The sequence below is a fragment of the Toxorhynchites rutilus genome, chromosome 2 (genome assembly GCF_029784135.1).
Source record: "Toxorhynchites rutilus septentrionalis strain SRP chromosome 2, ASM2978413v1, whole genome shotgun sequence".
Lineage (NCBI taxonomy): Eukaryota > Metazoa > Arthropoda > Insecta > Diptera > Culicidae > Toxorhynchites > Toxorhynchites rutilus.
In genome coordinates, this window is record NC_073745.1 from 253,275,707 (window position 1) to 253,419,885 (window position 144,179).

At 39.5% G+C, this 144,179-nt stretch overlaps 8 protein-coding genes and 1 long non-coding RNA gene across 18 annotated transcripts in view; 4 read left to right on the plus strand and 5 right to left on the minus strand.

The window, feature by feature from the left end:
• Positions 1-1,455: 1,455 nt before the first annotated feature.
• LOC129771600 (uncharacterized) lies at positions 1,456-2,709 on the plus strand. Its single transcript, XR_008742420.1, has 3 exons — positions 1,456-1,718; positions 1,787-2,006; positions 2,286-2,709. It is a non-coding gene; the product is annotated as an uncharacterized LOC129771600 (long non-coding RNA).
• A 6,328-nt stretch (positions 2,710-9,037) lies between these two features.
• On the minus strand, positions 9,038-18,862 carry LOC129769450 (syntaxin-6). Of its 3 annotated transcripts, none has more exons than XM_055771733.1 (5): positions 18,745-18,862; positions 12,973-13,137; positions 12,313-12,889; positions 12,138-12,232; positions 9,038-10,822 (listed from the first exon to the last, which is right to left on the minus strand). In XM_055771733.1, exons 1-5 carry the CDS (start codon positions 18,845-18,847, stop codon positions 10,746-10,748), a joined length of 1,017 nt encoding a protein of 338 aa, XP_055627708.1. In that variant the 5' UTR covers positions 18,848-18,862; the 3' UTR covers positions 9,038-10,745. The 3 variants fall into 3 exon arrangements, with proteins under 3 accessions (XP_055627708.1, XP_055627709.1, XP_055627710.1); XM_055771734.1 differs by lacking the exon at positions 18,745-18,862 and adding an exon at positions 18,194-18,699 and having other exon boundaries at positions 12,973-13,142; XM_055771735.1 differs by lacking the exon at positions 18,745-18,862 and adding an exon at positions 17,133-17,155 and having other exon boundaries at positions 12,973-13,142.
• Positions 18,863-19,666: 804 nt separating this feature from the next.
• On the minus strand, positions 19,667-20,518 carry LOC129766819 (uncharacterized). The gene is made up of 3 exons (XM_055767416.1): positions 20,500-20,518; positions 20,321-20,433; positions 19,667-20,250 (listed from the first exon to the last, which is right to left on the minus strand). Exons 1-3 carry the CDS (start codon positions 20,516-20,518, stop codon positions 19,936-19,938), a joined length of 447 nt encoding a protein of 148 aa, XP_055623391.1. The 3' UTR covers positions 19,667-19,935.
• Positions 20,519-45,716: 25,198 nt separating this feature from the next.
• LOC129771956 (UDP-N-acetylglucosamine--peptide N-acetylglucosaminyltransferase 110 kDa subunit) lies at positions 45,717-90,473 on the minus strand. Of its 4 annotated transcripts, none has more exons than XM_055776119.1 (9): positions 90,202-90,473; positions 82,789-83,050; positions 81,338-81,548; positions 75,859-76,042; positions 75,720-75,788; positions 63,110-63,306; positions 47,029-49,131; positions 46,695-46,961; positions 45,717-46,633 (listed from the first exon to the last, which is right to left on the minus strand). In XM_055776119.1, the coding sequence occupies exons 2-9, from the start codon at positions 82,979-82,981 to the stop codon at positions 46,612-46,614; spliced, it is 3,246 nt and encodes a 1,081-aa protein (XP_055632094.1). In that variant the 5' UTR covers positions 82,982-83,050; positions 90,202-90,473; the 3' UTR covers positions 45,717-46,611. The 4 variants fall into 4 exon arrangements, with proteins under 4 accessions (XP_055632094.1, XP_055632092.1, XP_055632093.1 ...); XM_055776117.1 differs by lacking the exon at positions 90,202-90,473 and adding an exon at positions 89,653-90,161; XM_055776118.1 differs by lacking the exon at positions 90,202-90,473 and adding an exon at positions 83,146-83,300.
• A 3,804-nt stretch (positions 90,474-94,277) lies between these two features.
• LOC129768038 (nucleoside diphosphate kinase) lies at positions 94,278-95,141 on the plus strand. Its single transcript, XM_055769404.1, has 2 exons — positions 94,278-94,522; positions 94,674-95,141. Exons 1-2 carry the CDS (start codon positions 94,349-94,351, stop codon positions 95,004-95,006), a joined length of 507 nt encoding a protein of 168 aa, XP_055625379.1. The 5' UTR covers positions 94,278-94,348; the 3' UTR covers positions 95,007-95,141.
• Positions 95,142-100,481: 5,340 nt separating this feature from the next.
• Positions 100,482-101,846, plus strand: LOC129766820 (putative nuclease HARBI1). Its single transcript, XM_055767417.1, has 4 exons — positions 100,482-100,820; positions 100,885-101,317; positions 101,381-101,525; positions 101,587-101,846. Exons 1-4 carry the CDS (start codon positions 100,708-100,710, stop codon positions 101,844-101,846), a joined length of 951 nt encoding a protein of 316 aa, XP_055623392.1. The 5' UTR covers positions 100,482-100,707.
• A 179-nt stretch (positions 101,847-102,025) lies between these two features.
• Positions 102,026-103,746, minus strand: LOC129769581 (uncharacterized). The gene is made up of 3 exons (XM_055771942.1): positions 103,571-103,746; positions 103,334-103,517; positions 102,026-103,267 (listed from the first exon to the last, which is right to left on the minus strand). Coding segments are annotated over exons 1-3 (744 nt in total). The 5' UTR covers positions 103,573-103,746; the 3' UTR covers positions 102,026-102,709.
• Positions 103,747-125,583: 21,837 nt separating this feature from the next.
• The window catches only part of LOC129769560 (uncharacterized), a 21,207-nt gene continuing 2,611 nt past the window's right edge, over positions 125,584-144,179 (plus strand). The window contains exons 1-3 of one of the 5 annotated variants that reach the window (XM_055771908.1): positions 125,584-125,775; positions 126,095-126,250; positions 126,305-126,518. The gene's annotated coding sequence lies outside the window, so the exon portion shown is untranslated. Of the gene's footprint in view, positions 125,776-125,842; positions 125,862-125,904; positions 126,040-126,094; positions 126,251-126,304; positions 126,519-144,179 lie in introns of those variants that run through there. The other 4 variants (XM_055771909.1, XM_055771907.1, XM_055771911.1 and 1 more) reach the window with 4 other exon arrangements.
• Positions 134,160-139,521, minus strand: LOC129766821 (uncharacterized). The gene is made up of 2 exons (XM_055767418.1): positions 138,763-139,521; positions 134,160-138,656 (listed from the first exon to the last, which is right to left on the minus strand). The coding sequence occupies exons 1-2, from the start codon at positions 139,519-139,521 to the stop codon at positions 134,160-134,162; spliced, it is 5,256 nt and encodes a 1,751-aa protein (XP_055623393.1).

Consider the following 144,179-nt stretch of genomic DNA (forward strand, 5'->3'; position numbering starts at 1 on the left):
ACTATTCAGCAATGAATATGTGTTCGATGTGATGGAAACATCTTTTTTCCACGTGTTTGACAAAATTATGAATTGAAATTGTGTTTCGAAGTGATCTAAAATTTATCGATTTCCCTCATCTATCTCTATATATATATAAAATGTTCTGTTCGAGTGGCAGGGTACAGCTAGTTACAAATATAAATATATATAGAAGGTGTATTTGCATATGAAATAAAATTCTGATTATACGTGAGCGAAACATGAGCAAATTTATAACACATGCGAATTGGGGCTCTTTTGGTATTAACAAGTTTTTCCTTATAGTAACTCGATGTTGATAATTCCTGGATATTTTCTTTCGTTGATCGTATTGTTTTCACATATTCACGTTGGAGAGCCTTAACCCTTTCCTCGTTGGCCGGGGCATTTTGATTGAATGTAATACTTTTCCGTTTACTGTTTTTGAAACCATAGGCAGCCGTGGCAATGTTCCGAGCTCTGCAATGCAATTTGCTTAACCAATGTTAAAGTTGCTAAAACTTACATTATAGACTCATTAAATGTAAAAATAATAATTGTATTGATATCAACACAATTTTATTCTATTGATTTTCATGACATAAAACGCTATGACTCAGGAATAACATTTCATTGAGTGGTTTTTATATCTGTTTCAATGATGTGGTTTGGCATCAGTATCGAAAAAATAAAGATGTTTTCACCAATACAAACAAAACCATTGAGGAAAATTGAAAAATGAAAAGTTAACTTTCAGAGCACTAGCTCGAGTTTTACGACGTTTTCCACTATACATTGCGACGACAGATGAAAATTTAATATTTGGTGAGTAATCGATTAGATTTTGGTTATTATTACTTGATGGAAAGTGTGCGAAAACGATCATTTTCTTCACACTGATTCGCAAAATTATTGATTTTCGGGCGAGGGGTGAGGGAGGGAGATGGAAGAAAAGAGCGCCATTGAGGCAGCCATTTCTGGCTAGCTTCCACCTTCACCTTAACCCACAGAGAATTATCGGTACCAAAAAAATCGCCGAGCCAAAACAAAACTTGTTCCTAATGACGCTGTAAACAAATTGAATGACAGATCGCGCTTAAAATTGACATTAAGACCACTGCCAGTAGCATTAACTTAAAAACAAAATCTGAAATGTTGGAATACGATTTTTTGGAATTCGTGCTGAATAGAACTACAAACATTGAGAACATTCTGGATCCGAAGTTTTATACTGTTCTCTGGTTCCTCCTGGACCCTGGCAACCATATCCCAACCGAGTCCTGAACGCATTGTTTATTGTTTGAAGTCAACATTAATGCAAATACGTTCAACATTTGCAATATATAGAATAGGGCTAATCAACCCTATTCTATTTTCCGACGGATTTCCATTTCCTTCGAAACCGTTTTTTGGTTCGAGTTATAGGGCCCTATTATAGAAATCGAGGCGATAAGAATTTTGCTCGTTAGCTCTATTTTACTATTATAGAAATCGAGCAATTCGATAGCACCGAGCGAGTGATAACTATCGATGCATGTGTCAGAACTTTTCGAGTTGTTTGGTTCACTTGTTGCATATCTTCAGAGAATTATTTTGTTTTGGCTTGTATCCCTTTGGGAAACATTTCAGAAACGCTTCAATATATGCAATTTGCAACACATGTTCGTTTGTTTTGATCAGCATTTGTTTTACGGTGCTGCCAGAATAGTCTATACAAGGTAAGTGTTCAATCCAGCATTATTTACATTAATCATGTTATAACTTACAATGCAGAATTTACTTCCAGCGCATATTTCAGTGGCTGAAAATGCGTGGTGGAAGAAAAAAAACCAAATCACCACCAGTTTGAACGGCTCCTTGAAACAATGGAAGCGAACGTAGACATTGCTCGAGATCTTTGTGGAGGCAGTTCTAATATAATCCCAGTGTAGGAAAAGTTGGAGGAATCCAGAGAGGAACTTAGTGCACTGAGACCACCAATGCATCTAGGTTCAGAATGGCAGAAAGTAAGTATTTCTTTTACGATACACATAGCTTCCATAAGTAAATTTTATCATACTCTTTGAATTTCTTTCAACCGAATTTCCTACCTAAAAATTGCTTACTTCTACTAGCATACATTAGTACGTTATTTTTGGCAGCAATTTTCTTTTTTATTGCTATACTATGCCAAACTATACCACTTTCACTACAATAGATCAAACTAATGGTCGAAGTGGTATAATGCTCTATACCATATGCTAAAGCTATCCTGCAAAACAATAATGATTTTATTCAAATTACAGATTTGGATTGACATGAGGGGAAAGGTAAAGAAAACACTAGCACACAACAAGCGAGAATTTAGAGCAATAGGTGATGGCCCCAATACAATAAAGCTATCGACGCCGCTACAACAAGAAATCGACGCTAAAAGAGGATTACATGTTGCATTACATGAATAACAAAAATTGTTTTGCTAAAAGAAAAGTGAAATTCATGCATGACTCTTCACGGAATTCCATAGATTTTCTAATAATTATATTTTTTGTACAGCAAATTGTTCCACGCTGTCGTTTTTATTACACATGCATGCGTGCCTTACGCCTATTAAGCTTTATTCTTTGAGGGAATATCAATTTACTCCAAAACATAACCATATTAACACTTTTGGAAATACATTTTCATAGCAGATGCCTCAAAAAAAGATTTGGCATCCTTTTTATAGTGCTTCGTGAAACATTTCGAACTTGTTTCAAAATATTTCATCACAACCGCTGACATTCGAGCTTGCTAACGAATCGAGCAGTTTTCCTCGATTTCTATAATTCCAGATTTTACTCGGTGTGATAGTGATAGTGATTGTATCGAATCCTCGATTCGATTTCTATAATAGGGCCCATAATTTCGCATTCCTTATTTCGAACGTTTTGCACATTCAATGTTCGAAGAGAAACATATCGAACGAAATGCAAAAACAACCCGAACGGAATACAGAATGGAATTTTATCAAGTCGTTCGAAATATTTCGAATCGATCGAAATACAGAATAGGGGTGAATGATTCCGTTGGATAATTTTCTTTGGCAAACGATATTTTGATACCCGTCCGGATTAATTTGGCGATTTGCAAGTAAAATCACTGCAGCAGGACTGCACGAAGGCTTCATTTTTTGACGTAGAACTACGTCTTTCATTAAGGGTGCAAATCAGAAAACAGGTCACGTTTTTATGAAATAAAGTTAACGTTAATAACTATTTTTGCCACGAACGGATTTTGGCGATTTACATACCAAACGAATCGGAAATTCCCTAAGATTTGTTTGACATGCTATACATTACAATCTCATAGTCTGTATATAGTTTAAATTGATGTAATAAAAATGCACGCGGTTATACAACAAACAAATTAAAACTTTATTAAAATATGAGACTATGTGCGATCTATAAAAGTAGCCTTTCCCGATGACATGCACCACACAAGAGAGGGCGATGTCTCCTCTTATCAAGCACGGTCGACATCAACCGATCTGACAGCTGTCCGATGGCGAGCCTCCGACTCGATGTACGTTGCTCGTCAGGGTTGTCCTCCCAACTGGAAACATTCTCATTTCCTCATACATTTGTTCCGCCTTTTGTGTGCTTTCCCGCACAGAGCTGTCAGTAACGAGCAACGAACGGGAAATCGTAAGATGTAAAGTCTCTGTGAAAAAAGGAAAAGAAGAAGAACGAAGGGGAATATTTGCCTAGAGTATAAACAGTGGATCTCGCCGAGGCAAACTTTCATTCTCCGTGAGGAAATCGACTGAACAACATCGTTGGGCGAGGGATCGAATGCCTTTCTCAAGGTAATGGGGGTGGAGGAGTAATATTATGGATAAAGTAAAGTTTTCCAAGGGCCTTTTTGAAAGCTGGAGACGAATAAACTGAAGGAATTTAAAGTCTCAAGCAAGGAAGGAAGGCAAACTTTCAGTATCGCTCTGTATTCAAAGCAATGAATATCGCTTGTTCTTCCTTGTTTTGCGTCATCACATGTTTTCGTTTCGGATTTAGCTTTGGACGCGACCAAATTACTCACTCGCTGATGTTTCTGGCATTGCAATCATTGCATCAAATTGACGCCATTGCATTAAGTTTCTGAGCTACACAATAGTGTAGGGAATTATCAAGCTAGGTTTATTGTCAGCTCACCAAGAAAATAAATGTTTAGAATTTTTTTCAGTTATTTGGTTTTGCATGACGATAGGAAAACTCTCTCCACAAAAGATGATAGTTAAGCTAATCTAGACTGGCAATATTAACAGAAACGGCTTCTGTTAAGAAGAGCGCAAAACGGAGATAAGTGTGTGTATATTTAGTTGCTTCAAGCCAACGATATATGGATATCTGTATGCGTACGTGCTTGCTTCATAACCCGTACGTAAAAATAGTGCATCTTCGCTACGCTGAAACCCCATTTGTATCTGCTCCCGTGTGCATTGGTCCTGTAATGATGCAACAATCGCCTATTTTTCATGCTATGATTGACGATTGCTTTTCGAGATTGTTGAGATTAACAGTTGAAGTTTACTTCGTTTATTTAGTCACCAAGAAAGTAAATGTCGTTCTGAAATTTTGTATGTGATTTGGTTTCGCTTGCCAGTAGCAAAACTTTCTCCACTAAGGATGACAGCTGCGCTTATCTCGAGCATGTATTGTTCTGCGAGCACAAGAATGAATCATCAAACAATTATCGTCAAATGATTCTTCAATAAAAAACATTTCAGGGCGACCAAACTGGTAGAATGGTTATTTCGAAATTTTCGTAGCATTATAAAATAATATCCGCAGTTATAAACAAGCGACTTGAATTAAACTACAGCGTAGTTCTACGTGAACAATGCTGTGGTGTCTTGAACACAACCTCCAATATTTTTTTTAATTTTAGTTTGCGATTTCTATGCTCATAATTTTTAATGCTGGCTAGAAAAAGATGGCCATATAGCAGCCTCCTCATTTACGAGGCTGTGACACAACGTGCCTGATCACGAACGCCACTTCACCGTGAAAGCAAAATGATACGTTATAAACACTTCATCTCGTTTTCACCGTGATGTGGCGTTCGTGATCAGGCCCAACATTTATAGTCCTTACAAACATAAAGGAGTCAAATCACTTTGTTTTAGTCAACCGCTTTCGGGCTCTTTGTTGCCCATCTACTGAGGGCTGTTCTACTGGTTATGATAAGTAAGTACTAATATGGCACATATTCGTGCTGTAACCAGTACTTGTCGAAAACTTTAAGTATGTTCTCAGGTTCGTTAGATGAAAAAGAGCAGAGGAAATGGGCGCATCTTCTTCATGATTTCGATTTTGTTGCATTCAACTGCGAGGCTTTTCGAATGTGTTTAATTATATTTGTCTTTTCCCGACCTACACAGTGGGTTTTGGCCAAAACGTGTGCTGCCACACTCGAATCGTTAATTCATTCATTGTCTACCGCATTCTTGTGCTAATTCAGGGTTATTTTAAACTCTCAACGATACTGGTGTAATCTTTGCAAGGAATTTGATAGATTCATGATTTCTCTGCCGGTGGAATTCTATCTTTCAGGTCCCATAAGGGTCTTCCGGCTGTTCTCACTTTTGTAAACCAACTGAAACACATGTTTCTGAGTGTCGACTGGACTACGTTGATTACCTTCGATAAAACGGAAGACTGATTCTACGTAAACATCATTTCGTAGCGTTTCCACTGTTCAATCGTCAACTATATTTCAAATTAGCTCATGAAAACCTCCACAAACAATGGCGATAACTTTCCATCCAACCTTAAACCAAACGTTTGCTTGTAGAACTTACCCCTATTGAAAAGAAGTTCTGATTTATACAAGCTCCCGTTTTCAAAAGGTATGCTTCAACCTGATTGAGTGTTACTCGTTTCCGTTTCAGATGTCTGCGCAAGCTGTGTATCGTTTCAGTTACTTACGATAAGAAAAAATACGAGGTTATTGTAGCATTCGGCCGGTCAAAAAAAAAATAGTTTTTGATCCTTAATCCATTGTTTAGTTTCCTTGCTGGTATGAATAGTAGCATTGTTTTGCTGGAATGTGAATTTTTTGTGACGATGTTCACGCAAAAACGTAGGAGAGAAGATTCCAGAACATGTATGTAATCCTTGAATCCTTGAAAGCTATCTTGAGCTTTCCTCCAAAATTGCTAGTTGAAAATACTGTTCCTCCTTCCGTAAATCACCCCAGTACCTGTTGAAACCATCAGGACCATCCAAATTGAACTTTTTTTCGTTAGTAAAGATAACCTGTATAGGTTATAACCTGAAGAACTTTTCGATATGGTATATAGCAAAACCTGTATTCTTTTTGATACATTCTTTGTTATAACATACCATGCCCCACTGTCGGTTCATGTGAGCTTATCCCCGTCAGAGAGCTTCGATTTGCGTGGAGCTCTCTCCTTCTTACCGTATCCTCGAAGATTCGCCAAATAATTGAGCACTATTTGATGGGATCGTCCAATCCGACGAAAAATTTCTCTGAAACCAACATTTTCTTGGTGAAATGCATCGATTTGTCTTTCTTCTCTCTACGTGAGCACTTTTCCCTTGGGCATTTTCCTGATGTATTGATCAAACCAACAAAAACAATGGAAAATGTAACTGGTCTTATAGAGACTTGCCACTTGAAAAATTTTACACGACGATTGCAAATGAGCAAAGTGTGTGCGAAAATGGTGCCAAAAAACTTGACACCTGACCAAAAGTTCGTGCGTCATCAGGTCTGCTTGGACACGCTTAAGAGGTTCGAAGAGGACCCAGAACTGATAAATAACATTATTAATTGTGACGAAACTTGGATATTTCAATATGATGTCGAAACAAAGCGGCAATCGATGCATTGGAAGACGCCTGCATCGTCCAGAATGAAAAAAGCAAGGATGTCCAAATCAAAATTCAAGGCAACACTGCGTGAACGAGTTCGAAGGAGACGGCCCGAGTTGTGGAAAAACAAGTCGTGGATCTTGCACCAGGACAACGCACCTTCCCATAACGCGCTGTCGGTGAAGCAATTTTTAGCCGATAAGGGCATTCCAGTGCTCGAACATGCCCCGTACTCGCCAGATCCAACCCCATGCGTTTTTTTCTATTCCCCCAAGATCAAATCCGTGTTGAAAGGTACCCGACTTCAGTCCGTAGAAGAGGCGAAGGAAAAAGCGACGCGGCTTTTGAACGCCATCACAAAAGATGAGTTTCAGCACTACTTCGATCAATGGAAAAAACGTATGGAAAGGTGTATGAGGAGCCAAGGGGAGTATATTGGAGGGGAGCATATCGTTGTACCGTAATTTTTAAAATATAACCCTTTTTCGTAACCAGTCTCGTTATTTAATAGCCATACCTCTTATCTCGTAGGAGGACCATCGTGCACAGCTCTATTCAGAGTCCTCACTGGAACCTACAAAAAAAAAATTAATAAATAAACAAATACTAATCCGAAGACAGAGTTTGAGCCATTGCCACGAGCAAAATTTCCTATTCACTATTCTCCAAACAATTCTTAACCGGTTGCCGAGCGTTGCCATGATGCAATAGGACAGTCTCGATTCTAGTCGTGGAACTCCTCCATAGTTTGGCCCGATTTAAATCTCTTATATAAGATGACACATTTCTGACTCCAACAAATATAGAGTATTCCTTTGGCGCCTTGGCCCGTTTTGGCGTTGATGTTTTCGGTTGATTTCAACTTATGATCCCGCCATTTCAATGTCTCTCGATTCCAATTAATGTGGCATCCAATTTGCTTGCCTATGGGCATCGGCGTAGTGAGGATAGACAGCGCCCCCGGCAAACTATGAAAATGGCGCCCCAAAAAATACCACTTTTTTCGGATTTTTCACTAGTTCAATTGAAGATTTCATTCGATATCATTTCTCCAAACTAGATTTTCTCGGACTGTCTTTCCAAAAAAGTGGAATGGACCCTTTATAAGGCCTATGGAAAGAATCCACTCTACCTTCAGAGAACATAATCCTTACATGAGGAAGAACACATATTTACCTTAGATGAAAAATAAACTATTGAAGCAGTTGAAAGTGGTGGTAAATTAGTTTCCACTGTGGAGGCGATCTGGCGTAGCGGTAACATCCATACCTCTCACGCTAAAGGTCACGAGTTCAATTCTCACTCCCGACATTCTTCCGAAATGGAAGGTAAAAGTGACGAACCAGCCAAATGTGTTGAAAGTCACTATAATACAGAAATAAAAAAAAAAAGTTTCCACTGTCCCTCAACCCTAAAAACACTGTTTGCCGCTGCCTTGTAAGCTCACTTTATTTCGCCTTTGGTTGTGCCTTGAAGTGCAGCAAAAAAAAGATATTATTTTATTTAGACTATAATGAAAAAAAATGAAAATTTGAATTTTCATCAAATACACTATTTATTTCATTGAAAAAAACTGCGTGATTTTACACAGTTTATCCTATATAGAACGCTTATAGTGAAAAACTTATCAACTTGTTGAATAGAGGCGAATGAACTTCAAAGTTTAAAGCCTCTTAAAAACAAAGAAAGAAAGAAAGAATTTGTTGAATTTTCAACGAATTTAAAAATGCCGCGAAAAATCAAAAACGATATTGGTGTAATGTGATGTTGGGTGTTTCAATTTTGCGAAAATCAAAGAGAGGTTATTGGTTATTGAAGGATGAATGTTTTTTTACTCAGCTGAAAGAGTAAAGTAACACGGAGTAACACGGGGAAAAAATTCTATTGAAAATTCTTGGATTTTGGCGCCCCTAAGGGCCAGCGCTCCCGGTAAATGCCGAGTTTGCCACCCACACATTACGCTGCTGCCTATGGGTGAATTCTGGAAGTTTCATCTCGATTATCGTATTTAATTTCTTGGACCGTGCCATTATGTGGATCTTTCATTGTCTTCTTCAATATGGGCTCAGTACGAATCGACAAATATTTTCCAACAGAAACATGCTGTGACTAGCACTAACACAGAATGGCTGCCGGGACAAGAAATTTTTTCTTTTTTGACTATTTTCAAAAACGCATATGTCTATACTGTTGAAAGTTTATATTCAAAATAATTTAAATGTTTTTTTTTGTTTCATTCCTACTTTGTCCTTCACTAGCATCAATGAAAAAATCCTGTTCTACTACCGTTTTGTGTTAGTCTTATGTGTGAAAATTGTTATTTCTGGATACTGTTTGTATAAACCATTGTTATTATTCCCTTTCATGATACATGCTCCAACTGTTCAAATGTTAGATAAAAATTGAAAAAAATATCGTGCAATGATTACTTCTAAATGAATAATCCCTTATAATCGATTTGGAAAGGTTCACATTGGTTCATTTTCTTTTTCTTGTCGAATTAACTCTCTATTCGTCTTGTCATTTTGAGAGTTATCGTTATAATCAAATGAAATGCCATCCGAAACTTTATAAACTCAATGCTCAATAGACTCAATCAAGTGTAATAGATTCAGCATGAAAAAAAGCTTGATTCTTTTCCTAATATACCTTAATGGAGACAAATAATTGAATTCAATAAATGATTTTGAAGAATATGTTGGAAATTGTTGAAAATATTATGCTAGAGCTCCATGGATTTTCGTAATGTGGCGAGTATTTGCCAGTGAACACATCACATATTTCGTATAATTTGATAATACTGATCGTCTTATGAAAAATTGTGCTCTATTGATAACCGGAAAAAATATAACTTTTTGAAACCAAGTTTGGCACAATTAAGCGTGTGCATATATCTATCAACCATCGGATAAGTCTAACGCTCGCATGGGGTGCATGTCATGTAGAGAAATATTTGTACTGTGGAAGTGAGTCAGAAAAGTATCAGTATAAATACATGTGGCTTATACGAATTAACACAAACAGTTTCAACTTGTCTATTCCTATTCTGATGAACTCTATTTTTACTGGATGTCAAGTTTGAGTTTTTGTTTTTTTTCATTCCGTCGCTCAAATTGCGTGACTAGTTTTCTCTCCCATTGCAGATTAAATTTAGGATACTGAAAGAGACAATACAATACGCCCTTTGCTTGAATTATCTAATAGTAATTCTTTATAGTCCTACAGAAATAAATGGTAGTAGCTCACATCGAATTTATAAAGCTATTCCTTTGCTTATGTTAGCAATCCTTCGAGAGCAATATGTATAACTACTGCTGCCTTGGATCCTAAAATTAGTCGAAAATAATCCCTCTTACTTCAGTACAAGTCCTTGAATGAACACACACATCCATAATATTTACACTCGTCATATAACTGTAAGCGGAATAATCTCTATACCTACCGGATACTACTGTTACACTCTCTTTACATTTCTTGCCTATAAGGCTCGCCTAGTTACTTCACTTGCTACCAGCATCTCATCGATACGTAATGAGTCGTGAAAACGTGTGCCATTTTGGTTACTTTTGCCCGAGATTGGTAGCACTCACACATTAATTGCTTTGGAAAACGTTAAATGATCTTTGTTTTAAATATTCAAGTGTTCAGATTCAAAATATGGCCGAAGAAAAAAGAATGTGCTGTTGTAATGAAAATCATTCTTCGAGCTTCAATCAAACTACGGAGAATAATGGTATTTAAATGTCTGTTTTTTGAGATAGTTTCCCTGACTAATAAACATCCTACGCAAACGTGTGTTCCAACGTTTAAATTCTTTATAATCTCGAATGTTATGTTTCGTTGCCTTCTACAAGAAGTCCTACCACTACCGTTAATAAGAATTCATCTAACTTAAAGGATAATATACATTATTATCACAACTAATAGTGCGAATGACAGTACCAATATCGCCATCCACTGTCGACGATCTGCAATGAAACATTGAAGTTTTCTAATGAACTGTATCTAAAGGGTGTGTCACATCAAATTGCATCACGGAAAAAACGCTGTAGAAATTCGCCCAGTAGACCGATCCTTTTGAAAATTGTAGACAGTAAAATAAAAACTATTAAACAACTTTTGGCATTTTCTTTTTATTCATACTTCGAGCCCAAGCCCGTATGCTCGCACCTTCCTCTTTACCCCGTCCATAAGGTTCTGTACAACGTCAGGTTGTAGTTTTTTTTGAACAGAAATCCATTTTCTCTTGAAGTCCGCCTCCGATTTGACAACTTTTGGGTTCTTCCGGAGGGCCTGCTTCATGATCGCCCAATATTTCTCTATTGGGCGAAGCTCCGGCGCGTTGGGCGGGTTCATTTCCTTTGGCACGAAGGTGACCCCGTTGGCTTCGTACCACTCCAACACGTCTTTTGAATAGTGGCACGATGCGAGATCCGGCCAGAAGGGGGCGCTCCGCTTTCCGCAAGAGCAGATCGCTTGCCACACCATGTACTTTTTGGCAAACTTGGATAGTTTCTGCTTGCGAATCTCCTCCGGAACGCTGAATTTGTCCTCTGCGGAGAAGAACAACAGGCCCGGCAGCTGACGAAAGTCCGCTTTGACGTAGGTTTCGTCGTCCATTACCAGGCAATGCGGCTTCGTCAGCATTTCGGTGTACAGCTTCCGGGCTCGCGTCTTCCCCACCATGTTTTGCCTTTCGTCGCGGTTAGGAGCCTTCTGAACCTTGTATGTACGCAGGCCCTCCCGCTGCTTGGTCCGCTGGACGAATGAACTTGACAAATTCAGCTTATTGGCGACATCCCGGACCGAACTTCTCGGATCACGTCTAAACTGCTTAACTACGCGCTTGTGATCTTTTTCACTGACGGAGCATCCATTTTTGCCGTTCTTCACCTTCCGGTCGATGGTTTGGTTCTCGAAGTATCGTTTTAGTACTCTGCTGACCGTGGATTGGACGATTCCCAGCATCTTACCGATGTCCCGATGTGACAACTCCGGATTCTCGAAATGAGTGCACAGGATTAATTCACGACGCTCTTTTTCGTTCGACGACATTTTTCCAAAATTACGAAAAATTGACAGTGAAGCATGGCCAACGTGATCTATACACTCTTATCTGATTATAAGCGAAAGCTGAAGATATATTTCCTAAAAATTAAATTTCTACAGCGTTTTTTCCGTGATGCAATTTGATGTGACACACCCTTTAAAGCTGATTATGTTTCCAATCGACTGCATGTTCAACGCTTCAGATTTCCAATATAACGAAAAAAAAAAACTCACCGTTAGTTACGTGCAGTACTTTGGCTACCTTCTTCATCGTGGAATCCAGCTTTGACTCGGTTTGTTCGAGCTCGTTTCCGAACTCATCCAGCATCCTGAAACAATATTGTGCAGAGGTGATTTTTGTTCAACTTCAATTCTACTCATCAGCGGATTTGATTCGCCAACTACTCACACAGCCTGTTCCTCGAGCTCGATACCGATCTGGCGAGAAACGGTTTTAAGAGTCCCAATCGAATCGCTAATAACATCCAGCTGCTCATCTTGGGAGGCCAGTATTCGCTGCTGGGTAACGAGCGTATCTTCGAGGAATCTATTCGATCCACCGTCTAACACTGACGACGAGGCGGCATAGTGTGTCGGACTCTCGTCCAAGTTGTTCTCCAGCTTGGAGTATTTAGCGCCACTATGTCGTGAGGCTGACATTGCTGCACCGGCAGAACTTATCAGATTCTTCCCAGTGAGATTGAGATTGTTGTTGTTCAAATTACAGCTGATGTTTCCACCACCACTACCAATAATGCAACTATTGTTGTTAAGAAAATTTGTATTCGTCTGATTTTGGGGAGAATCTTTGTCGCAGTTATCTAGTAACGGTTGTCTTGCAGTGATGTCTCGGTCGCGGCTGCGATTTATGCTCATGCGATCTTTCATGGATTTCACTTCATCCCGAGTAGCATCGATGAAATAGCGCCGACTGGATAGTTCCTTGTTGTCGATCTTGAATTTGCTAGGATTTTTCTCTACAATACGTACGAAGGGAGTTAAGGAAAATTCTCAGAAAACAATAAAATAAGGAAATTCTATGTAAAATTGTTATATTGTGAAAGGATATTGATTGTGTCTTCGAGATCCTCCAAATCCCATTCGATGCTACGCAGCGAATTTTTCAGTTCGGTCGTAGTCCACTCGGCCTCCGCTGTAGTGCCACCGGATAGAGCATCGTTTAGTTCACGCCACCGAAGATACAGTCCACGTGTCTTGTTTAGCGCTTTGAATACTTCGCTGAAGAGAAACAATATTTATGTATTTTGCATTATTAGAATTGCATCTCTATTTGCAGAAACGTCTGATTCATTATACAAAAAAGCTGTCGAATGAACGTTTCCTTTAATTTGTGTCTCAAGGCATACAGATTTTGGAGACATTACTGATTGCGTTAGAATGCTTCTATTCGTATTTTCTAACGCCGCAAAAATGTGTTTCTGTTCTACACAACTAAGTTCTTCAAATACTTGAAGGTACAATGCTTCACAAAGCTGTCATAGTGGTCTTTCACAGACAACTCCTAATTCTGCACTATCTCAAGCGTCGCCTCACTAGAGCACGTGACCTCCACAAGATCCGAAGTCGGATAACAGGATCTTTCAGATACACATCACATCACACCAACTGTTAGCCAATATCCATCACAAACAGCTGGTGATTCGCCCACGAGACTTGCTGACAAGGTTTTGGAATCTAAATGGTTTTACATGAACATTACGTGAACATTTAGAACTTTTTTGAGATATCACTGCTCCCTCAACTCAAGATTTGCTTCAGGTCCACATAGCTCACCCTAGCTCGGCAATAGTTCTTTATAGTACAGAGTCTTTCAGATTAAACGATCGCGCAACAAATTTTAATAACTTCTACAAAAGTGAACCGATTTTTATTTTTGAAAACGAAAATAAAGCTTATTTTAGGACTTTTCGATGTGACTACCCCTTTTCACGATAACGCGTTTTAAACGGTGAACAAAATTCTTCATGCACAACTCTAACATTACGACTTCGATGCTGTTGAAAATCCGAGTTATTTCTTTTTTAAGTTCCTCCAAATTTTATACGCTTATAAACATAGCAAGTAGTTAGTAGTTAGTCCCGAAGCAAAACTGATTAGTTATCTGTGGGAGGTTAGAGATTGTCACTTATTGCAGGATTTGGTTCGTTAGCACAGTTAGGTGCATCTCTTCACCTCCGCTGGTCTTAGCGAGGAAGCTCGCACTTCTGGAAACTATCAGCGCACACAGAGGCTGCTGGTGTTGATGACAACAGGCCAGAGATAATCCGCAGTACATTATTTTAAATCGGTGAGAGAGTTTTTGGGAGTTTATCTCTAGCCAGGTACATCAATTCGATACTGTAGGTGAGACGGCTGTTGATGATGGGTTTGACCACATGTAAACTATTTGAATATAGCTGAGCTTTCTACAAATTACGCAGAAGTGCGATTTATTATAGAAAACATGCGTCCTCAGATGCTTTTTCTTGCTAAAACTCACAGAGTTAACCCATTTTAGGCCAAGCGTTCGAAAAATCGAACCGCAACTTTAATAATTTTCCATGTCTTTGGAAACCAACCATATGGTAATGTTTTTGCATCAAAAGATAGCTTAATTTATTAGCTACCACTTACTATCAAGTTTATTCAATTTCATATAACTTTATTGGGCAATAAATTCGATTCAAAGCAAGTATGTATGGAAGGTGTTTTTAATTTCAATTAAAAAACCCAATGAAACACAAAAATATTAGAACTTTTCTACAGTATTACTTTGATAAAAGATGATACATTGCGACATAGAGCAAAAATTTCGCATCATTTTGGTACTTTGGAGAATTTTGAAAATGTTCGATTTTTCGGGAAATGGATGATTGGGAAGTAATAATTCTTAAGCATACACATTTCTCCATGGCCAACAATAAAAATAACAGTATATGCTTTCGTTTGAACGATTTTCCCTACCAGTAATAAATTGAAATTACATGAAATAAGAAATATCACATCTCATCTTAGGTGGAATAATTTAGGTTCACACTTAAAGATCTCCATCCTCCTGTGATTGTTCGTCCCAGAATGTGAAATTGATACATTTATGAATACCGTATATTTGCTAATTGTAGTGACTTTCAGTTCACAGTATGTTTGCACTTGCAAAAAAAAAAGTGCGGGCTTCGGCCAATGTTCGATTTTTCGAACAGTCATTTCTCGGAAAATGGAAGATGGGAAAAACATAATTCTTTAACATTGGGATTTTTTAGCGTCAATAATCGAAATTACACCAATGGCTTTCGTCAAAAAAATTATTTTTACAGCTTGGTCGTTAATGGGTTAATGGAGAATTATTCGACCAGTACAACACACTTGGTTATAAAGTTGCTTTTTGCTTTTCGCACTTCGAACACACTGGAGGTGTTGCAATTTCTGCAAAAGAATCAATTAAATTCAACATTACGTTAAACGAAGCCGTTGAAAATGATTGATTCTTGGCTTTTTCAGTTGAAAGAGGCATGCAGATGGGAAATTAAGGAAGTGTATACCATTCCCCTAGTTCCAGTGACCAACGCAGTGGCGTCGACTGTGGGTGCGCAGGGGGCTGACCGACCCCGTGTGCACGATTTTAGGGGTGCAGAATGAACCGAATTTTTATGAAGAAATTTGATAAATATGATTTCCGACGGGGGTGGAGATGCAACCCCGTCTGCCCGGGTGCAAAAGCTTCACTCGACGCCACTGGGTATGTAGGTCATCATCATCATTAGCATCATTTTCGCCCCATCAAAATGGTGCTGTCAGGATCTTGATGTGTGGCGCCCTGTGCGACTTTCCCATCGCTTCCAAAAAGAACGTCGTCTTCATATGTACATACGAACAATGCCTTCGATAGTGTCCGCAACAGGCTTTTCATCGCTATGAAGAAGAGGGTGAGGGCTAAGACGAAACCTTGAGGTACACCAGTTTCTTCGAGGAGCCACTTGAAACTGATGTTTCCAACTTTTACCTCGAAGATTCGGTTTGTCGCAAAGTTGCTCACAAAGTGTAGCAATCTGCCTCTACCCTCCCGTCTTCTAGTGTCTTCAGAGCGGTTGTACGCTTTCTACATATCCAATCCTATTATCTCCACGTGTTGTCGATTCGTTCTAACTCTAACTACCACCACTCCAAGGGATGCGAAATACGTGTTTGCGCACATCCCCCGATCGAAAAGCAAATTGTCGGTAGTTCGACTTCCTGCTTTCGGTCAAGTGGGCGACTAGCCAGGAGGTAAGGAATATAAGCCAGTAACCATACACGGAGAAGCTGTTCTGGCCGATTTTGGGAATATGGAACACAATACTATGTCTCCATTCCGCTGGAAAGTCATGCTTCAATCAGAGGCCACTAAACATGTCGAGAAGAGTGGTTTGACCTAACGGGGACAGCTGCTTGATAATCTTAAAACCGATGTAGTCGGGACCCGTCGATTCCCCTTTGGCGGAGCGCAGGTCGAGCGCAGGGAGCATGTGGTTATGGTTAAGGACAAATCTCACAGTAAGAATACACTTGTTTGTGGGATCCAAAAGAAAATCCTAACATCGTGGTATTACGGCCGAATGAAATTCCCAAGGAAGCCTTCCAGAATTACAGTTTTTCCGGATCGAAAAACCCTCTGCAATACGCAATACGCAATAGCGAGTTCGAGCGACAGTTCCAAACATAACTCCATATATTGCAGGTTGGGACGTCAGATACATGAATAAGGGAAAAATCATGACGAAACATTACAAAAAATCAAATTTGAGACGCTTTCTTATTTATTCATTCGGGAGACGTATTTGTCAGAATTTATCAACTGATCGTATGGTATTTTTTTATATACGTCATTAATTTTAAAAGGCCCTGTTATATAGGTTTAAAGGAGCCGAACTCTTAACTATATTTTTACTAGTATATATTAACATGTTTGCTTAATTCTTGGGTTAGTTTAGAAGAGTAACATATTTTCTTCAGGAATAGGATGGGATAAAAGGAGGTTGTAATAATGTTCATCATAACACTCAGTTCTTGAACCTATTCTTATATTTATTATGTATTTATATTTCAACTTATTCTATAGTTAGTCAGAAGGGAATCAATCGAAGGAAGAAAAGAAGAGTGTATAGATATAAAGTTAATCACGCACAAAGATCGATAGCTTTAGGGAAACATAGATTTGGGACATGTAATCAAGGAGGTAACAACATCTCTCACCGGCACATTGGGTTGTCTTCCTCGGGGCCGAAGGAAGTTTTCTAAATTCGATCTGACGACAAGATACACTTCGCATGACCAAACAACGTGCTCGATGTCGTGATAACCCTGACCACCTCCGAACCTGTGAAGACTACGAATGGAAGCGTGGAAAAATATTTGCAACTGAGGGGAACGTGGGTTCGTCATACAGCAGAACCCCGATTTCCGCGAGCAGATGATCCATGGTGCGGATTATCCGCGAAGGCGAGTTCCATAGTAATTCTGCAGACCTTCCCGAAATTTGTCAGTGAAAATTAGACACTTGCTCTTTTGTTTTGATCATGTCTTTCACATTCCCCTTCATTCCGCCCGAATGAGGTGAGATGGCTCAAATCACTGCATTCTCGTAGGCGAATGGCATGACTATAGTTTGTCACTAGGTGAGATTTGAAGTCGTGTCCTCATATGCTTTCTACTCGGGTATCCAAAAGAAGTTGAAAAGTAAGATAGCTTCCACAATGAAGCGAAAAACTTTGCTAGCTCACATCACTCGCCGCGTGGAATAAGGGGAATCATCTGACCACTGTTGTACATGACCTTACAGATGGATAGTTTAATGATTTTTGTATTGATAAAAAATAGTTCATGCTGAAATATATTTATTTCGTGTTTGCACCTCATATTTAGTCGTTTATCGCGTTATCTGCGATTTTCGTTATTCGCGGTGACTTTGCCAGACTGTTTCGCGGATAATCGGGGTTCTACTGTATTTCATACTTTCATGGCACGGTTTGCACATAAAATAAACTTATTGAATAATCCCCCCTTCAAGAATGACACGCGACGTTGTGGATTTTAAATTTCAGATAATTGATAAAAATGACCTTTCATTTTTCTGCCATTACTGTAGCACCACCCACCACCCACTGTGAGCTTTGCATTTTGATTCTCGTATTTGATTTCCCTGCTTTCAAATTATCCCCACTCTTGGAACAACATTCGTATATCTTTGCGCAATGGAATAATTTTCATCTGAACTGGTTATCAGAAAATCGAAAAATACAGTAGAAAAAACTTACTCTTTCACTACGAAGAATGGGTCTTCCATCATATTTTGGCAGCTATTATTATTATTAATCTCTCCCAGCAAGGGTAATGTATGGTTTAGCACTGTTTTTCATTGCATTCCGGACTAAGGCCGATGGTTCTGTTGCCCCTATTCTCTACGGTGTTACAACTAGAGGCCATTCTTCACACTGTTGATAGCTCTCGCCCAAAATAAATACTCATATGTTGGATAGAAAATTATGTTACATTTAAGTGGAAGTATTTTCGTATAATGAACGCCAAAAAGATTTAATATATGAGTACGAATACACTTTCCGAACAAAACTAATTTGTTTCTAGCACTGCTCTTGAATATCGGATCAACTAATACAGAGTTGAGACAGATTTAGAAAAATCAGTTTTCCATATTCGCCATAGATTTTTCAAAGTATGAAACGGAGTATTGGAGAGTTTTTCGCATCCTTTACGTCGTCATCGATGTACCTTGCACCAACACAGTAGAAATTGTTATACTGAAACTCACTAACCCAGCGTAGGAATGCTATGAATCGGAAAAACTCACATATTTTCCGTCCCTTATTATCTGAAGGAAAACTGGAAAAACAAGCACAAAACACGAATAGACGAATGGAATATTTACTCTTGCGCACTAGGTTGCAATACATTTGTGTACAAAATATCTGTCATTATGGATGTTTTAGCCACAGTATACTCGAAACGTCAAACTGTTTTATGTTTGATCAAGATGTTGAACGATAGGTGTTTCGTTCTTGACACTTTCAGGACATGACGTGGACAAGTAGCGAGACGTAACTTTCAGAATTATTTACTTTTTGTTTGGGTGTGTAATTATGGTTTCAACTCGCTGAGGAAAATAACTGAAGAAAAAAATAAGCAAATATATATTCGTGAAAAATAGTGCACAACCTCCATTTACTCTAGCCAATTACTTGTAACGGCTCTTTCCGGATCTTCCGGATCTGGCAATCTCCTTCCCGGTATATGCACAGCATTCTCCTCCTCTCTGAGCGAATTCAGTGGAGCCACAATAAGGGCGATTACACATTATCCGGTTTCTGCCGGACCGGTTTCAAAAAGCGCCGCTGGGTTTGGACGTATAACCGGATAACAATGTGAAAGAGTCCTCGCACTACACAAAACCGTACATCATTCACATACACATACATGCATTTATTTATATAGTGGAATGACAGGTAAACATTGCAAATATTTCAGCTACATGCAGCTGATTGCATATGGAAAAACCTGAAACCACAACTGCTGCGGCAACCACGAGCCTTCCCAAATTTGTGTCCATTGGAGAGTACATTCGGCCGGGGTGTGGTACGCCAGGCCTCGCGTACACTACTCGCACATCAGAGCGGTGTTCTTATGATAAATAAACATGAAAAACCTACTGGATAAAAAACATGGCTGTAATAAACAGTATTACAAAAAAAAACTAACTTTAGTCCAGTTGCGGTGTACTTATCCACAAGCTAAGCTCTTTTATTTCCAAACATACACAACTAGCATGATTTATTTCACACGCTCTGTTGCCACATATTTTTTCAACAGTCTCAGAAATACGGTTAGAGAAAAGTGTACAATTTGATGAACCAATAATTATATCATTTCGTAACAAGCTGGGGGGGGGGCTACTTAATTATATGTGGTATGTGTTCAGTTCCTGTGATTATCCTTAGAATTTACCTACGAGAGAATATATGCTTATTCATCCATTCTAGACTGTCTATTTTATTCCACCATTGCAGTAATAATTCTTACGATTAAAATTACATAGTAATGTTCCTTCAAACACTATCTCACTATCTCTTCGTCCAGAAACGTGCTCAGCATACATATGTCGCAATTCCTGGTGCACGTAATCCTGGAGCAAGGGCAGCTTCTCGAACGCATTTCGCTTCAACGCACAGCTGTTATTAAGCGGATCCTGGGCGATGAATGACGAATCAGAAATGCCAACAACTGGGTGATTTCGCTCTATCTGAACCGATACTTTTGTGTCGGACAGGGGAACATAGATCGTGTTCCGGGTCAGGTCGAACTGTGTGGAATACCGTATAAGAATTAAAAGAGAGAACTATTTTGGTGTGTTTAATTGAACAAAAACTGACCTTCACATTTAGCTGGATGAAGTCGCTCAAAATTTTGCCCTTGATGAACCAATTGGAAATTTGTTTCACATCCTTGATCTCGATCAATACTGATTTCGAATAAGGGAAGTTGTCTGTGAACAAAACAAAAACAGAGGTTAATCAAGAACTCGATAAATTTGTCGAAAGACACTACCCACCGTTAATAACACAATCCATGTGTCGCAGGTCGCAGGATCGCCATGTGGACACCCAGTAGTTTCTTTCGGTTATATGAAAAGACTTTCACGTACGCGTTCATACTGAGGCCGCCCAACTGGGTCAGACTCCCTTTTATTCAATTCGTTTATTTCTTACAACTAGCTACAACCTAAATTCTATTATTATGCGTGGTCAGGCGAATTGTAGTAAAACACATAACACATGTGTCCGAAAAGATGTCAACCGGAATCGAAAGCATAAATAGGAAACGTTTGCGCATTTGCGCAAGCATGTGTTTGTCATTAAATTCACGCTAGCGAAGCTAGCGAAGAAGTGCAAAAGTAAACAAAGGAAGTTAATGGTCAGCGCGTCATATTATGCAATAAATAACCATCGGAACCTTGGCCTGAATTTACGACATGGTTCGCATGTTTATTTTGGTTGCACAGCGTGACGCACTTGCTAGAATTTTGTTGCCATAAGGGCATGTGTATCGGGTTGTAGGTGGTCCAGTGATCCTGTTACACCTTCCCTCTTTTTGAGAATGATGTAATCTAATGGAATCATTCGTGTTCAGTAAATTTCGCCTAGAATTCGTCTGACCTTACAATTATTCTGGTTTTTGTATGTATAAACATGTTTGTTTAATATTTGGAATATGTACATTTTTTTTTTGTATTCGAGTTAATTAACTAACTAATTACTAACTTGGTAAACTGTTGTAGTATACAATACAACATAGGTATTTGAATAGGTAATATTATAAACTCGTGATCGTCTGGGAATTTAATTTAGTTATGCATTCCCTTCCCCCTAATGGAGATGGGTTGCTCATTAGTTGCATTTTATTATGCGATTTTTATGTATAGTCTGTTTGTTTTTAGTTTTAATGTCTACAATTGTGACATTGGGATGCTCAATTGATATTATTTGGAATGGTCCAAGGTATATTTTATCTAGTTTTCTTCTGTTCTCATTCGTTAACAGGACTGAATCTCCTATTTTTATTTGTATTGGTTTGGCAAGTTCACTTTGTTTATCTGTACGCTTCTTTTTTATTTTATCAATTAACTCTTTAGTAGTCTTTGCTGTAACTTTTAGTTTGAACTGTAGCTCTTTGTGGTAGTCTTCGAGATTGTATATTGGTTCTATATGTGTAGGATTTTGGATATTGAAGGGTAGTATGGCGTTTCTGCCAAAAACGAGTTCGAAAGGTGTGTAGAAAAAGTCTGTGTGAGGAGTCGTGTTGTAACAGAATGTGTAGTAAGGCAGCCAGTCATCCCAATCACTTTGTGTAGGGTTGACAAATTGTCTTACGTATTCATTCAGACAACGGTGATTCCTTTCTAGTCCTCCTATGGATTGGGGGTGATAGGGTGTCGAAAAATTTTGTTTTATCTGTAATAGTCTAGATATGTTCTCGAATAATTCATTCTTGTATTCGGTTCCTTGATCTGTTTGGATAACAGAAGGAGTGCCGTAAACAAGGATGCAGTTTTCGACGAAAGCTCTTGCTATTGTAGATGCTTGTTTGTCGGAGGTTGGTTTTATTATTACATATTTGGAAAGGTTACATTGGATAGTTAGGGCGTATCTGTTTCCGGAATTTGATTTATTGAAGGGGCCAATCGTGTCCATGGATATATGGTCGAAGGGTTTTTGAGGGGTTTTGGTTTGTATATAATTTTCGTTAGATGTCGTTAAGTATTTGTTCTGTTTGCACTGTATGCAATTTCTGACGTAATCATAAATTTCTTGTTTCATTTTTGTCCACGAATAGAGTCTACTGAGTTTTTTGTATAGTCGGCTGGCACCAACGTGTCCGCCTATTGGTGTGTTGTGAAAATTTTTTAGGATACTTAGTTTTTCTTCACTGCTTTCTATCACACGCTTGGGTGTGTAGAGCACTATTTGCAAGTCTTTTAGTGAGTCGTTACAAGTCTTCTTGAAGAGTTGAACGCTGCATAATTGGAATATTGCGCTCGATAACGCTAGAGCTATCACGCTTATTCTCAGTTTCTTGGTCATATTTTCAATTTTTTGTAATAAGTTTCCTAGGGATTTTTCGTCATTGCTTGCAATTTCAGTGTATGTCGACATTTTTTCTCTATATCCTGTTTTGTTTGTTATTGCGCATTTTATTATTTCAGTTTCATTTTCACAAGTGATTTCATTACTTTCAAATGCGCGTCCGCATTGAAGTTTGGGTAGACTCTCCCATTCTCTAGGTTCGACTGCCTCGTACACTTTAAGTTGATCAGACTCGGTGTTGTCGAGTGCAGTGAAATTCGCTTTTTCGGGGTTATTTTCAATTCTTTGTGTTTTCCTAGTCATGGCTCTAGTTTGCATGGCCATCACTTTTTTCAGTGTTTCAGAGTCAATTTTTATTCTTGATAGGGCATCAGCCGTTACATTTAGTTTTCCTTGTAAGTATTCTACGTCGAAATTAAATTCCTCTAGATCCAGCCTCATTCTAGTGAGTTTTGATGAGGGGTCTTTCATAGAAAATAGGTAAACTAAAGGTCTATGATCTGTCTTCACAGTGAATTTTCTACCATAAAGATAGGGTCTAAAATACGTTATTGCCCAGTGAATTGCAGTCAATTCCTGTTCAATCGTTGATTTATTTGCCTCACCTTTCGTGAAGGCTTTGCTCGCATAGGCTATTGGAAGTTCTATTCCGTCTTGTTCTTGGGTTAATACTGCGCCACATGCCACTTGCGAGGCGTCAGTTATTAGTTTGAATTCTCGTGTAAAATCAGGAAATTGAAGTAACGTTGGTGAAATGAGTTCATTCTTTAATTTATTAAATGCTATTTGACATTCGGGGGTCCAGTCAAATTTTACGTTTTTTCTTAGCAGTTTGTTCAATGGGTGTGCTATTTCTGCGAAATTCGGTATAAACCTTCGATAATAATTACAGAAGGCTACAAAACGCCTGACTTCATCGGGAGTCGAAGGTGTGGGGTAATTTAATATTGCTGAAAATTTTGTTTGGTCGGGCTGTATGCCGACAGCTGAAATATTGTGTCCTAGGTATGTCACGTCGGGTCTAAAAAATAAGCACTTTTGGGGATTTAATTTTAGGTTATACTTTTGTAGTTGTTGAAATACATTTTCTAAATTGTTGAGGTGATGAGTTACAGAACATCCAACAACGATTATGTCGTCAATATAAAGAAATGCACATTGGGGAGGTAGTCCGCTGAGAGCTATGGACATCATTCTCTGGAAACTGTTTGGGGATATATTAAGGCCGAAAGGTAACCTAGTGAATTCGTAGTGGCCGTTAGACGTTGAAAATGCTGTGTATTTTTTTGATTTGTCGTCAAGTTCTATTTGGTGAAAACCTGACATTAAATCTAATGTGGAAAAGTATTTTGCTCTACCTAAATTATCAAGGATTTCGTCTATTCTTGGAAGTGGAAATTTATCTGGTGTAATTTTTTTGTTTAGTTGGCGGAAATCAACCACCAATCGCCATTTCTTATCTTGGTTGTTAGATTTTTTGGGAACCAGTAATATTGGTGAGTTATATGGTGAGATGGAATGTTGAATTATTTTATTATCGAGCATGTGATTAATTTGTTTATTTATTTCTGTTGTTTGGGCTTCAGGTGTTCTGTAATTTTTTATATATACTGGAGTTTTGTCTTCTAAACATATTTTTTGCTTGTAGAAATTGTTTGTTGTTAATGTATCTTTTTCCAAAGCGAAAATGTCGTTATAAGTTGTACAAAGTTTGATAAGTTTAGTTTTCGCATTGTCTGGTGTGTTTTCCAGTTTTAATTCTTTGAGTAGTTGGGTAATTCTATTCGGAGAATCCTGATTTATTGTTGTGTTAAGTTGATTAATGGAGTATTCGCTTAAAGGTATTGCTAGTGGTTTGAAATCTGTTGGTATTGTTGTTTCACTTGTATTAGTGTTTATGAGATTAATATATGATGAATTTTTAGAGATTATTGAGTTTGCGCAGAATAGGCCTGGTTTAATTTCTTGTGCTATTATGACGGTATCCTCTTCTATGTTCGGTAAGAAAAATTGTTTTATTAACTGACATCTTGGTGGGATAACGTAATTATTATCCCAGTTATCTTGAATTGGTATCTCTATCTGCGTATTATCATAAAAGAATGTCATTAGCCATGTTTTCAGACATAGGTTACATTCAAATTTGGTTAGAAAGTCTCTACCTAAGATGCCATCAGCTTTTATTGGAAATTTATTGCTGACGTTTCTGAATTGATGTGGAATTTCTATGTCATTGAATATAATGTTTGTGCATGTGCTTGCAATTGTTTCTATTTTTCCTTCTGTAACTCCGTTAATAATGCATTTATTGTTGGTGTCTATTATTTGCTTTCCGTTAATTGGGTCTTCTTTGATTATAGAGATGTCCGCACCTGTGTCGATTATTAATGTGCATGGTCTTTTAGTCATTTGCATTTTTAGGGTGACGAACATTGAACAAGTTACGTCACATTTGTAAATGTTTAACATCGGTTTCCTAACTGTTGGTTTCCCTCCAATGACATAACCGGCTCGGACTGGAGGTCGTCCGTCGGAATTTCTTCGTTTCCCGTCAATCGGATGTATTGTACCGGACGGTTAAAATTAGCATTGTGTTGGTTGTTGTGATATCGCTGCGTGTTATTATTTGTAAATTGACCTCGAACTTGGTTCTGTCGGCCCTGGTTGTTATTATTTCTTTGAGGAAAAGTTGAGTTGTTGAAAAATTGTGCGTTTCTGCGTTGTTGATTATTAAAGCTGTGTTGGTTTCTACCTCTGTTGGTAGAATTAAATGGATAACGCTGATAATTGCCCCTGTTAGCAGGGTGGTTGAAATTGTTATTGTATCGATTTGTGTTTCTGTTAATTTGCGAATAGGAGAGAATGTTAACGTTCGAACTTGTGGAATTTTCTTCCAGTGCTTTTGTTGTTGCATCTGAAAATGAGTTGAAAGTACCCGCTCTGATGATTAGAGAGGTTTTTTCGTTTTTCAGTCCGTTAGCTAGGCTTTTTATTCCTTCCTTTGTTGCCAATGATTTAGCAACCTGTGTTGGAACTTCAATTCCGATGTACGCATTTTCTAATTTGTTGACCAGTATTTCGAGATCTTGGCAAAAATTTTCTATATTACCATTTTGTCTCAGACCGGTCATTTTTGCTATTATTTGAGCGGGGTGTGTGGATTTAATTGTCGATTTAAGGGTTTGAATGATTTCTTCCAAAGAAGATGGTGTGTCGGGGAAGGCATTTCTAGCTCTTCCTTCGAGTTTTGTTAAAATAACTGTTATGATAGTCGTTTTATTGTCATTTGTTTCTAGTGTTTTTACTAGGTTCAGTGCGTCCAAAAATGATTTTAGTTTGTCGATTGTTCCGTCAAATTGAGGGACTATGGAGGAAGTGAGTTTAATAGTTTCTGGAAGGTTTGCCATTTTTGCTTTTATTTTGTTCAATCCTACTGTAAATAAAACCGCTAGTCCAATCTCTTTTAGGCTACGTCTTTTATACTGTTTATTACTAGTTATAGTTTCTCTAATATTTTGGATAGCTTCTTTAGCTGTTGATATGTAGTGGGTGCAGTCCGATCCCTTAATAGTATTTATATTTAGTTTTAAAATTCGTTTTACTTCGGCATATAATTGCTCTGCTTCTTGTAGTTTAGCCCTCAATGTAGTTTTTCTAAGATTTTTTACTATTTCTTGTTGGATCGTCTTGTTGATTGTTTGTAGTTTTTGGACGTTTTTATGTAACTTAGCTGTAGTTTGATCCATCTGGTTTTATACTAGGTCGGACGCCGCTTGCATTTTACGTGCCGCCTCCACAGCTTGAGCTGTTACCCATGTTTTGTAGGCTTTAAAAAGTTTCATGAGCGTTGTTATGATAATTACGCCTAGAAGAATACAAAGGATTGTTCCTTGGTATTCGTGCATTTGACCATGATTTTCTAAGTGGTTCAATATTTGGACCTGAGGGTCTCCTGTATTTGCTACAGTTTTAGAGCTAAAAAGACCCATGCTGGTCTCAAAACACATTGGGCAACAACTATCTATGTATTTATTTCGTTTTTTTTTTTTTTTTTTTTTGGCAGACTTATCTCACTTCTTAACTAGGCGAACCTAGCCAGAATTTTCACCTGCCCCCGGGCTTCTGAATGCCAAAGGGGGACTAGGCTCTGCGGAATGCACGTATCTGCATGCTCGTGCTGTTTCAGTCCTGACCGAGAAATTGTCGGACAATCGCGCAGGTGCTAAGGATGACCGACTTTTGGATGCCGGCCAATTCCTTCTCGATGTTCAACACCTTTAGCGCTTCCAGAAGTGTCTTCGGGATAATTCCAGTTCCAGAGAGAACGACTGGAACAATTCTTGGGACCTCCCTTAGCCCCCACAGTTCCTTGAGCTCCACGGCCAATGGTCGGTACTTGCAGATTTTGCGACCGTGGGTCTCCTCCAGATTCTGGTTCAGTGGAATAGCGACATCGATGATGGTGACTTTGCGGTCGCTCTTGTCGTAAACCATTATATCTGGGCGGTTGTGGTGGATCGAGAGGTCGGTCAGAACAGTGCGATCCCAGTACAGCTTGAAACGGTCATTTTCCAGGACAGGTGCAGGCAGGTACCGGTAGTTTGGTACGTTGTCTTCCAGTAGAGCACATTGGAGCGCCAGTTGTCGATGAACAATACGGGCCACGTTGTTGTGGCGCTCGGTGTAGGCTGCGTTGGCCAAAACGGGACAGCCTCCCATAATGTGCTCTATGTTTTCACCTGGTTGATGGCACATCCGGCAAATGTCATCAACGTCTTGATGCCAGACGTACCGCCTGCAGTTTCTCGTCGGCATTATCCTGTCCTGGATGGCTATCATGTCGGCTTCTACTACTGAAGAGAGTTCACCACGCGTTAGCCACAGATTAGATGCGGCCTTGTCGACGTGTGGCCGGTCCAGTTGATGGGGGTGGGCACCATGCACTGCCTTCTGCTTCCAAGCTGCAATCTTCTCCTCCACTGTCTGCAGATTGCAGTTGAGTTGGTACTCCGCTTGCGCCAAGTGCAGAGCGCTGTATCCTCTGTCGGCGGCGCAGACAGCCCGGTATAGCGCGTTTTGGTTGGCGCGTTCTGCGAAGTACTCGCGCAGTTGTCGTACCTGGGCAACACACAGTGCAGAAATGTCGACGATTCCAAGTCCCCCTTCTTTGCGTGGTAGTGAAACTCTCTCCAGTGCCGATTGAGGATGGTGCATTCCGGCCTCTTTGAATGCTTTCCTCATCCTCCTCTCAAGGTCCTCTAGGTTAGTTTTGCTCCATTTGACTACACCAAAACTGAAGGTCAGCAGGGGAACCGCGAATGTGTTGATCGCGCGTACCTTGTTCCCCGCGTTGAGGAAAGTCCTCAGGACACAGTTCACTCGACTCAAGAACTTGTCTCGCAGCTCCGTCTTGATGTCGGAGTGGCGAATCCCGGTGAGCTGTCGGAATCCAAGATATTTATAGGATTCGCCACGAACCATGTCTCTTATAAACTCGCCGTCATAGACCTCGTAGCCTCCGGATTCGGTAAGTTGTCCTTTCAGCAGGTGGACACAGCGACACTTGTCGAGGCCGAACTCCATACAGATGTCCCTGCTTATGTCTTCGACAACCCGGATAGCTACACCTAGACGCTGACGTGAATCAGCGTAGACCTTGAGATCGTCCATGTAAAAGGTATGGGTCACTTCTTCGTGGGCGCCGTCGCCATACCTTATTTTATAGCCATGACCGTTTCTATTGAGCGTCCTACTGAGGGGGTTCAGTGCCAGACAAAACCAAAGCGGGCTGAAAGAGTCGCCTTGGAATATCCCCCTCTTTATCTGCAGCGTTCTAGACTGCAACACATTTTCCCCATCACTGAGGTGCAGAGACGTACTCCACTGCCTCATCGCATGCTGCAGGAACCTAACGACGACGGGATCAATTTTGTAGAGCTCCAATACCCGGACGAGAAACGAGTGAGGTATGGAGTCATAAGCCTTCCTGTAATCGATGTAGGCCATACTTAGGTTCCGCTGGTTATATACCGCCTGGCCGACTATGGCTGCGTCGATGATGGCCTGGTCTTTGCAGCCATGCGTATTTTTCCTGCATCCTTTCTGCTCTTCTGCGATGATGTGATGCTGTTCGCAGTGAGCAGAAACTTTGGCGGTAATTATGCTGCTCAGTATTTTGTACAGACTCGATAGGCACGTTATCGGTCTGTACTTTGATGGGTTCAATGTGTTGCTGTCTTTCGGGAGGAGGAAGGTGACGCCACGGGTGGCGAATTCAGGAAGGTTGTGTGGGTCACGTAGCACCTTGTTGAAGCACTCAGCTGTCTTTGGATGTGCGACGGTCAGCTTCTTGTGCCAAAAGTTCTGGACACCATCGGGGCCCGGTGCTGCCCAGTTCCTCAGGTACCGCGAGGCTTCGCGGACATCGTTCTCTCCGACGATGATAGCTGGCATCTCTCCAATTTCACCACAACTCTCCTCCTCCCGTCTTAACCACATTTGCCCGTCGCGATGTTCTACTGGGGTCTCCCAAATACCAGCCCAGAAGTTCGTCACATCGCTAATATCTGGCAAACCTTCGCGGTAGTCGGGCTTCTCGTCGCTAATGTGGTCGTAGAACGCTTTTTCGTTATCTCTGAACATCCGATTTTGTTCCTGGTGCTTTGCAGAGTCAGAGTAACGTTTCAGCCGTTTAGTTAGGACGCTCAATTGCTGTACCAGTGTGTCGAGTTTTTCCGTCAGCTGGTGAGCTCCCAGCTGGCGAAGTTCAGTAGGCCGCACGATCACAGCAACTTGGCGACATAATTTCGCCGATCTGCTGCCTCTTTTGTACGCCATCAGTCTTCCAATTGCGGCGCGCTTGTTTAGGATCCGTTGCTCCAATCTCCTTCGCCATGGAGGCTCACGCCTTTCACGGAGATGTTGGAGCAGTCGGCCTCTTGGCCTAATACGGTATCCTAAACTTTTGGCGGTCGCCACAGCAGCACAGTAAACTTTCAGTTGCAGCTCCTCCATGTTCTCAGCATCAACCAAGTGCAGCGGAAGAACGTGCTCGTTCATGAGCTTTACTGCACTTGTCAGCCTGCGGGAATGCTGCAACTTCGGGATCCTGGGGCGCGACAAAGGGTCCGTGTCGCGGAACTGTGAGATCGCCTCGTCGTAATGGAAGACCAGATCGCGTAGTAGTTGTTGATCTGGCTGTGGGTCTTCCGGCTCAGGGGGTTGTTGTACTGTGGCCTCCACTGGTGCTGATTCGCGTGCCCCACTCGCGAGTGAATTGCTCAGCCGTACTGAACTTCGTCTCGACACATCGCTTGCTCTGCTTGTTCTGGAGCTTAGTTCTCTCTGCACCTGCTGCTTGATCTCGTCGACTTGCGTTTGGGAGAGCATATTGTTGCGTACAATCGCTCTACGCCTCGCGTTCATCGCGTTTTGGTCAAGCCTCCCGACGAACTCTGGATACGCTTCCTCGAACATTGCGAGTATTCGAGGGCGACCGCTCATGTCCGTCTCCAAAGCAGTGCAGATGTAATAGGCGCGGATCACGAATTCATTCATTTCATGTGTCCACATGATCCGTCGCCTAGTAGTACCCACAAGTGTGGACGACTGTCGTCTGACAGTCGCAACACGCCTCGTAGGCGCAGCGTTTCGTTGGTGATGTCGATGGCTGCTGTTTCCGTGTGGCGGTAGCTCTTCGGGTTGAACCCGGCTGGTGGCCCGCTCTTGCACATCGCCCTCCAGCCGCTGGCCGCTCGCTCTTACGCCCGTTCCAGGACCAGCTCCAGTTCGGGGACCCTCCTCGGGCGATCGCATTCTGAGTATTCTTCGTGAACGTAGCTCCATTTTCTGGGTGTATCTCCTTTGCCCGGGAGACAGCGGGTTGGCAAGGCCTCCATGACCCGGGAGGCCTTCCCCGGGAGAGATATAGCGCTCTGACTCGCTCGCACCCCCTCACTTAGCCACTTTCGACACCCGTTCTCGGAGCCAAGACCAGGTGTGTGTTTCCAGTTCACGCCCGATCTAAAAATGTCGTCATATGATCTTCGTGGAGGCGTGAGATAGGAACATTTGAGACCAACAGGTAGGCTCCTACCCTAGTGTTGATCCCCATTTGAGAACCAAATTTTTTTTTTTTTTTTGGCAGACTTATCTCACTTCTTAACTAGGCGAACCTAGCCAGAATTTTCACCTGCCCCCGGGCTTCTGAATGCCAAAGGGGGACTAGGCTCTGCGGAATGCACGTATCTGCATGCTCGTGCTGTTTTAGTCCTGACCGAGGAATTGTCGGACAATCGCGCAGGTGCTAAGGATGACCGACTTTTGGATGCCGGCCAATTCCTTCTCGATGTTCAACACCTTTAGCGCTTCCAGAAGTGTCTTCGGGATAATTCCAGTTCCAGAGAGAACGACTGGAACAATTCTTGGGACCTCCCTTAGCCCCCACAGTTCCTTGAGCTCCACGGCCAATGGTCGGTACTTGCAGATTTTGCGACCGTGGGTCTCCTCCAGATTCTGGTTCAGTGGAATAGCGACATCGATGATGGTGACTTTGCGGTCGCTCTTGTCGTAAACCATTATATCTGGGCGGTTGTGGTGGATCGAGAGGTCGGTCAGAACAGTGCGATCCCAGTACAGCTTGAAACGGTCATTTTCCAGGACAGGTGCAGGCAGGTACCGGTAGTTTGGTACGTTGTCTTCCAGTAGAGCACATTGGAGCGCCAGTTGTCGATGAACAATACGGGCCACGTTGTTGTGGCGCTCGGTGTAGGCTGCGTTGGCCAAAACGGGACAGCCTCCCATAATGTGCTCTATGTTTTCACCTGGTTGATGGCACATCCGGCAAATGTCATCAACGTCTTGATGCCAGACGTACCGCCTGCAGTTTCTCGTCGGCATTATCCTGTCCTGGATGGCTATCATGTCGGCTTCTACTACTGAAGAGAGTTCACCACGCGTTAGCCACAGATTAGATGCGGCCTTGTCGACGTGTGGCCGGTCCAGTTGATGGGGGTGGGCACCATGCACTGCCTTCTGCTTCCAAGCTGCAATCTTCTCCTCCACTGTCTGCAGATTGCAGTTGAGTTGGTACTCCGCTTGCGCCAAGTGCAGAGCGCTGTATCCTCTGTCGGCGGCGCAGACAGCCCGGTATAGCGCGTTTTGGTTGGCGCGTTCTGCGAAGTACTCGCGCAGTTGTCGTACCTGGGCAACACACAGTGCAGATATGTCGACTATTCCAAGTCCCCCTTCTTTGCGTGGCAGTGAAACTCTCTCCAGTGCCGATTGAGGATGGTGCATTCCGGCCTCTTTGAATGCTTTCCTCATCCTCCTCTCAAGGTCCTCTAGGTTAGTTTTGCTCCATTTGACTACACCAAAACTGAAGGTCAGTAGGGGAACCGCGAATGTGTTGATCGCGCGTACCTTGTTCCCCGCATTGAGGAAAGTCCTCAGGACACAGTTCACTCGACTCAAGAACTTGTCTCGCAGCTCCGTCTTGATGTCGGAGTGGCGAATCCCGGTGAGCTGTCGGAATCCAAGATATTTATAGGATTCGCCACGAACCATGTCTCTTATGAACTCGCCGTCATAGACCTCGTAACCTCCGGATTCGGTAAGCTGCCCTTTCAGCAGATGGACACAGCGGCACTTGTCGAGGCCGAACTCCATGCAGATGTCCCTGCTTATGTCTTCGACAACCCGGATAGCTACACCTAGACGCTGACGTGAATCAGCGTAGACCTTGAGATCATCCATGTAGAAGGTATGGGTCACTTCTTCGTGGGCGCCGTCGCCATACCTTATTTTATAGCCATGACCGTTTCTATTGAGCGTCCTACTGAGGGGGTTCAGTGCCAGACAAAACCAAAGCGGGCTGAAAGAGTCGCCTTGGAATATCCCCCTCTTTATCTGCAGCGTTCTAGACTGCAACACATTTTCCCCATCACTGAGGTGCAGAGACGTGCTCCACTGCCTCATCGCATGCTGCAGGAACCCTAACGACGACGGGATCAATCTTGTATAGCTCCAATACCCGGACGAGAAACGAGTGAGGTATGGAGTCATAAGCCTTCCTGTAATCGATGTAGGCCATACTTAGGTTCCGCTGGTTATATACCGCCTGGCCGACTATGGCTGCGTCGATGATGGCCTGGTCTTTGCAGCCATGCGTATTTTTCCTGCATCCTTTCTGCTCTTCTGCGATGATATGGTGTTGTTCGCAGTGGGCAGAAACTTTGGCGGTTATGATGCTGCTTAATATCTTGTACAGACTCGATAGGCACGTTATCGGCCTGTACTTTGATGGGTTCAATGTGTTGCTGTCTTTCGGGAGGAGGAATGTGACGCCACGGGTGGCGAATTCAGGGAGGTTGTGTGGGTCACGTAGCACCTTGTTGAAGCACTCAGCTATCTTTTGATGTGCGACGGTCAGCTTCTTGTGCCAGAAGTTCTGAACACCATCGGGGCCCGGTGCTGCCCAGTTCCTCAGGTACCGCGAGGCTTCGCGGACATCGTTCTCTTCGACGATGATAGCTGGCATCTCTCCAATTTCACCACAACTCTCCTCCTCCCGTCTTAACCACATTTGCCCGTCACGATGTTGTACTGGGGTCTCCCAAATACCAGCCCAGAAGTTCGTCACATCGCTAATATCTGGCAAACCTTCGCGGTAGTCGGGCTTCTCGTCGCTAATGTGGTCGTAGAACGCTTTTTCGTTATCTCTGAACATCCGATTTTGTTCCTGGCGCTTTGCAGAGTCAGAGTAACGTTTCAGCCGTTTAGTTAGGACGCTCAATTGCTGTACCAGTGTGTCGAGTTTTTCCGTCAGCTGGTGAGCTCCCAGCTGGCGAGGTTCAGTAGGCCGCACGATCACAGCAACTTGGCGACATAATTTCGCCGATCTGTTGCCTCTTTTGTACGCCATCAGTCTTCCAATTGCGGCGCGCTTGTTTAGGATCCGTTGCTCCAATCTCCTTCGCCATGGAGGCTCACGCCTTTCACGGAGATGTTGGAGCAGTCCGCCTCTTGGCCTAATACGGTATCCTAAACTTTTGGCGGTCGCCACAGCAGCACAGTAAACTTTCAGTTGCAGCTCCTCCATGTTCTCAGCATCAACCAAGTGCAGCGGAAGAACGTGCTCGTTCATGAGCTTTACTGCACTTGTCAGCCTGCGGGAATGCTGCAACTTCGGGATCCTGGGGCGCGACAATGGGTCTGTGTCGCGGAACTGTGAGATCGCCTCGTCGTAGTGGAAGACCAGATCGCGTAGTAGTTGTTGATCTGGCTGTGGGTCTTCCGGCTCAGGGGGTTGTAGTACTGTGGCCTCCACTGGTGCTGATTCGCGTGCCCCACTCGCGAATGAATTGCTCAGCCGTACTGAACTTCGTCTCGACACATCGCTTGCTCTGTTGTTCCTGGAGCTTATTTCTCTCTGCACCTGCTGCTTGATCTCGTCGATTTGCGTTTGGGAGAGCATGTTGTTGCGTACTATCGCTCTACGCCTCGCGTTCATCGCGTTCTGATCAAGCCTCCCGACGAACTCTGGATACGCTTCCTCGAACATTGTTAGTATTCGAGGGCGACCGCTCATGTCCGTCTCCAAAGCAGTGCAGATGTAATAGGCGCGGATCACGAATTCATTCATTTCGTGTGTCCACATGATCCGGCGCCTAGTGGTACCCACAAGTGTGGACGACTGTCGTCTGGCAGTCGCAACACGTCTCGTAGGCGCAGCGTTTCTTGGGTGATGTCGATGGCTGCTGTTTCCGTGTGGCGGTAGCTCTTCGGGTTGAACCCGGCTGGTGGCCCGCTCTTGCACATCGCCCTCCAGCCGCTGGCCGCTCGCTCTTACGCCCGTTCCAGGACCAGCTCCAGTTCGGGGACCCTCCTCGGGTGATCGCATTCTAATTACTCTTCGTGAACGTAGCTCCATTTTCTGGGTGTATCTCCTTTGCCCGGGAGACAGCGGGTTGGCAAGGCCTCCATGACCCGGGAGGCCTTCCCCGGGAGAGATATAGCGCTCTGACTCGCTCGCACCCCCTCACTTAGCCACTTTCGACACCCGTTCTCGGAGCCAAGACCAGGTGTGTGTTTCCAGTTCACGCCCGATCTAAAAATGTCGTCATATGATCTTCGTGGAGGCGTGAGATAGGAACATTTGAGACCAACAGGCAGGCTCCTACCCTATGTTGATCCCCATTTGAGAACCTTTCTTGATGCTTGAAACAGCTCGTGCTGTTTTAGTCCTGACCGAGGAATTGTCGGACAATCGCGCAGGTGCTAAGGATGACCGACTTTTGGATGCCGGCCAATTCCTTCTCGATGTTCAACACCTTTAGCGCTTCCAGAAGTGTCTTCGGGATAATTCCAGTTCCAGAGAGAACGACTGGAACAATTCTTGGGACCTCCCTTAGCCCCCACAGTTCCTTGAGCTCCACGGCCAATGGTCGGTACTTGCAGATTTTGCGACCGTGGGTCTCCTCCAGATTCTGGTTCAGTGGAATAGCGACATCGATGATGGTGACTTTGCGGTCGCTCTTGTCGTAAACTTTTGGTTCTCAAATGGGGATCAACACTAGGGTAGGAGCCTACCTGTTGGTCTCAAATGTTCCTATCTCACGCCTCCACGAAGATCATATGACGACATTTTTAGATCGGGCGTGAACTGGAAACACACACCTGGTCTTGGCTCCGAGAACGGGTGTCGAAAGTGGCTAAGTGAGGGGGTGCGAGCGAGTCAGAGCGCTATATCTCTCCCGGGGAAGGCCTCCCGGGTCATGGAGGCCTTGCCAACCCGCTGTCTCCCGGGCAAAGGAGATACACCCAGAAAATGGAGCTACGTTCACGAAGAATACTCAGAATGCGATCGCCCGAGGAGGGTCCCCGAACTGGAGCTGGTCCTGGAACGGGCGTAAGAGCGAGCGGCCAGCGGCTGGAGGGCGATGTGCAAGAGCGGGCCACCAGCCGGGTTCAACCCGAAGAGCTACCGCCACACGGAAACAGCAGCCATCGACATCACCAACGAAACGCTGCGCCTACGAGGCGTGTTGCGACTGTCAGACGACAGTCGTCCACACTTGTGGGTACTACTAGGCGACGGATCATGTGGACACATGAAATGAATGAATTCGTGATCCGCGCCTATTACATCTGCACTGCTTTGGAGACGGACATGAGCGGTCGCCCTCGAATACTCGCAATGTTCGAGGAAGCGTATCCAGAGTTCGTCGGGAGGCTTGACCAAAACGCGATGAACGCGAGGCGTAGAGCGATTGTACGCAACAATATGCTCTCCCAAACGCAAGTCGACGAGATCAAGCAGCAGGTGCAGAGAGAACTAAGCTCCAGAACAAGCAGAGCAAGCGATGTGTCGAGACGAAGTTCAGTACGGCTGAGCAATTCATTCGCGAGTGGGGCACGCGAATCAGCACCAGTGGAGGCCACAGTACAACAACCCCCTGAGCCGGAAGATCCACAGCCAGATCAACAACTACTACGCGATCTGGTCTTCCATTACGACGAGGCGATCTCACAGTTCCGCGACACGGACCCTTTGTCGCGCCCCAGGATCCCGAAGTTGCAGCATTCCCGCAGGCTGACAAGTGCAGTAAAGCTCATGAACGAGCACGTTCTTCCGCTGCACTTGGTTGATGCTGAGAACATGGAGGAGCTGCAACTGAAAGTTTACTGTGCTGCTGTGGCGACCGCCAAAAGTTTAGGATACCGTATTAGGCCAAGAGGCGGACTGCTCCAACATCTCCGTGAAAGGCGTGAGCCTCCATGGCGAAGGAGATTGGAGCAACGGATCCTAAACAAGCGCGCCGCAATTGGAAGACTGATGGCGTACAAAAGAGGCAGCAGATCGGCGAAATTATGTCGCCAAGTTGCTGTGATCGTGCGGCCTACTGAACTTCGCCAGCTGGGAGCTCACCAGCTGACGGAAAAACTCGACACACTGGTACAGCAATTGAGCGTCCTAACTAAACGGCTGAAACGTTACTCTGACTCTGCAAAGCGCCAGGAACAAAATCGGATGTTCAGAGATAACGAAAAAGCGTTCTACGACCACATTAGCGACGAGAAGCCCGACTACCGCGAAGGTTTGCCAGATATTAGCGATGTGACGAACTTCTGGGCTGGTATTTGGGAGACCCCAGTAGAACATCGCGACGGGCAAATGTGGTTAAGACGGGAGGAGGAGAGTTGTGGTGAAATTGGAGAGATGCCAGCTATCATCGTCGGAGAGAACGATGTCCGCGAAGCCTCGCGGTACCTGAGGAACTGGGCAGCACCGGGCCCCGATGGTGTCCAGAACTTTTGGCACAAGAAGCTGACCGTCGCACATCCAAAGATAGCTGAGTGCTTCAACAAGGTGCTACGTGACCCACACAACCTTCCTGAATTCGCCACCCGTGGCGTCACCTTCCTCCTCCCGAAAGACAGCAACACATTGAACCCATCAAAGTACAGACCGATAACGTGCCTATCGAGTCTGTACAAAATACTGAGCAGCATAATTACCGCCAAAGTTTCTGTTCACTGCGAACAGCATCACATCATCGCAGAAGAGCAGAAAGGATGCAGGAAAAATACGCATGGCTGCAAAGACCAGGCCATCATCGACGCAGCCATAGTCGGCCAGGCGGTATATAACCAGCGGAACCTAAGTATGGCCTACATCGATTACAGGAAGGCTTATGACTCCATACCTCACTCGTTTCTCGTCCGGGTATTGGAGCTCTACAAAATTGATCCCGTCGTCGTTAGGTTCCTGCAGCATGCGATGAGGCAGTGGAGTACGTCTCTGCACCTCAGTGATGGGGAAAATGTGTTGCAGTCTAGAACGCTGCAGATAAAGAGGGGGATATTCCAAGGCGACTCTTTCAGCCCGCTTTGGTTTTGTCTGGCACTGAACCCCCTCAGTAGGACGCTCAATAGAAACGGTCATGGCTATAAAATAAGGTATGGCGACGGCGCCCACGAAGAAGTGACCCATACCTTTTACATGGACGATCTCAAGGTCTACGCTGATTCACGTCAGCGTCTAGGTGTAGCTATCCGGGTTGTCGAAGACATAAGCAGGGACATCTGTATGGAGTTCGGCCTCGACAAGTGTCGCTGTGTCCACCTGCTGAAAGGACAACTTACCGAATCCGGAGGCTACGAGGTCTATGACGGCGAGTTTATAAGAGACATGGTTCGTGGCGAATCCTATAAATATCTTGGATTCCGACAGCTCACCGGGATTCGCCACTCCGACATCAAGACGGAGCTGCGAGACAAGTTCTTGAGTCGAGTGAACTGTGTCCTGAGGACTTTCCTCAACGCGGGGAACAAGGTACGCGCGATCAACACATTCGCGGTTCCCCTGCTGACCTTCAGTTTTGGTGTAGTCAAATGGAGCAAAACTAACCTAGAGGACCTTGAGAGGAGGATGAGGAAAGCATTCAAAGAGGCCGGAATGCACCATCCTCAATCGGCACTGGAGAGAGTTTCACTACCACGCAAAGAAGGGGGACTTGGAATCGTCGACATTTCTGCACTGTGTGTTGCCCAGGTACGACAACTGCGCGAGTACTTCGCAGAACGCGCCAACCAAAACGCGCTATACCGGGCTGTCTGCGCCGCCGACAGAGGATACAGCGCTCTGCACTTGGCGCAAGCGGAGTACCAACTCAACTGCAATCTGCAGACAGTGGAGGAGAAGATTGCAGCTTGGAAGCAGAAGGCAGTGCATGGTGCCCACCCCCATCAACTGGACCGGCCACACGTCGACAAGGCCGCATCTAATCTGTGGCTAACGCGTGGTGAACTCTCTTCAGTTGTAGAAGCCGACATGATAGCCATCCAGGACAGGATAATGCCGACGAGAAACTGCAGGCGGTACGTCTGGCATCAAGACGTTGATGACATTTGCCGGATGTGCCATCAACCAGGTGAAAACATAGAGCACATTATGGGAGGCTGTCCCGTTTTGGCCAACGCAGCCTACACCGAGCGCCACAACAACGTGGCCCGTATTGTTCATCGACAACTGGCGCTCCAATGTGCTCTACTGGAAGACAACGTACCGAACTACCGGTACCTGCCTGCACCTGTCCTGGAAAATGACCGTTTCAAGCTGTACTGGGATCGCACTGTTCTGACCGACCTCTCGATCCACCACAACCGCCCAGATATAATGGTTTACGACAAGAGCGACCGCAAAGTCACCATCATCGATGTCGCTATTCCACTGAACCAGAATCTGGAGGAGACCCACGGTCGCAAAATCTGCAAGTACCGACCATTGGCCGTGGAGCTCAAGGAACTGTGGGGGCTAAGGGAGGTCCCAAGAATTGTTCCAGTCGTTCTCTCTGGAACTGGAATTATCCCGAAGACACTTCTGGAAGCGCTAAAGGTGTTGAACATCGAGAAGGAATTGGCCGGCATCCAAAAGTCGGTCATCCTTAGCACCTGCGCGATTGTCCGACAATTCCTCGGTCAGGACTAAAACAGCACGAGCATGCAGATACGTGCATTCCGCAGAGCCTAGTCCCCCTTTGGCATTCAGAAGCCCGGGGGCAGGTGAAAATTCTGGCTAGGTTCGCCTAGTTAAGAAGTGAGATAAGTCTGCTTGATGCTTGATGATTTTTTTTTTTTTTTTTTTTTTTTTTTTTTTTTTTTATTAAGAACTGCTTATATATATAATGATTTCAGGAGCTCACCCGCCTTGCTTTTCCATCCGGCACCTCTGCATGTGATGGCTGCTTCCTGTCTGACTTAGTTGATTTCCTTCTATGTTGACGAGGGGGTAACACTTAGCGATGCTGTGGTGAAGTAACGCTACTGCTGCAGGTGGTACCAGTACGATTGCAAGTACCAACGGAATCACTGTATTGCGGGAACGCCTCTTTAAATGGGAATGCCTTGCTGACCGTTGAGGCTACCCAGTGGTGTGTTTTAGCGTCATGCCCTCGCGCACCTGTTTTGCTGCTTTCAATATCGATTCGCTGATTCTGTCATGCGTCTCATTTATCAGCACTCACAAATCACAAATCACTCTCTTTGTTTTTTCACCAGCACCAGCTAAAATAATTTTTTTTGTCTTTTTGTCTCGCGCTGGGCCCCGACGGCTCGGTGGTTCTGATGTAAGGATAGGTTTGTTCAGTTAATGACTCTTTAAGGATTAGAGCACTTGCAGTTCAACGTAAACATCGATCGTGAATCAAACTTCTCAGCAGACAACGATGGCACAAACAATTGAGCTTCTCCAACCGACTCCGTGCAGGAATCATTTTCCTTCAACATGCTTTCCACTTTGCTGTATATGCTCGACAGCATGTCTTTATTGTTCAATCAATCCGGAACAAGCGATTCATTGTCGGAATTTTCTTCTTCTTTCACTACAATCTTTGACCAACGTCTATCACTCACTTTATTCTTTCGAGAGAAATAAATTTGTAGATCACTGTTTGCACCTTAATTTGCTTAATTGGTTTCTGTTCAGTCGCACAACAACACTTTCCGGCTCACCCTTAGTACCGCACAGATCACACTAGTCCTGTCACGGTCGCCATGTCGCAGGTCGCAGGATCGCCATGTGGACACCCAGTAGTTTCTTTCGGTTATATGAAAAGACTTTCACGTACGCGTTCATACTGAGGCCGCCCAACTGGGTCAGACTCCCTTTTATTCAATTCGTTTATTTCTTACAACTAGCTACAACCTAAATTCTATTATTATGCGTGGTCAGGCGAATTGTAGTAAAACACATAACACATGTGTCCGAAAAGATGTCAACCGGAATCGAAAGCATAAATAGGAAACGTTTGCGCATTTGCGCAAGCATGTGTTTGTCATTAAATTCACGCTAGCGAAGCTAGCGAAGAAGTGCAAAAGTAAACAAAGGAAGTTAATGGTCAGCGCGTCATATTATGCAATAAATAACCATCGGAACCTTGGCCTGAATTTACGACATGGTTCGCATGTTTATTTTGGTTGCACAGCGTGACGCACTTGCTAGAATTTTGTTGCCATAAGGGCATGTGTATCGGGTTGTAGGTGGTCCAGTGATCCTGTTACACATGGCAATATACTCCATGATGCCCTCGTGCGCCTGTGACCATTGCTTCGCTTTGATCAGAAAGGTTCATTACTTAAGTTGTTCCATAGCAGCGAAATAAAAATTTCGGCATCCATATCACTTGCGACTTCTGAATTGACTCAAACAAACAAACGTCAATACCACACACATACTAATACATGAGAGGAAAAATTGCCTGAATTGTACTAATACTAACAGACATGACAAACAACTGTCAAATCGCGTTGGGCGTTATGCTCCGCTTTTGGGAAATGATAGTGATAATGGATTTTCAGGTGCAATAAACACATATATAAAATAAAAAATTATGAATGAAAATTAACTTTTTCTTATAAAATATGTTTTTATGTAATAGAGTAGCACGTTTTTTGCAAGAGAGGAAATACCCCGGAACAATAATTATGTTTGATAGTGATTTTATATTACAATATTGAGTTTTAGTGAAAATATCAAGAAAATTATACAGAAATGATTAAACAAGAATCAGTACCGCAGGTTTTAAGAAATGAAATAAGTAATGAAATAAATTTTCATTAAAAATTTAAACAACTCAAAACTGTCTTAAGGTTTAATAATATTATAGAGAATGATTTGCTTTCCCAAACTGATGTCTCCACCAGACGTCGACACTATACTACTTTCATCGCTTTCATCGCGTATAATACTTGTCCGATCGCCGGACATGTAGTCGCAGTAGACGGCTGCACCACGGCGCCGTAAATAGGTTGGTACGGTTGAAATTTGCCATTTGGGTTTCAGACCGGTCCGGCAGAAACCGGATGTGTAATCCCTAAGCGTTATTTCTTGTCACCATCGCCATAAGCTGATAGTACTCTTTTCCCCGCCGATGGGAGCCACACAGAAGTACATTTTGCTTGGAAAGAAAGGCATTGGTTGCGCAGCTAGAAGCGAAAAGATATACTAAAAACATCCTTCTGCACTGTTATGATTCGACAGTAAAGCGCGAGCAGCGATTTTGCCAACGAATGCATTTGTCACCAAAAGATACGATTTGTTTTATAAACAAATTTGTTTTTTCACGAGCAATGGCCGAACAGCAATTTTGACATTTCGGTCCTTGTGTTTGATAACGATTCATTGTACGATAAGCAACGAGAGAGATTGTACGATAAGCAATTGAAACAAATATATAAAAATTGGGCAATTTTTATTTTTCCAAACAATTTTATTTAAGTGCAAAACATAATATTTAGAGATACTGCACTTTGTTGCAATTACATCCTCTACTTTCACAACGTTTTGGGGTTCGGAGTCATCATTTCATGTCAACTCTTTGCGGTCTATTGAATTTGGACATGGGTATCGTACACCATAACGAATTATTTTTACTTATAAGAGCAGTGATACATAACTTGTAAGATTTTGAAAGATAAAAAAGACGTGTAAACTCTAGATAAGTACTTACTGAATGTATTGTTTTCAAATAAAAAATATATTTTATAATCCCCTTTCATGTAATATCCTTCGAAACATTCCCCAACATGCAGTCCTGGGTTGCAGTTTGTACATACAGATCAATGCTGTTTACATCTATACTGAATCGACAACTTTTATTAATACTGTGCCTGATTACGAAGGCGGTGAAAACGGAATGAAGTGTTAATAATCTTGCATGCAATTCTCTTCGTTTTCTCCGTGAAGTGGCGTTCGTGATCAGACCCACTGAGTTCGGTTATCTATTACTCATAGGAGAACCGTTGTGACTCGTGAACAAGTTCACTAGACATCAAATTCGTGACAATCCGAGTGTTCACAGGATCTCTTCGAGTAATCCCACATTTCGTGCCCGTAAAGGACAATCCGTCTTATGAGCGTTTTGTTCAGAAAACATTTCGCATAATTGCTAAGTTTGTTTGACTTCAAATGTTTGTGGAGACCATAGTAAGTACGACACACCCATTGATAATGTGTCTCCGGATTTCGCGGCTGGTGTCATTGTCAGACGTTAACATTGGACCAAGGTAGACAAATTGGTCCACTAACTCATCGCCGTCGATCACTACACTACTACCTAATCGGGTCCTGTTGTGCTCGGATTCGTATGTATGTATTTGATTCTCAGTACAACTTTCTCTACTTGGTGCTTAAGCCTGGTGTAATCAGCTACCGTCTGCCGACAATGTCTAGGTAATCAGCGAAGCACATGAGTTGACTATTGAAATTGGATCTTGGATCTATTGAAAATCGTACCACACAAGTTAAGGTGAAGGTGGAAGCTAGCCACAAATGGCTGCCACAATGGCGCTCATTTCTTTCATCTCCCTCCCTCACCCCTCGCCCGAAAAGCCAATAATTTTGCGAAACAGTGTGAAGAAAATGATCTTTCCATCAAGTAATATCAACCAAACTCTGATCGATTACTCACAAGATATTAAATTTTCATCTGCTGTCGCACTGTATAGTGAAAAACGTCGGAAAACTCGAGCTAGTGCTCTGAAAGTTAAATTTACTTTTTCGAATTTTCGGCAATGGTGTATTGGTGAAAGCATCGTTATTCTATCGACACTGATGCCAGACAACATCATCGAAACAACTATAAAAACTACTCAATAAAATGTTATTCCTGCGTCATAGCGTTTCAAATCATGAAAACCAATAGAATAAAATTGTGTTGATATCAATACAATTATTATGTTTACGTTTAATGGGTCTATAATGTAATTTTTAGCAACTTTAACATTGGTTAAGCAATTTGTATGGCAGAGCTCGGAACACTGCCACGGCTGCATATCCTCTCAAAAACAGTAGACGGAAAAGTATTACATTCAATCAAAATGCCTCGGCCAACGAAGAGAAGTATAATCAGAATTTCAGTCCCCATCTTGATAAAAGATATGAAGCATTATCAAAAACACCTTCGACATTAGGAAACGCAGTAATACATTTTTTTTACGAAACAGTTATTGAAATTGAATTCTCTATATGGAAGGAGTGTGTTTTATTTTCAGACTTCCTTCAAAAATTCAGATTAGAGATGGAATTAGCTTTGAATCTCCATTTTGAATCAGGGTCTGAAAAATGCCACCTGCCCCTGCAGATTTATAAGATTGAAGGGCCTTTCCGTGATTTCTAGTCTGCCACTCGTGAAATGGTTCCTTCGAACAATGTAAATAAATTATTATAAACGAATTGAAGCACTGGATTGAATTATTTTATGTCAAAGTATTGTCACTTTCTTTTTTGTTTGAGCAGTGGTCTTAACGTTTTGTCCGACATTGTATGTTCGCAACCACTTTTGCACCTTCAGGTCCTGTGATACACCTTCAAGAATATTTTATGTAGGGGAACGGGGGGTAAAACGTGCCGTCGGGGAAAACGCACCTCCTTGAAATACCATCGAAAATGAAATAATTGGCAGGATTTTTCGATGCTCATAACTTCACTTTTTTATCACAAATATTATTGTACATATGCTAGCACAGAAAACCTCATCTTGCTTTAAAATTAGCAATGTATGAAAAACTGAATGATTTGATGCAACTTTGGCCGCTTCTGCCATAAGACTTCTGAAGCATTATAAGACTAATTTAAATTATGAAAACTTCATAACATTCTCAAATATTACTAAAGCTATCGAATGAGTTTGAATCAACAAATATTAAAAGTTTAATTTTTATTTGAAATGCGATTTTCTCAAACAAGTCATGATGGGGCAAATCGTCCCTCTACAAATAGCTAGTTCACTGTTAGGCTAGGCGCAAATTGAGAAGCGTATAGCGCTCGTAAGCAAACGCGAGACTACCGACACGACTCATACGTGCCACAAACGTAGCGTGGTGGAGCGCATATTGAGTCGCAGTTTGGTGTAAATAATATGCCACTCGCATAAAATGACTGATTAACACAGAGTTGCGCGATATATTTATTTACTAACACAATCACCCGACCAGTACAGCCATACAGTGTCAAACCCACGGCGCTACATGATTGTTCACCAACACAACTACCACAACCGGCATGACCAGCACGAGAAACTGTGGTTCAGCCACAGCGTCGCGCGAGTCGTGTCTCACGAGCGCTCCACCATCTCGCGTCATCTGGCCAATTTGCGCCGTTCTATCTGTTTTCATTAGCCACAAAAACAGGCGCTATATCGCGCCAAGTTACTCGCGCTATATGCGTCTCAATTTGCGCCTTGCCTTAATGTTACCAAATAATACAGCAATTTGTCTCCAATTCTTGTGTGCATATAACCGTTTCCTCATACCTATATGTATCATGTAATAAAAACTGGAACGAACAAAATTATTAAAATGATTCGCACTACTAAAATCCATCCAATAGCCTAAACCTTAGAATCACAATAAAAACTCCTGCTTTAAAGACCGAAAGTCTGCCAGCACTTTTACGTACAGCGGCACGTAGAGGTATTTTGTGAACAGCTGTACGTAAAAATACATTTTTAAACACAAAATATTGAAATGAAAATTTCTCGGGGTCTCTTGTTCGACAACAACAAAGGCTCGAAAATGCGAGAGCATCTGACGTTTCTAGCAGGCGAGAAACTTATCCAAAGCCAGTATCCAGTATTTATATAGTATATAAAGATATGCTTCGAAGTTGTTTGACATTTCGACCGTTGTTGTTGGTTGTTTGGTCTTGAATTAAAGAGACTTTAAACTCTGAGAGTTCATTCGTCTCTAAAAACCCGTTGTTGTGGTGCGTTTTGGACACCATATAGATCGTCTTACCCCGTTTGTTTTAGAAATGCATACCATATAATCTTGTAGAATTTTCATTATTTGTATTTGTTTTCTCTATTCGTAATATTTAGTAAACATAATCACAAAGAAAATACATGTTTGAGCCTTATTTGCTTAAGGTGGGCATTTTACCCCCAGTGAGCGATCTGTTACAATTGACTTGTCCAGTAAATGTTTCAGTAAAAAGATGAGAATTGACTTGTTGGTACTTTTCAGTAAAAAATGAGAATTTTAAGGCGATTTCGGGCAAGAGTTTTAGTTGATATCGAATCACGTTTCGAAATTTCGCCAGGCGAAACACATTTGATTTTCTGTCGATGGACAAAAAGGTATATTGAAGAAAAATGACGGAATGTGATATATGAGTCAGCCTCCAGCATTAAGTAACATGCATTTATTTTCATACTATCACTAGCACAACTTCACTTGTGTCTTCTCTACACAAAAAATATTTGCTCTTGTTGGTTCTGCTAGTTTATGAGAAAGAATTCTATTTACAAATAATCCCCTTGAACGAACAGAGATCTTTTCTAGAACACTGATCGCCTGATTAAGACAACTTTTGTCTATCGTAAATGGTGCTAAAGGTTGCACCAGATAATTGCTGTTCCAGTTTAGATTTTGGCCGTCAATATTTGCTATATTAGCTGCATTTTACGATCTAATTTCAATTTGAGGATATGCAAAAACGCACTATTTATTTTATGCTTGGTTATACACGATCTCAATTTGTTGTGTGTTATCATCAGTTTGTTGTTGGTTTTATAACCACTTTATCAACTTGAACATAACGGAACGGAAATGCATTTCTTAGTGCGCTATCTACGAAAGGCGATACCTTTTCGCAATGTTCCTACGAGAACTTACAATCGAACCGAAATTGACATTAACTCAGTTGATACTCATAAAAGGAAAATCAGATTAATAGAAGTTGATAAGTGCTTGAAGAAAACATCCATGGTTTCCATAAATGTTTGCATTTTCAAAATACAGCATAAACAGTAAATTAGGTTCACGTTTAACTACCGTATGTTCGAATCATTCAATATCACTAAGTTGTTTTTGTCTTAAACTATATTTTCACATTTGAAATAACACACGTTTTTCAATTTCTTATCAACTAAAATATTTTTTGAACTATCGTAAAATAAATAAACTAGTTTTTTCTCTATAAAAGTGCCAGATTTGAAAAATCTTTTACTAGCTGTTTTGGAATTTCTCGATCCTAATTCCAGTATCTTAAAATGACATCAACCAATTTAAACACTTCATACTTAAAAATATCTCACATTTTTTCTGAAATTGCATTTACAATTGTATTTACTTTCTGTGTTGTGGACATGTGTTTATAACTTACTTGGATGCTTCTTTTGCTGATATATGATCGGGCCGTTCGCCCCTAGCAAACCGTTCCCACATTTTATAGAACAGCGTCTCCAATCCGTGGGAGTATTGTTTGCAATCGAACAGCGGACTTTCACATCGAGCCAACCAAACTTTGGCACGAATAGCCTTCAGATATTCCTTATCGGTACCGAGCTTGATAGCAATATCCTGATACTCCTGGCGTGTTCGAGCAATCAATTCTGGACATCCCAACGTAGCCAATTGCGAAGCAGCCACTCTGTTTTGAGAAAGGAAAAATACGTTTAGAAATGTTGATAGTTGTGGCATCACATAAAATAACTCACCGTGACGCTAACGTCTCTGCAGGCAGTGTCACTACGGGAGTACCGGTCCACAGCACATCCATTGAAGTTGTGTGTCCGTTACAAAGAGGCGTATCGAGACATACATCCGCCAACTGTCCTCGTCGCACATGTTCCTCCTTAGCGGCAACATTTGAAAATATAATTCGTCCTGGTGCCAACCCTAGTTGCTGCGATGCAGCTAGAATATTGGATTCACCAACTGCTGGGAATCGCAGTAACCACAACACCGCATTCGGTACTTGTTTGAGAATGTTCACCCACGAAGTAAGAGTGTGTGGATCAATTTTGTAGAGTTGGTTGAAGTTGCAGTATATGACTGCATCATCCGGAAGACCATACTGCTGTCGAGTCGTTACAACAATATTTTGTGGAACTTCTTCACCCGTAGCTGCTTTATTATTTGTTTGAGTTGTTGCCAATCCATTCTGTACAACTACTCCGTTGAGCGAGGTTTGAATTTGCCCAGAAGCGATCATGGTTTCTACTGGTGTCGTCGTTGGTAGCTCTACGACCTTGTGCTGAATTTCAACGGGTGTATTGCCGATCACCACCTCCCGAACGGTTCTCACATCAGTGTTCTCAACTAATGGCGAAAGATCGGTCGCATTTATGACCGCGACGTTGTCAACTAGTTGATTATTCTGCTGCTTACCACTCACAATGACACGTTCTTTCAGATGAGGAAACATTTGTCTGTGATCGCCAATAAAGTATGTGTGTGGCATGTAGGCCAGTTTCTCGCTATATTGATCACTTAGTTCCATGGGTGAAGTGACCGAGTCGGTGACAATGTAATCCATGAAACTGGCACCACTAGTTCCAGGGTAGCCAAGCCACATAACCTGGATAGGTGCAGGCCTAAGGGCGAATATTTCATTGCGTGCTCCCTTAGTGTAACCATTCATATTGACCAAGATATGGATACCGTCAGCGTGAATCCGATCAGCTGCTTTCCCATTGCAAGCAATCTGTGACAATTCTATGAAATGCTCAGCTTCTCGGGAAATCTTACTCCGGAACGTAGTTCCATCATCTGGACTGAGAGCATAACAAAATACCTCCACCCGAGATCGATCGTGCATTCCGGGAATTGACTGCATCAAGTGCGATGTAGGGTGATTTCCGAAATCACTGCTTACATACCCAATTTTCAGCCGACCTGTCTGTTCCCGGGAAAATTTATACGGCGGCTTGTGGAGGATATTAATTTTCTCAAGGCACAGGTTTGCATGCCGTGCAGCAATCGCTTTGCGAAAATCATGAGACAAGGGATACAACATTGAATGATGCGGATGAACAGACGGTAATCTGTTTTTCTCCAGCTGATCCGCCACAATGGCCACTAATTTCTTCATACGAGCCTCATAATCTGTCCAGTCACACACGATTTGTAGACAGTGTGCTAAATTGCAATATGCATCCGGAAAATCGGGTTTCAGCTTCAGCGCTGTTCTGTAAGATTGAATCGCATCCGGAATATTCCCGGAATCCTTGTGAATACTTGCCAAATTGCTGTGCGCATCAGCGAAAGCTGGGTTTATTTGAATAGCACGAGTGTAGCATTGAAGTGCTCCTGCGACATCCTGCATTTCCTTCAAAGTGTTTCCCATATTAGAGTATGCATCAGCGAACGTCGGTTGAATTCGAATAGCTTCCTTGTAGTGCAGGAGCGCCTCATTCAGTTTGCCCTGTTGCTGAAGCACCGATGCCAAGTTGGAGTGAGCTGCTGCAAACTCGGGAAACACTTCCAACGCCTTCAAGTATAGTCTGGTTGCTTCCTCAATGTAGCCCTGCTCGCGCTTGATATTGGCCAGATTGTTGAGTGAATCAGCATGGTTAGGACACAGCCTGAGGGCTGTATTATAGCAGTCCTCCGCTTCCTGAACTTGGCCTTTTTCTTTGAGAGCGTTCGCCAAGTTACAATACGCATCGGGGAAGTTGGATTGCAGTTCGATCGCTCGTCGGTACGTGTCGATGGCCAAATCGATGAGTCCCTGCTCGTAGTACACACAGGCCAGATTACCATGCACAACCGCATTGTATGGTGACAGGTTGAGCGCTCGCAGGTAAGCAGCAACGGCTCTGGAATTTAGAATAAGAGAAAAATTGAGACTTTTATTTCACTTTACTTGTTTAATTTAACTATTATTCACTTTTAATGAATACGGGTACAGATCAATCATTGAAATAACTTGAGTATATTGAAATTAATGTTTTTTTTGTGTGTTATTCAAACAGTAATCCGCTACTTTTTCATATATTTGGGACAAGGAATTAGTCAAGATAATTTTTGATATCCTATTTTTGAAGTGAAACATATCCCAGTGAGGTAACTCTCGAATCCAACGGTAATTAGAAGTAACAAATCAGGCTATGAAGCTTGTCAGGAAAAACATCTCATCTACTGCTTGCCAGACGGCGCCAGTGGTTGTATGGTTAGCGTAACAGCCTCACAATCCGATCGGCCTGGGTTCAATCCCAGCTGGCGTCGTTGGGATTTTCTGAGGCGAAAAATCTCTGGTTACGTCTTCCTTCGGAGCGGAAGTAAAAGAAGTTGGCCCGGCTCATGAGTTGTTGAGTCTGATAGGTAGGAACAGGTGGAGTCGCCTCCCTGATGTCGGTGATTGGCACTAAAGTGGCGGAAATAGGCCGACGAAAAATAAGCGAAGATAAAAAAAAAAAAATACTGCTTGCCAAATAATTGTTTTCATTTCATTTTAATTTTTATCATTAACACCAACAGATCTGAACGTAAGTGTCCTAATGATAATTCTAATACATTTAAATTATACTTATTGTCTAAGAGCGATTGTTCAGTCGCAAGTGCACTGATGCATGCGATGCGATCCCCCGACGCCACACCTTAAAGCGCAATCCTCTGTTCTCCCGCAAACAGGATTACAAAATCAGCGTAAATTCCGAAATCCGCGTAAATTTCCAAAACCACGTTAGAAAAGCCGCGTAAAAAGCAACTTCAGTGTATAACGGTTTGGTTTCCAATAGATGAAAATTGTATTGTGACTTATTTTCTTATAACTTATGTGGTCGAACGGGCCAAATAACAGTTTTAATGTTTGTTCTCGGGAGCGGAAGATTTATCAATTAAAAACGCTGAGGTTGTTTATAAAGAGACGTTTTCATTCAGCATTCATCACGAGCGCTATCGCGACATTCGGTAACACAGGCAATCAAATATTCGCACCCTCAGCGCTATTACTGCACGTTTCTCAACTACTTCAATCTACCAACGCTAATCAACGTATAAAAACAACAAATTGTGCGTGACATGCAAAAATATTCTTTTTGCTTTAACGTACAAAATTGCACCACTGTTTGCTTTTTTCTTTTCTTTTCTTCCTATGTATCGTTCAAAACCTCTGTAAAACATCTCAACATCAAAAAGATTGTTGTCTGCTCGCTAGCTGAATTGAGAATGTGATTTCCAATTGTGAATGAGTTATTTATACTCATTTGGAAACAGGTGCAGCTAACATTGCAATATTTTCTCTCTCCACGATGCTCATAGAACGAACACTGCATTTGATTCGCAATGATATATGAATATCGTACCTCACTTATACACCGGGTTGCCACACATACAGGATAATTTACAGATTTTTTTTAATACAATTTATTACATATTACATATTTTATTACAGTGCATACATAGATACCTTGATTCTTAAAAATGTTTAACGAAACGCAACGAGATGATTTTCGTTGGAGGCAGTTATTAAGCGAAATCTTGAGCGATTTGAAGTCCTCGAACAATTCTTTTCGTTCCAAGTTAAGTATGACCATAATCTATCCGCCAATCGTACATTGACTCATTTTAACGATAATATGACTAAACCGATTATGCTGTTCCTAACTTTGTTCTACCGCTCATCAATAATGTCAATTGTACTTTTCAATCAGAAAGTTTTCAATTTTGCGAACTTTATAATGAAACAAGAATGTTATTGTTGATCATGTTGGGTAACTTATGTTTGGAGAGCTACGTGCAACGATTCGCCGATGCTGACCTTGATGTGGAAGATTTTGAAATCTTTCTGAAAAAGTATGAGGATGTTTACTTTGGTATCGAACTGACCTTCAAATCGATTTGTCGTAACTTCTATATTCTCGTGAAACAAATTTCAAACCAATTTAATTTCAGTTATCAAAACTGCGACCTCGATAAACCTCCAAAATATCGTTAAATTACCGAACCTTAATGATTTTATGCGTCAATTTACTCAATTCATTGATGCAGGTTATAGTCAAGACTTGGATAACAAATTCAGACTACTCAAGACGAATCTTACTGAGCAAACATTGAATAACTCAGATATAACTTTGTCCCAGCTATTGGATAGCAAAAGGCGTGATGAAAATTTTTTGTATTCATTACTTAGGTCGTTTCTAAGACACTTTTTGATAACATTCATCGACATGTGTTGAATATTTTTTTTTTGACATCCACTATTATAGACTCTATTTTAAAAGCGAAGAACTATGTATCGGCCCTAGGAGGAGCTTCAAGGACGAAACTGACGAAAAATTCGAAGACAAAGTTCAACAAGACCATGTATAAACATCATACAATTCACGAGAAAACCTTTTTATGATTTATTTTGTTGTATTTATACGCCTTTCACACCCCATAAATAAGAAAAATAAATTTAAAATGAGAATAAACCTTTATTTTCATTTTTTCCCTTAATTTGTTGATACAGATAATAGCATAAGTTGCGCCTTCTGGACAGCACCAGTAGGAGGGCATACAAATGGGTAGAACAAATGTATGGGAAAATGGGAATGCTTCTAATTTTCGATTATTGAAGCCGTTTAGGAATTGGGGAATCACAATGTATACCATATCGAAAAAATCTTAGAGAATTTTTATTCGATTGGTATGCAAAGCGTTGAAATTCATTCGTAGCAAAAGTAGTTATTAACATTAACTTTATTTCTAGGAATCGTGACCTGTTTTCTGATTTGGCACCCTTACAGAAAGACGTAGTCCTACGTCTAAACAATTTCGCGAGAAAACTCAAAAAATCAATTTTGTGCTAGACGGTGTTTTTTTTCTGATGAGATATAATTTTCAAATGACTCCAATGTTTTGATCAAATAACAAAACGTTCTGAGCAACGTTTTGGTTTTAATTCATTATGAAATTATATCTACATTTTTAAATCAAAAATTCAAAAGCATGAAAGTAAAAGGTTGTGAAGAGATACTTACGAGCCTCTGCCAATAATTCACCAGCACAAGAAGTTAATATATATTTACAGGAAGTTGCTTATTGACTGTACTAGTATTGTCGAGTTGCGAACACAGGACTCTCAAGGTAAAGGATTGAACACAGTGAACGGAGCACGGCTACAGGAAATTGCTCCCGAAATAGAGAGGAAGAGAGAGAGACACGACGCTTACTTGCTACAGCAATTTCACATCCATAGCTTTTCTGTTGAATCCGAATGAAATCAACCGACTGCTGATTAGAAAACTTATAAAAATATTTTTTCAGTCAATTGTACAGTGTTGCCAATGATGATAAAAAATGAAATTCAACCGAACGTACTTGTTCTATATACAATATTCGATGACGATGAATAACTACAATTTTATTGGAGAATATGGAATATTTTGTTCAATCGATTGCGAAGATTCTGTGAATATATCATATCAAGATCATGTCACTTTGTGGAAAGATCAATAATTTTAATTACGCCGTTTTAAAAAATCAGTCGAAATTTAAATTAGACATATGGTCGGTGTTAAGTCAGAGGCCAAGTCGCAAAATTGAAAATTTCGAGTTATTGATTGCATTGATTGCGGTCAACAGGAAGGGGGTTAAATTTTTATTGATATGGGACAACCCTACAGATAAACAGATAAATATACAAACATACTAACAATAGATCGTGCTAAATAAAACCGTTTGAATGTATAGTATAAAAACTATATTTTAATGTTTTTGATAATTTGATTATTCTACATATCCCACATTTACATTTAAGTACATATTCCATCAAATTCCGTTTCAAAATTCAATTCAAATTGAACCAGAAAAATATCTGGGTGACGGGGCGATGAAAGTGTTAATGTGTTCATAGTATGCTGCTACTAAACATTCCATCGGCTACACTTTGGCGTAGAATCAAACTAGCAGCGCGAGAATCGACAATCGTTACATATTAAGAAAAAAAAATCAGGAGCGAAAAGGAAAAGCAATCAAAATTTCATCAATAGCGCACAAATCGTTGTTCACAGCATCAAGATAGATATTGAATCTTCGAAGGGTGCTGTTGCTAAAAATAGAATTTATTGATAGATCTTATTTATTCAAAATTCTTGCAGCTTCACAAGTGTACCTACGCGAACGATGTTCGTAAGGATATTGACAACGTTGCGAGAGAGTGAGAGAGAGCGAGATGGAAGGAAAATACTTCCCGCCGCATATGATGTTTGTCGCAAAAAAAAAGGGTACGTACATATTTTATGGAGAAACAAGTTCGATCAATTTTATTGCCAAGCTTCCTGGCTCTCAAGCGAAAACAAAAAAAAACACACTCAAGTTCCAATAATAAACACAACATTTGAGAGCAAACCTTTTAATATAGAATGTGAACCAATCAATGCATCCGTGCTGGTCAGCTTTCAGATCCGAGAGTGAGTTGTAGGGATGATATGGTGTTATACGAACGATGGTGTAGATAACGATGCACTGATAATCCATTCTGCCTGATTATGGCCGGGAAGAATTGAATGCAGAGTTCCTCTCCTTCTTCGAATTGTTCAATGCACGAGAGTAGTGTAAATCACGATAATCATTCTAAGTGCTACACACTTGTGTGGTTTCATCATTATTAATTAATAGGTGTCGATCTAACAGGTAATAGTGTGATGTATGAACTATTCGAGTTTAATTTTTTTCAGATAACTGGTGAAAGTTGTAAATTTACTCTATGATCTCCCATGACAAATGACACGAACAAAGAACAGGTCCCGCGAGGCGGTTATCACGTCGAATCGAAATGACAAAAAGCGGTGATTTAGCATCATGTCTGAACAGCTGGTGCTGTTGTGTCAAACAAATCCATGTTTTGAAACATACAGATTGTACAAACAAACACGCCGCCGACTTCCACTTTTGTTTCATGGTAAATCGCAATTTTCGTGACTTATTGAGATTTGGCCGCATCCGTATAGTGCTCTACTAAGTTACACCTGTCTCCGAAACGATGACTAGACTGCCTTAATTCGAGATTAAAGGGTCATTAAATTTAATTATTTTGATTACTTCCCCATATTCTTAGTTGCACTTCACAGTTTAAGCCAACGCTACGCGAATCTGCCGAAAAGGCGTTTTTTTTTGTTTTAAATTGTAGAGTTATAGTGGGGCATGTTAAAATGAAACAACTGCATCTCGTAAATTTAATTGCGTTGAACGAATTTGGCGGTAGATTGCATTAGGATGAATGCAGTTCGCGAAACATATGGAGCAGTTCAAACATACCGCCGGGATTTATTTAGCGTTAGATTAGTTAGTCGTTTTATCTACTCATCCTTTGTTTTCTCAACATGCATATAATATGTAGCAGAATGAATATTTTATCTTTCACTGTGAATGCATATTTTACGATTATTATATTTGTATTAAATCGACTGAAAGTAGGCAGAATAATTTTTGTTTTTTGTCATAAAATGTTATTGCATGAACCTGGTTTTCTTATGCTTCGTCATCAAATTCCATGAACAATTTTGAATAAATATATTTCGTGGAAATTACCCGAATGAGCGTGCATAAAACTATCATACTTCATTGTCATTATATCAATTGAGAGGTGATGGTTCATCTCCAAGAGGCATTGATTTCCTGAATATTCAAAGTGAAGAACTTGGTTTATCAATTGTGGAAAACTAGAGCACATATGGTTATCAAATTCTCCTAGTATATTTGAATCATGGCTCGCAATGTTTGGTGGAGGTGTGCAATTCGCCTAAACATAGACTGTGGTTAGTCCTGTCACGGGAGTGATATATTTCATAAAACAATTAATCTTCCCGTACGAAATTCTGTGACCACATTCACCGCAGCATCCGCTGCCATCGCACACATACATTGCTCACTGGTAGGTGAAGTTTCCATTAGAAGAAAATAGGAGAAATAATAACAGCTGCTGTTCTTCGATCAACGTTCTCTACTTGAATAGCAAATAAGCATACACATCACCGTGGTGTTACATCAAAACATCCACATCAAAGTGTTTCATAATTCGAACAATCAACTCTTAATTTTTTTTTTCGTTTCTCGGTTCTGTTTGTTTGAAATGGTATTTTTGTTGGTGCATTTTTCAATTGGTTTAATCAACATAGCGAACAAAGGATGCGATAACATTCACTAAATCATTTTCATTCTTTGATGTTTGTTTTTGCCGTGGAAGTTAGAAAAACACCCAACGAGTTTGGGATATTTCGAAATAATAACTCAACAACAAATCTCGTCAAGTGTAGGTGAAGTGGTGAAATATTAGTCATCGCATGGAAACTGGAAAATTGGACGTATTGTGGACGAATAGTTGCATTCATAGTTTCCACGCGAAAATAGGATGTCCATTCAAAGACGGACGAACTGCAAGGTTTACAGCTTCTTAAAAACAATTAGAAGAACAAAATGTCCATTCTGCCTTGATGCAAGCAAGATGTTGACAAACATATCTCTGCACTGTCAGTATTGGATTCAAGAAAAATTTTAATGAGTGATGTCACATAGAGAAAGAGGAGAGCCTTCACAAATACGAGAATATTTATTTTTATTCTCTTAACAATAAAGGAAAGTATCGCTTTCCTGAAACATCAATATATTTTAGGTGTACCGGTAAGGTTCTTCGGTTTTACAACATATGGCGTAACATGATTATTATTCCAGTGAATCAAATTTCCAAACATTCGTTGGAAAGCTACTGCCATTGCGCGTCTTTTTCAGTCTATGTCAAAAAGTTGAAGCGTAAACAACATAGTTTTCTGCCACTTCGAAAATGTCGAAGTTCGTACCAACGAGAGTGTTTTTGCGGGGAGTGTTACTTCATTACTTCGATATGAAGAAAAAAGCTGCGGAAAGTCATCACATTTTGATGGAAGTTTATGGTTACCATGCTCCAACTGAGCGAACGTGTCAGACGTGGTTTGCACGGTTTAAAAGTGGTAATTTTGACTTGGAAGACGAAGAACGTTCCGGACCGCCAAAAAAGTTTGAAGATGAAGTATTGGAGGCTTTACTCGATCAAGATCCGTCACAAAGGCAACAAGAACATGGAGATACACTTGGAGTAGCTCAGCAAACCATAACCGATCGTTTAAAAGCAATGGGAATGATCCGAAAGATAGGACATTGGGTGCCGTATGAACTGAAGCCTCGAGACAAAGGCATTGAAGCCACGAGACAAAGACATGAATTGAAGCCACGACACAAAAAGGCATTTTTTCTGCCGAAGATGAAATGTTTTCTGGCAACGCTAGTTCGAGTGTAGTGACTCGAGTTAGAATGTAATTTGTATAAATCTATGCAGCCATAATCAATTTGAAATTGTTGTTCAAGGGGTTGAACATAAGTCCAGTTAGCGAATGACTGCTGTATATCGCTGACGGGAAGGCGAACGTATTGAGCAAGTGTCTTCCGGGTTGCGGCAACATAGTAGTATGAATATCAATACTACGAGGATGACAGCCGAGGACCGGTATTGAATCACATCACAAAAATGAAACTAAATGAAATAATAATAATCTTCATGACTTATATCCTCAATTCTCAATAACTGAATTAATTCTATTTCAATCTAGCAGTAGAAACAATACGACCTAGAATTATTCGAAAAAAATGAACTCTGATTTAACAAACGAACGGGATTCGCAAGTAAAAGGGACGTTTGGAAAACAGGTGAAAAACGCATTCGTATGTAAAAAAAAAATGGACAATTGGTTCGAATTGTTCAATTTTCGAAAGTTCGAATAGATGGATTTGATTCGCACGAAAACAAGGATACAAATGGGGCATATTTTCGAACGTTTTCTTTTTTTTGAGCTTTAGCTTGAGCTTGGGTAGACTGTACACTTGGCATATTTTCGAACGTTTTCTTTTCGTTCGAAAACAAGAATGAGAATGAATAAGACAAAAAGAAGGTGAATAGAAGAAAAAACGATGAGAAGAAGGCGAAATAATACAAAAATGAAGGAGGGCGAAAAAACAAAGAAGAGGAAGAGAAGAAAACGAAAAAAAGGCAAAAAAAAGAAGAGATGAAAATGAAAAAAAAGCAAAGAAGACGAAGAGAAGAAAACAAAAAGATGAAGGTAAAGAGAAGACGAAAAAAAAGCGAAAAGAAAAAGACGAAATGAAGAAGGCGAAAAAACATAAACGAAGAGAGGAGGAGAAGCAGTAGAAGAGGAGAGAAGAGCGCAGCAGAAGAGGAGAGAAGGATTATGCCTTACAAATGCAGATCAATGAGTGCAAAAAAGACCCTAAAAACCTGAAAAGCTGCGATGAACGGTTTAAAAGGTGCTACGATCTAAATTTAAACTTGGTGCATTTCTTTTATTCCTGCATTTAAAAAAACTCTCAATTTGTGGGTGTGTACGAGCAGAACTAAGCCTCTATTTTGGTTTTTTACACTTGCTCTTAGTTTTTAAAATGGTGTCCAACCAAGAGGAACAACCAGGAAATAGTAACGTAGTATCTGGGAAACCGTCTGCTGCAACACCAATTTGCATAGCCAATATATCATTCTGTGCTGTTTTGGTTAGATTTCGGAAGTGGTGTGCCGCCAATAATGCGCAGGTGATGCAAAAATATAACAAGAACTCTCTCAAAACGCACTTTCCAAAGTTTAAGACAAGCGTAAAGCAGCTTACAAATTCTGTCCTCCCTGAAAATGTTTGCTTACTCGAAATCTGTTCAATGTATTTTTATGCTGTCGAAGTTCTTGCGTTTGAGAGGATTTTGAATCTGTGATAAAGGTGCAATATCTTGTTAGTCAACTCTCTCATTGGGACGACGGAAAACAACTCGGAATCGTGCAGTCAACGGTGAGTTGTGTTATTAAACGTTACTACGGAACTCTGAGCATCAAAGGGAAGAAGAAATGCGGCCAAAATGGATGTCACGTGAAGCCGTGTAAGCGGAATCCCAATGCTACGGTCAGGGATGTGGCCAAAAAGTTTAATCTGTCCAAGATTTCGAGAGCAGAAGGTTCCGAATCGTAACGAACGGCTAAATACGGTGGGAAAGTCACGGACTTGGAAACTGTACACCCAGATACTGACGAAGTGTCATTCTCTCATCGTGGATGAGAGCTTCCGGGGCTACTGTTCTTCACCGCCCAGCACAAATTTGATGTTCCGGAGGAATTAAGGAAGCAGAAACTTTCAAAGTTTGCCAAAAAATGCATGATTCTGCAAGCGATCTGCTTATGTTGCAAACGGAGTGCGCCGCTTGTGACTACCGAGACTGTAAAAGGGCAGATCTATCTCAAGGAGTGTCTACAGAAGCATCTGCTTCCTCTGTTGAAGCAACACGAGGGTTCTACGATCTTCTGACCGGATCTAGCTTCGTGCTACTATTCGAAGCGAAGTACGAAGCCAACGGGGTCACCTTCGTACCCAAGGGCATGAACAACCCCGATTGCATACCACGTACGGTGGCTGAGAAGGAAAACAAAATAAAGATTTGCGCGAGTATCAACAAATATCAGACAAAAATTGTCAAAATATTGGACTCCCGGCCCCGTCAGGCTAACGCCACATGTGCCTTAATAAAATATATATTTTGGAAAAAAAAAAGTATCATATCTATTGTTGTTGACCATTAAATTGTAACATATATCAAGTCAAATCGATGGAATTGCACCTTTAGAGTTTTTTACAGCTACTAGATAATACTTGTTTTGCTTTGTATGATCTTTTGAAAAAAAATCGATAGAATGACCGAGATTCAAACTCATGACCTATACATAAATCGATGATCCTCCGTCGAATCATTTGTTCCGTTAGACTACATAAAAATGTAATACAAGATTACCTTTCATTTGGTCCTAATTATTTTTTTTTATTTTACGTCTTTACCAAAAATAAATCTTTTTTCTTAACAAAAATTTATATTCCTTTTTATTGTTTTTTTTTAAATTGCATCAAAGACAAATCAACATTTTTCGAGCAATATGATTTTAACGTAAAAACGAAAAAAAGTCCCGACGCAAGTATATCACCACCGTGTACACCGTTTCGTATCGGGTATCGTCGTTGTTCGCGTGTTCAATACGTTCCAAATTGGAAAATATTTCTGTTTTTTTTTCGGTTCACATTTAATCATCACACTTCAATAATTCCCAACAAGGGTCGCAGCACACAACAAACCGTGCATGATTTTATCCTTTCGGGTTGGCTTGCCAATTAACCACTACATATCACCTCCACCAATGCGTTTTTCATTTTATCATGAATTCAATGGTTTCACACGAATGGGCTGGAACTGGCGTATAAATATTGTAATCCCAGATAATCTCATATCATATGCATACACTTGTGCATTTCCAATTTAACAAAAAAAATAGATTCTGTTCTACTCAATTAAGCGCGCGAACGAAATATTTCAGCTTAAGGTTTGACGATTCCTACTATTTCGAAAAAAACGGACCGCAGCATCCATCCAAATGCGTTAACCGCCAGTGTGACACTACTCTCTGATCATTTGGCCAAGCTGTGCGTTAGTTGAATATAGGCAAACACAATTTCCCGACCGAGTTTTCCACACCAGCGGTGATACATAGAGAGAGAGAGAAAGGAAGAAAGGGATAGCGGGAGAAAGAGATGATGCGATGCTCTTCCATCCAGCTAATATGATTTTTTAGAAGCGCAGCTAAATCGAGAATGACAGTGTTGCTAGGAAACTCTGTATATCTCTTGGTATTAATCACGCAAATTGGTCGCTTGGGTTGAAGACAGGTAAAATACGAGTCAATCCGTTATTTCTTTTGATGTCATGTATGGATTCAGAACAAAGTAGAAATTGATTTTTTTTCAATAAGCAATATTGGAATCTAGATTAGGTTCTCGATGTTGGGTCGCTTTCAAATAATTCTTTCGATTTTAAAGGTATTTTTTTATTCTTTATTTGTGAGGCTTTCAGCCTTCTGGGCTGGTTCGCCTCTGGATATTGAAGGTAGAAATCGCTCTAGCACAAAGGTAAACTTTAAAGGTTTCAACTCGATTATCACTTTCGTCGCCCAGCACGATTCGGTCGGGTTTCTTGCGGTCGGGTTTCAACTCTCGGTTCGCTAGAGAAATAAGCGGGCAACGATAATAATGACATCGGGTTCGATTCAGGACTACTTTTCTGTTGAATCTGAATGAAATCAACCGACTGCTGATTAGAAAACTTATAAAAAATATTTTTTCAGTCAATTGTACAGTGTTGCCAATGATAATAAAGGATGAAATTCAACCGTACGTACTTGTTCTACATACTATATTCGATGATGATTAATAACCACAATTTTATCGGAGAATATGAAATATTCTGTTCAATCGATTGCGAAGATTCTGTGAATATATCATACCAAGATCATATGTCACTTTCGTGGGAAAATAATCGTCAAAAACTATATCACATTTGGCTACTCCGACTTTTTACGTGATTCATTGTTTTTTGCGCTTGGTAGATAAAAAGCTAAAAGAAGAAGCAAGTTGCAAGTTTTTTTTGGAGAAAGAGAATAATAATTGCACAACTCGGATAGGCCCACAAAGTTTTTTTTTTCATAGACGCACACATGTGTTTTTTCATCCTCAAAATGTTCGCCGGATGGCCTAAGAGTAAATATGAAAGCGAGGGAAGTAGTGACAACGAAATAGTGCGAAGCGTTAGAAGAAAAGTTTCGAGTGTAATCTCATCGAGTTCCGATTCGGATATTGAGGAACTATACGCAAGTGAAGACCTGGACGATATGTTAGATATTAGAAGAACTTACTTTTAGTATTAAACTATTATTGAACTTTTTTAGTATTAAATTTAATTTTTGAGAATGATTTTTAACAGTACATTCAAAATGTGATTTTTCTCAAACGGTTTATTGATTTTCCAATAACTTTGTCAATCACCATACTTTAATCAGCCATCTGCTTTTTAAGCTAGATGGTTTTTGAGTTTTTTAAAGAAAGATCAATCATTTTAATTACGCCCTTTAAAAAAATCAGTCGTAATTTAAATTGGTCATATAATAATGAAAATTGTAATTTTGGGTAGTTTGCATCATTTGTACAAATTTTCAAAAAAATCGTAGAGGGTCGGGTCAGCACCCAGGTGATTTGGGATGAAATTGCTCTATTCGAGAGTTGTATGAATAAAAGTAATTGGCCATGTTGAATTTGGATTTTCATTATCTAATGTAGAGATGGGCGAAACGGTTCATTTCAGTGAGCGGCTCAGAGTCGTGCGCTCGATGAAAAGAGCCGGCTCATTTGAGCGGCTCGTCGGCTCTTTTCAAGAACTGGTTTATGCGGATATGTAAAGAATGGAAGACGTAAAAAATAAGGTTTAAAACAATACTCAGTGCAGAGAAAAGTAAAAATATTACTTTACTGAAGGTTTTCTCTGATATATTTTCATTCATCTTTATTTTTTTCTATTTATAAACATTATCTTTTCAATGTTATCTGATAAAAGTCTACTACATTTCTCACTGCAAACTTGTCTTGCTTTCGGAAAAACTCCCTCACAAATGTGGTTCCACTAAATGTTTATCTACAATAGATGTTGCAGCAGCTTTTGGATCATGTGAGGATCGAAGATTGCCAAGCAATGCATCAAACTCATCCCATACAGATGACAGCGCTTCATCACCAACGATTTATGGTAGTTTCGTAGGTATGTATTCTATGGATGTCATTTTTAGCATCCTTATCAACGACTGGTGTGCATAGTTGTACTTTCTGTTATCCCCAAAACCTTGCTGCTTGAAGCGAGGATCTATCAGTATTTGTTAGGCTACTAATTCGTCTGACTCAAGATTTGTAGATCGCTTTACCAGCTCCGAAATCAATTCATGCAGAGCTTTTTTATAATCACTAGAACTGATTTCACTTGATCCATATAATGTTAATCATGTCGAATGTTAGTCGGCAGAATATAACAGTTTTCTCTCGTTTTATATCCCAAACGTTTTTAAAATATTTCGAATAGAATGTTTGCATTATTAACTATTTTATATTAGTCAAATCATTTCATTCGATACCCATATGCGGGTTGGATTAATCATAAATAACTGTGATCTACTAGGCAAGTCCTTTCATTTGATACCCATATTGATGGGGTTTTGACGAAATATGTTGTCTGCCATTTTGTAACGGCCGCCATCTTGGATCTCCGTTTTACATAAATAACTGTGTCCTACTAGTCAAGTCCTTTCATTTGATACCCATATTGATGGGGTTTTGACGAAATTAGTTGTCTGCCAGTTTGTAACGGCCGCCATCTTGGATTTCCATTTTACATAAATAACTGTGTCCTACTAGTCAAGTCCTTTCATTGAATACCCATATTTCTGGGGTTTCGAGAAAATATGTAATCCGCCAAAATTTTCAAACATACAAACAGTTAAATGAAACCGCTTAAAAAGCAGCATGGGAAACATATATTTCTTCCGCACTGCCGCGAGCCACGGTTCGTCAGAACGAGCGTACGATTCACGGTTCTTTATCAATAAGTCGGCTCTTAAAAGAAACACGGTTCTCTTATGAACCTCAGTTCTTTTTTGAACCGTGGTTCTCAGATGAACGGCTCTTAAATGAACCGCGGTTCAAAAAGAGCCACGGCTCATAAAAGAACCGTGGGTCTTTTTTGAATCGTGGCAGAGATAAAGGCATGTTTCAAATCTCAGATCTATTGGTCAACAGATGAAAGTGTTAACAGATCTATTTGTACTGTCTTTCAAAAAAAAAAGTTAATGACCGAACTTGAGTTGTATATTTTCGGCATGATTCGCGAATTGTCTTATTTCCAAAACTAAAAAAAAAGTTCGCTTACCGGTCGAAAATCCGAGCCTCCTTCAGCACATTACCCAGGTTGATGTAAGCGTCCAGAAAGTTCGGATCCAACGCCACCGCTTTCTCGAAGTGATGAATTGCGAGCCAGATTTCTCCCTGGGCGTTGAACACGCAACCCAGATTGCTCCAGGCAACGGCAAAGTCCGGCCGGGTTTCGATCGCCTTCAGATAACATGCCTATACATACATATGTTATGTTTGTGTGATGTTTTGAAATTGTTTCGAGTAGATTTCACATGTTTGATCCACGGATATGATACAGAGTTTTGCGATATTCCGAAGTGGAAAGGATTTTCATAGGGTTATGATGGGTAGGTGGGAGGAAAAACGAAAAAAAAAACAAAGAGAAACATTTATTAGTACAATTATCATTGATGTGGCCGGCAGTACGAAATGAAATAAAATGAAAAATGAAAACGATCAGTTGATTCAATTATTTAAACCCTATTTCCGACGAACAGGAACTAACGAAAAAACCTCAGAGTTGTATATAAAAAAATAGACAACTAATTATGAATGTTTTCCCTTCGATTCGATTGGACCATCTGAAAGGGAGAAAAAAAAGAGAAACATGGTACCAACAAGAGTGACTTCTAGGGCCAATTCTCCTTCTAGAATGACTAACACCATTGTGATATTATTGTAATTTTCTTTAACAAATTTGGAATAAAAAATTGACAGCTTAGTTTTTTAGATGAAAAATAAAAATTAAATTTTCTATGGCTATTCGCTCTTTTCATAAACCAAAGTGTCAGTTTTTTAGGAATCCCATAAAAGAAAAACTTTAAAAACATCACAGAATGAAAAATATTAAACAATGTCGTACCGGCAGCTCCTGATGAGTATGTTCCAGGAAGTTGCTCGTTTTGAAGTAAAGATCGGAAAGCTATACGTAGTAAGTGAGCATGTAGTAGATTACGACAGTTATATCCACGTTCTTTAGAATCAACTGAAAAACAATGCTTAAAATCCTATCCTCTAATCAAATCTTCAATTCACTTTTCTTTGGATTCGCTCTTAAAACAATGTAAATTTTCCCTGGAATGAAGAGGAAAATATGAAATATATCGGGAATCCATGTGCTTTGTTGACGGGTATAGCAAGGCTCAGGGAATTCCCATCCGAATTTCAAAGAGAACACCGATATACGTTGTGACGGACTAGATGTTGCAATCATTGCGTACGGCGACAAATCGACAGTAGCATCAAAATAAAAGGGATGTTGTATATTTTTCCTAAACAGCTATAAATTTATGAAAATATTACTTTTAACTCAATGTACTATAATTCAAAGAATATTTCGATTTCACAAATTGTTAATGAGTAAGCAGTAAGATCGATGCATTGAAGAGTCACGCGTCATTAGTTGGCTGGAAGATTCTGTATGGCAGATTTCGCAGAACCCTGTGATTGGAGAATCAATGAAATAATCATGTTATTCTGCTGACTTGTTCTTGTAAAGCAAACTGATAATAAAATAACGCAAAATTATCATTAGTTATTACATTTTGAACGATAGCACGGAGTGACCGAATCATACCTTTTAAAATCTTGAAGCAGCAGCTAACAGTAATAACATAAAACATACATTCACAAGCAGGGTTGTCGATATTTCAGTTTTTTTCTCGATCCAGTCAGAAAGTTGAGTCCTAAAAACTTGCAGTTTGTGAACGACTTGGCCTCTTCTACTCATCCAACCCTAAAAGGAACTTGCTAACAATATCTATAGCTAGAAGCGTGCGATTCTGTTGTCCTCAAGTCAATGAACGATGCACTGCCCATGTTTGTATAGGAGACGCAAGCGACAATGAACAAAATCGACTTTTTCGCCGTTTTGCATTCTACGCAATGTAATACATTTGCTCAACATGCAAACAAACATTTTTTATTCGACAACATTTGAGCAATTTCGAAAAACCTTTCCGAAAAATCACTGTTTGTCCGCATAACAGACGTAGTTCCATACAGCTTTCAAACATCGTTCGAAAATCAACAATTATAAGTAGTATGAGCTATAAGCCAAATCTACATGTGAATCACATTCTTCGTAGAGTCCAAACATGCCTGTCAAGATAGTGTCTTATTAGTTAGTGTTACCTAATAGATGAATATAAGAAACCATTGAAACACTGCTCATATAATTACTATTTTCTGTACACTGCACTGCGATGAACAAAGAGAAGCAATTGCGTTTTTTAATGTTATAACTATCATCGATGGGGGTGAAAATGGATTATGGGAGTGAAATTGGGCCAAAAATGGAGAAAGTTACTATTAGTAATACCTTGACAAATATTGCGAATATTTTTGAAAGCTGTGAGCCGTTAAATAGGAGACATATTTCCACAATTTCCAATGCATAATTCTCAACTGTAGTACAAATAGTTATTATTTAATAATTCATCAAAGTTTGATGTGTAAATATAGCCATCAAATAACACATCAGAAAAAAAATTTTTTTCGAATTTCAATATTTTCGAAATAATCTTATATTTACACTGAGAGGGGGGTGAGAATGGGTCAAGAACAAAATTGAATTCCATATCCAAACCAATATAGTGATTGTAAGATTTTCATGAAAATTGGTAGTTTTATTCCTCATCGTAAAATATTAGACCCGTTTTTTTAATTGTTTTCATCAGGGTGAACCCTCCCATTTTATAAAGGTCCAAAAAATCAACTTTCCCCCTTTTTTCCAAAAATGATCTTTTTTAATAATTCATAACTTCATAACTACTGGACCGATTTAGATGATCGATATATCACATTTGAGCCAATCAGCTAGTTTTGTTTGAAAAACATCACACTTGAAAAAAAACCGATGTTGTTTTCATAATTATTGATTGCAATTGTTTTTCATAGCTTACATGGTTACACAAAGAAGGTCACCATGTTTTCTGTACTTTTTCTTGAAAGCTGAGGTTTTTTACATAACATATCAGACAATATCAGAGAAGTGTTTTTTTTCGTTTTCGAGTGATTTTGCAAAGTTAGAATGTTTTCAGTTTTTGTTCAATATTCCTATGCAACTGGACGACATCTATGCGATTAGAATCCAATTTCTATGCAAATGTGGTATTTCATGTGGCTTCAAATTGGTATATCGATAATCTGAATCGGCCCGGTAGTTTAAAAGTTATGAATTGAAAAAAAGTCATTTTGGAAAAAAAGGGAAAAATGATTTTTGGGACCATCGTTTAATTTTGAAAAATCATAACTCAATAACACAGAATAGCGTATCACTGAATTTTGGATGTTATCTGAAAAAAACTAAGCTTTCAAGTAAAAATATTAAAAATATAGCGCCCTTGGTAACGAGACAATGTAAACTATAAAAAAATCAATAATTAAAAGACCAATATTTCTGCAAGTACAATCTGAATCGGTGCAGCAGTTAAAATAGTATTTTTTGGAAAAATGAGAAAGAAATGATCTTTCGGACCACCCTAAATTGGAAATGGTCACCTATTTAATTTGATATGTAGATCATCCAAATCGGTACAGCAGTTCAAAAGTTATGAATTAAAAAAAAATTTTTTTTTGAAAAAATGGGAAAAAATTATTTTTTGGGCAACCCTAAAATGGAAATGATTACCCTAATGATAAAAATTACGGGTACAATGTTTTGCAATAAAGAACAAAACCATCACTTTCGCTTCATTTTCATTTCACTTTCACTTTCATTTAATCGTAGTTCAGTGAAAAAATTCATATTATTCAATAATTCCTTGAACACTTACGAGTGTTCATCATTAGAGAACATTTCTACGTAATCAGAATTGTGTTTTACTCGAATTTACTCATTCAACAAAAAGTTTGAAAACTACCTTTTTTGACCCATTTCCCAACATGGTGATAACGTCTTACTATGCGAACAAATGTTCATTGAAACGATTCATTGTCCGCATAAATAGACGTAAGCGTTTTCCAAATGGAAAAAATATGTTTTAATCCGCAAAATCTCCTAGGCCCTCGTTTTGCCGATAATATCCTTCAACTGGACAGATTATTCAATTGGAAATTTGCATGGTCACGCCTGTAGGCAAAAAAAACAACAAAATTGCGTATTCCCAACACTAATGATGTTGGTGATTACGTCTCCTATGCAAACATGGGCAGTGCAGGTCTCTCTCTCTTTGGTCTCAAGCAAGTCCCTATTCGGCCACCTTCGAGGGGCGAATGTTTTGGATGTCACAGGTTATTTAAGCGACTTTGCATACTCAAAATCTCCAAAAAATTAGACCATTTTTGAATTTCTAACCTGAAAAGTATATGACCTACAAAATTTGGTCACAGAAGAAAATGTAGGAAACTATTCAAAGTTCCATTCAAAATATTTTTTTTTAAATTTAGAAATAAAAAAAATTATTTTCACTAAAACGAAAAAAAAATTGAATAGTCCATACAATAACCAACTAGTCATCCATACATCGAAAGGGTTCCCGGAAAAAACGGTCCAAAAAAAACTGCAACAGAAACAACCGCTCTGAAAAAATGTAAGGTCACAAGTAGGCTAGGAAAAACATCATGGATATTAGACAGCCTTAACCCTCTACAGCCCAACGCCTTTAGACGAGTTTCACGGATTTTCACGGAACTAGCCAGACTATTCCGCGGATAATCGGGGTTCTACTGTACTTTTTTCACAATTAGAGCCCCCGCACACTAGAGACTTTTTTTCAACCGACAGTTTGTTCGGATCGACCTACTGATGCAAAAACCGACCCAACTGAATCGGTATAATGTGCGCACATGCATACCTCTCCGTACTGATTAAGAAGCCGACCGAACTATCGATCGACAAGTCAGTCTGCAGTCTGCGGGGGCTCTTAGAGTGCTGAAAACTTCTGTCTTCTAAAAATAAGACTCAAGCGGAAAACTTTTCGTCTCAATCTAAGTCATACGGAGTCAAATAAATTTATTTTTCAAGTTGATTTTACATGAAAAAACTTGCAAACTTTTTTCCCATGCACTGTCAAATGTGTATCCGTCAAAGGAACAAAAGATTGTGACTGACTTTGTTCTGTTAAAATGTCGGGCCCTTATGATTTTTAACGCTAAAACTAGTTCATTTCATTTGCTTATTTTTACTTTTAATAACAACACTTTTCCTATGTAGTGGACTATTATAAGAAAAGTAACATACATAAACAAAATCTGTGACGTCACAGATTTAAAAAATCTTCCCACCTTCCATTTTCATCTCGCCCTGGTAGTACATTGGATGTGACAAATCTTTGAAACTTCGAGGTTTATTCCACCTTCCAGTTATTATCAATGGCAGTTTTGTTTGTTTTTGCCAATATTAATTCCTGCATTTTCCCAATGAGTTAATGTAATGTTGTAATGCTTTGAAAAGTAAACTAGATTCGTCACTTTTATATACCTGGATGAAAATATCTATTACGCGATAATCGGCCGAAAACCTTCCGCTACATACCATATTTTAAGCTTACGAATACCAAAACTCTTTTCAAAATTAAGACACTACAAAACGCATGACGCATGTGCTCCAAAACAACGTTTTTTAGTTTGATTTTTTTAGTTTGCAAGTGAATCTTTTTTTAGTGTTTTGAACATAAATAAATTATTATCTTTTATGTCAAACTTCCTTCTCAGGTCACGTAAGTTTTGGTATGGAAGTGGTCACTTCCTATAGCGTACAAGTCGGATACCGTTAACTAGTCAAAGCACACACTTATTTAAACATACCAACGACTCGATTCACGTCCCGTAGTTCCAAAGGAATAAATAAATACTTCAATTCGCAAACATTGTCATAAAAAATAATCACTGGTTACATTCTAATTAAATTTCAATAATTGACGAAATAGAATACTGTATCACTGATTCCTTCAATGAAGAATCTGGAGAAACGGTTTGATCAATAATTCAACGATAAATTGAAATTTCCAAATTATTTCTAATGTTTCGAAAAACGAAACATTTTCAGTGATAAAATCGAGCGTGATACAAACGAGACGTGATAAAAATGCCCATTGATATAATCGAGTCGAAAAAAAACTCGTTCGACTAGGATCGCGTCATCCTGGCGACTTGATTCCTTATCCTCGTTAAATGGGGACTTCGCCCCATTACAATAATCTCAGAATAAATTTCAAAAAATGAAAACGAAAAAAATAAATTTATAATAGAAATTACCCTTTTTCTCTGAGAGGCATTTACACCCATACCTCGCTATACGGCCGCTCTTTATACGGCATTTCGCTATAACGGCCCTCTTCAATTCATGCACGTTTTCGATTTACGGCCTGAAATGTTTCGTTATAACGACAAAAAAAATGAGGATTGGTTCAAAAATCACTTTTGTACAGAAGTGAAAAAAATATTTGCGAGACAATAACTTAAGCAACATACAAATTAGGAATGTATACATACACATATTCCATGTAACATGAAGTTGTTTCATTTTTGTTTATAGATTATTGTTGGTTTTTATGTATGTATGTTGTATGTATTGTATGTATTTTTGATTTAAATGAATTTAATTTTTGATTAAAATGAAATAACAATGAAAGCATAAAATGTATTTTGAATGATAAACAATGTTACATATTTAACAAATTTGGAACTGACCTGATTGAATTTGTATAAATTTGTATTATAATAATTGATTCCTTATACGGCTTTTCGCTTTGCGGCCGAATTTCGTGAAACGTATCTAGGCCGTAATGCGAGGTATGGGTGTATACCGATATTTTCCCGCGATACAATATTTCTAACCTACTTGAGACATGTTGACATGTTTCTAAATAGAAAAGAGTTTACAGAACATGTCAATCGCTAGAATTTCAACACAAAAATGTTACAAATTAAACATTAGTAGTAACTGTTGTTAGACAAACTCTTTTCCCATAGAAGTGGATTGTTGGTTATTGTATGGGGCTATTCATATAATTTTTAATGAGAATTTGAAAAAGTACGTTATTTTTTGTTTTTTAAATATTTTTTCTAATAATAATCAGTCGAATTGGCATGAAATTCGTCAAATGCTCTTTATTCGGAACGAGATTTTTGATAGTTTGAATAACCATAATTGTTACATTGTTTTTTGCAGAACAACACAACATATGTTTGATGTTTAATGTCAAATGAAAAAAAAAATACATATACATCAAACCGAAAGAATGCACACAACCCTGCTGGCAACATCTAAAACATCATCCGTACGACTTCAACTCGCACACCTGGTATGGTTGGAATAGTAATAAGCTGAGAGAGAGGAGCCAGCTCGCGTTTGTTGTGATCACCCTTATGTCAGCGCGAACCAGTCACGGTGAACCAAGGGGAAGTATTGAAATATGTAGAAAATTTCAACATGACATGACATTTTATGTGAAAATAATGTTGACGTCGGACTACATCTTTCATTTCTATACTTGGGTGTAGGTTCAAAGCTTCGAGAACGAGAGTGTTACATTAAAAAAACCGGATTTTGAGCAATAAACCCTCTTCGCCGGTTAAAAGAAATGGTATGATAACCGCTTCATTTGAAAGATAAAATGTTTACGCGTTATATGTGTGCTACTTATTGATCCAAAAACTTGTTTCAATAACTCAAAAATTGTTTTGAAAGCAAGCTATTGAAATCACAAAAATCTGTATATAAGTAGGTGCCAGCTCCACTCAATAATAATTGTACAGCGGTTAGATCATTTTGGAACAGTTACTGCTGCAAAAAAAACAAACTTGTTGCTGTGAAGAAGGCGACCAGCAAGAAGAAAGCTGCTGCTACTGCTGGTGTGGCTGCCCGAAAGCAAAAGTCAAACAAATCCTCAAAAATCGTTGCATGCAAGCCGAAAACGCCGAACTCATAGAAATCAGCAGCAGCTTCGAAAAAAACTACCATCGCCACACATAACGCACAACACGAGAGAAAACAAGATAGTGTTTTCAGCAAATCAAATCCAGTTCTTTTCAGAAAGAGTTTATCAAATACTGCGGTCAAATACATTCTTTTTGTAATTTCTTCGATCAAGTGCGATCAACGTAAGATTACATCTTTCGAGCACTTATTAGGAGTACAATGAATCTTGAGAAAGACAATTCATTCCTGCTCGACACTCGCACAAAAAATGTTCACTCATCAATGTCACAAACGGGAAGTGGATGTTGTGAGGGAGGGCAGAGCGAGCGCAACATTTATGCAGACTGATTGGAAGCGACAGATATGTTGTATATGGGAAATGGTATACAAATTATATCACACATAAAGGGGAGAAAGAATCTTGACCCTTTTAGTTTTTTGGACAAGACTATTGGTTCACCTTCACTATCGGTCAATTCGATTGGATCTTCAGTGATACTATTTCCTTGATTAAACCTGCATGTCAAATTTAAATATTGCATATGAATGGTCCATCAGTGATGGGCAGGAATATCATGGCAAAGATGACGAGAGACTGGTAGTATAATTCTCATCTTCATCCGAATGCCTGTTAAAAATGCAGACACAGCATCCTTTTTAGTCAACCTAGTATTATTTCCATCGGACACAAACAAAATTCCCTCAAAATGCACCTGAGAGAAATCAATGTTGGCTATTTTCATTAGAAGATTAGCTCTTATTTTATGTATTCCACATACACACAGGTTTTTTTTACGCGGGGATACGTATCTCGTAAAAAAAACCGCGTTAATTGGAAAATCCACGTAAAAAGAACCGCGTTAATTGGAATATCCGCGTATAGAGACGTCGGTTAATCGCTCGATTAATTCAAATAATCGAATATCTGAAATTATAATCGAATAATTTTGTATCGAATAATTTAAAATCAAAATATGAATACATCGAATAATTCCCACTGTAATCGCGATTAATGAAAGAAGGAATTTTTCTCAAGGTTAATGCATTTTTATGTTAGGAATTAGGCTATATAATTTTTTTATCCGACATTTTTTCATCCAACCATCTAACAGCGACAACCCGATAGACCACGCGACCAGAATGACAACGTGATACGTGATTATTACAAGAAAAAAATATTCGCTCGATTAATCGAATATTGGAAAACAATTATTCGAATGAATCGAATATTGAAAAATGCCCCAACGATTAATCGATAATCGAATAAATGAAAAATTTAGACATCACTATCCGCGTAAAAAAACCGCGTAAAAAACGTGGGTGTACGCTGCATATTCAAATTGCATCGGAGATAGACAATCATCGCCCACAATGCAAAAATCGATTCGTCGAGCTTGCAGCAATAGATCAACCTGGAACCAGTGAAAGAATACAAGAATTCGCGAAAACTGAACTGAACGATCGGAAAAAGTCACAAATGGGCCCAAAACACCCATAAATTCACTCGAGATCTCCACCGACAAACAAATCATAAAAGTCAGTTTGCATCTAATTTGGATTTTGTTTTAGAAAACATAGAAATAATTCTTTAGGACAACTACAGGGAAACTTCGATATAACGTACCCTCGTTATAACGTACCCTCGATATAACGTCACTCGATATAACGTACATTTTACCTCGATATAACGTACACATTTCCAAAATGTAAAGGAAAAGATTTTTCAAAAAATTTTTCCTGATAGAACAATGAATTATCTGTATTGTGATGTTAAAACAAGTTTTGTACTTTCAATCAATCCCGAAATACAGCTGGTTTTGTGATTCCGGATTCTAAATGAATCCAGCTTTAATCAACAGTACGAAGGGAAACATCATGAGAAAGGCTGGCTTCGTCTTCTGATTGAAGTTATTCATTAACTTTACTAAAACAGCAACACAATAATGTATTATAGACTACGTTTGTGAGTACTTTATTCTGCTTCGATATAACGTACAATTTGATACAACGTACAATTTTGAAAGTGAAATGTACGTTATATCGAAGTTTACCTGTATATCGAAATTATCAAAAGTAAAAAAATGTTTGAATGGGCCGATGCTGCTAGAAGCCATGATGTGGGCTGACCTGGTACATCTTTTATTATTTCCTACATGATCAGTGTTCAAATTTTTACCCCCCATATACTCCTGTTATACGCAGTCCTATGTCAAAAATCAAATCGGGGATAAAACGCACAAATGTACTCACTAACAAAGGTTCACGTCAAGTTTGAACACTTTTCTCATAAATGAATGACAACAACTTGCTTGATTGAAATTGTCAGTTTGGAATTTTCTTGATGAGAATGCGTAAAAAGAATAAGAAGAAAACAAACTATCTGTCATTCAGCTGGCTCCTCTCTCTCAGGTAATAAGTAAACAATGTAACGAGTAAAAAAGGTAGGTTTTCCAATTTTACTCACCGCTCACATTCTCCCACAATGCAACAAGCAGCATACTTTCATGCAACTTAATCGTTATCTTACAAGGTATGGTTTCTTGCATCGAGTAAAAGGTACAAATTAGTGTGCTCTGTTTTGTAGAGAGCCTTACTACATGGTTAATCTTTCCATCGAAATTTTGAATAATGTCATGGTATAGATGAAAAGATTGACTGTGTGAAGCACACGACGTTTTTCTTCTTCTGTCGTATTTAATGAACTACATATTTAAAAAAAAAAGTGTATCGTTGGAAACATCTCAAAAAACGTCATATTTTTGGAGTATTCAACCCGTTGTTGTTTGGAAAACTATTTTTGTTAAAACATCTGACCAACGAAAAAAAAAGGGAAATGTAAGCTTGATGAACATGTAGATATTTCCATTAAAGAATGGAAATATTGCACCATTCTTACAACCGACTACGGCCTTTAAGTCAACAAATCAGCAGAAAACATACAAATGAAAGTCTTTGTATTCTGACAATGGAGCATGTCCGGGCGACAACGAACGGACAAACATGAAGTTTATTTTAAATTTCCCAGAGCTGAACTCACGTGTCAAAATACATAAACTTTCATAAAAGAAATCGTGAATATATATTTCTTAATATCTACTGCATGCAATAAATCTGCCAAACATGAGCCTCTCCGCCAACTGCAGCTGCCTGTACTCCTTCAGATGAATCGCCTTGCTGCTGCCCTGTGGACAAAACGTTATTTTTTCTACTCTAATAAATCTATCATATTCTCATAAATAACTAGCTGTTTAATATGGTGTTAGGGTTCAATCTCAACAAAAACGGACCGTTGACGACAATCATTTGTGTCGCTTTCCTTGATAACACGTCGCATTGAATTGGAAGAAACAGCATGATCGTGGTCAACACTGTTTTAATTAGACCAAGTCGTCGACGACAAATCACTCAGCTGAGGAAACTTAAACTACAAACTTGAGAACTGAGACGAGGAAGATTTTTGCGGTGATGGTTGAAGGTTTTAAATAAAAGATTTTTGGACTTTCTATTCTATATTCTTCTTCGAGAAAGGCATAAATGGAATTGCATCTAAAACATTCATCCATTTGTTTCACCGTGACGATTTTTAAAAATCGAATATCGGAGTTTATGACACTTTTTGTTGCAAAAACAATAAATATCACTGCTTCTTTCGAGGGAGACTAAGAGACATCAGGGAAAACAGCCGGAATACTGCATATATGCCAGATATTGATAGAATAAGTAAATGTAAAAAAATTGAATATGGCTGGCATGTTTGGCCTCAGATTGGCGTCGAGAAGAGCAGGTATAAAATGTATAGCACTATCGATCCCGCTGAAGGCAAAAGGCTTTATAGTTTATGACCGTACTAATTTTTCGCGTATATTATCCCCATAACGCCTGTTGCCTTCTGAGATGTCGATGGTTGCGAAGTTTCATTGAGAATAGCAAAAAAAAGGTATTTTCTAGAGGAAATAGCCAATTTCAGCCAAACATGTTACTTTACCTGTCGTCGTACAACTGCTCCAATTAACTTATCAACTTATTCATATTATTTCTATATGCATTAAAAGCCGGTGCACTGAATAGACGCTGTGAGGAAGCTGGGCGCTCTAGGTCAACTGCTGCGGCTGCTGCATTCCATGCTGACTTGTTTGCCGATAGGGAAGAATCTTTCATCCTGCTGTGCTGTAATCAAATTAGCTTTTGTTGCGACGACTTTCACTGAAATCATTCAGGCGAGAATACGATCAGTGACCTTTTTTAATTGAAGTTTTTTTAAACAAAAATTTGAAACAAGTTTTGAGTGAAAAATGAATTAACTCAAAGTGATTTTTTATGAAAACAAATACAAAAACTAACGCGCACAACTCTTTCATTCGTTTTCTGTTGCTCTATTCGTAGTGATATGGAAAAGATTTCGTTTACCTGTGAACTATTCTTGAAGCATTCCTAACTATAAGTCTATCCTGAACGGATCTGTATTGAAATGCTGTAAACGATCACCTCTTCACTGTTCCGCTATGTTCTGTTGCACTGTCCATCCGCTCACTGCGTTTGTTTGATGATTCCACCCATATACTTTCATCGAATGTACTATTAAATATCACACAAGAGTCAACTTCAAGACGAACTCACAGGCAAAAGAACTTTTCATTGCGTTTTTCTCTCTCTATGCCATGCAGGAAACACACTAAATTCTCATCCATACAAATTATTTCATACTAAACATAAAAAATCGACCATAAAGCACAGCTTACTTACTATTTCGCAATTAACATACCTTGGCCTCGTCCAACCTTCCTAGAGCCTTAAGCAAATTGCCTAAATCACTTCTCACACAATACAAATCCTAGAAATGATGAAATGTTTCAAATCAGATAAATATTCGTAAGCATGGAAAAGCAGCATTTTTAACGTACTGGATTATACTGCAGTGCGGTGACATATGCTTGGACTGCCTGTTCCATATCGCGAGCTGCTACTAGTGCGGCCGCCAAATTGATGTAGCCGTCGATGAAATCCGGCTTCAAGCGTACGGCATGGCGATAATTTTCTAGGGCTTCCTGAAGTTGTCCGCGTTCCTTATAGACATTTCCCAGGTTGCTGTAATAACATGAAACAGAAAAGAGAGACCAATGGTTATTTATACATACGCTGTATACTACTACTACATCAAAGTGAAACCAGCGTTCGTAACCGCAATCGATTGGAACTAGTGGCAGTCAATGAACATAATTTTAGCATTTCTTTTGTTTTCTATTTTTTCTGAATGCTCCCATGTTTGGACGAGAGCAACAACAAAATGTGTATCAATTAACCCTTTGCGCTCGTTTGTATACGCTCAACCACCCCAGCAAGGAATCATGCTAAATGCTCTTTATTCAACGATATAATAGTTTACATTTTGTAAACTAATTTCAATGTCTGGAGAACTTTTTCACGAATGCATGCGGAGTTTTTATGAAAAATAGATAACTGCACTCGGTATAGATAAAATGTTATTGGCATGGAAAGATAAGAGGGTCTCTTCAAGAGAATTTAATTCCGACCGCAAAGGGTTAAGTCACTTTTTTCTTAAGTAATTTTTATACTAACAATTTCTCTATATTTCAACAAATACTCCAACAAGATTCAACATACTGCTACAAATAAGTATTCAGAAGCGGAGGCCTTTCGCAAACAAACCTGTGTTCCATCCAGTGCCACAAATTATCAAAATTTATTCACGAATGGAGGAATAAACTTTTTCCCAGTGTCGGATGAATTCTTTTCTGTTGATACTCAACATTATATCTGTCCTAATGAGTATAACACAAGAGTCGAGACGCGTGAACTTTGCGCAGTATATTAAACGAAAACAGCACGAATGAATTTCAAAAAGCCTGCATTCAGGCACTTTCCTTACTGTCGATAATTTCAGATGATTATCACGAAAGCCAAATTGATCTTCATCATGAATTTATTGAGAACGTGTTTTATTAACATATTCAGAAAAAAAAGAAAGGAACAGGTATCCGGAAAAGCCAACATTATGGGTTTCATTGAGCGTTGACCGTTGTACGGCGGTAAGCGGTTGAATATCATTAAACCGGAAATCAAAACAAGATTAGGTTCATTTTCCGTTCGGCTATTATTTTCACCCATTGACCATTTGATTGGGGGTGTATGTCGTATGTCGAACGATCGGAAGTAGATTCATAAAACATAGTCAAAGAGTTATACTATACATTGCAATGCCGAAGTCACCAAAAACAAAAAAAAAACTTATGCCTTCTCTTACCATTAAACGATTTAACCCTCAATTGGTTGACGTTGAATTTTACGCTTTGATTCTCACTAACACGCAGTGATCTTCAAGTTCGACTTTTCGAATATCATGACGGAAATGAAGATGCAAATGAAAAAATGAACTTCATGGCATGTTGATGGGGATATTCATCCCGCTCGTGTTCATTAATAGTGTTGTTTCATATTTATCGACTCTCGCTTGAACAGTAGATCATCAATACAAGGTAAGTTGAAATTCGCCGTATTTGAATGTCGTGAACGTGAATATTATCGGCACTGGTTCCATCGATTGCCCGGTTAGTTTGAAACATAGGAGACGATCTTTTAGTTTTAGTCGGACGGCATACGTTTGCCCGGTTAAGTAATTGCTATCTATTGTATTTCGGCTCCGGTGACGCTAATACGAAAGTACCATTCAGAGTATCAAAAAAATTCGTACAGCAATTGCTTAGATGAGATGTAATTAATAGTACCTTTTTTCAATCAACCAAATTCAATATGTTTTTTACGATTTTGCGCGCGAGTACAGAATATTTAAATACGGTTCCCGGAATAGATCGCACCAGGAAACAACTGCAACAGAACAACCGCTTAGAAAAAGTGTAGTTGGCTAGAAATATTGCGAACAATCATGAGCTCATAACTCAGAGCCCTCAATTGATCATCGTTGTATGTTATTCTAGCTACTACGTCCACGCAATAATCACCATGTGACGGTATTCCCAGTCCTTTCAGCGCTCACATTACGGTCTGCTGCATCGGTAATTGGTACTATTAATAAAACAATGGAAGCCTCATATCAACAGACCCGCTGTGTATGGTCCAACTATGAACATTCGAACAATTCGAACAATTACCCCGAAAAAGGCGACATGTGTATCAATAAGATAGAAATACTCCTACGTCTAAATGGGTACTGTGTAATATATGACAAAATTATCGCCAGATAAAAATGTATTCGGCTGTTACAGCTGAATTACTAAATGAGCATAATAAAATAAACAGATGGAATAAAAAAAAAGATAGATAAATATTTATATGATAGTTAGTAAAAATAATCTTTGTTTTATTTTTCCGGAGCTCGAATAAACGTCCGAAATTTGTGCCTCTACACTAGAAAACCTCGATGTAAAATGGTGGTGTATCGATGTAAAATGGATACATAGCTTCAGGCGTATGATGTTCGTCAAGGAGCCCATTAATCAGCTAAAGAACCACAAAGTAGCTGGTAAGGATGGCCTTGTGGCGGAGAAATGAAACACAAATTTCTGCATAACTCGAGAACTAATCAAGCAAATGGAACCAAATTTGGCATACACAGGTTTTAGGGATCGATAGACTTTTCTATGGTAGTTCGATACTCCTCCCCCCTCTCTAAAGGATGCTTCCATACAAATGAAACACAAACTTCTGCATAACTCGAGAACTAATCAAGCAAATGGAGTCGAATTTGGGATGTGAGGGTTTTGCATATTCCAACCAATTTGAAATTGAAAATCCTATAACGTCTTCTATTTATATAAATAAAAATGGATCGCCGAATATGTTGATAAGAGCATAACTCGAGAAAGGAATTGTCCGATTTAGGGCTGTCTTTATTCTATTATATTTTCTATATCAAACATTTATTCCATGTAACGGAGAAACATGTTATTTTCAAGTGGATGAAAAATCCTGCACGAGAATTGTGTCTGAAAATAATCTGATATTATAATGTTGAGTTTTGGTAGAAGTACTGAAAATTTATAGTGAAAAATAATTTTGGACGGGTAGATTAGAAGATCAATCAATGAACAGTTCTGCGATTGGACTCATAAAAGTGCGCTTAGAAAACGTGGATGTGATAACGAAAAATAAATTTTGGGCGGGACGAATTTCGCCGGGTCAGCTAGTGTACTATATTTACAAACTCTAAGATTACAGTATACATATTTTGAATCATTTAAGTATCCGAGACCGATTCAGCGCGTGGAACGCTTTGGATCTTCAGTTTGAATCGAGCAAAACCATTGTATGTGCATTAGATGAGAATGCTCACTAGTTGGAGCAAGACTGAGTATCAGAAATCGCGAATGGCTTATCTATACTCATTAATTTATAAACGAACGGGGTTGACTGATTATATTCTGTGTTTGCCTGGCAGAACCTCATCTGTTGAAAGGATTTTTCTCATTCAGCAATATTTTCACACAATACTGCCACGACTCAAAGTTTAACTCTTTGTAGTCGTATGCCACTAAAGCAAGGAATCATACTAAATGCTTGATTCAACCGTAATAGTTTACACTTTTTCTAAACGAATTTTAATGCCTAGTGAACCTGTTCACGAGTATTAATTCGGATCTTTTTCGAATAATAGATAACGGACCTTTTTCATTATTCAAGCATTTAAAAACAAATTAATTCGATCACAAAGCGTTAAACAATCTGTTCTTCAACGTGGCGCTGGAAGATGTTACGCGGAGAGCGGGCTTCAACATGCGGGGCACGATTTTCAACAAGTCTAGTCAGTTTATCTGCTTCGCCGACGACGTAGACATAATCGGAAGAACACATGCGACGGTAGCCAACTTGTATACCCGACTGAAACACGTAGCAGGGCTGATTGGGCTTGGGATCAATGCTTCTAAGACTAAATACATGCTATCAGGAGGGACTGATCGCAACAGAATTCTTCTTGGTAGTAGTGTTGTGATCGACGGCGACGAGCTCGAGGTGGTAGAGGAATTTGTCTACCTTGGCTCGTTGATAAAAACCAGGAACAACAACAGTTCAGCTTATGTATAGTAAAGGAAAGGGAGAATTGGCAAGTGCATTCGAGGAAGTGAAGCGGGCTTCTAAGGAAGCTAACATAATCTGATAAGCCGAAGTATACCTTTTCGAACTCAGCTAAATTCATTAATTGCATTTTACATAACCAAACAACATGCTCTTATGACATCCTGGACCAAAATGACATAAATTGATACTATCAAGACCGACCGTAAAGGAGGACGTCAATGAGCCCGAACTAATTGAATTTTGGGAATAATAGAGTAAAACCATCTTCCAAGATCGTCCCTCCATTGATTCTGCCAACTCATAAATGCCGAAAAATGGAGGATAACTCGTGATACGCATCAACTCACATTGTGAGTTTACGCCGAATTACAGACAAAAAGATTTTTCGTATAGTCAACTTTTATATAGAAATCAAAGACGTAGTCCTATGTCAAAATAATTCTTGGGATTTCGTCAAATATCAAAATTACACCAATAGCTTTTGTCAAAAAGAAATTTCTACAGCTTAACCGTTACTGTGCTAATATAATTAGGCATTACATTAGTATAGAGTCTATTCATAAAAAACCAAAAAAATTTTATTGAATCTGCTGCGGAACGATTCATGTATCGGACTTTAATCCAATAGAAAATTTGTAGTACAGTAAACATTCGCTAACTGGGCGAAAAGGGAAGACCAGTTATCGACATTCGCGTTTTAACTGGTCCGTCATGTAAAACGTCAAATAAAATCGAGGGGAACTTCAATGAATTGTTTGATTCGCGTTGATCATGAAATTGGATAAACAAAAGGATTCCAATGGAAGATTCGCATTGAGTTCGACAACAGGTATGAAATATAATTTGAAAAAATGATATTACTGTAATTTAATCAATGTTTTTGTCATGCGAAAATAATGTAATAATGTCCAAGCACCAGTTAACGTTCGTCCAGTTAAAAAGCAGACCGGTTAAACCAGGACCAGTTAGTAAGCGATTACTGTATTGGGAGAACTTTAAGTGGAAAAAAATAATCAAAATCTGGCATAATAATAGTCTCAAGCTAAAGGTAACGGGTCCAATTCTCACTCCAGATATTCTTTCTTCGGAATGCAAATTAAGCCGTGTCCGAATGACGAACCAGCCAAAAAGGCTGAAAGTCACTAAATATCAGTTGAGAAATGTCCACAAATTACCTTCTTTGTCCGGTACAAAAAATAAAATTATGATTGATTTGATTGCATATATGTATTCATCAAATATTTCTTATCAAAGCAGTTGCTGCACCGACAACTTTTTGATTTACTGTAAATCCCCCAAATAACTTTCAACACAGTTCACGTAACTCACCTGTACGCTTCAGCCAGCAGTGGGTTTTGCTTGATTGCCAGAGTCGAGAATTGCGCTGACTTGTCCAAACGACGGCACTGGAAGTGGATGGATGACAGCAACAGCAACACGCCGGTGTTGTTACTTTCCTGTCGCCATAACTGCATACAGTGACGTTCGGCATTCTCGTAATCCACCGCCTGATACTCACGGTGGGCCAGCTCTAGCAATCCTATCATAATGATTAGATAAAACATTTGATTATCGTAAATTAGTTACATAAATATTTATACCAATGTGCATAACTAGTGATCCCCGATAATCGTTCGATTAATCGATTAATCGAATACTTCCTACAGGAATCGATTATTAATCGAACGAATACTGCACAACCAATAATCGAAGCGAACGAATAATTTACGTCGATAAATCGATCCAAACCCAGAGAGAGAAAAACGTAGGACCGCTGCAGTTTTATGCTGAAAATCAATCATCTTTGACGCTCCCCTAAATTCGTAAATGAAGCTCAATGCCGTCAACTCGAATTGAGTTTCGTTTACGAGTTTAGGGGAGCGTAAAATATAATAATTGATTTTCAGGCGGAATGAATATTTTTTTGATTCCAGATGGCTTTCTAGCAAATGAGAAATATTAGTCTAACTAATTATTTCTCTCAGTGTGACGATTAATCAATTAATCTATTATTTGGGGCGAGTAATCGTATCGAATAACAAACTGTTGAAATATATTCGATTAGCTGATGAACGATTAATTTCAATAATCGGGGATCACTATGCATAACTAGATACATTTTCCCTTTCTCATTGTGACATCATTTTACAAGAGAACCTAAACAACCTCGTCCGTCAAAATCGCCATTATTAGTCCATGTTTCCCGCGTGGTCAAAACCGTAAAGCGAGCGTAAATTTGATGGGGGACATTCTCTTCTCATTTCATGTACCCTCGTCTGATATTCTCATACGCGTTTGCGTTCTGCCTCATGCAACACTTTTTAAAGAGAAACACAACTCGTACGTTAGCATTATTCTGCAGCTGCGCCGTCATTGTTGTTTTCGGCAATCTTGGAATTCAATGTATGAAAATCACGAAAAATAATAAATTTAATAGTTGGTTTCATCACAACACTGGTCTTTTTCAATTTTTGAAAACTTAAGTGCACAGAATATTTCTGGGATATAATTATAGAAGAGTCAATTTCGAGCGATGTTCACTCAAAGTTACAAAAACTGTTTATGTAACTTATCAAACATTTCATTGGACAGTATTGACCTTGAATTATCAGTTACCCTAATAATCCATTCTACAAATAAAATTGGAAAAATCAAATTGATCTTTCTCTAATGTGACATGATAACCAGAAGCAAAGTTATCCCCGGATGCTCTTGTTGGAAATTCCCAAAACGCACATCCTCAAATGAATCGAAAATTTCCGCTTGGGAAGCTTTCTTACCGACTGATGACAGCTGCTGAGCTTGATCGATTTTCGCACTGTTCTGGACGACTTGCTGCTGTTGGACCTGGACGACCTGAGGTGTCTGCTGGATCACCACAGTTTGCGGATGGGCCTGAATCTGGATCTGTTGCTGTTGTTGTTGTGCGGGAACCTGAACTGCTTGGGTGCCCCCCGGAATTTGCCCTTGCATTGTGTGTACTGTTTCAATTTTCCTGCGCTTCCGTATATCGGCACCTTCGTCGCAATCACTCGTTGTTATCTAGATTTTTTTTTGAAGATGAACGAATGGAAAGAAAAAAAACAATTAGCACTCCCGACACGTATAAAACATAATAAATTCAGTGGTTTTCACACCTTACACAATATACACCAAAGCTCAATGCAATTGTAATTTTTTCCTGGCGTTTTTTCACGTTATTGAGACACGAAACTTTTAAACAGCAGTAGTGAAAGGAAGGAAGGCAATCGCCATATTATCGGAGAATTTGCCCTAGCCACTGCAACATCATCTCCCGACTATTTCGCGTATGAATGTATTGGTTTAGCACTATCTCGCTCATACCAAACGCCCCTTGCATAATCCACACGAATGAAGCACGGAGGGAAAGGTACCACAAAAAGTGTTCCTCTCAAGTGCACTTGAATTTCGTCATCGTTACATTCGTCCATAAATTAAATTTCTGCAACCTATATTAAAATAATTATTCGAACGAGAAAATTGGAATATTTGATTACTATTTTTCCGCGAAACGGCAAATTGTGCGCAGAACAGTAGCTAAATGGTATACCTACGAAGAGGGACACATACACATATCAAAAGGGTCTCACCTGTTTGAGATAAAAAATGAAAGGTGGGAAGACTTTTAAATCTGTGACGCCATAGATTTTGTTTATGTATGTTCCTTTTCTTATATTAGTCCACTACGTAGGAAAAGTGTTGTCATTTAAAGTAAAAATAAGCAGATGAAATGAACGAACTATTTGTTTTCCTTAAATCAATGCTAGCGTTCAAAATCATAAGGGCCCAACTGAAATATTAGCAGAAACTGAAATTTCAGTATTTTTGAGGTGTTCTAAACATAATTTCAATTCAATTTTACTTCTCGTTACGTCGACCACAAACGTAAATGAACAAAGTCAGAGTCACAGAATCTTTTGACGAATAAACATTTGACAGTGCATGGGAAAAGAGGTTGCAAGTTTTTTTCATGTAAAATGCACTTGAAAAATTAATTTAATTGACTCCGTATGACCTAGATTGAAACGACAAGTTTTACGCTTGTGTCTTAGTTTTAGACGAATGAAAATTTCAGCACCCTAATTGTGAAAAAAGTAATTACAATTACAACTTCCATAAAGTTGCTCTAAAATCCAAACATAGTAGATATAAGTAGATATAAGAAGAATGCAAAGAAAAAATCAAATGATGCAGTTCGTGACATGTTCTGTTTTTTTTCCAAATGATGAATGTAACGCGAAAAATATTTTTTGGAAATATGTAATTATTTTCTGTATATCCTCTTTCAACGTTATTCGTTGACACATTCAATTTTTTACTATTTGAGTAACTGATTGTTATGCCTGGTATGTGAACTTCCTATCTTCCTGGCTACTAATACAATCAAAGCTTAACACAACTAAAACGCGTGAAGCTTCCCACCTTATATTCTTTATCTCAGCACCTGTCAACCATTGCATTGTAATATCGCATTCAATTGAATAAAAGTTCACCCAAATGATGAGATTTGCTCTCCAGTTTTCTCTTGCGCTGAATTTACGAATGCTACTATTGATGTCTGTAGCATATTGCTATTCTAGACAAATCGTGTCTAGTGATCTCCGATTTTTGAAATTAATCGTTCATCAACTAAACGAATACTTTTCAGAAATTTGTTATAGGGCTCTTGCTACACATACATACAAAGCATGTGTTAGGCACACATCACTTGTTTACATTTGTACATCGCGTGCTATGACATACTAATCGCTTTAGATCGCACGTTTTTTTCATTTTATATATCTTCATTTTGAAAACAGTTGAATTGTGAGATATTTAATTTAGTAATAAATTTTACGTATGCGATATTTTTCTCAAACAAGCTTCAACCGAACATCTAAATTGAAAGTACAAAGCAAATGAAACATTTTTCTCAATGGCATTTGGTTACTTTTGCTCAAGTGTCTTATATTATTTTTTTATTCACTCAATCAACGGCAATTTTCGTTTTCATGTGCATGTATTTTCATGAATGCTTTATGATAAGCTACGGTCAACGATATTGAAAATCGTTTTTTCTGTGAACATGATAAATGGAACGCCCTTCACGTAATATTGTGATTTTCAGAACTCATTCATAATTTGTATTATGTAAATAAGAATAACATAATACAAATTATGAATGAAAATAAATAAGAATACAGTTATATGAAGCATTGAAATCCGCATCCCGATGATTCCCGATTTTGGAAATTAACGACGTAATTAACAACGTAGTATTACTTGCGTCATTTTTATTAGTACTTAGTTGAGATTTCTATGCCAAATAACACGCCTTGAATGTATTCTGAGTGGCAAGCTCTAGAATACGCGTGATCACAGTGCAAGTCGGAGGAAATTTCTTTGACGAAAAATTCCCCCGACCAGAGCGGGAATCGAACCCGAACACCCGGCATGTTAGTTATGACGCTAACCACTCGGCCAAGGGAGCACCCAATTCGATACGATTAGTCGCCCAAATATTCGTTGGGTGTTTCTGTAATTATAATTCTTTAATACGGAAGTTATTAATAAGAATAACACTGATCCGTAATTTATTTCGTTAATAAGAGAGAAAATATAAATTTCCTGTTGGATGACATAATTTTAAGGTGAAGTTGGAAGGAAGCCATTGTAGTAATATAGGTAAAAGCACGTGTTTTCATGGGCTAATAGTGTTTGTGAGAGAAGAGCAAATCAAAATGTTTGTTTTGATTTTTGTACGTAAATAGATCAATTCACTTATCAGACTGTGTGGCATTCACTGACACAAATCTTAGAATACATTTGAAAAAATTAACAATTCAATACTGAAGTAAAATGTATGAACGATGTGTTCCGATGAATAATTGCAAATATAAATATATATAGAATAAGTATTTGCCAATGAAGTAAAACTCTGATCATACGCAAGCGTAACATGAGCAAATTTATAACACATGCGAATTGGGGCTCTTTTGGTATTAACAAGTTCTACCGCACTGTAACTCGATGCTGATAATTCCTTAATATTTTCCTTCGTTTATCGTATTTTCTTTCACATATTCACGTTGGAGAGCTTTAATCCTTCTCTTCGTTGGCCGAGGCATTTTGATTGAATGTAATACTTTTCCGTTTACTATTACTGACAGCAGTGGCAGCCATGGCAGTGTTCCGAGCTCTGCAATACTATTTTCTTAACCAATATTTAAGTTGCTAAAACTTACATTTCAGACCCATTAACCCTTTCAATACGGCAGTGTGCTGCGTTGAAGTGTTACCGCTGTACGGAGTACTGCGCCGAAAAGTATGCACATCGCGCTGGTGTGATCGATGTGCAGTATGACTTTCATGTCGTCTGAAGACGACGCTCGTACACACAGCTCATCGCGCGAATGTCGTCTATAGACGACACTCGTACACGCAGGTCGTCGCGCGGATGTCGTCTATAGACGACGCTCGTAGCGAACGGGTTAAACGTTAAAAATAATAATTGTATTGATATCAACACAATTTTATTTAATTGATTTTCATGACATGCTATGCTATGACTCAGGAATAACATTTTGTTAAGTGGTTTTTTAGCTGTTTCGATTATGTTGTCTGGCATCAGTGTCGAAAAAATAACGATTCTTTCACCAATGCGAACGAAACCTTGCGGAAAATTTAAAAATGAAAATTTAACTTTCAGGGCACTAGGTCGAGTTTCCGACGTTTTTCACTATACATTGCGACGGCAGATGAAAATCAAATATCTTGTGAGTAATTGATTAGAGTTTGGTTGATATTACTTGATGGGAAGTGTGCGAAAATGATCATTTTCTACACACTGTTTCGCAAAATTATTGATTATCGGGTGAGGGGTGAATGAGGGAGATGAAAGAAATAAGCGCCATTGAGGCAGGCATTTGTGGCTACCTTTCACCTTCACCTTAAGCAGATATGGAATACATTAGTTTCTAATATAGTCTATTATAGACATAATTTTGTCTATTATTGGCATAATTTTTCAATAGTTCAATAAATCAATGTGCAATATTGCACTATTTTATGATATGAATTTTCCCATCTTGTATTATTTCTTAGACATCTGTATGGTAATTAGATTACCCTTTGTATAACTCCAAAATTCAATTCTAGGGTATAAATTTTCTAGTCGTAAGACCTAATAAGAAGGGGGTCTCCGTAGCCACATTGGTTGCGCGTTCGCTTAGTAAGCGATCGATCGTGAGTTCAAAACTCAGGGCCCTCATTGACCATCTTTGTGTTGTTACAGAATAGCTACGTCCACGCAACAATCATCAGCGATGGAGATCGATCCACGGTCGTAATAAGATCGATTCATCCATACAACTGCTCTGCTCTGCCAGACACATCGGGCTACTGTTCTATAAATAACTCAACAATGATCAAACAACTGTCTCCGCTGTCCGGTGGTCCAACTGGATAATGGAAGAACAGAAAGAATACCCTTACGCCTAAATGGCTACTGTGTGAATGTACCACCATATGTAATTGTATAGAAGGAATACTGGCGAATGGCAACTGTGTAATGTGCTAATTATAGATATGATAACCATGTGACATGTACACGATTAAAATTCGGCTCTGTTACAGCTAAAATACTAATGAGCCTTAAATAAATAAATGGGATAAAAAAAAAAGACCTAATAAGAAGTTTATTTTAAGTATCATAAGTTTCAATTCGTCGTATATTGTGTTCTCTCACAATATACACAATATATTAATAACTTTGTACTCGGAGGTAGCAGAAAAAAATAATGGATGACTCTCATTTGTTAAACCTTTTTTATAATGAACTCAATTTGTGCATTTAAACTTCGAATTTTTGGTTGTAACTCAAACCATATCCATCAAACTAATTATTGAAACGATATGTAAAAAGCGAGAAAACTACACTGAGAAAAATGCCTTACTTCTTCTGATGATATTTTCAAGCAATAGTATGTATTTTATGGAAATAATATCTCCAGAAAAACAACATACACTATCATGCTGAAATGTCTTCCCATACTTCATAATGTCTTCCCATACTTCATAATGTCTTCAAAATGTATCATGTGACATGTCTTCAAACCTGACGTCTCTGTTTCCGCAGTCGAGAACGAAAGAGCTTTCCCGCAAATGAGTTTGAGCCCGCCGCCCGCATCGCATCGCGTTCACTATGTCCTCGGTCTTATTCCATTTTGTTTTTATTCAAAATATTTTTTTGGAATTTTAATTTTTATCTATGACCGAGGGATATATATATTCAAAAAGCAATGAAAAATAAAAGAATTAAAATCATATAGTAGTTTGATCATTAGCTTTCTGATGTAAATTTTCAAAGAATCGACATTTGGATCTGAGGATCCACAGGACTTCGCTTCAAGTTACGGCCATATTAGGTAGTCGAGGGGGCTCAAATCTGAACTGCTTGGAGACCAAATATCTTTCGGCCAAAATGATAGATTATAGGTTCTGCTTCAGCCAGATTTGGGTCCGTTAGGAGGTATGAGATGGTGCTCCATCTTGGAAAATTATTCTCGTGTTCATTGAAGTTGTTTCTTGTTCCTTCAAAATGTTCAGTGTTCACTTCTACACCTGCTTCCATAGAAAGAGAAGACATTTTCATTCCATTCTATGCAACCGTTCCAAATACTATGTCTTCAGAGGGATGCTTGACGGCAAACTTAAATTTCACATTCTCTGGAACACACTCTGTCTTCAGTACCCGATGATCAGAATGTTTTCTTGCACTCTTCTTGGACCAAGGAACAGAATACTTCAAGAATGGCTAGTAAAAATTGTATCAAATAAAATCCGTGACATTGTGTAAGTTGTTCGTCTAAGTGCAAATATCCTGAAGCTTCGCCCAGTATATTTTTTTAACTAATTTTTAAATAAATACAACCTGCCTCTATTAAATTTTGCAAAGTTTCTCGAGCTCTGCTTCGGTTTAATGCCAAATAGAAGAAAAATAGCGAGAGTATTCACAAAGCTTGCCCTCAATTACCTACTTAAAAGTATGTTATACATTTTGATGATGGGTACCAGTGAGAATTTATTTGCTACATATTAAAATGCAATAAACATGCTAAAACATGCTTGTACATTCGCATTATAAAAATTCACTTGTACGTATTCAAAAAGAAAAATTGTGAATCGTGCAATCTCACGCCGTGCAGAAAGAATCCCAATATCTAGCCTCAGCTACGTAAAGAAATTAGGGAAATTTTCCATTGCAAATGAACTACAAATTCATTGTAAGTTAATCTCGATTCGATCGTGAGTAGTCGGTGTGTATAAGTTAAAAAAAAAGACCAGACATTCATTGTCTTATACAACTGAATTTCAATCATTGAATATGTTAAATGACTGTTTTCAAGTTTTTCAAACACAATATCTAGATCTAATTCGGGAATGCTAGTTTTCATATCTATCGGAAAAAAGGCTAGTTCGGTCATGGGCCAAATAAGGAACACTGTAAAGTATCAACGTCAACACTCATATCCTAGTACAAAGCGACCGAAATTCTTGAACCAATTAGCGACGATAGTCGTGTGATGTTGAATCGCCATTATAAACTTAACAGTAGAAAACATTGTAATAGTGAGAGGTACTACCGTTTGCGCTTGTAAATTTTCCTTCGATTGCCTGTCGTCTGCCAGAGCACCACTATCGGCGATGATGTAGTATACGGTTTGATAAGAGTGGAATTTTCCCACATCCGAATCATCAGCAGCAGCAAATTGCAGTGCTGACATTGTTGGTTATCCTTTTCTCTTGGAAACTTTCCGATCAGTTTCAGACACACAATATTCTATCAATTATAAAAATTCACGAAAATTCAACTGCCCACTATCGTTTCTAAAACGAAATGTACTATAAACTCAGCGATATCACTGTGGGATGAACCTTGATAACGAAAAATTGGCAACGTTTGCAACAATTGTTCCTTTTTTTGAGCTTGCTTGCAGTTGCAGATGATTGTTTCTTCTACCGAATGAGCTTGCCGTAGTAAACCACCTCTTGTCGCGTACGAAGCGAGCTTATGATTGGTTAAAAAAATCACCCCTTCTCATTTTCTCTATCGTGCTGGACTGCGAACACTTTATATAATGAACGTATATTCAAAGGCAAAATTGATTAATCACGCTGCCGTCAAGTCTTACCCGAATGTGTAATGAACTTCGTCTGCTTTGACACGTTGCAATTTATTATGCCTGCTTAATGCACTCGATTAGTTTCAACTAAATCGATAAAGCTATTGTCTTTTTGCTTTTTGGCGTTTCAAATATTCGAACCAAACACCGACAATTTGCATTTCAGTTTCGCGAGTACAACACTTTTAAACTTTTATCACTATTGATACATTTTCGCACTTCTGAGCGTAGTTGTAAGGTTTTCTGCAATAGATAATTTTATTCTCTCCAAAACACTGACGTTTAGGTGAAGCGGAAGGAGAGATCCAACAGTTAGGGTTGCCAGATCTCTTTCATCTATGTGACCGAAAATTCTAAACTTGTGCATTCATTTGAGTTCATCAAAACGCACAACACAATGAAAAAGACTCTCGTAACTTTTTAACAGGCCTGTGGACAAGCGTAGTGATCCCCGATTTTTGAAATTAATCGTTCATCCACTAATCGAATACTTTTAAGCAGTTTCTTATTCGATACGATTAATCGATCCAAATAATCGATTAATCGATTAATCGTCACACTGAGAGAAATAATTAGTTAGACTAATATTTTTCATTTATTAGAAAGCCATCTGGAATCAAAAAAGTGTTCATTACGCCTGAAAATCAATTATTATTTTTTACGCTCCCCTAAACTCGTAAACGAAGCTCATCTCGCATCGACGACATTGAACTTCTTTTAGGAGTTTAGGAGAGCGTCAAAGATAATTATTGATTTTCAGGATAAAACTGCAGTGGCTGTACGGTTTTTTTGCTCTGGGTTTGAATCGATTAATCGATGTAAATTATTCGTTCGCTTCGATTATTGGTTGTGCAGTATTCGTTCGATTAATAATCGATTTCTGTAGGAAGTATTCGATTAATCGATTAATCGAACGATTATCGGGGATCACTAGACGAGCGTAGACATTGACCACCAGTCTTCAGAAAACAAACTCAGCGCTGCGCTTGAGTTTAATTTTCATCTGCGCGCGCTGAAAGAAAACTCGAATTCTATCTTGGTGCGAAGAGCACAAAATTCATTAGCACGACAGCGCGAAATGTACCCGGCGTAGATCTTAGATACTGAACATTTCTTCTCACTTGTGTGATGCGCGTCTCATTCTATATACACACACACATACACATCAAATCCTAGTGCCCACTTTGTCTTCGTTCGTTCTAAGCAAAGCATAAAAACAACAGCGCGTCCCCATACGCACCGCCTCAACAGAGAAAGCAAAGCAGACAAACAAGATTCGTGCGCGGTTTAAAATTGGGCATATACACCGGTCTAAGGATACGGTGCAGAAAGGATGTTCGAACTTTAAAGCGAACGGTGTTGAAACAAAGCATTTCAACTTTGTTTCGGTGCGCGTTGATTCGTCCGGGCGCAGGTGTGCGCAAGGAGTGAGAGTTCAACTGGGTGCAAATCAAAAAGTTGCACATCAGCACCGAGTTGCTTTCGAAGACTGTTGACCACCAATGAAAAACGACACGTGGTAGGGTCGTAAATCCATGCTAAGAAAAGCGGACCGTGTCAATGTACCCTCCCCTCTCAACTTGTACAATCGTGGACATGTTCGTTGGGAAATCGAACTCCAAGCTCTCGGCATGATATGGGTGATGTTGATATGAAAATGTTTTATTATTGAGAAATATTCAACCCTCGTTGTGATCCTGTAACCGAGTAGTTAGCGTCATACATATCATAACGTAGGTTCGGGTTCAATTCCCGTTCTGGTCGGAGGATTTTTCATCAAGGATTTTTTTTTATTTGTACTGTGGTCACATGCATTCTAGAGCTTGCCACTCAAAATAATTCAAGGTGTGTTGTTTGGCATAGAAATCTCAACTATGTACTAATAAATAACTTAAGTAATAAGTAATACTACGTTGTGACGGAGAAGTTTATCTAGAAACGTTAGTGCCATTAAGGAAGAAGCCTCTTACGTGACGCCGTACCTACCTACTAATGGGATACCTATTAAAAAAATGTCAACGCATAGGAAGAGAAAAAAGACATTTCTAGATTTTTTCAGAAGCAGTAGTGACCAATTGAATTTTGAATTTTGTATATTTAATTTGAATTTGTGAACAACAGAATTGATTGTAGATATTTAGATCATTTAGAAACTTCGAATAGATAGATCAAGTATGAATTAACGAAATAATTGAATTATTCGATCTCGATAATTTATCGAAGCTTTAAATGAAATTGAATTCAACTATCCAAGCTGTTCCGGGCATCCGTTTGTCAGTTCGCAGATCTGAAACGATAGATGAAATAATTACTTATATTCAATGCAACAACGGTAAAAGTGATTTCAATTATTATAATTAATAGAAAATAAATTCATAATGCTTAGTAGCATTTGATTTCTGGAAGTTTTAAAACACTGTTGCTAGGTTGACAGGTGCACTAGAGTGCCACAGTTGATACTCATTGTCGTGGGTTATTATCAGAACTGCGGTTCTCAATACCAGTGATCAGAGAATGTGGAAGCCATGACTAAAACAAAAGAGCAAAAACCTGCCACTCACCAAGAAATTCTGTGACCGGAAAAAATCGCGAAAGAAATAACCTCAGAGAAAATAACAGAATGACAGAATACACCGAACCCAGAAAATAGAAAAGTTAGAAAATAACTTCGAAATTAGTCCTAATTACAAAATATTCCTTTAAGTGTGCGATTTTCTCCGCGATATATCACGCGTAACTTTTAAAAAGTTCAATCATTCATTTGAGTATTGCAAAAACAATCGTTCCAGTTTTTTTCCTCTTCATCTCATTTATCACCATGTTTCCAATAAACAGATTCGGATGATAAGCAACCGACTATTACTTCGGCCGCTACATTTCTCTGACGCTCGAAATGTTCGAAGTAACAAGCAATCAAAACAATACGAAGTCATGCTGCGGTCATTTTGAGTTTTTGACGTAGGATTACGTCTTTCGGGAACATATTGGGGTACAAATTGAAAATTGAATATCGAGCAAAACGTGAAAATTGTCCAATTTCAAACGCTTATTGCTCAGTCATTTCATGATGGATTGATGAAATTTTTGCGTCATTCGATTTCGGCACTCCATAACAATTTTGTATTGAAGAAAATAATATATGTCATGAAACTAACTATCGAACAATTGAAACATGTCAACCCCTATCCTAACGGAAATACCCACTTCTGATTGGTCAAAATTGACGACACATGCGACAGGTCCCTAACAGAGACATCGAAACCAAGCTGCCTGGGGGAAATCGGCATTGTAAATACATGAAAGTAGGGGGAGCTTTTGTTCCCACCGAAATGTGTTTCCTAACAGAGACATCACAACCAAGCTGCCTGAGGGAAATTGACATTGCAAATACATGAAAGTAGGGGGCACTTTTGTTCCTACCGAAATGTGTTCCTTAATAGAGACATTAAAACCAAATCATTATCAAAGAGTTTAACGATGTAATTCTTCAATCATATTTAATATCAACAGATAGCCTAACGGAATCCTACGTCAACTATGCGGTCCTGTCTCGGACACAACGTTCCTGTGACTTTTGTTTCTTTCGGGTACTGTTATTAGTTTTAGTGCAACTCAACGAGTGTCAACAACAGAAATCTATCTGTGTACTAAAGTTCAGGTATTTGGATTGTTGTTTAGTAGTTATTTTCAAATTCTTAACGTGCATCATATTTTGTCCAATGTAACATTCTTCGCCCCAAGCTTCAACTTTAACCTGAAATCATGGAACAACAGCGGCGATTGTTTTTACAGAGTTATTATTGACCGCTGGTGGTGAAAGTAGGGATGAAGATCGATTCCCTTTAAAACAATTCGCGAGACAATGCTCCAGTCTTTAACTTTTTTTTTCTCGAGTTTAGGTAAATGTTACATTGGACATTTTGAAAACTTACGCGAGATATCACGAATTTCTATGCTGTTCCACCTGCTGAGGTGTATATACCACATATTTATGTCAACGTCAAATGTTGGACTGAAATCGATGAAAAACTTTCCGTGCTCGATCATGGTATCGACCAGAAAGAGAGGAACTTGAGCAAGAAAAAAAAGCCGAGTCGAAACGTTTCTGCTGCTAGACAATTTTCACTGAACTGCCATTCCGTGTCGTGCATTTTATATGATCGGATCGATTCTTGCATTTTTCTCATTATTTTCATCAGCGATGGCAGCCAACAAGGAACGTACCTTCATCATGGTCAAGCCAGATGGTGTCCAGCGTGGACTCGTCGGCAAAATAATCAAACGCTTCGAGCAGAAGGGTTTCAAGCTGGTTGCTCTTAAGTTTATGTGGGTAAGTGACCTTTTTCTTGTCTTTGTATTCTTTAAACATAACCACGAATATAGCCAGATTGAACCGCGTGTTTCGTAAAAAAATATTTGCGTAATAACATTGCAATTTTCCAGTTAGAATAATTCATTGAATATATTTCTTCTGATTCCAGCCTGACAAGGAGCTTCTCGAGAAACATTATGCTGACTTGTCGGCCCGTCCATTCTTCCCTGGACTTGTCACTTACATGAGCTCTGGACCCGTCGTCCCAATGGTGTGGGAAGGTTTGAATGTGGTGAAGACTGGTCGTCAGATTCTCGGTGCTACTAACCCAGCTGATTCTGCCCCTGGAACTATCCGTGGTGACCTTTGCATTCAGGTCGGCCGCAACATTATTCATGGTTCCGACGCTGTTGAATCTGCCAACAAGGAAATTTCCCTCTGGTTCACCGAGAAGGAGCTGGTTGCGTGGACCCCAGCGAATGAGGGATGGGTTTACGAATAGACGCCTAGCAGAATACATTCTTGTTACACGTAAGCTAAGTACAATTACTTTCCAATACGTCCCAAAAGTGGAAAAGAAATTGCGAAAAAACGGAAAGATGAAAAAAATGAATGATGAGATGCAAGAAAATTTTAACTGTGAATAATCATATGTTGTATCCGAAGTTCGATTTGTCATTCATAAAGGTTATCTATGGGGCATCTGAATCCCCTCGTGAGGAAAATGTATACTTTGCAGTAATTAGCTTTCGTAATCGGATTTCTAGCTCTTCTACTATTGCGTTCGCCTTTCGTTTATTGATTTTGTACTGAACGAGAATCGTTCTTTTTAGCCTATAGCGATACTTGTCATTGACACTGAATCGATAATAGCACTAATTACAATGTTGATGGATATCAAGATATTGGGATCTCATAATTTGAATTGATCACAATTCATTTGACAAGGTTTTTTTTTGAATGTTTTATTTTTAACATCCTTTCCGTCGTGCTGCACGAATGTGTCCTCTGACCATAGAAGCCTTAATTGGGCCGGTAACGTAGACGGGTCGGTCATGTAGTCCATGCATACAAAAACCTTCAATTCGTATAGAGGTCATTCGCCTCAATATTCGATTACGATTGACTACTCCATACCACCCTGATTCTGCCGTAATGCAATCCATCTGCAACGTTTTCTTGTCCCATCTGTTTATTTTATTAGTCACATTTAGCCTTGGAAAAAACGGGCGAATTGATTACAAATATCACTATCATTCGATGCAACGTATTCTCCAAATTTCATACTTGATGGGAAATTATTAGAATTCATCTTATCGCTGGCAAAATTGAAAAATTTCTTAGGATCGGATTTAATATTATTTTCTATCCTTGTAATATAGCTTTCATATTGTAGTAATATTTCCGCATCAAGGTTTTTACAAATATCTTTGTATATGGTTAAATTATCCAAAGTTTCGTTTGCTTTTTATCTTTTATGAGCTTTTTGTTTTTTTGTTTTTGAGATTTTTAATATCACGAGTGAACCATACTGGTGTTTTTGAATTTGTATTAAGTTTTTTCTTTCTTGTTGGAACATGTTCGCTTATGGGCCCTATTATAGAAATCGAGGCGATAAGAATTTTATTCGTTAGCTCTATTTTACTGGGCCCTATTATAGAAATCAAATCGAGGATTCGATACAATCACATCACTATCACACCGCGGAGGCAGTTCTAATATAATCCCGGTGTAGGAAAAGTTGGAGGAATTCAGAGAGGAGCTTAATGCACTGAGACCACCGGTGACCGGAATAAATCGCCACAGTAAACAACTGCAACAGAAACAACCGCTTAGAAAAAGTGTAGTAGGCTAGAAATATTTGGCGCGGGAAAAACATCATGTGCCTCACATTTCTATTATAAATTTATTCTCTTGTTCTCGTTTTTCGAAATTTATTCTGAGGACAATGTAATGGGGACGAAGTCCCCATTTGGCGAGGATAAGGAATCGAGGCGGCCCATGCCGCCAAGATGACGCAATCCGAGTCCACCGCCGACCCGCCGTCGGAAGCGGCGGTGTCTCGCACGCAAACCTGGGATCCACTGATTGCCCGGTTAGTTTGAAACATAGGATACGATCCTTTAGCAATGTCCGACCGAGCTCTAGCGAGCGTCGGACGGTATACGTCTGCCCGGGGCGTTACGTTTGCCTGGGGCGATACGTTTGCCCGGTTAATTCTTGTTTTGAAATACAATACCGCGCCACAATATTTATAGCCTACTACACATTTTATAAGCGGTGGTTTCTGTTGCAGTCGTTTTCTGTGGCGATTTATTCCGGGAACCGAGACCACCAATGCATCTAGGTTCAGAATGGAATAAAGTAAGTATTTCTTTTACGATACACATAACTTTCATAAGTAAATTTTATCATACTCTTTGAATTTCTTTCAACCAAATTTCCTACCTAAAAATTGCTTACTTCTACTAGCATACATTAGTACGTTATTTTTTGCAGCAATTTTCTTTTTTATTGCTACCATATGCTAAAGCTATCCTGCAAAACAATAATGATTTTATTTAAATTACAGGTTTGGACTGACATGAGTGGAAAGGTAAAGAAAACAGTAGCACACAACAAGTGAGAATTTAGAGCAACAGGTGGTGGCACCAATAGAATAAAGCAATCGACGCTAAAAGAGAATTACATGTTCATTAGTTGAATAACAAAAATTATTTGCTAAAAAAAAGTGAAATTCGTGCATGACTCTACGGAATTCCAGAGATTTTCTAATAATTATATTTTTTGTACAGCAAATTGTTCCACGCTGTCGTTTTTATTACACATGCATGCGTGCCTTGTGGCGGGTTTACATTAGGGAGATCTATAGCTATAGATGGATTTATTCACGTAAAAATAGGTGTAAACGGGTGAGAATAAATATGATACACTTATTCGAGGTATATATAACTTGAATAAATTCAGCATATGTAAAGGCTTGTGAATTTCTCACTGGTGAGAAATCACTAAAGTTGGATGCAGTTCTACTTGAGGTGAATAAATTCATCGAAAATATGAATATATGCATTATAGAAGTTCTCGCTAGTGTAAACGGTTGATGCGATTTCTATAAATCTCATCATATTTCTTCACATGAATATATCACTAGTCTAAACACACCCTTACGCCTATTAAGCTTTATTCTTTAAGGGAATATCAATTTACTCCAAAACATAACCATATTAACACTTTTGGAAATACATTTTCATAGCAGATGCCTCAAAAATAGATTTGGAATCCTTTTTATAGTGCTTCATGAAACATTTCAAACTTGTTTCAAAATATTTCATCACAACCGCTGACATTCGAGCTTGCTAATGAATCGAGAAGTTTTCCTCGATTTCTATAATTCTAGATTTTACTCGGTGTGATAGTGATAGTGATTGTATCGAATCCTCGATTCGATTTCTATAATAGGGCCCAAAGAGCATTCTATAGCGGTGTGGAATTTTTCATTTTTCCAACGAGGACATTCAGCTTTCGAAACATGGAAATCTTCTGTGCAATTAGTAAACAACACGTCTAGGAAACAATTTAGTTCATTTGAAATAGGATTGATTTGACATAGACCTAGTTGGCTTGTTTTATCGAAAATAAGTTGCAATGTCTCATTTTCGCCTACAATCGGGAGTAAGATTGATTCGTTCTCCTCGTCTGCAATGAAATCAATTGTATTTTGATTGAAGTCCCCGTAAATATGGATTTTAATTGTAGGGTCGAGTTCATCAACTAATGACTCTACAATATTCAAAAATTTCCCATAAGAATGTTTTTTGGCAAAATTAGGAGGGAAACAGATAGATACAAAAACATGTGTTTGGCCATTAATACATACTTTAACCCACACATCATCAAATTCTTTATGTTGTTCACTAGGAATACGAACTGCATTTAACAGGGCATTAACAGCAATGAGTACACCACCCCCCGATTTTTTATCACACAATGACAAATCTCGATCACACCTAAACACGTTCAAATTGCTACCAAATAATTCTTCACTTTTCACTGTGTCGTTCCAACTGGTTTCAGTGGCCAGTATTACATTGTACAGACAAGCATTAACTGTTTTATATATTTGTTTCATTTTCGCCGCACTGCGCATTCTATTGAAATTTTGACAATAAATAATTATTTCAAGTAAACCAGTATGAACTAAATCTTCATCCGAAGAATGCGTCAGTGGTGGTGAAAACTCGAATAATCGTTATTGGTCGTACAGCAGCATGACATGCACCTGTGAGACGATGAATGTAGCTGCGTTGTGTGTGGAGGTTGATGGTCCACAGGATATGGGTTAAGCACCTCTCCTTTTTGGAACTTGATCATTCGTGGATTCGTTTCGGGTGGCCTAGAGAACTGGTGTTTAGCCGCTGCCAAGAGTACTCTGTCCGGTGGTAGAAGCACGGTATTGTTTCTCGTTTGATGATTGTTAATGTTGTTCCTGCGTTGATTATTGTTCCTGCTGCTGGATTCGCTACCATTAAATCGAATATTGTTCATGCTGAATGTACTGTCATATCTGTTTGGGTGATGATGGCGGATGTTATTAATGTGTGAGTTGCTCCTGATGTTTCTGTGGCGCGCATTATTGTCATTATTTGTATATCTATTGACATAGTTATGCTCTGAGTTGCTGTAATTCCTTCTACTGTCAACAATTCGACGATTATATTCCTATTGGGTTGGTTCATTCTTTGATTCCTTCTGCGACGGTTCCTGGCCTTTTCAGCTTCGTTTTGTTGTTTGAGCCTACGGAGTTGTCGCGCGTCATATTCGGTCCAGTCAGCTTTCCACCTTCTGGTAGATTCTAGAACTCGCCAGCCTGAATTTGCTGTATTTCGTTCTACACGCTACACGTTCTACAGCTCGTTCCGATTCATTTAAAAACGGGATACCGGTTCGTAAATGAATCAATGGGTTCATTAAACGGCATCCAGGAATATTAAAAAGGGTGCCAAGCGTATTGTGCAGCTGTTTCCGAGCAACAAATCAGTAGCTGGTTAAACGAAATCCATGAGTATTTCGAAGAATAAGCGCTGGCCAATGTGTTGAAATTTTTGGAACAGATGTTCAATTTGGATGAAATAACAGCAGCGCTGCCAGCACTGCTTTGTGTAAACAAATGCTTTTTCTCCGGTCGCATTTTTTCACGATATTTTTGATGCTTTTTTATTTCGTTTAATGTTGTCTTGATGCTATACCCATACAAATCCAGGATTTAATTCTGCGCAATTTCATATATAACATGTTATTTTCTTACCTCTTTCATTTGTGAAACTGTATAAATATTGGCAATGGTTGAATCAAAAAAGGAAAGTCGAGCGTTTCAAGTTGAAAAATGCATGGTTCCTGCATGTGAGAACTACCTTGAAAAGCCCGGAAGTGAAATATATGTGATTTGTTTTTGAGGTTTAGGTTACCTTATCATCATACGATAAGGTAACCTAAAACTATTTTACTTCCGGTATTTCCAAAGTAGTTCTCACATGCAGAAACAAAGCATTTTTCAACTTGTTTTTGATTGTGCTCTCGAATTTCCTATTTTGATTCAACCATTGTCAACATTTATATTATTTTCACTACTGAAAGAGGCAAGAAAATAACATCTATATATATATATATACAGGGTTTTCCAACTTTAAATTCCGAAAGTAAATTGAAATAAAACACACTTAGAATTCGAATTTCAATGAAACTTTTATTTCAAATTAAAGTTTGGTTTATGCCATTATGTGTGAAATACAACATCATTCAAATGTCCACCTAGGGCTCCCTCGCACACCTTGATCCGGAACAGGTAATTTTCGATGACTTTTCGGCACATATGGGGCGGTATCTCGGTTATAACTTCACGAATGTTGTCTTTCAAATGTTCAAGAGTTTGCGGAGAGTTGGCATAGACACGGGTGCCTATTCTGTATTCCGACGGATTTCTATTTCGTTCGAAAGTGATATTTCGATCGTTTTCGAATTTACCATTCCCTATTCCAATCGTTTTGCTCGTTTCGAACGAAAGTGTTAGAAAATTTCGAATATGCATCGATCTGTCAAAAACCGATAAACAAAAAGAAACACCGTATTAAATAGCGGCGAGTGCGAGTTGAATTTCAGTTAATTTTTGATCCTAAGAGAAATTTGTGAGAAAATTTTCTCGTTCAATGGATTCCGTTTTGTTACCGATTTTGGCGGAGCAAGAAGAAATTGGAATGCCTTGCTACCATCGGCGAAACCACCGAAAATCAACCGACTTCATAAAACTTTCTGATGAAGCGTAAGTATCCGTCTCAAAAATCCCATGTTTGTTTCTCTTATTGATTAATTTTGCCCTTATTCAGATTCATCAAAAGTTTTCGTCTAAGTAAGGAAGCTTTTCGGTACGTTTTAGAGGAAATTGAGAACTGCCTTACCACAAGGAAAGGTGGTCTATCCACGGAGGTGAAACTCGCAGCATGTTTGCGATTCTTTGCTGAAGGAAATTATCAACATGGAGCAGGGCAAGATTATCACATTGCCATAGCACAGCCCACATTTTCCAAGGTGCTGACTGAAATGCTTAACATTCTGGAGCGGACACTGTGTAAGAAATGGATTTCCCTAAATATGACGGAAGACGAACAGCGGCGTGCTAAACTACACTTCTATCAGAAAACATCAATTCCGGGTGTTATTATGTGTTTGGATGGAACCCACGTAAAAATTATTCCACCTAAGCTGAATCGAAATTTGTTTTTTAATCGGAAGGGATTTTATAGTCTCAACGTTCTGATTGTAAGTATTATTAGTATTTGAATTAACAAATCAATGAACAAATACTCTTTTTTATCAACATAGGTTTGTGACGATCAGCAAAGGATTCGTTTCGTTGATCCTACCTTCCAGGGATCTAATCATGACTCTCATATATGGCGTGTAAGCCCTGCAAGAACTCACTTTGAGCAGCTTCACCAAAATGGTGAAGTTAATACTAAGATTCTAGGTAATGTTCAACTACAATATTTTAGTATACTTGTATGTACTGTGTGATAAAATATTTTCAGGTGATGCTGGTTATCCATCGGAACCTTGGTTAGTAACGCCATTCAGAGCAGCGGAGGAAGGGAGTTTGGAGAGCGATTTTAATCGCAGGCATGCCTTGGGTCGTGCTATCGTCGAGCGGACAATCGGTTTACTAAAAAATCGGTTTAGATGCATCCTTGGCGCGAGACAACTTCACTACAATCCTACTAAATGCGCTCAAATTATAAATGTATGCTGTGCACTTCACAATATATGCTTAGAATTTGGTCGTTCTCAGTAGTTATAATATGTTATGCAGCTGTTTACATAATAAACTTTTGTTTAAATTAATATTTATGACTGTTAAATTTCATCTAACTTGTTTGCAAATGCTCAAATAAATAACAACCACCGGAAAAGGAAGTGTCTTCCTTACTTAACTATGGTTTCGGCAGAATTATTTACTCTTATTCCTGCCAACACTTTGAGAACATGTCATTATCGATTTCTCGTAAGCAGGCCAAGTATTCAAATAACCATTGTTAATACTTTTTGCGTTGTTTTAACCCCTTGCTGTACGATTTAATTTCCAACAGCACGGCCCAAAACGAGCACTTCGAGTCGTTCCGCTACTCTGCTGAGTGTGGGTATCTAACATGGGTGCCCTATGATGAGCAAATACATGTTGTGTTTAAAATAAAAACGAAGGAGTTATTACTACGTACTAACTCGTTCGTTTTTATTTTAATTATAATATTCAAATTATATTTTATATTTTTAGCTCATTCAATTTTTTTTTTAAATAACGGAAATTTGATAATCTTCAGTTGTCGGTATCCTCATCATATGCCTGAAGCTATGTAATTATTTCACATCGAGAAACAACGAGTGAAGTTCAATGTTGTACGTGAAGGGGTTAAGGAAGTTCCATAAACTATAGGCGAAATTCGTGAATTTTAAAAAAGTTTATATAATTTTGATGCTATTCCAAACAAACTTCAAAGAAAAAATTAAGTAAGATTTTTCTTCCATGGAAAGATATAAAAATACGATTAGAACTTTTTTCATTTTTTTATACTTGAGTTACAATATAAAGATAAAAAATCAGATCACTGATATTTTGAAACATTATTCTAATGTTCTGAAATATACGCAATCTGCGTTTCAAGGATTTGTCGCTATTGATTTCTCCAGCGCGATCTTCTCCATCTCGTGGTTATGCCGTTTTTGTTCACTCAGATGTTCTTTGAGTGTGGCATCCACGGAAAGAATCGCTCGAGCTGATTGGCGCTGATAATGAACCAGATCACTCAAATTCTTGTTTGTGTTTTTTAACAGGGATTTCACATTGGTGTGAAATTTGTTTTGTTGCTCGACTTGCAGCTCTAATAGCCTCGTGGTAGAAGGTCTGGATTTTTTCGGCTGAGAGGGCTGGAAGTGAATGGTATTATTGATACCGTCACACTCGTCGGAAGTACCATAATATATAAAATTTTCCTGGTCTGCAGCTTGAGGTTCACCCGAAGGCGAACCCAACTGTGTTCCATGAGATGAGGTACCCGGGATTCCTTCCACGGTCGCAAGTAACCCAGTTAGTAGAACTGCCTGCTCCTCCAGCTCGGACAAATTGATAATTTTATTGGGTCCTCCACCTGTCGCCCTCTGCTCCCGTTTGTTGTGAGCGAGTTTTCGCTTTAATCCGGACTTATAGTCCGCCCAAACCTACACAGAAAACCAGGGCAAAAATAAGACTATAAACATATGTTTCGGATTCGTTTTAGTATATACCTTTTTCCATCCACTTCCATCGCGAATAGGCGGTCCCAAACTATTGACTTCTGCCGCCAGATCATCCCAGAAGGGTCCGGAATTTCCTCGGGAGAAACCCTTTGCTATGTCCGGCTCTTGCTCCAGAAGCAGCACAATCCGCTCGAACTGATTTTTAGTGGTTGTTTTGTTTTTGTTTTTTTCCCTGTTGAACGTTAAAATTAATTTAAAGAAAAAAATGATTAAAAATTAGCTTACATTTTTGCAGTTCACCGCTCATCCGCTGCGGAAATTATTCACTCCTTCATAAACAAAGTGGGTTTGACGTTTGGTTTGATTCGAATGAAAGATGTTCGAAAACAAAACAGTCCGAACGAAAGGTATTCGAATTTGAAAACACCTCGAACGAAACAGGGAATGGAATTTACCAAGTCGTTCGAAATATTTCGAATCGATTGAAATACAGAATAGACACCACGGTCTTTCGCATAACCCCACAAAAAAAAGTCTAGCGGGTTCAAATCGCATGATCTGGATGGCCAATTGACATCACCAAAACGCGAAATTATGCGTCCCTCAAATTTCGTTCGCAATATGGCCATGTTCGGGCGTGTTGTGTGCCACGTGGCGCCGTCCTGCTGAAATCACATGTCATCCGTATCCATATCTTCAAAAATCTTCTGTGGCAAAAAAAAATCGGTTAACATGCGGCCATAGCGCTCACCATTCACAGTTACCGTCTCGCCGTCCTCATTTTCACAGAAATACGGCCCGATGACTCCACCAAACCATAATGCGCACCAAACAGTGACTTTTGGCGGATGCAATGGCCTCTCAACAATCACGTGTGGATTTTCTGAGCCCCATATACGGAAATTTTGTGTGTTCACATAGCCACCGAGCTCGAAATGTGCCTCATCGCTGAAGAAAATTTGATGCGAAAATTCAGCATTTTGCTGCTGTTGTTCGTTCACCCAATCGACGTATGCCCGACGCATTCCATGGTCACCACGCTCTAATTTTTGTACCAGCTGGACTTAATATGGATGTAGGTGCAAGTCCAAATGCAAAATTCGCCACAATGATGTGTTTGACAAGCCCAATTGCTGAGCACGCCGTGGAATCGAAACATTCGGGTCATCCTCCACACTGGCAGTAACAGCAGCAATATTTTAGGCCGAACGCACATTACGATGATGCACAGGTTTCACAATATCTGCTACGGATCTAGTTTGTTCGAATTTACGCACTACATTAGCGATTGTATGCTCTGTAGGCCGTCCATGACGACCAAAATCCGTCCGTAATGATCGAAAAACATTTGCCGGTTTTTCATCATTTTTATAGTATAATTGAACAAAATTAACACGTGCGATGCTAAAACGATCCATATTGTAAAATGGCAGACATTCAACTAACGATATGACGCTTTGGTTGACAGCTATGTCAAACGGTTGTCAGCGCAGGGTTGTATACTTTCGGAAGCCCGAAATGGAAAACCCTGTATATATGGATTTCTGTGTGTCTGTATGTCTGTCTGTCTGTCTGTCCGATTCTTATGGACTCGGACACTACTGAACCGATCGACATGAAAATTGGTATGTAGGGGTTTTTGAGGCCAGGGAAGTTTTTCGTGATAGTTTGAGACCCCTGCCCCCTTTTTTAGGGTTAGGGATGTTTCTATAGTGGTAAGACACTCCACCCCCTTCTCTTACTCGAGAATTAATCACGCGAATGGAACGAAATTTGGCATGTGGAGGTTTTAGGGTGCAATAAATGTTTCTATAGTGGTAAGATACTCCACCCCCTCTCTCTAAGGGGGGGCTGTCATACGAATGAAACACAAATTTCTGCATTACTCGAGAATTAATCACGCGAATGAAACCAAATTAGACATTTGGAGGTTTTAGGGTGCAATAAATGTTTGTATGGTGGTAAGACACTCCACCCCCTCTCTAAGGGGGGGCTGCCATACAATTGAAACACAAATTTCTGCATTATTCGAGAATTAATCACGCGAATGGAACGAAATTTGGCATGTGGAGGTTTTAGGGTGCAATAAATGTTTCTATAGTGGTAAGATACTCCACCCCCTCTCTCTAAGGGGGGCTGTCATACGAATGAAACACAAATTTCTGCATTACTCGAGAATTAATCACGCGAATGAAACCAAATTAGACATTTGGAGGTTTTAGGGTGCAATAAATGTTTGTATGGTGGTAAGACACTCCACCCCCTCTCTAAGGGGGGGCTGCCATACAATTGAAACACAAATTTCTGCATTACTAGAGAATTAATCACGCGAATGGAACGAAATTTGGCATGTGGAGGTTTTAGGGTGCAATAAATGTTTCTATGGTGGTAAGACACTCCATCCCCCCTCTCTAAGGGGGGGCTGCCATACAATTGAAACACAAATTTCTGCATTACTCGAGAATTAATCACGCGAATGGAACGAAATTTGGCATGTGGAGGTTTTAGGTGCAATAAATGTTTGTATGGTGGTAAGACACTCCACCCCCTCTCAAAAGGGGGGCTGCCATACAAATGAAACACAAATTTCTGCATTACTCGAGAATTAATCACGCGAATGAAACCAAATTAGACATTTGGAGGTTTTAGGGTGCAATAAATGTTTGTAGGGTGGTAAGACACTCCACCCCCTCTCTAAGGGGTGGGGGGCTGCCATACAATTGAAACACAAATTTCTGCATTACTCGAGAATTAATCACGCGAATGGAACGAAATTTGGCATGTGGAGGTTTTAGGGTGCAATAAATGTTTCTATGGTGGTAAGACACTCCATCCCCCCTCTCTAAGGGGGGGCTGCCATACAATTGAAACACAAATTTCTGCATTACTCGAGAATTAATCACGCGAATGGAACGAAATTTGGCATGTGGAGGTTTTAGGTGCAATAAATGTTTGTATGGTGGTAAGACACTCCACCCCCTCTCAAAAGGGGGGCTGCCATACAAATGAAACACAAATTTCTGCATTACTCGAGAATTAATCAGGCAAATGAAACCAAATTAGGCATTTGGAGGTTTCAGGGTGCAATAAATGTTTGTATGGTGGTAAGACACTCCACCCCCTCTCTCTAAGGGGGGGCTGTCATACGAATGAAACACAAATTTCTGCATTACTCGAGAATTAATCACGCGAATGGAACGAAATTTGGCATGTGGAGGTTTTAGGGTGCAATAAATGTTTCTATAGTGGTAAGATACTCCACCCCCTCTCTCTAAGGGGGGGCTGTCATACGAATGAAACACAAATTTCTGCATTACTCGAGAATTAATCACGCGAATGAAACCAAATTAGACATTTGGAGGTTTTAGGGTGCAATAAATGTTTGTATGGTGGTAAGACACTCCACCCCCTCTCTAAGGGGGGGCTGCCATACAATTGAAACACAAATTTCTGCATTATTCGAGAATTAATCACGCGAATGGAACGAAATTTGGCATGTGGAGGTTTTAGGGTGCAATAAATGTTTCTATAGTGGTAAGATACTCCACCCCCTCTCTCTAAGGGGGGCTGTCATACGAATGAAACACAAATTTCTGCATTACTCGAGAATTAATCACGCGAATGAAACCAAATTAGACATTTGGAGGTTTTAGGGTGCAATAAATGTTTGTATGGTGGTAAGACACTCCACCCCCTCTCTAAGGGGGGGCTGCCATACAATTGAAACACAAATTTCTGCATTACTCGAGAATTAATCACGCGAATGGAACGAAATTTGGCATGTGGAGGTTTTAGGGTGCAATAAATGTTTCTATGGTGGTAAGACACTCCATCCCCCCTCTCTAAGGGGGGGCTGCCATACAATTGAAACACAAATTTCTGCATTACTCGAGAATTAATCACGCGAATGGAACGAAATTTGGCATGTGGAGGTTTTAGGTGCAATAAATGTTTGTATGGTGGTAAGACACTCCACCCCCTCTCAAAAGGGGGGCTGCCATACAAATGAAACACAAATTTCTGCATTACTCGAGAATTAATCAGGCAAATGAAACCAAATTAGGCATTTGGAGGTTTCAGGGTGCAATAAATGTTTGTATGGTGGTAAGACACTCCACCCCCTCTCTCTAAGGGGGGCTGTCATACGAATGAAACACAAATTTCTGCATTACTCGAGAATTAATCACGCGAATGGAACGAAATTTGGCATGTGGAGGTTTTAGGGTGCAATAAATGTTTCTATAGTGGTAAGATACTCCACCCCCTCTCTCTAAGGGGGGCTGTCATACGAATGAAACACAAATTTCTGCATTACTCGAGAATTAATCACGCGAATGAAACCAAATTAGACATTTGGAGGTTTTAGGGTGCAATAAATGTTTGTATGGTGGTAAGACACTCCACCCCCTCTCTAAGGGGGGGCTGCCATACAATTGAAACACAAATTTCTGCATTATTCGAACATTGATCACGCAAATGGAACTAAATGTGGCATGTGGAGGTTTTAGGGTGCAATAAATGTTTCTATAGTGGTAAGAAACTCCACCCCCTCTCTCTAAGGGGGGGGGGGGGTCTGTCATACGAATGAAACACAAATTTCTGCATTACTCGAAAATTAATCACGCGAATGGAACGAAATTTGGCATGTGGAGGTTTTAGGGTGCAATAAATGTTTCTATGGTGGTAAGACACTCCATCCCCTCACTAAGGGGGGGCTGCCATACAAATGAAACCCAAATTTCTGCATTAATTGCATGGAGCAAACGAAACCAAATTAGGTATATGGAGGTTTTAGGGCGCAATAAATGTTTTCACGGTGGTTAGACACTCCACCCTCCACACTTTGTGCACCCGTGGCCGAGTGGTTAGCGTCATAACTAACATGCCGGGTGTTCGGGTTCGATTCCCGTTCTGGTCGGGGGAATTTTTCGTCAAAGAAATTTCCTCCGACTTGCACTGTGATCACGCGTATTCTAGAGCTTGCCACTCAGAATGCATTCAAGGCGTGTTATTTGGCATAGAAATCTTAACTAAGTACTAATAAAAATGACGCAAGTAATACTACGTTGAGACGGCGAAGTTCCTCTAGGAACGTTAGTGCCATTGAAGAAGAAGAAGAAGAAGACACTCCACCCCCCTCTCTAAGGGGGGGCTGCCATACAAATGAAACACAAATTTCTGCATTACACGAGAATTAATCAAGCAAACGAAACGAAATTTGGCATGTGGAGGATTCAAGGTGCAATAAATGATTCTATGGTGGTTAGATACTTCTCCCTCTCTTAGGGTGGGCCGTCATACAAATGAAAAACAAATTTCTGCATAACTCGAAAACTAATCAAGCAAATGGAGCCAAATTTGGCATGTGAAGATTTTAGGGGGTACGAAACGTTTCTATGGTCAATAGACACTCCTCCCCCCTCTCTAAAGGGTAGAAGATAGAGGGGTCTGTGTCCGAAAATAATCTGATATTATAATGATGAGTTTTGGTAGAAGTACTAGGATTTTCTTAGTTAAAAGTAAATTCAACGGGGTCGATTAGAAGATCAATCAATGAACAGTTCTGCGATTGGACTTATGAACTTGCGCTTAGTAAGAAAACGTGTAAGTTTGAAGGTATTGATAACAAAAAACAAATTTTGGGCGGGACGAAGTTTGCCGGGTCAGCTAGTGTTATATATAAAATTGCACAGAATAAAATTTCTTCCAAACTCATCGCAATCAAATAATTTTCTATGACTATAACATTGTGGTTCATGGAAAGAACAACAAACCTTCCATAAACTGACATTGTAAAATTTAAAACCATCATCACTTTCATCGAAGCGCCGCCTAGGTGTAGGTTTGTACGTTAGATCGCCAATTGACGAATTTACGTTAGAATTGCAACCAGATGGCGCAACGAGTAAAATGATGATGTTTTATTTTTTTTGGTATGAAAATGGTTTGATTTGTTTTGATTTGTTTGTTTTGAAAAATCAGAAATTTTCTGCAAATTTCCCGGATTCAAGTATTCTTTCTACGCTGAAAAAGTTAGAAAATCATCATTTTACATTGTTTCATTCATAACATATGACGAATGATTCAGTACAAGTATTATAATTTAAATTTTTTTACTAGTTAAATGATGGGTGGCATTTGTTGCGCTTCAAATATTGCAGATCCTTCTCGTATCGGTCGAAAGAAATCCCCTGCATAATCAATTGTATCAACCAACTTGGTATGATATTGATTGCATGGTCATTATTTACAGCTTGAGCTTCTGAAAAATGTCCGGAAGTTAGTACTCATAACCTATATTCACTATCAAACATAAACGTTTCGAAGATTATCTATGACTTTGGTCACATCAAGTGTTGAGATTATTGTAAATAGACAAAAATATAATTTTCTTACCCATTCATTGATGACATTTAATGGCTGAATTGATTGTAAATAGAAATTAATAAAAATAATCACCACCGAATCTTGCTTTTCAGTGCGTAAAATAAACAAGCACCCTCACTTTTGTAGTTCTGAGTTCTAATGTAGGTGTCGCATGAGCTGATTCAGCTTTGCGTAAATTCGTCAATTGTCCTCATTGCATTTTGAAGTGACTTCCCCAAAAACGAATTCGTTCCTCTCTTTCTCTTTCCCATGTACGTGTGCATGCATCGATGTTAAAGTTCAACGTGGTTTGACATATGCTACAGGTGAGCTAGATTCTTTTGTATCGTTCACAAAAATTATTCATACGTAGAAAATAGCGTGCAGTGTGTGTGCGCTATTTTGCACGCTATTTACTAATATTAACGCGAGGACCTTTATAGCATGCTTGATAACTGTCTAAGTTCGTTGGTTTGAGTTCACGATGGGTAGACATTGAACCGTCCATTGATGGGATAACTTCTTTTTTGTATCAGACATCATGTTTACGTTCCTCTTTATATGGACGTAAAAATAAGATTGCGTACGCGGGTATAAAATTAGTGTCAGGGGGAAATGGAAGTGTGGATTGAGGTCAGTTGAATGAAGAGGCAGATTTGTATTCATTAGTCGAGTCAGTTAAAATAACCACTGACTGGCCTAGTTCGCCAGTCATCCTCGCTAGTCAACGCTAGTCAATTCAATTTCAGTCAAGTCACTTTTTGTTGTGGGCGACTGCCGAAGCAGTTCTAGTTGAAGCAAAGCTACTGAGAGTAGAGTCGGTCTTTATTTTTCACCTTCAAAGCTGTCAATAACGAGCAACAGTGGATCTCGCTGAGGCAAACTTTCAGTCAAGTTCTGTATTCAATGCAATGAACCTCGCTTGTTCTGCGACATCACATTTCTTAGTTTCGGATTGAGCTGAGGACACGACAACATTTCTCACGCATTGCAATCATCACATCATACTGACGCCATTGCATTAAAGTTTTGAGCTACACAATTGCGTGGGGAATCAACAAGCTAGGCTATCGTCGGCCCACCAAGAAAATAAATGTTCTGGAATTTTGGTTTCGTATGACGGTAGCACAACTCTCTCCACAAAGGATGAGAGTTAAGCTAGTGCAAATTATGCAGCCGTGATGATGAATATAAACAAGGAGGGGAGATAGTGGGAGGGAAATATTGGTGCTAGGGTAATTAGTTATGAATCTCTGCTGAGGCAAATATTCAGTCTTTTTCCAATCAGTTAACATTGTGTCTAAGAGTGCGATTCCACTGACAATACTAAATAACATGTAGCATGATATTTGAAACTTGCAAGTATTGTCATTGTTGTTGTTTCCATGCGGTGCCAAAGATATATTGATGTACTTATGAAATGTGGAATAATGTTGCCGGTGCAACAAGTATATAATCGACTGTAGCCGAGTCTATGTCAATTGCAAAAAGGGCCACCGGAATAGCGTTCGAGGTAAATTTGCAATGCATTGACATGAAACAAATTGCGATTGCAAATAGTTCTACGTCAACAATGCAGTCGTATCATGGACATAACCTCCTATAATTTTTTACCCTTGGCTTGTTCATCCGAAAATATATTTCTCATTACTCTCATTCAAAATTGGCATAAGTCACATGTCACGATGGTGCTCTGCACGGAAAAAACAAGAAGTGGGTTATATCTGTGATATAACCGCAAGGTTGACGCAGGACTATCGTTGATTAATTGATCATTTGTTTGATGTTGAATATGAACCCATTCTGAATGAATGAATAAATGAATATTTGGGGGAATTCGAAAACGAGAGCGTTACGTTGGAGGCACAAGGTTTTATGCATCCAATATTGGATGCGAAAATCACGCTATATGAAATCCGAATCATGTGTTTTTTTCTGGTTTTCACGAGTTCTATTTAGCTTAATTATTTAATTTTAGCTGTGAAATCATAAAATCATAAATATTACATCGAAGATTGGATATCGAAATTTATTCATCCCATTGATCAGCTAACGTTGCCATTTCTTTGAATACACGGCTCGTCTTCTCGGAAGATCTAGATATTTTCCGTTGTTTCCAAAGCGTAACATATCATGAAAGCTTCTTCGCTCGATCGCCAGCGTTAGTTCGATAACGAGATTTGTACCGAATATACTTGATCAAGAGAGTTATATGGCGATCGACATTATCATTACAAGTTTTTTCATTGTTATTTTTACGAGTTTTTGAGATATCGTGAAGAATAGTACTTCTCCCGGTTGTCTTGCTAGGTTGGTAAGTTGGGTCAGTTGTCTCGGTTACCTTCTCAGGTTTCCTAAAGATAACTGTCCGTTGTCGTGATTAATGTTCTATAAAGCGAACGCGTGATAAATAACGGAACATTTCGTCGAGTCGATTGGTTTTATACGAGCTTTCGGTTACCTTCTCAGGATTCCCAAATATAGCTCTCCGTTGTTTCGATTGGAGTTACAGTTACATATAAAGAGTACGCGCGATGAAAAGAGAAAAATGTCTGGCGCTTCCAAGGTTAGTGGTTAATGCCGTAGCAGAACAGACCAAAAATGATATTTTCGCGAATAATGGCGCAGCTGGTTATACAGGTGGGTCTGGTTATATAGCAGAACCCTAATCATTCGCCGAACTTGAGTGACGGAATCACCGCGGATAAACAAATTTAATTCAGCGATAAAGGCTAAAGATGAGAAATAATTAAATTATTAATTTTGTTTCATTTTACTGTTATTTTTTTCAATCTCCACTTTTATATCTGTTAATGCTGATGAGTCATCTATTATAATTGATTTAATATTTATATGAAAATATTTAATAACACACTTGATTTGATGTAAAAATCTCAAAATTTGATGCGTTTTTGGTAGGAAGGTGAATAATAAGCCGAATAATAAAACAAAAATTGTTTGTTTTCGGATGTTTTACAAAATGTGACTTAAAAATGTCCACCACCTCGAAAAAACACCCTATGCAAAATATCAGTTCAATCGGACTTAAGGGAGAGTGGCGCAAAGCGGTCAAAGTTCGAGTTTTTTGAAAACCGAAAAATTACCCAAGGAGGAAATCGGGGTTTTCGAAAAAAAAATCTTAAAATTGCATGAAACGTCGAGATCTAGTGTCATCTCGAAAACAATTTTTTTGTCAAAAATCGGCATTCTAGGTTTTTTTTTTCGGAGTACGAAACGAAAAGTATGGCTTCGGGTGCCAATAAAAATAGTTATCTCGATTTTTCATTCGGAACTTGCTAGGAAATGTTGATTTGCACGATAATATACCCTATGCAAAATATTAGCTCATTCGGACATCATTTACTGATGTCACACACGTTAAAATTTGAGTCTTTTAAAAAACGAAAAATCACCGAAAATCGAGGTTTTCAAAAAAAGTTTGACGCCAAATGTCGCCATTAATTTTCGAGATTTACAGTTATTTAGAAATTTTTTGTTTGTCAACATCAGACATCAGAAATTTTTATTAAAAACCTCGATTTCCGGTGATTTTTCTGTTTTCAAAAAACTCAAATTTTAACGTTTGTGAATGTCCGAAGTCCGAATGAGCTAATATTTTGCATAGGGTATATTATCGTGCAAATCAACTTGTAGCAAGTTCCGAATGAAAAATCTAGATAACTATTTTTATTGGCACCCAAAACCATACTTTTCGTTTCGTACTCCGAAAAAGAAAACTTCGAGAAAAAAACTAAGTTCCAGGATGCCGATTTTTGACATTTTTTTTTTCAAGATGACACTCGACGTTTCATGCAATTTTAAAACATTTGGCATCAATTTTTTTTTCGAAAACCCCGATTTCCTTTATTCCCCCCTTGGGTGATTTTTCGATTTTCAAAAAACTCAAACTTTGACCGCTTTGCGCCACTCTCCCTTAAGTCCGATTGAGCTGAAATTCGGCATAGGGTGGTTTTTCGAGGTGGTGAATATTTTGTATAGGATAACTTTTCGAAATTTTAGGGTCGATTTTTTCCCATACATTCATTGGCACCCTAATGTACAGCCTGGCCAACAATTGACAACGAATGTGATACTGTACTATGCGGCGAATCCATCTCCGGAAGACTGCAAGTGTTATCGAACGAGTTGACAGCCCAACCGATGAATCCGGGCTTGTAAGCTGTACAACCAGGTGCTGACGAAACGCGATGGATGTTGCTCGACTGACGATGATCGTTATGCCTCAACACTCCTCTGCCGTAATCTCACAAAGTGACGCAAGCGCCAAAATTGACATTTTCCTTTTTTTGTTTTAGATCGATGAAGAATTCCAAATGCTTTCAAACAACTGCGAAGTTTTACAGAAATGTGAAAAAATGACCCCGTAAAAGTCTAAAAACGGAGTGGCGCAAGCGCCATTTCCACTGTGATGTGGCGCAAGCGCCATTTTCCCTATGGTGTGACGTGATTTGATTGTGATAGGAAGTGATTTTCTATTTGATCTGATAGTATAGAATGGATTAGCAGGGACAGAAAATTTCACATAAAATCATCTTCCGTAATGAACGTTTAGCATAATGAAAATCACTTTTCCGAACAGCTCGTCATTGTATTTTGCTCTGTTTATAAATCTCGCCAAATATTTAAATTCATAAAATCAAACTCACTTGAAAGGAAAAAATTATCCTTGATCGATTACATATTGTACATAAAATTGTAACTAATTAGTTTAAACTCATCAATTTAATTGTTGATTACCAGAATTGATGTCTTTTGATGGCAATGATATCTTCTATCCTCAGGTATCAAGCGATTAAGCTTCTTGACGCTGTCTACTTTCTCACATGCTCATTTCTCTTTCGGATGGATTGAAGCTGAGTGTTGTTTGAAGGGTAAATATCGGATTTGGTGAAAAGTTGCACTTTTCCAAATCCTCCATCGAAACGCATCTTGTAACCAAACTTGAAACATACTCGCATAAACTGTATCTGCTTTACATCGGATGATTCTGGACGGGATTATCTTATGTTTTCAATTGTATTTTGGATTGGAAAAAAAATGGTACTGTCCATAATTGTTACAATCGGGTTCTCAACTTTGTTAGCCTGTTCAACGCATGTTACAAAGTCGGAAAATGTGTAGAACTTTTCTCCCTGATGCTTTCTTATGCTCCGCTCAACGGCAACATTTTGGATAAAATAATTGGAAACAGATTCTCGCATACTTTTATGGATGAACGCCAATCGGTTGTGGAAACAGCGATTAAAATTTGCGTTGGTAAAATAGCTTAAATAAAACGGCATTTTTTCAAAAATCAAGTCGATGGCAATGTTTTTCCATCAAGTGTACACAATTTGAATAGATCAGATTTTCGTAATGTACGCGTAAGCTGATTATACATGCAATTTTACGAAAAGTCTCGTACTGAAAATTCTTCCCTCTGGCGCTTGCGTCACTTTGCAAGATTACGGCAGTCCTGCTCGCGGTAAGGTCCGCAATTGATTTGTTCCTGGGGCAAGAAAATCTGCGTTTTTTACGGATAAGACCACATGTCCTGAAGTATGTAATAAGTTGTGTCTAACAAATGGATTTTACAGCAATTTTACGTGTTACAATGGTACAAATGTCTCCAGTTCCTACCAAAAGAAAAGTATTAAGCGACAATGAAGCTGAAGCTAAAAAGGAAAGGATCAGTCACCATCGACATTGGGCAGGTGAAGAATTAGCAGAACCAGCTGTCCAAAATGTGCGCCTGCTGATGAGCGGTATCAACAGTAAAGTGAGAGAATTTCTTCGAAATAATTTTCTAACATTCTCGTATTAGTAAAATCCTATGATTTGCTTCAGGTTTTTTCATGAAATATAATGTTATTACCTTTGTCTCATTCTTAGAAAAAGATACAAACAAAAATGAAGTATGGATGGCACTAACGTTCTCAGGTTTTACTTGCGTCATTTTAAGGCCGGTTTATATTATCCAGCACGTAGCGTAAACGGCACGTACCGACACAGGCAGACAAATACATGATGTATTTATAGTATCAGGCATAGCAGCTTCTCTGTATGGACCAGCAGCACAGACGGAGCGGCGAAATTTGTTTTCGGAGCGGGAGAGTAAATTCACGTTTACGAAATTGAGCTTTGTATCACGATTTGGGGAAGCTACAATTACTATAATGGATTTTCAGGTGGAATGAACACACTTCAAAATTAAAATTATGAATGAAAAAATAACTCTTTTATAACGAATATGTATTTTATTTACACGAAAACCACATTATGTTGCAGGTGGGGAAAAATATTCTACAAAATTACGTATGAAGAAAACTTCATATCATAATGATGTTTTCAATTGAAACATCATATTCCAATATATATATATAAATGGTCGAGTAAAGCTTAGTACTATTTGTTTTGAATAATTAAATAACATGAAGTGGAGATTTTCATTCAAATTTTAACAGTTTAAAACTGCCTTCGGGCCTTCTAATTTGACAGAGATTAATCTACCTCCCAAAACTAATATTGCCACATGATGTCAACACTGTAGCCAAGCGTAGCTACTGGTGATTGAACCAATGTCGTACCGAAGAGCAACGAACGCTCCCATACCACGAACTTCGACGTTTGATTTGTATGTGTGGTGCTACTCGCCCGTGTAGTTCGTGCCCGGCACCGACAAAATATTCTTTTCGAGAATTCATTCATGCATTTGTCTGAAACGTGCTGTGTATGCCCGGAGCCATTCCGCTATATATACGCATATATATCTGAAACACACGCAATAATATTTGTCTTGCATGAAACTTGCCGTGCCGGTTACACTACGTGCCTGATAGTATAATATTACCTTTATTAGTAGTACTTATTCGAGATTTCTATGCCGTATAACACGCCTTGATTGTATTCTGTATGGAAGGTGGCTGTTGGTCGAACCGACAAATGAATAAACTGACTAGTTTGTCGGTTGGAATATAACTGATTTTATTTAAATTCATACATTGACAGATAGTCATGAACGGGGTTGCCAGTCGCTTTTATTCTTCTACACTCCTCCTCGATAGGATTGATTGTTGTTATTGGGTCAGGATCCTTTCCGATTGACGTTCAGTTTCTCTCGGAAACGGTTGTCGGTTAAGTTTGCCTTCCGCACAGCACTCACACGTTCTGAATACAGCACACTTCTGGATGGTCACACCTGTCGCCAAATTTTCACGCACAGCTTGCTGGATAGCATCGGGGTCACGATGGCCTAACTTCTGATGCCAATGATGAATGCAATTTTTTTTGTGATCTGAAACGTTCAGTCCACGCTCTTTCGCAGCCCTCAACCGGTACAACCCATCGATTTTCTTCGCTACGACTTGCCACGACACCATCGCGTTGAATCACGCAATCACGGTTTCCGGAGAAAATAACTTCCGATCCCTTGGAACATAGTGAACATTGTACTCAGCTTTGCACAGCTTTTTCAAATACGATACGCGGGTGAACATCGTCGTTTTTAACGTAGAACTACGTCTTTCATTAAGGGTGCCAAATCAGAAAACAGGTCACGTTTTTATTAAATAAAGTTAACGTTAATAACTTTTTTGTCGCGAACGGATTTTAGCGATTTACATACTAAACGAATCGGAAATTCCCTAAGATTAGTTTAATATGCTATACATTAGAATCTCCTGGTTTGTAAATGGTTAAAATTCATGAAAACTTTAGGCGTTTCCATTTTTCCCTACATTTGTTCTGTCTATTTGTGTGCTTTCCCGTACAGAGCTGTCTATAATGAGCAACTTATCGACGACCAACGAAGGGGAAATCGTAGGATTTGAAGTCGCCGTGAACAAAGGAAAAGTAGAAGAATGAAGGGGAATATTTGCCTTGAATATAAACAGTGGATCTCGCTGAGGCAAATTTTCATTCGGCATCAGACTGTTGAGCAATCCAGTTCACTTTCGCTGCGCTTCGATCTAAGATTGGACCCCACCAGTGGTAGTCCAACTTGGATATCGTCGTTGGCTTTTTCTGTTCGTTATTCGTATCGTGTGTTTTTCTTCCCGCGTCATAAATTAGACGTTTCGCGTAGTGTATGATGAGCAAGAAGAAGAGGGAGGCAGGCTCTAGCCCTGCAAAAAACGAACGCAATGAAATTTCGAGGCAAGCGTCATCGTGAGCGTGATGCACGCGATGTTGGTGTAGTGAAAAGCGCTCGCACTGAACCGAACCTTCGCGAGTGTGACACCGCATCGAACAACAGTAAAATAGGCGATTTCGGCGCGTCGGTCGAAAATGTAAACGGCTTCTTTGATGCCTTTGAGAATGCATCAATGCATTAAACTGACGTTATGGCGAAGCAGGCGTTAAGGTTATGCTCCAAAAAATATTTGGGGAATACCAAGCATCTTGCATCTTACTGGAATTATAAGTTATTTAGGTTCGCGTGCCAGTCGCAAAACTGCCTTCAACTAGGATTGCATTTGTGCTAGTATTGATCATAATGAAGCATTTCTACTGTTTTCGAGGTTGTTGATATTAACAAAAAGAGTTTATTTCGCTTGTTTAGTCACCAAGAAAGTAAATGTCGTTCTGGAATTTTGTATGTGATTATGTTTCGCTTACCAGTAGCAAAAATTCCTCCACTAAGGGTGACAGCTGCGCTTCTCTCGAGCATGAGAAAGTCATGCAACTTTTTTTGAGGCCAGTAATATTAACAAAAGCGTTTCTTTTGAGAATAGCGCAAAATGATGAGAAGTATTTGTATTCCTAGTAGCTTCAATCCACCAATGTATGGTTCTGTATGCATGCTATGACAAACGCTTGTTTGGCGCTTGCTTTACGTTGTACGAACGATGCCTAGAGGTGCGATTGCTTTGAGGCAATACTAAATAACATGTAGCATGATATTTGATACATGCAAGTGTTGTCATTGTTGTTGTTTCCATTCGGTGCCAAAGATGTATTGATGTAGTTATGAGATGTGGAATAATGGTGCTGGTGTAACATGTATATAATCGACTGTAGCCGAGTCTATGTCAATTGCGAAAAAGGCCACCGGAATAGCGTTCGAGGTAAATTTTCAATGCATTGACATGAAATAAATTGCGATATACGATCAGCTAGTGTATTGTTTTGCGAGGGCAAGAATGATTCATCAATCAATTATCGTCAACTGATTTTACAATGAAAAACCATTTCAAAGATTATTCTACTAAGCAGTTGTTTCGAAAATTTCACAGCATTATAGAATAATATCCGAAGGTATAAACAAACGACTTATATAAAATAACAGGTCAGTTCTACGTCAACAATGCGGTCGTATCTTGGACACAACCTCCTATAATTTTTGATGATGTTTTTTCAGCTCGTTCCAGGCGGTTCTACAGTTCCGGATCAACGGGTGTTGACTGTCGTCGACGAGCAAAACGATGGTGGCTCGTGCTTTGGGATCTCTTTCCGTCCACGCTTCCATCGGATGTTCTGGGGCGGCCTCCGTTACGTACTTCCAAAAATTTTCACCAACCAATAGCATTTCCACCTTGAATTGCCAACAGTCGTATCCGTCGCTCTTCAGCTTCTCCAGTCCGAGCTTGTTTCCATCCATATCGGAGACTTAAAAATCTTGATAGGAAAAGATGATGTAATCTTCCAGAATTCTCTTCACCTGGGCCCATAACCTATTGGAGGTGGCCATAGGTCGAACCGACAAATAAATAAGCTGACTAGCTTGTCGGTTGGAATTCGAGACATCGAAGCTGAGTTTGACAGCCAGTTTACATGCAAAGCAAAGAAAAAAATGAAAACATTAAATGAAAGAATAATGTTCTGCAGAGCTAATTAGGTCGAAATATATAAATTAGAAACATTAGAAATATCTTTTTATTGCTGTACAAAATGACGCTTTCTCTGTGGTGGGAAAAATAAACACATCTTCAGGGACAAAATTATCAATGAAAATCAAATTATCCGTATCAAATGAATGTTCTAAGTAGAAGTGTAACGAGTTTTGTACAAGTGGTAAAAAATCGTGAGCGAATACAGTGTTTAGTAATGATTTTTCTCGCGTTTTTTTCATAAGCCATTATTGGGAGAAAACGCAACCTGCAATGTATTTGTGGGCCTGACAGATATTTTTAATTTCGCTGCCGGAGGGAGTCGTTTGGTCGTCGAGGGAAATTTTACATACTTGGTCGAAGGAAATGCAACGCGCTAATATGAAGATATCAGGTGCGGCTCAATCTCCATCCTGAGCCGTTGAAGTTCGAGGTAACAGGTTTCATCCGTTTTCGATGAAAGGTTACAGTATTCATGGCCAACATCTTAATTTATAATCAGGAACGACTTTACAAATCGAGTGACATTTAGGTTCAACGTTATGATCATATTTTTCAGTATCACTAACAAAAGCAATTTCCTTATTGTAAGGGCAATTCGTCCAATTTGTGAAGTCCACTTATCAAAGGTTCTGGTGAAAATATTTGGGAGTTCTTCTAGTAATGATTATATACGGATCCGAACTATGTGGCGAATGAAAACAGATAGAACGGCGCAAATTGGTCAGATGACGCGAGATTGTGGAGCGCTCGTGAGACACGACTCGCGTGACGCTGTGGCTGAACAACAGTTTCTCGTGCTGGTCGTACCGGTCGGGTGATTGTGTTAGTAAATAAATATATCGCGCAAATCTGTGTGAATCAGACATTGTATGCGAGTGGAACGTTATTTACACCAAACTGCGACTGAATATGCGCTCCACCACGCTACGTTTGTGGCACGTATGAGTCGTGTTGGTAGTCTCGTGTTCGTTTACGAGCGCTATACGCTTCTCAATTTGCGCCTTGCCTTAGAAGAAGCGCTGCTTAGCAAGCGCGTGTCTCATCGATGCATTTGCTAATAATGGCTATTATTAATATCACATGATCTACAGGCTTATATTTTCCTTCGCATAACAAATTCCATAAAATTGAGAAGCTCTGTCATTTTACAAAAAAAAAATCAAATCATGAACAACATCGGTTATCAAATATGTTGTAAAATTATGGAAAACTTATTCTATCTGCGTTCACGAAAAATGAGTTGTGTAAAGGCGGCATAACAAATCCAAGATCCAAAAATCTTCCCATCTGTCAATGATCACCTTGCCACCATCCGTTGATAATTGCAAAATGTTGAGCAATGTACGTGCGTATAGTGTTGTCCCATTTTCAAATTAATCGTTCATCAATTAATGGAATATTCTAGGGCTATTTGTGATCCGATAGATTAATCGTTAGATTCTTCATTAATACGAGTTATTTTGAACGTTTTAAACTTAAAGAAAAATGCTTTTATCCAAAGAAATAATTTATATATTCAAAATAACGTACAGTGAGATTTCACGTTCAATTATTTTAGTATATGCTATCATGAACAAACCCGAACCCATAGTGATTGTAGCGTAGACGTAGTAGCTAGGAAAACACACAAATATAGTCACTTGAGGGAGTTATGGGCAGCAAACATTAAATCGTATAATTTTGCACGTGCCAAGTCTTACAAGAAATCCGAATAAATCATAATCGCATATAACATCAATCAAAGTATGTATCGTTTATATTTGAAATCGTATAAAATGTAAAAACTCGATTGTATATACCATTATCAAATTAAGTCGCAATTCGGTATAATAAACATCAATTTTATGATGTACATTGTCGTAAAATATATTTAATCCGCATCATATGCGTATATTACGCTGATGCAGTTTGTGTGTCGTATAAGCGTATAATTTTAATTGGATTCAGTACTGTAGTAAATCGTGTTGCATGCTGAAGAAAATCATGAAACAGTAAATCATATTAGATCCTATTAAAGAACATATTACATCATATTGAAATGTCAATGAAAGGCTGATGCACTCGAAAGTTTTAACCGCTGTTGAATCAAATTTCAGATAGCCGCGCGAGATAGCTGGTTGATAATCCAGACGACCGGAGTTCGAACCCGCATCGGAGCAGTTTTCACCAAACATCAATCTGTGCCATTTTAAACATTCATATTCCACTCCCAACACAAGTCAATCAAACAATTATTATTTCTACAAACATAAATACTCATATAATAAATATTTCACGAAAATATTTTGCTTGTTTTTTTTCTATGTCTGTAATAAATCGTATATGAGTGTGACAAAAGTCCCATTTGGTGCTTTGACAATTCATGAATATATTCATATTAGATCGCAATTCAATTCCAACATAATCGCTATTATAGCCGGTCAAAGTGGCATATTCATCCAAACAAATTCGGTAAGCATTTGCCATGTATGTATATGGCCTCCACTTTTGCATGCATATGCCAGTTAGGCGCATTATATGCCAACCCAGTACCCAGCAAACATTAAATCGCATAACAAGCGTATATATATAACATCATATGGCCTAAAATTTGGTAGAGGTAGTAGACAAGTAGAAGAACAGTAGTGGAATACAACAAGTCAGGCGTTGGGTGAAAATCTGAAAACTGAACATGTATCAAATAATGAATGATTTTAAACGCTTATAACTAGATCATTTCACACTAGAACGCAAAGATGGTTGCATCAGTGGATTATATATATTTCTCCACATCTATCAAAATAAATAAAATGGTATATTTTTTGAACACATCATTGAATAATTGTAAAAAGTCGAGCATTATCTAAGTGCACTGTATCTCACGTTGTCATTGATCTAATTTGTACTCATCAATACGTATCGACTAAAAGAAGTAAAAAAGTGAACCGAAAGATTTAAAGTCTACAATGTAGTAGAGTCTCTGTGGCAATAGTTAATCTTACATTACAAAATAGTCTATATATTAATATTGTTGAATAAGGGTCCGGACTGCGGGGTTTAAGCGTTTGAATAATATAATTAAATGATTTTCATTGATTTTTTCTAAATTTAGAACTGATTATAGGTATGCTGATTCGAAAGAGAGCATTGCAATTTAAAATTGTTGTAGATGGCCACACCATGAATAACATTAAATAAATCATTCGTTTGACATCTGACGTGACGGTTCTGGTGCAAGGATTGACTGCATGCAGGGGATAGTAACTTCAAGCAAAAAAGTGGGACCGATTCGAGATTGCTTTTATGTAAACAGTGAACTTTTTCTACACTCTAAAAATCGAACCGACTTGCACTGACAACTGAATGATATTGTCAATTTGTGCGAGATGCCTCAAAACAGCTGGGAATAAATATTGTTTATATACAGTAAGTTACATTTAATGCGACGTTTAGATTATTGAACAGACCTGTAATGTGACACGTTTAATTGGACATTTTTGTAAACATCGAGTTCGGGGACCAAATTATGGCGCCACATTAAAGTTGCCACCAGACATCGACACTGTACCACTCACATCGCCAATGTTCAATTACAGACCAAAATCGCCTCCAAAGCGACACTGAGTGGTTCCTCGGCATGTCGTATTAAATTTAAATTACTGTATTATGTTGTTATTTATGTCATAATGCATAATGCCAGAAGCGATGAACACACATTTATTTTCCACTTGCAACAGTATTCACGATGATTGGATGGATGAATATACGACTCCTACATGCATTTAGTACAACTATTGTCATGCGTAAATACGATTTACTACAGACCCCAAAACCCAAAAACGAATGGCGGAAAACGTTCTTAATAATTATGATAATTATTATAGATTCTTGTAAATACATGTATGTTTGGAATATTACGTTAAAAATTATTTTTAAGTCAGAATATTTCCGGTTTTAAGAAAAGTGAAAGTTAAAGTAGCTTTTTTTATTTTTAACTTTTAAGAACGAAAGATTATCTGTTTGCCGGTCTTTTGAGTTCTGATAAACATAGTGACAAAATAAATTAGTTCAACTTCGTCATTCAATTGCACTTAACTCAAAACTGTAGACATGAGATTATGAACTTGACAAACCAAGCTGCCAAGTATGCCAACCCAGCAAACATGAAATCGTATAACTATCTATACGAGAGCATCGAATATCTGATATTTTGGGTGGTATATGATGCGCCTAAATAGCATATACAGTAAGTTACCTCTAATCCTCGACATACCGAGGCACTACTCAGTGTCGCATTAGAGGTGATTGGCCTGTAATTGGACATTCACAATGATAGTGGTACAATGTCGACGTCTTGTGGCGACTTCCAATCTGGGGCCATACTTCGGGTACCAAACTCGATGTTTACAAAATATCCAATTAGAGATGGAAAAGTCCTATTATTTGTATCCCATTACAGGTCTGTCCAATTAACTAAATGTCGAATTAATTCTTTTGAAATTTAATGGTTTATCATTTCGAATATTATTTGCGAATACGTCGAAATTTCATAAATAACTCTTTAGTAAAAATTTTTTTGCCCTTGCGAGAACAATACGCTATGGTCATATGTCGCAATTCGTTTCTTTATATCAATGCACGCATTGCACTGAATATTAACGAGTGGCATCTTCCGTGCCAAGGGGTGCCCCCTTAGCCGAGTGGTTAGCGTCATAACTAACATGCCGGGTGTTCGGGTTCGATTCCCGTTCTGGTCGGGGGAATTTTTCGTCAAAGAAATTTTCTCCGACTTGCACTGTGATCACGCGTATTCTAGAGCTTGCCACTCAGAATGCATTCAAGGCGTGTTATTTGGCATAGAAATCTCAACTAAGTACTAATAAAAATGACGCAAGTAATACTACGTTGAGACGGCGAAGGTCCTCTAGTAACGTTAGTGCCATTGAAGAAGAAGAAGAGATGGTGCACCACCATCAAAGACGAATGAACTCTCTGAGTTTCAAGTGTCTATAATTCAAAAGAAGAAGAAGAAGTGCATCGCCATTCAACAAGCATCAAACACGCGTCTAACAGATGCATACAGTTGCAGTGCTGAAAATGAAACATCGCAAGAATGACCGTTTATGAAAAATCGTTTCTCGACTCTCGGACGATACCGTCAACAAAGTTTCTAAGTTCTATGTTTTGCGCAATGAAAACAAGCTACACACAAAAAAACCAAACACTAATATTTAGAAGCGACCTATTATCATTTGTACTCTTCTCTTTTTTCGTCTGCTTTGCCATGCCTCGGATGGTTGTGTTAATTGCAATGCCAGATGCACTTCAAATGAAATATTCACTAGCGTTCACAGCTCGAAGGGATACACTAAACACAAAACGAGCAGAATAAGCGACCTTTGTTGTTTCGGGCACAGAAATATTCTGAGAATTTTCCTCAGAGGATGATGATGATGATGTTGAATTAAAGAGGCTTTAAACTTTTCAGTTCAGTTCATTTCAGTTCCTCAGAGGAGATGCAATACTTATACGCTAGCGACAGCTTACATACTATGCAAGGGTGGAGTTTACTTCGCAATTTTTTTCTTTTCGATCCCTCTTCGTTGTTTCTGTTCTAGCGGCTGCATAAGTTACCCGTTACTGACAGCTCTGTTCGGGAAAGCACACAAATGGACAGAACAAATGTATGGAAAAATGGGAATGCTTCCATTTTCCATCAATTTAAACCATATACAAACTATGGAATTATAATGTATAGCATATCCCAATATTGCTGCGGTACACTGACATTTTGGTTCTACCAATTACTGTTGTTTACAACTCGGTCCGATTATATAGTCGACTAGTGGCTAACTTTAAACTCCATGTTAAATGTGAACACCTCCATGTGAAACCGAAATATAAAAATCGCTCATGCAGTTAGAATAAAGCAGCGTATTTTTCGATTTCAATACTCGTAAATGATATGTTGGTAAACAAATGACGCCATATTTATTTTGATTTTGGGTAGCCTATATTCAATTGATGTCTAACCCCTGAAAAGGAGACACTTTTCGACGAGTGATTTGTATGAAGTTCCACTGCCGTGCTGCATGTGTGAATTGGTGGAGACGTTGACGGAACGTAGGTGTTCTTTTCCGTAACGTTCTATGTGAACCGCACATTAATCGTTAATCTAACGATTACCGGACATCACTACATGCATCATTTTGTTTTCATTCTATACCGTTCAAGATCGCAATTTAGGAAATAGGAAATTCGATGTAAAGTTTTACGCCGCGCACTTCAGGTTAACGAATTGGAAACTATTCTAAAGTAAGTTTCTTTCAGGGACCTCCCTGCAATTACATAAGCATTACATTGTGCGTGGTTACGGGCGGTGAAGTGGATTTTGTGTACAAGTATTACTAATTTGAATGATGACAAGTTGAACACAATTGCATCTATTTGCTCGCGTTTCTGTCTTCGTAGTTTGACATTTTTGTGTTTTCAAATCTCATCGTGTAGAGCTGAATATATGCAATTTGTAACAAATGTAGTTTCCTCTTTGTCGAGTTTTACTTGCTATCCTCTTGCCTGGTACAATTTGTTTAATTCTCGTAATTAAATGATTGCCAAATTTCGGTTTTTCAAGGACTTCTTTCGACTACTACCGATATGACAGTATGAACCGAGACAAAGTTTCCTATTTTGGCAACACAACATCTTGTTTTGTTGCCGTCCTCTTCTGGAAGATTCCACTTGATAATGTTTGTTTGTTTTTTGAATGCAAAAATTGGACGGCCTGAAGGTTATTTTTTTTATTTCTGGAAATGTTTTGATTTTCTGCATATTATATTTTCAGACCCTACTGAAAGATCGATTGTAACTCGGCGCGAACAATTAGCAGTGAGATTCAGGAAAATGTCAATGAACTTCCTGATTGCCAGTTCATCTAATCATCATTAAGAACAAGTTACGTTGCTTTGTAAGTCATACAAAGGAGAGGCAGAGGAAAATTGAACCAACAAATACAATAAAACAGAAACGGCTCCAAACCAGTTATAAGCGAGTGCAAGGTGAGTGATAGAGTAGAAGTTAAAATTCATAGGTTTATTGGAAGAACGTTTAGTTGATGGTGAGGGATGTGTGCTAAAGAAAATAACATGATTGCTGTTTATAGCCCAGAAATATTGATAGGACTGTGGTTTGGACCATTTTATTTTAATTAGATAAAATAATTTTCCCAAAAGCTTTCAAGACATGTTCAAGTAACGATGCAATTCGTCGAAATCTTTTGAGACCACTAGGGAACATTGACAAGGTGAATGTCTCTTCTGTCTGGTCTTCAATGTGGCGCTGGAAGGTGTTTTATGGATAGCGGATTTCAATATACAAATCACGGTTTTAAACCAGTTCAGACAGTTCATCTACCCCGCCGATACCACGACGTAAACGGAAGATCAACGACTGTAGAGAACTTGTATACCCGACTGAATCTTGAAACAGGACTGACGAAGTACAAAGGACCATTCCGTCGAAGCACTACGCTTGGACGGCGAAGTTATAAATATGTAGGTAGATCAACTGTTAGAAACACTAGCAAAAGCATGTGGTACAACGATGCCAGAAAAAAGGGAGTCCAGGTACAAGTGATCTCCAGCCTATTGATGAAGGCGTGCTGTGGGTCAACTGCCTCAGCGCCAGAAGTCGTTCCAGCGGGCATTCAACGACGCCAGAGAAGAGCGGAGAGTAGAATTCAAAGTTCAGGTCATAGCAGAACAAATCTAATTGCTCCAGGGAGTTATGCTGGGACGTTGATGTCAATCCATGGGGCAATGTTTACTGAGTAGTGACGACGAAGTTCAGTATCCCAACGACTCTCGCCGATGTGTATCCTGATAAGATGAAAGTTGTGGCAGAGTTAATCTCGAAGCACGATCCGACGATCTGGCGTTATATAGAGAGGGTTGAGTCGACAATGTTGAACAGGCAAACAGGTGTCTAATGACGAGCTAGTAGCCCTGGCTCAAATGAAATCCCAAATGTAACTCTGAAAGCTACAGTCCATTCCCTGGTATTCTCGGGACAGCAATGCAAAAGTGTCTAGACCAGGGTTTCTCAAACTTTTTTGGGCAAAAGATCCCTTTTCTAGGATGAAGTCATACCTCAGACCCCTATAGCAAATTTTTTTGGAAATCCTATCTTTAGTTTTTTTTCTTACTGAATAATTATCAATTTTTGAACATTGCAGTTAGTTTGTTTGACATTAGTTTGACATTATTTTCTCATGGAGGTGATCTGACGTAGTGTTAAAAGCCGTACCTCTCACGCGAAGGTCACTAGTTCAATTCTCACTCCCGACATTCTTCCAAAAAATAGAAGTAATGTGACAAATCAGCCAAAAGTGTTGAAAGTCACTATAATACAGGAAAAGAAATTATTTTCTCATATTCAACAAAATAGACATAAAATTTAGCAAATACCAAGTGTAATAAATAATTATTAATACAAATTACTCACAAACTATAAAAAAAAACATTCAAATCGCAAACCAATCATTCTGCAACTACCAAAATATCAAAGTACGGTTCAAAAATTAGTAGCCGCCTGAAATCTCCGCGTCCGTTGATTTTCAAATGGTTCCTTCGGTTTCGGGTTGTTTGTCACCTCACTGAAGCCTTTTTCGACAAAGTATGATGATGAAAAAACGAGAAGTATATTTCAGCAGGATAGTGTGTTTCAATTTTGTGTTGTAACCAGAACTTATGATAATCTTGGTTGTACTCCTGCTTGAGCTCCTCATCTGTGCTGATGATAATCAACTTTTCTTGCATTATCCTATTATTCAATGGCTGTGTAATGCGTCCAAGTGAGTGACATATAGCTGAGCTTATAAAGAATTGCTCCGAAGTTTATTGATAACACTTATAACATATGAGGGGCTCAGAATGAAAGGGGTGTAAGTGACTTGATCGATTTCTCTTCATCAACTTTTTCTTCAGTTAATAACTCAACTGCAAAAATGTTCCAATTTTAGTATGCTATTGAATCCGATAGATGAGGTTCTGACCTATCTTCCACATTGTCAAATACAGTTGAGAATGTGTTTGCAGCTAAGTTATGACCAAAAGAGAGAGTCGATGTAGATAAATCAATGATATCACTTATACCTCTTTCATTTTGAACCCCTCAAATATTGTAAACACCGATGCAATCCAGGGCTCAGATTTTTTGCTACTAAATGATGTCTGTGACTCACGCAGTGAGTGACCAGTACCTGACCACGGTCTGAAAGATCGATTCTCCTCTGGTATCAGTCTCAATATATCCAGTAAAAATAATTTCTTCTCGCGCAACAAATTTTAATAACTTCTATGAAAGTGAACCGATTTTTATTTTAAAAAAAACGAAAATAAAGCTTATTTTAGGACATATTTGATGATTTTTTTTTAGCTCCAACGTTTTTCAGATCGCAAAGGGACATGCAACCTAAGGGTAAGCTTGTCATACAGTAGAATATCAGGAGCATGTTTGAACATGAATTTGATGATGACATCTTTCGTGTTAAATCGCGTATATGTTATAACACAGAGAAATTCAAGAGATTTTTAAAAATGTAAAGCAATGATACTTTCTAGGATTGGGCGATCTTAATAAAAATATCGATCTTGACGAATCTGTTTTCTAAACGGCGTAGGGATCGATTCACTGATTAACCCTCTACCGCCCAAGTTTTTTATTTATCCTAAAAAACCTACTCCACTTTTATCTCGAATTTCCGACTTTCAAAATACTTCTAGCAGAAAGCTGTCAGCATAAAAACAATGTGTATGTGTGATAGATGAAAATATTCTAAAGACGTTCTAGTGGGGGTGAACATTGAAAATAATGTCTGAATAATTTGAAAAGAGAATCCGCGAAGCCCGTCTAAAGGCCGGCTTGGGCGTTAGAGGGTTATATCGGTACAGAAGAATCAATCTTTGCTGAATCGATCTTTAAAAAATCGAAAGCATTTTTTCTAATTTATCTGCTTATTTTATATGAGTATCGTCTTTTCTTTAAACATAAAAATAAAAATTTCATAATTTTATTCAAAAATCAAAAGCAGTTTGTTTCGCTTCTCAACATGAACGCCGCAAAAAAATTAGATCTCCGTAGTGTTTTTTCAAAGCTTTCATGTTGTACCATCATGGAATCATTAAATTAAAAAAAATTAAAAAGCATAATTAAAAACTCAACAACAACCCTTAGTAGCTGTAGCTAGTTCTGATCCTATCAAAATTTGTACGGAATTAAATCGAAGAATGACCAAAGTGAGTTTGTTAGCAAGTCAAATGAAATGCTTCAAGCGGTCAAAAGTTGCCATTATGTCCATAAGGCAATCTTTGGTGAGATTAAAACCGATGTACATTGAAAAACAAATTTACAAAAAATTGTCTTGGATCAAAAAATCCATTTTCTAAATATCGATCCAAGATCACCCAATCCTAGACCAAACATACACACCAGCTTCACCTAGATTCAATACCACCAATTTGACATCCTCGAAAGCGATCCAAACGTTGACATTATGTTTATAAAATTTGTCAGGTAGTGAGATAAGAATCAATGTACACTGAGAACAAATTTCTATGATCGAAAAAATCGAAAGAAAAAGATCGATCTTTACGATTTTTTCAGGAACAAAGAATCGATCCAAAAAATTTGGAAATCGGAATGGAAAAAATCAATCTCCTCAAAATCGGTCCAAGATTGCTTAATCATACTACTTTCTACTAAAATATTAGTCATTCTTATAACAAGCTGGTTCATGTTACGCAACTTATGCAGTATCTTAAATATTTCAAATGAGAACTTTTGTTATTTCATGGGGGTCGATTTCCAGACCTTGTCGATCCCCAAAATCAATTTTCGTTTGTGTTGACCCCTGGGAAACCGAAATCGACCCCAGGGGGTCCACTTTGAGAAACTCTGGTCTAGACGAATGCTACTCTTCCTCTTCGAGCTTATGGAATGCACGGAGAGAGCTCATGGACTGACTGATGGAAAGGGAGATCTACGATAGATGCCGTTCGCACAGTGATCGAAATAGCCAAGAAGGCATACTAACATGAAAAATGATGAAAATAACATGAAAAATGATGAAAATAAAGAAAAAGGGTATAAACAACGATACTCAGCGTTGGAGACTGGTGAAGTACATGAGCACCGCCGCCCCCACCCCCGTGGATCCTGGGAGAATCAGGCTACGAGTAGAGGATTTACTTTTAGTGGGTGATGAGCCCAACATGACGTTTGGGTTTGCCGTCCCAGATAAGGCTGGTTGAACTTTCCTAACTTCTTAAAAAGGCTGGTTTGATTGGGCTTTGGATCTTGGAATCAAGACTAAATACATGCTAGTGGGAGAGGTTGATCGTAACAAAGTCTCTCCTGGTAGTAACGTTGTAATCGATGGCGACCAGCTGTAGCTCGCTTTAAATGACTAATTCACGTTGGGGCCGCCGACCGACACCACAAGAATTTTCCTCAAAGATATATTTCCCAGTCCTTCTATAACATGTTGAGCCCGGGATTGTTCTTGCTGTGCTCTCCATTCAGTCCGCATCATGACACAATATCATTATCGGTCCGCGTTCCCAAAGAAATTTGTTTTTTGAAAATGTTTGAAAATAGTCAGAAACTCAAGTTGAAAGTATTCGCATATCGAAAAAAGTCCGAAAACATACCATGTTCTTTTTCATTTCCTTATTTTGTAACTGTCAGTCCCAGTGATCAACATTTTTCTAACGAAAAGCTCAATGTCAGCCCCTGAAGACAGACACGAGGCTCAACGTGTTAATAGCTGCAAGTTTATCTGATGCTTAAGGTGAAGGTGGAAGCTAGCCATAAATGGCTGCCACAACGGCGCTCATTTCTTTCATCTCCCTCCCTCACCTCTCGCCCGAAAATCAATAATTTTACGAAACAGTGTGAAGAAAATGATCGTTTTCGCACACTTCCCATCAAGTAATATCAACCAAACTCTAATCGATTACTCACAAGATATTAAATTTTCATCTGCTTTCGCACCGTATAGTGAAGAACGTCGGAAAACTCGAGCAAGTGCTCTGAAAGTTAAATTTTCGTTTTTCAATCTTCTGCAATGGTTTTGTTTGTATTGGTGGAAGCATCGTTATTTTTTCGACACTGATGCCAAACAACATCATCGAAACAGCTATAAAAACCACTCAATAAAATGTTATTCCGGAGTCATAGCGTCCCATGTCATGAAAATCAATAGAATAAAATTGTGTTGATATCAATACAATTATTATTTTTACGTTTAATGGGTCTATAATGTAAGTTTTAGCAACTTTAACATTGGGTAAGAAAATTGTATTGCAGAGCTCGGAACACAGCCACGGCTGCCTATGCTTTCAAAAACAGTAAACGGAAAAGTATTAAATTCAATCTAAATGCCTCGGCCAACGAAGAGAAGGGTTTCCAACGGCTTTCCAACGTGAATATGTGAAAACAATACGATCAACGAAGGAAAATATTAAGGAATTATCAACATCGAGTTACTATGCGGAAGAACTTGTTAATACCAAAAGTGCCCCAATTCGCATGTGTTTTAAATTTGCTCATGTTACGCTCGCGTATAATCAGAATCATATGCAAATGCACCTTCTATATATATTCATATTTGCAATTGTTCATCGGAACATATCGTTCATACATTTTACTTTAGTATTGAATTGTTATTTGTTTTTTTTTCAAATGTATTCAAAGACTCGTGTCAATGAAGCGCCACACAGTCTGATAAGTGAATTGATCTATTTACGTGTGCTTTGCTCTTCTCTCACAAACACTATTACCCCATTTTTACACGAGGGTTTACCTATACTACTACAATGGCTAGCTTCCACCTTCACCTTAAGAACGTCCCAAGAACATTGACGTCATTAACGATTTACCATCTTCTCTTCTTCATTCTAAAATCTGGAATTCAGATCCATCTGAAGTCTGTTTGTATTTTTGTGCAAAGACCCGTCGAAACTAACGACAATGTATAGCTTGTATGCCAAACATCATCATGAAACTCATTTTATCACGCCCTAGTTGGACCTTCTCAGCTTTCTGGTTGTCATGAGACATTCTTCTCAAATCAAACACGGAGCGATTTGTGACATATAACTGTCCAGACACCACAGCATCTCAGTTTTGACAGTATGGGGTTTAAGCATGAATTTATCGATAGTTTTCGAAAAAAAAGGAAGGGAATTGGTTGGAATTCAACTGCAGATACTGATTGCACAAATAAGTGATCAAATGCAACACGAACTGAAGGTGCCTGGTCGAGCTCTTGGTGTGCGGAACAGTACGCGCATCCAAGTTAGTATCGATTTACCATGACGAAATATCCAAATATTACAACCAAATGCCTCGAAGGTTGGTTTTGCCTACTATTTCATACTTAGTACTGTTATGCATCCTATGTATGTTACAGATAATAGTAATAATTTCTGTAACATATAAAAAAGTTTATAAAAAAACGTTAAAATTGCCAAAACTCCAGTCTTTCACTTTAGATGTCGGTCGAGGAGGAATGCCAGGCAACATTTTGATTTCATCGTATCTTTTTTTCTGCTTACGCAAGCATATCTGCCAAATGCCAGCGAAATCAGTGCGAATGTAGAAGCCGTCTAGTCTACTTTTGCGCTGTTTACTCTCCTCAAGGACTAAATTCACCTACAGGCAAAAGCAAACAATATACTGAAAACCCTACAGTTAATATACACTATTAAATTTCTAATTACTGCAATAATCAAAATTCAAATTTTCGGATTTTTTCCAGATTGGAGACGAACTTTCCTGATATTCCCTGACATGTTTTGAATTTCCTGATATTTCCTGGTTTTAAAGGTTTTTTCAGGTAGTCGACACCCTGGAATGCTGTGGGACAAGAACCCAGCGAGGTGCCGGTGTTAACAATACTCGAATCCAGTGTTGAGAAAAATCATCTTCGCTTAGTTCAAATGCATAGATTTTCGGGCTAGGTTGCATCGAAAACGTAAATCAAAATGACAGATCCAGACAACCAGTGACTATGAGCAAATGAACTGTTTTTCTTCAATATGTTTTGCAATAAGTTTATTTTTCCACCCAGTGTCATTTTCATCTTGATTATTCTAGATACCAGAATTGAATTTCATTTTAGCCAAATGAATATCAGCTGTTGTTTACTTTTAACTTGAAGCAGCTGTGTGCGGTTGGTTTTTATTTATGCCGTTGTTACCATCTCGCTAAACAAAATCATGCGCGATTTCTTGCAAAGTTCGCACGTCGTAGCGTGAGGCGTTGCTGCGATGAGGGGTCTCGTCGTAACATACTCCCGCCCGTAAACCTCGGTGAGAGACCACAACTCTAGGAGCATCGGCAGCATGTTTACTGTTCAACTCGACGTCCAAAACAGCTAATTTCACTACTGGTCTGCGTAAGACCCCCGACGATGTCCGCACCAGCGCTTGCCGCACTCTACCGTCTCGTCCTGGGAAAACTCGCTCAATTCTTCCTCGTATCCACTGGTTCCTCGCCGCCCCGTCAACTACCAGTACTAAGTCACCGGTCTCTAGATTCTTCACGTCCTCGAACCACTTGCATCTCCGTGTGATCATCGGGAGATATTCCTTGAGCCATCTGCGCCAGAGTTCATCCGTGATGTACCTGGCCAATTTTCAGCTGCTTCGTAGTGTGCAACGGTTGTCCATCTGTTCAGTAGGCAGGAACTTTGTCCCAGAAGAATTTCCCAACAAAAAATGGTTGGGAGTCAGGGCCTCCTGATCCGCGGATTCCAACGGAATGAAAGTAAGTGGTCTGGAGTTTATCATTCCTTCTGCCTCCAAGATGATCGTTTCGAATGTCTCATCATCTGGCTTCCGCAGGACGTTCAAAACTGATCCTATCGCCACCTTCACCGATCGAACGAGTCTCTCCCACGCTCCACCCATGTGTGGAGCAGCTGGGGGGATGAACTTCCAGGTGGTGCTTGTTGTAGTGAACTTCTCAGATAGAGCTTTGTTACTTGCTTCCCTATGTGCTTTCAGTTCATTGCTGGTACCTTGGAAGCAGGTGGCATTATCAGTCCAAAATTCTCTGGGAAGGCCTCTGCGTGCGACGAAGCGTTGTACTGCCATAATACAGGATTCGGTGCTTAGCGAGTGCACAATCTCCATATGTATCGCTCTAATCGTCAGGCATGTGAAGAGAGCCACCCAGCGTTTTACGTTGCTCCTGCCAACCTTCACAAGCATCGGACCGAAATAGTCCAAACCGGTGAACGTAAAGGGTTGAGTGAATGCTGTCAGACGCATCTCGGGAAGCGGAGCCATCGCTGGAGATCTTGGCATCGCGTTGGTTACCCTGCAGAAAGTACATGAGCGTTCAACTTTATCCAACAGTCGTCTTAGGGCAGGTATTTCGAAGCGCTGGCGGATTTCATTGAAGATGGTCTCTCGGTTGGCATGACGGAAGCGGCGATGATACCAGTCTACAATTAGGAAAGTGATTAAATGTTGGTTGGGAAGAATGATCGGAAACTTAGCTTCGGTCGGTGCATACGGTGCAGCACCAATTCGACCACGGCTACGCAGAACGCCGTTCTCATCCAGGAATGGACACTTGGTGTAGATAGGGCTGGATTTGTCTACGGTGACGTGGTGATTCTCTGGTGACCCTTGAGTCTTGACGAGTTTGTTGATTTCGTCCGTGTAATACACGGTTTGAGCGGTTTTCAGCAGTTCTTCCTCGGCCCGTCGAAGTTCTTCGCTGGTAAGGTTTCCGAGTTCAAGTTTATCCTTCGATCGACACCTGCGAAAATTTTCGATACCTCGGAAAACATATGCGGCTACTCTATGCATTTTGGTCCATCTATTGAACCTCTCGAATACCATGTTCGGAGCGAAGTGGGTGGCGTGGAAACGAGTTGGCCGAAGCTCTTCTTCTGTTGGGACGATTGTTCGCTGCTTAGGCCAACGTTCTTCTGGTTCGTAGAGGAAGGCCGGTCCCTGGAACCAGGGGTTGTCGATTGTCACAGGCATACCATTCCTCCACTTGGTGGCAAAATCCGCAATGTTTTGCTTGGATGGCACCCACCGCCATTCTGACTGTTGCGTAGAAGAAAGAATCTCTCCTATTCGAACGGCTACGAATTTGTGGTAGCGCCGATGATCGGTGGAGCGTACCCAGGCTAGAACGGTACTGGCATCACTCCAGCAGAACCGTCGACTTACTGTGTACGTGTGCTGTTTTTGAACAGTTTCCATAAATCGAGCGCCCAAAACTGCTGCCTTTAGTTCGAGTCGAGGTATGGAGAGCGTCTTCAGCGGTGCTACTTTTGTTTTGGCACCGACGAGTTTCACCTGTGTTGTGTCTTCGTTTTCCAAGCGAAAGTATACCACGCAAGAATATGCGGATTCGCTTGCATCCACGAATAGGTGGATTTGTAAATGAGAGTAGTCCTTCGTTGAGCGAAAGTAGCATCGTGGTATGCGGAGTGAGTCTAATTGTTGGAGTAAAGCCACCCATTGTCGCCAGCGTTCGTTGAGATCGTGTGGGAATTCTTGGTCCCACTCTATCCCTGCTGCCCATAATTCTTGGATAAATATTTTGCCGTGAATGAGTAGGAAAGCGATGAGACCTAGCGGATCAAATAGGCTCATGACCACTCTGGCTACCTCGCGTTTGGTTGGGATGTGACCATTTTCCAAAATGTGCCGTAGATCCTCTCGCGTACCGAAGGCGTAGATGAACACGTCATCATGCGGAATCCACTTCATCCCTAGCACCGACTCGCATTTCCCATCACGTTCCAAATGTAGGTTTTTGGGTTCTTTCTCCGTAATTGTTTCTCCTATTCCTTGCAGAACTTCAGGTTCGTTGGATAAGAAGCTGCGAAGAGTGAAACCTCCTCTGGAGTGTACAAGTTTCACTTCATTCGCCACCGCAATCGCTTCGTCGGTGGTCTCGAAGCTGTCCAAGTAGTCATCAACATAATGTTTGTTCTTGATGGCTACTGCGGCTCTCGGATACTCACTGGCGAACTCATCTGCGTTGAAATTTTTGACGTACTGCGCTGACGCCGGGGAGCAGGATGATCCAAATGTGGCTACGTCCATGACGTAAACTTGAGGTTGATCTACTGGTCGATTTCGGAATATGAAGCGTTGTGATTGACAATCAGGAGAACGAATTTTAATCTGGTGGAACATTTCCATGACGTCACCACTTACAGCCACAGGGTATTGGCGGAACTGATATAAGACCATTGCAAGTGGCGCCAGTAGGTCAGGTCCCTTCAGGAGTCGGGAGTTGAATGAGACTCCACCCACTTTAGCTGCCGCATCCCAGATTAGGCGTACTTTACCGGGCTTCCGAGGGTTTGTCACGACGCCTAGAGGAAGATACCACATACGGTTAGCCTCAACAGAAGTCAATTCGGCCAAGCTCGCTCGATGTGCATATCCTTTGCTTTCGTAATCCAAGATCTGTTCATGTACGCGCTGCTTCAGTTCTGGATCTCGTTGAAGACGACGTTCTAGAGACTCCAGACGACGGACGGCCATGGGGTAACTGTCTGGAAAGTTTGGTTCATCAGTACTCCATAGCAGACCGGTTTCGAATTTCGATCCATCTGCTGTGCGTCGTGTTGTCTCTCGTAGCAGTTGTATTGCACGTTGCTCGTCCTTCGACTCATGAACTTGATGCGCCTCAGCAACTCCAGCATCCTCCAGTGTGAAGTAGTCTCGAAGCTGTTGATTCAACTCACGATCACGATCCGAGACTGTTCCAACGTGGAACCCGATAATCATCGAATTCGTTGCTTGATTTGGAACATACCCATAAATGCTCCACCCCAGTCGACATTTCGCTCCAATAGGATGGGAGGGTCCTCCTTCACGTAGTTTCAGAGGCACGCATAACCTCAAGTTATCTAGACCAATCAATAATTTGGGCTCGACCAACTCATAGTCACTAAGCGGGAGCCCACGCAAATGAGGAAAACGATTTGCTAGGTCCTGATACTTTATACTTTGCGTAGGAAGCACGAGACGACTCACCGTACGAACATTGGAAAGGGTGTATCGGGAGCTAATATTTTTACCGGAGATGTCGAGCTGCACGCATTGTGATTTTGGCTCGACTCGTGTAACATTTCCCGTCCACTTCAAAGTAAGTGCTTCTGTCTTCCCATTGACACCCAGTTCTTTCGCAACGGTTTCGTCCAGTAGAGTGTAAGACGAACCCTCGTCAATAAAGGCAAATATAATTTGCGAGGAATTGTTGCCATATAAAATGACAGGAAGAATGCAGAAAAGTGGCCACTGGGATTCACCGGAAGTAAAGTGGCTGGATGAAACGTTTATTTGCTCGAAAGAAGAAAACGAGTGTAAAAGTGTATGATGCTTCTGACGGCATCCGTCAACCTCGCAACCTTTCCAAGAACGACAAGGCCACTTGCCGTGATTATTCAGGCATGTTCTGCAGAGGGCCTTCTGTTTAACTAACTTCCAGCGTTCATCTACACTGGCACCATTGAACTGATGGCACTCAGACACACGATGGCCCGCACGACCGCTCGAGAGGCATACCTTGCCGTGTTTCGTGCTAGCTGGAGTGCTGCTGGACGTAGATGCTGGAGTTTTATCTGCAAGATGAGCTTGAATTATACCAGTATTTCCACCCTTCGGTTTGATGGTTCTGCTTTCATAATTTGTGGTGTGTTTCTGAACGCTGAATCCCGGCACGGTGTAGGAAACTTCGCTTGCTGCTGTCACCAAACCCGACATGAATTTCCCGAAGGTGTCGAGTGTTACGGGTTGACGATGGGTTTTGTAGACTGCCCAATCGAGTCGTAATGAGCCTGGCAGTTTTTCCACTAACTCCTGAAGGAGTACCGGATTCGTTAGATGATTAAACTGCTGCGCTGCTTTGAGATGGTCAACCAAATTCTGCACTGCTATGCCGAAATGCATAACAGTCTCCAACCGATCGTGTCTGGGTGCCGGAACTTGTTGGATTTTATTCATCATCGATCTGATGAGAAGATCCGGTCTCCCGAAGAGCGTACGCAGGGTCTGAATGACGTGCGGTACACTAGCTGGCAGGAGCAATCGGCTTTTCACCGATTCGAAAGCGTAAAAGGGAACGCCACCGCTGAAGTCGAACGAGATTTTCTGCGTCCGAGTAACCGCAGGTGGTTGTTGACTGTTCGAAGTTACTAATAAAAATGGGCCAATCCTCTGGGTTTCCGCAGAAAACAGGCAGGTCCTTTCCTAGTACCTGTCTCGCAGCGATTTGAGTTTGCGATAGTGTTCGAATCGAGGTAACAGGAACTGTCGACGCCGGTTGCGGTATTGGAACCGGGTTACTCAGTTGAACTGGTGCAGTAGAGGGTACTCCGATTGGAACAGATGGGTTGGGCAGTGAAGCGAGAAGACTCTGTAGAGGACCTACATTTCCATCTGATCTTCCAGGGTTTTGACCGTCTAGCCAGTCTTTCACCTTCTGGTCGGAATTTACGACCGATCCACTCCTACTGCTCGCTTCTGCCATCTGCCGAATGATACTCTGCCGCTTCTCAAAGGATTCTTTTTTTATCTGCTGCTGCTTACGCCTCATCTCCAACTCCTCTTGCAGTTTACGGCCACGGAGGCGATTCTTTTCTTCCAGCTGACGCTCTTCCTCTTCTAATAACCGTTTCCTGATCCCTTCTTCTTCCAACAGGGCTTGTTCCTTCATCGTTTTCTCTTCTTCGATGAGTTTAAGCTGCTCTGACAACAATACAGCCCTTACACTGGAGGTCACGCTATCTGGTGGGCCTGGGTTCTTTTTTCCTTTCTTGGAGCCTACCTTTGAACCCGCCTTGGATCCTTTTGTAGAACGTGTTCCGATCCCTGGAATTTGCAGATGATCTTTGCTGGATTGTCCAGGTTTTGAGCACTGCTTACACGCATATGTAGCGCTTGGCTGTCGGATTTGCTCGTCCACACCGGCGCATCCAAAGTGCTCCCACAGCTTGCAGAAGTCACACTGGACCATTTCGCATTCTGCCGAATCCGTTCGTTCACAGGATTGGCAGTTCCGAGGGGAATTTTGATCTGCCATACTTCCGATACCCGAACAAATTTCTTAAAGAAATGTTGGGTTAGGGTTAAAGAAATGTTGGATTAGGGTTAGTATGTGAAGCTTTAAGCTACAATAATACGTATATTTAGTTAATTCAAATAATTTTTAGGCCTTAGGTTTTATCTTACAAATTTGGTGTATAAATGTTTTCTGGAAGTGGTATGGCGTAAATTCCACGGCTTATAGTGCTAATTACAATGTAATTCTGAAATTCAATATTGTATACTTTTATCTCAATATTCCCTTTTTTTATCGATCCGTACTCACAATAGCTAGGATGTAAGTATAATATCTAGTCCTGTACAGCAGAGTATAGATTTAGTTAGATTTAAGATTTTATAATAAATTTGATCACAAGCCACGACTCAACAATGCCTATTGATCTACACAATGATCCATTCTTTTATGACCCAGTAGCGTTACATGGCATTCTTCTATCGCCATGTCACTTGTTGACAGCTGACGCCACGTCGTAGCGTGAGGCGTTGCTGCGATGAGGGGTCTCGTCGTAACAGCTTGTGAATTTCTCACTGGTGAGAAATCACTAAAGTTGGATGCAGTTCTACTTCAGGTGAATAAATTCACCGAAAATATGAATATATTCATTATAGAAGTTCACGCTAGTGTAAACGGTTGATGCGATTTCTATAAATCTCATCATATTTCTTCACATGAATATATCACTAGTCTAAACCCACCCTAAGACACTGCTTGAATCAATCTACTTATCAATCGTCAAAATTAAGATCTTTTGCTTCTCCACAAAAAGCTCAAATGAAGAAATGTTATCATAGATGCCATTTAGCTGAGCTCAGTAGGCACCTAGCATCTCGAACAGGGATGGTAAAAAATCACATTCAACGATCAATGAATAAGTATATCCCTCTAATCGGATGTTTTTAAATCGCCCCCAGCAGGCGATGCTCTTTTATTCTTCATATGTACACAGGGAGAATACTTGGAACGGTGAGCTACCAAGATCTCAAAGAAGCGAATCTCATCCCGCCCAAAATCGTTTTTTAGATTCCAATAATTCTGAACATTCACATTTCTCTCCAAATAATTTTTCCAATAGTAATTCAATTAGTGACTTCACGAAACACCTTTCGAATTCGATTGAATTTCAGACTTTTTTATGTGGTAGATAAAACGGAACACATATTTGATTAATTCAATTCTGTGTGGTTACGTTCTTCGTTGCGAATAAATGTAATGAATTAGTATGGACGTATGTTATTCATATACCGTGGACTTCCGACATATATGGCAGTAGATTTATCGAACGACTAATGTTTTTTTATATCCCTTCAAACTTGTTGCATCTCTCAAGTGTACATACTGCTTTGACCGCAGATTTGCATGGTTGAATCTGGTTAATTTCAGGTATTCAGGTATTCATATTGTCGAATGAATACTGTTCGAACAATAGGTATCGCAGCAAATGATAATCAACATCCTACCTTATCATCAAACGGTATACGAAGAATTTCAGTGAACTGACGGCATTGGAATATATGCTTTGTGAGGACCATACAATTATTATCAGAGCGAATAAACGTCCGACTGGAAGTCATGAACATCAATTCAATGTGCCCAAGATAAATTTATCCTTTGAAGGTCATTAACCTTTCTAAAGATGGTCAGATGGAATATATTCCAATGTCGTCTGGAATAACCTGTCCAACACCTTATGATCGTAATATTGTTTTTGCTATTATTCGGATGTTTCATAACACGGCACTCTATTGATTATTAGCCGAAAATGAATTAAAAATATCCTTGATGTTAGCCTACGGTTTTAGTAGCAGTGCAATATGGTGAGCCAGTCTCAGGATAAGAAAACATTTAAAAATAAAGCTTTTTTTTTAATGAATCAATAGTAAAACAAAACATCAAAAAAAATTTTCAGCTTTGTGATAGCAGATAATCATTATCCATTTGAGTTGTATGAGTATTCCCCCCCCCCACAAACTGTGGATAGTCTATCTGCATACAAATTATGTAGAGTTCCACAATCCAAAAAAAATATGACCAAATATTTACGTGCTTACACAAAAAAAACACATGTTGACATATTTGCGCTAATTTATGTTTTTTAATTAATTCAAGGTAATCAAGGTCTTTTCTAGCCACCAGTTTACTCGGGCCCGAAAAAAGAGGTCTGTATTTGGGCTGGCGGAAAAATATATCTCGCAAGACCACGTGTTCGATGTCGTCGATGATGTCGCATTTACATTAACTCATAAAATTAGTGATTTGAGGGGGATTATTGTTTGTAATCTCTTGTAGATTAATTTAAACACCATCTGAGAAATCCTCTGTGAAACATGAAACATTAAAGTCGTCCTATCTGCTGTAGCGCATTTTTGACGTAGGACTACGTCTAACCGGAAGATATAGGGGGTGAAATGGAAATCTAGGCACTGAACAAGTAGGAAAAAATGCAAGATTTGGAACGCTTATAACTCGAGCATTTCTCAATAGATCGCAAAGGTTTTTGCATCAATTGATAGGAAATATATCTACGCATCTATCATTACGAATAACATTTCATTTTTCTTGAGATAAATAATTGAATTATTGTGAAATATCAAGCATTGTCAAAATGCACTATGTGCCCATTTTTGAATGGTCCATTTTGTGCTCCTCAAATCGTACCGACCAAATCGGGCAACCAGCGGCAGCAGCGAAATAGAATGAAGCACGATAGGAAAGGAAGAAGAGAAAAATGAACGAAACATTGGTCGCAGTCTCACACATGCGTAATTCTCGAGCCAGCCAGTCAGCTTAAAAATTCCCGCTCCGCTGCCGTAACGATCATTCTTTGTGTGGACACCGACTGGACAAAATCGTTGCTGGACGAGCTGGACGGCGAGGGATCGAGTGCCTTTCTCAAGGCAAGAGGGCGGAGGTGGTAGCGCTGGAGTAGAGTAATAGAGTAGAGTAGAGTTTTCAAAGGGCATTTCTCAAGGCTAGAGACGAATGAACTGCAAAAGTTTAAAGTCTCTATAATACAAGACCTTCCTTCCTTCCTTCCTTCCTTCCGTAACGATCATTCTCATTCAAACCGTACACCACATCGGTTCGCATCACAACACATCAACAAACCAACACAAGCAGCCATGTCTGGACATGGTAAAGGAGGAAAAGTGAAGGGAAAGGCAAAATCCCGCTCGAACCGTGTTGATCTGAAGTTCCCCGCAAGGGTAGCTAGGCCGAGCGCGTTAGTACCAGTGCACCAGTCCACCTAGCCGGCGTTATATAGTTTCGGCCGCCGAAGTGATCGAGTTAGCTGGTAAAGCTGCTCGCGACGATAAGAAAACCCGCATTCGGAACAGAACACATTCGGTTCGGTGGACATCAAGACAACAGGCAGTTTCAGCGAGTGGCGAGTGGCAAACGCAATCGCAAAACGGCATCAGGTAGCAGAAGAAAAAAGTTTGTTCTTTATACGCACTGCTTCGGTGGCAAATCCAGAACAAGGCGGCATCGAGGGCGTTCGAAATGTTTTTTTTCAAAACCACGAGTACTAAATTTTCTAAATTGGAACCATTCCATAAAACAAGGCGCTTTTCAGGGCCATTAAACCTTCCAAAAAAGAGTTTAGGAAATACAGTTCAATGCTTTCTAAAACAATATCCAAAATAATAATAAAACACAAATTGATTTTTTCATAATTTGTTTGCCAGGATATGATGAGTATGTGAATTTGGCAGTTGTTCTGAGCTTATTGATTTTCACCAATTCTTAAATTGCTTCTAGATTGAAAGTACAGTAATTTACACTTATCTCGACATTTAGCTAATTGGACGGACCAGTAATGCGACATATTTAGTTGGACATTTTCGTAAACATAGAGTTCGGGGTCCAAATTATGACCCCACATTGAAGGTCGACACTGTACCACTGTCATCGCAAATGTTCAATTACAGGTTAAAATTACCTCCAATCCGATACTGAGTGGTGGTAGTGCGACGTGCCATTTAATGTAATATACTGTAAAATATGTCACAAGCTGGATGGGAAGAAATTTTCCAACTGTGAAAGCTGTGGCGAGTGGCAAATGCAATCGCTAAACAGCAAGGTTTAGCCGAACAAGATGGGGATATCGAGTGATAACAAAACAATAAACTCTTTAGATTGAAAATAATTTTGTGATCCTGAAAAGGACCCTTTTTAGCCTGCATGTGAATCCAACGAGCGAACAAATCGTAATGAATGTATTTTTTTGCCATCACTCCCTTTTAACGCTCATTCGTTCGTCTCGTTGGACTCGCCCCTCTGGCTGAGTCTGCCGATTTGTCTCTATCCTGTGAGTGTGTACCGCTAGAGTATAAAACACGCGGACCCCAAAAAAATATCTTATTTTCTTTCAAACCGTAAACCCGTGTGGTTGTACGGCATCGGCATCGTGGACGTAACAAAGGAGGACAAGTTTAGGGAAAGGCAAGGTCTCACTCGAACCGTGTTCCCAGTTCCATGTTGGTCGCATTCACTGATTGCTCCGCAAGGGTAACTAGGCCGAACGGATTGGTGCCGGAGCACCAGTATACCTAACAGCGATTATAGAG

Coding starts and splice junctions, on each gene's coding strand:
- LOC129766821 (XM_055767418.1), bottom strand. CDS start 139,521: ATGGTCCAGTGTGACTTCTGCAAGCTGTGGGAGCACTTTGGATGCGCC. Junction 138,657..138,762: donor CTCAAATCGCTGCGAGACAG/GTACTAGGAAAG, acceptor ACTCGGACGCAG/AAAATCTCGTTCGACTTCAG.
- LOC129768038 (XM_055769404.1), top strand. CDS start 94,349: ATGATCGGATCGATTCTTGCATTTTTCTCATTATTTTCATCAGCGATG. Junction 94,523..94,673: donor TTGCTCTTAAGTTTATGTGG/GTAAGTGACCTT, acceptor TTCTGATTCCAG/CCTGACAAGGAGCTTCTCGA.
- LOC129766819 (XM_055767416.1), bottom strand. Junction 20,251..20,320: donor TCATCCAGCTAAATGTGAAG/GTCAGTTTTTGT, acceptor TATTCCACACAG/TTCGACCTGACCCGGAACAC.
- LOC129769581 (XM_055771942.1), bottom strand. Junction 103,268..103,333: donor ATGGAAGTGGATGGAAAAAG/GTATATACTAAA, acceptor TTTTCTGTGTAG/GTTTGGGCGGACTATAAGTC.
- LOC129771956 (XM_055776117.1), bottom strand. CDS start 89,793: ATGTCAGCACTGCAATTTGCTGCTGCTGATGATTCGGATGTGGGAAAA. Junction 75,789..75,858: donor CCGCACTGCAGTATAATCCA/GTACGTTAAAAA, acceptor CATCATTTCTAG/GATTTGTATTGTGTGAGAAG. Junction 46,634..46,694: donor TCAGCAAAAGAAGCATCCAA/GTAAGTTATAAA, acceptor ATGCAATTTCAG/AAAAAATGTGAGATATTTTT.
- LOC129766820 (XM_055767417.1), top strand. CDS start 100,708: ATGGATTCCGTTTTGTTACCGATTTTGGCGGAGCAAGAAGAAATTGGA. Junction 100,821..100,884: donor ATAAAACTTTCTGATGAAGC/GTAAGTATCCGT, acceptor GCCCTTATTCAG/ATTCATCAAAAGTTTTCGTC. Junction 101,526..101,586: donor AGTTAATACTAAGATTCTAG/GTAATGTTCAAC, acceptor AAATATTTTCAG/GTGATGCTGGTTATCCATCG.
- LOC129769450 (XM_055771733.1), bottom strand. CDS start 18,847: ATGTATTGCAACCTAGTGCGCAAGAGTAAATATTCCATTCGTCTATTC. Junction 13,138..18,744: donor TAATAAGGGACGGAAAATAT/GTGAGTTTTTCC, acceptor TCTTCAGCGAAG/TATTCAAAGCGCTAAACAAG. Junction 10,823..12,137: donor AGTACTGCACGTAACTAACG/GTGAGTTTTTTT, acceptor GTTTCATTGCAG/ATCGTCGACAGTGGATGGCG.